This window comes from Glycine soja, chromosome 19 (genome assembly GCF_004193775.1).
Source record: "Glycine soja cultivar W05 chromosome 19, ASM419377v2, whole genome shotgun sequence".
NCBI classification, from domain to species: Eukaryota; Viridiplantae; Streptophyta; class Magnoliopsida; order Fabales; family Fabaceae; genus Glycine; species Glycine soja.
In genome coordinates this window covers 342406-486584 of record NC_041020.1, presented here as the reverse complement: position 1 = coordinate 486584, position 144179 = coordinate 342406, and the positions used below count along the sequence as shown (strand labels likewise).

The window sequence follows — 144179 nt, the reverse complement described above, 5'->3', positions numbered from 1 at the left end:
CTCCTAGTCCTCAGTCAACTGAAAAGGTTGGTTGGAAATGTGTTGTAAAGTTATAGTATGTTTCTTTATACATTCAGGAAGTTACCAATTAATGGTGTTGGATAAATTGAACTATCATTCAGAAGTTTAGTAAGAGGTTATATTGGATTGTGATCTTGATTCTCGGAATAATCACTATAGCATCCTTAAAGTTAAAATGTAATGGTAGGAAATTTCAGCTGTATTATGCCTTTCATGTCATTAGGATTTTTTGTTTATATGGGAAAGTTTCAAAATGATTTATTCTTGAGTCTCTTGACAGTAATCTTCATTATTATTTCAGCAAACATTACATGGAATATCAAGCTTGTCCCAAGATGAAAGTGGACTTTTTCTTTCAGCCTCTTGCATGGATAATCGGTATCATCCTTTGATAGTGTACATTTTTCATTCTTCTGAGTTAAGAATGTACCGCACAATGTAAAATATACTGTTTCTTCCTCTTTGCAGAATTTATTTGTATAACACTCTTCAACTTGAAAAAGGGCCTTTAAAATCTTTTTCTGGGTGCCGAATTGAATCATTTTTTGTAAAGGTAAGCATTGCACCTGTATTCCAAACTATTTTGCATTCAGTTTCTTTCCTAATTCCTGACTTCTTTGTCTGATGTGTGCAATTTCAGTCTGCAATTAGCCCTGATGCATCGAACATAGTCAGTGGTTCTAGTGATGGAAATGCCTATGTTTGGAAGGTCACATTTCTTACTTTTAACGAGATATTGTGAGTTTGATACTTCAGTTTCAGTAGGGATATAATTTCACTAAATTTTCAAAATTTCAGGTTGACAAACCTCTGGAAGATCCTACTATTTTGAAAAGTCATGATGGCGAAGTTACAGCAGTTGACTGGTAAATTGGAAACCTAGCTTGGTTCTAGTTCTCTTTAATATATTATGGGTTTGTAACATTATTTATTTGACAGGTGTAGCTCTGAAATTGGGAAATTAGCAACTTGTTCTGATGATTTCACAGTAAGTGAAACTAACCTTTTATTTATTTATTTGACTTGAAATTGTACTTGACTTCGAATCAGATATTATTGCATACTATTTGCAGTAGCTTATTATCTAATAACCCCCCCCGTTTTAATGCCTTAACTCGTTTCTTTCAGCATTGTAACTCCTCCCAATTTTCTATTTTCAGGTTCGTACATGGAATAAAAACAGTTATGTCTCCAGTACACAATGTGCATCTGCCATCCGAAGAAGAGTAATGGCAATTCCTAGTATAGAGTGCAAAATGCTTTTAAACAATGGAAAAAGGTACTCTAAGACAAATGAAGATGCTTTCTTACCATACGATGCACTACACCCAATTACGTCGCCCACTCCAATCACACCACCTAAAATGAATATATCTGAAGGCAACCAACTTTCTTCAGGATTAGATCTAAATGCATCCTCTGAAAAAACTCCAGAATCTGCTTTGAAGAGCCCCTCATCTGTATTGAACCCTCCATCCTCCCTAAAAAGAACTATCCGAGACTACTTTTTAGCATCTTCAAGAACCTTGTAGGCTTCTTATTAAACCAACGAAATTCTGTAGTTAAGTAAATTTTTTGCACATAGTGCTTGCATGGGTGGCTTGGAACTTCTCCAGCCATGTTCTTGGGTAAGGTTCTTTTCCTGAGGTTCGAAACATTTCTTTATTTGTTTTTGTAAACTTGTGGTAAGGCATTTGTTTTTGCTTCTACAGGTTTGAAATGTAAAGCACATTAAAGGATTCGTTATAGCAACAATATTTGTTTTTTATACCCAAATTCAGATCAAGCTGGGGAGGGCAAAAGGTTGAAAACATAAAAAAAAGCTGGACAGATTTTTGCTTCTGCTGATTCCTAGAGACAAAGAGTGTGTGCTAACATTTTCTTGATGTGCATATGAATTCTGACTGTCAGGTTTTGTGCAATACTATTGAGCCAAAAAGTCTTGACTCAAATACCCTATTTAATGTGAATTAGTCAACTGTTTGAATGTAAGGCATGGCTAGACATAAGGTGCTTAACATTGGCCCTGAGCTAATGGCTATCTTTTTGCCAGAAGTTTTTATTCATGCTTTATAAGTGCAATGTACATACAGAGATGAAAGCGCTATGATTTTTTCACACAAAAAAGCACTGATTTTATTATTTATTTTTTAAAAGTAAACCAAATTAGAGAATATTACCTTGTCATTTGTCTCTTCAAAAATATTTGTATTGATTTATAATAAATTTTGATTTTTTAATTTTCTTAAAATACATTAGAATTTTAATGTTTTAATATTCGAAAGTTTTAATTTTGGTAACCCATTGAAATTAGTCATACTTTTTAATTTTTATATCTGAAAGTTCTTCTAAATTCTCATCTTTAAACAAAAATATTTTTAAGAATTATTATTGAATGAAATACGATATGTGTAGAAGGGGCATTTTAAAAATTGAATTTGTTGTTGACTTAGTTAAGGTATTCAGTTGATGGGTTATTGGTCTAATAATTAGTGGATCAATAGTTGAAATGCATGAAATGGTATTTACATTATTAAGACTTTAAAGTTTCAATTTTATAACAAATATATAATATACCAATAATAATTTAATGGTAGAATGAATTTAGAAATATTTCTGTAATTTATTATTATTATTCACAAATGATGATTAAGCTTGAAAACATTTAACGTGGCTCTATTAACATAATGGTTTTGGTAGAATTGGATTTCAATCTCTTAAATAAGACTTAAAATTTAAGTCTTGTAAATAAAAAGATGAGATTATAACTGAATTTTTTTAATTGAAATTAGTGATCAACAGTATTGGTTTACACTTTATGAATAACACTGTTAAAAGAAAAGTTGATGAAATTATAAAATAAAAAAAATTAACACAATGCAGGAACTTATTTTTACATAAAGAAAAGATAAATGTTAATATATCATAAAAATTAACAATATTTAATTATACATAGTGTGGACATGGGTACATGTGTATAAATTTAAGTCTTAATAAACATTAATTTAATATTAAAATCTTGACAATATTTAAAAATAAAATTAGTAAAAGAATTACTAAGAAAAGGAATTAGTGTCATAATAAAAATATTAAACTATATTAAAACAAATATTTTTTTAGTGCATGTAATGTTCATGGAATATTATTATTACTTCTTACTATTATCGTCAATAATTGTTAGAAAGAGTTTTTACAGATTTAAATGAATAAACTATGTTATAAAATGCTGATAAAATAAGTTATAAAAAGAATAAAATGTTATAATTGTCTCATTATTAAACTTTAATTAACAAATATAATTCACTGCTGCTCTCAAAACTTGCACACATAACGGAGTGAAGCTGGTGATGGTTAGAGTAGCGCCACAATGGTCTCCTCAACCTCTCTCAGAAATCCTAAGTTCCTCGTCCCTTCAACTCCAACCCTCTTTCGACAGAGTTCCCGTTCTCAATCCCATCGTCGAAATGGACGGTAGCATCTTCACACTTCAGTAGCAGTAGCTTTAGCTTCATCACAGTTTGTTTGGTTGCTTTTTGCTTTGCTGGTTAGGTGATGAAATGACGCGGATTATATGGAGGATGATCAAGGATAAAGTATGAACGCTTCAATTTCTTAGTCTTTATTTTTTTATTAGACTAATACACTAAATTAATTATGGATGGTGAGAAATTTTAAATTTTAAGAATTTTAAATACTATTGAAATTTTTTTATTTTTAGAATTGTGTTTGGATAAAAAAAATTAAAATTATGAAGTTGAAAAAAAAAATGAATGAAAAAAAAAAAAAAGATATGGCTGGTCAGTTAGTTATATCTGTTCCCTCATCTGGAAAAAAACGGTAAGAAGAATTTTAATTACTTAAAGGAAATTAAAATTTCAGATTTTTAGTTATTTAAAATTCTGTTTCAAAATTCCAAAATTTTAAATTTAAAAAAAAACATTTAAACAATAAATTCTAGATTACATAAATTCAAATTCTCTTATAAATTACTTTCCTCAGTTAAAATTCTCTGTCCAAATGCACTCTTCGTAATAAAGGTTTGCTTCAAAGATTAGCTTAGGAATTTTGCACCCAAGTTTTATCCATTATTTAGTTAGTTCTTGGAATTTTAACTACTGGTTAATTTAGTCTGTGAAATTATTCTTTTTCGTGATGTTAGCAAATGATGGTTATTTTACAAAAATATGGACTAAAGTGACTGATATTGTTCAGTAATTTTAGGGTGTTACTCTTATACTTATTTTGGTGGTTTTGGATCTGCTTTTAATATGAACAACTGGTTTTGTGTCCCTGCAGCTTATATTTCCTTACCTGGATTTGAACATATAGTATTTTGATTTGGGGCTTCAAAATCGTGATGCTACTGATGACAGGGTTACTGTGGAAAGTGCTGAAGCCACTCTTGAGTTTTTTTATTTAAATCAATGGAAGTGAGAAAAACAAAAGGCAAGCATAGCACTTTAACTATTTATACTTGATTCTTGTTGTTGCTGAGAGTAGATGTTATGACAGAGTTAGGTCTCTTAAAAGGGAGGTACAAAGAGAGATTAGACAAGTCTATGAAGTTTCTGAACATAGTGAGGATTTGAAATCCACTAATGGTACTTATTTAGCTTCAGAAAAACTGCTTTAGACCTAAAACAACCACTGGCTGGGAGAGAGTTGATAAGGGGAAGCTGTTTGTGTTTGCCTTATTTGATTTTCCATCTGGATGCTTGAAGTCTGAGCTGAGTATGTTTTAATACCATTTTTTTTAGGGTCCCCGATAAGTTTTGTTCTTGTCTTCCTACTTTGACAGTTTTTTTTCCATTAGGTTTAAAGGTTTTGTTTTACCATTTACCAAAAAGTAGGTAAATATCTTGTGGCAATGACATTGTTCTGCACACGAATCCTTTGCTACATTTGTTGGAGTGGAGCACTTGCATATTTAAGGGGGTTTCTCTTCTTTTAACATACATTGGCATGGGATTATATTTTTGGCCTCTCTATGGTGCTCTGCCAGTGTATGTTTCAAGGGACTTGCCATTAGCTACAGACATGTATAGGGATTGCACTGACTCGCTGCCTTTTTTCTTTTCACCTGATGTATTTTTCTACCTGATTTTTTTGGCTTTCTTATGCTGCTTTTAACTGTCATTCTCTCTCTTGATTCTAATAACACTATTTTATAAACGAAGTTTTGAATCCCTTCCCATTCGTTAATTGAAGCTGCTGTTTGCTGCAGGTACAATGTTGCAGTGAAATGTGCAACAATAACACCTGGTTAGTTGCATTCAGCTTTAAATAGACCAAATATTTTGTATCATGATTCATGAATTAATAGACTACTTTGTTCCATACTCAGAAGTTTTGCTAGATTAAATTTACTGGTTTGTTCATATTACCTAGTGCACAGCAAGGGGGCACTAGTGCATAATCTTGATTTATTTATCATTTGATGTTATCTTAATCCTTCTAAATTTTCAGATGAGACCTGAGTTAAAGAATTTGGACTGAAGTCCATGTGGAGAAGCCCCAATGGCACAATTAGGAATATTTTAAATGGTATCGTATTCAAAGTTACTTATTAACAAATGTTCTGAACCCAATTTAATTAAGTGCTGGTTCTTTGTTTGTTGAAAATGTTACTTCTATTCTAAAACTTTTTCAAAATATTTTTTTGTGATATTTTTCCTTTCTTTGTAGGTACTGTTTTCCGTGAACCCATAATATGCCACAACATACAGAGAATTGTTTCCGGTAATGCCTTAACTCTTGTTTGATCCTTAATAGAGGTGAAGAAGTACCATTCAGAACTTATTCTTTAGTTACAGGATGGAAAAAACCCATTTGTATTGGTAGGCATGCTTTTGGTGACCAGTATCGTGCCACTGATGCAATAATTACAGGATCAGGGAAGCTTAAGTTGGTATTTGGTATGTTAATTTCCAAAGCCCTGCTTTCAATGGATTTTTATAGACAAGGACCACTGGGAGTTCTTATAACCGATATATGCTGATTCTAGAAAGTCTGGGATGAGGATTGAACCTGTTATCTAGTGAAAACAGTGCAATTTGCCAAGGAGATGGGATTGAATCCCTCCTTTATGGAGGCACCATTCTACTGGGGAAGGGGGACATCAGTTTCACTCTCCTTTTTTCCTGAACTCACCTGTGCACGTCCTTTTGCTCATGAGTTTCCTACTTTTTTTTTTTTTGAACGGCCAAAAGTATCATATATTATATAAGGATAGTACCAGGGGTACTACAAAGATACATATAGAAAGCCATAGGCTGAGGTTAGAGAGTAAAATCTACACAAGCTTCCCCAACTAGAGACCTTACAAAAACCACCCATCCTTCCCATGCTAGGAGAAGGCAAAGGACATAGATGATGACCATTATGAAACGGAATGGCAAAGTCCTTTTCCCACCCCCTCAACCAAGACCAGGTGAGAAAAATTACATCATCCACCAACTTAGAAATATCAAACTGTTGATTTTTAAAAATCATAGCGTTCCTGTAGTTCCAAATAGAAACTGTGGCTGCTACCCACCAAACCTTCCACTTTCTATTAATAGCTTGCGAAGCAGCCAAAGAGATGTGCTGAGTGAAGTGGTCCACAGGCCTACAATGCATGACTCTAGCTTCCTTGACCCAAGAGATAAATTCCCACCACAGTGGCATAATCTTTTTGCAAGAGAAGAAAAGATGAGAGGCAGATTCCACTTGGCTTTGGCAAAAGGTGCAGAGGTCACTATCAAGCGCGACTTGCCGTCTAGATAAGTTTTCCTTAGTCGGAAGTCTATCCCACAGGAGTCTCCAAGCAAAGGATAGGGCTTTCGGAGGAGCTTTAGATGGGAAGGTATCTCTTATCATTTACTGGTTTTAAGGCAAAGAGCCCAATGCATTTCGGAACTGTGGTCCATAGGTCCAACAAGCTAACTTCCATCAGAAAACAAACAAAACATGTTTCTCTTGATACTCTCCATTTAAGATTTACTTAGCTGTTTAATTTTTGTCAATGGACTCATTTTGAATTATCTGCAAGAGGGCATGCAGTGATGTTCTTGTATAAACTGATTTACTCTTCTTTTTTTTCCTTATGTTCACCCTTCTTCATTCTCCTTTTTCTCTGAATCTGTTATTGACATGATTGTTATTATTTACTAGAGCCAAGCTGGATAATAATGAAAAATTACGGGAGTTTACTCAAAAGTTGGAGGCTGCATGTGTTGAGACAGTGGAGTCAGGAAAGATGACTAAAGATCTTGCAATTCTGATTCATGGACCCAAGTAATTGGATCTTTCTTCCCTCTGCTTACTCATTTGAATAATTTATTATTGCAGATATCTTCAAAATTTTTGTTTTACAATTTGTAGCTAACTTCCTTATTATTGTCCCTCTTAAGAATTTATTATTTAATGAAATATTTGGATCTTTGACATTCAAATAAGCCATGTTTGTTTGTTAAAACCTCTTTATTTATTATTTGATTAACACATGAATTTGATTTGCGTGTTTATATTTATAGTGTCTACAAGTTAAACTGGTTTGTGGCATCATATTGTTTGACACTTGAGCATGCATTATGTGTAGGGTATCAAGGGAATTTTACTTGAATGCGGAGGAATTTATTGATGCTGTGGCACATACTATTGAGAGAAAGCTCCGAGAGCCTGCAGTGGTCTAGGCGTTATTTTTGCAGGGGGAAGGAGGAACAGAAGTTGGAAAAGCTAAACAATGGTTTGATGGGTGCTTAATTTTTTGGCCTGTGACACATATTGGTTGGAATCATGGGACCCTCGAATGTCAGGAAAACTTTAATTGGTGGGGGGTCATGACAATTTGATAATTGATTCTTAGGTTCTTTTTGGATAAGTTCTCTAGTAGAGCTTGTAAGAGAAGAGCTTATCCAGAAGCTCTGTTAGTCCTTTGGCCACTGGCTGTTCCATTCTTACACACCACTACTGTTATTTAAAACGTTAAAATTCCCTGAGTATGGACCAGCGAAATTAGGAAAGTACAAACTTTTGATGTGAATAATGCAGATGACGGATAATGTTTTTACTGTGAATTGGATGCATTTTTTTAGGAACACTATATGTGGGTTTTTTTTTTTTTATAGTAATTCGTGGGTAAAAAAGCATTTGGGTTGAAATGTCAATATTTTATGGAGGTTTTAGAATATCCATCCTTTTCACCCAGTTTTCACATTGTCGCGCACCTCACAGTTTGAAGTGTTGCCCTGATGTTGTGAATCATCTTACTCAAGCTCAATCTTTAGCATCGATAGTAAAAGTATTGATCTTATGAGGACTGTTATTGGTTTTGTTAAATAAAACCAATTAACTTAGTTGGTTAAATAAAGTGTATGAGTTATTATTCCATCTGTGGAACACACTCTTTAGCACATATTCAAACATATCATATCCAATTGGTTAAATTTTATTGAAAATTATCAAATTGGAAGAGAGAGTCGTTAAATATGATGTGAGATTTGGCAAATTTTGTTATTTTTAATAAATTTTAATTAACAAGAGATAATATGTTAAAGAGTTTGTTTTTACCATTTCTCATATGTAAATAAAGAATAGAACAAAAGCTTGAGTCCAATGAGTGTTTGGAATGGTACGTAGATACTTGATTTTCCTTCAAACAATATTGGTTTTGGATTTGAGTTTTGTAAGTGGAAGGAGAATAACTCCACTAAGAAACCTAACCTCGTCGTATTGTGGATATTTCTAACAACTTAAAATTTTCTCGCGTGAAGGAAATGAACACAAGCAAGAAACCAAACAGAGACAAATATTTCAGGACTGTCATTGGTATGCACTGGACCATTCACATTAGCGGCTGAATGGTATGGAGAGGAGGAACAACACGACAGACCCAAATGGGAGGGGTGAGGTTAGTGCATGAAAGAATTCATTTTAAAATGGAGTTCTTCTCCTAGAATCCAATCTCTACCATGAAGAACTTTTGAGCAAAAATAATAGTAAATTTGATGGATATGATTTCTTGAACTCAAAAACCTCTATTAAAGATGTTCATATACACTCACAATATAAAATAATTTTACACCTTGTCGAAATCATAATTCATTATATATGAAAAATTTGTTGACTTATATGATAATACTTTAGGTTGATATCAACAATACTTTGTGATTAGATAAGAATATAAAAATTATTTTATATCATTAAACTCTTTTTAAAATTAATAAATAAATTAAACTTAATCCAACTCACTTTAACTCATGGGCCAGTGCCTGAGCTTTCATTGCCTTCCTCGGCTCATACTGAATATCATATTCTGATAATTCAATAGCTCATACCATCATTCTTGCTGCCAACTCAGGTTTATGGATCGGTTCTTACCACAATCTTGTTGGATATCTTAACTCTGCACCTTGTTGCAAAGCTCTGCTTGTAAAAAAGTACACTTGCTTTTGATCTTCAGGGGGGCATGGGAATTTAATGGTTCAGGTTGAGCCACACAGAAATGACCATGGACTATACACCTTCCACAACACAAGGACCTCAACCATGTCTTGTCCCCAAGTTTGAGAATGACATCTCTCCACATCAATATATCTCCTTCTTCAAAAAGGAAAAGTGGCTTCATTAATAGTTCTCATCTATGAAGCACGGACACTCCAGCCCCTTGTTGTGTCCGGTGTCCGATACGCGTCCGTGTCAGTGTCCGACACCGACACGACACCCGTATTATGTTCTATATTTTGGACATTACATGTATTCACGTGTTCGTGTCGGTGTCGTGTCGGTGTTTCATAGGTTCTCATTTATCCATAGTTCTCAACACATTTCTGCATACCATTATTGGTATACACTACATTGAATAATTCTCAAAGTCATTTTTTTTAAAAAAAAATTGTAACCTACTGTTTACGCTAGGTAGGGAGGCACCGAAAAAGAACTTTGCTTTTTGCGAAATGGGATGAGAGCAATAGCTAAATGTGATGGTGACTATTAAGCATTAAGTCCATTTACCAACTTTGCACCCTACTTGGTTTTGTGACAAATCTATATACATATATATATATATATTTTGAGAAGGACAATATAGATATTAACTTTCTTGAAAACGATATGGGTTGAATTATGCAACTTTAATTTTGAAGGATATATGCACATGGCATTGCGTTGACCGTGTTGTTAGGTTTTCTAACACCACGAGTAGGTTCATATGGAACGGACAATTAGTGGTTAAGTTTTTTCTAGATTGGACCCGCCATTGTTGAATGCAAAAAGGTCATAATTTTCAATTAACCAAGCTAAGCAAAATCTAGCTAGTACTATGTGATAGTATTTTGTTTCATCATTCACTTGTAAAGCCAAGGGGTAGCGGTCAAGGAGTTCAGGTAGAGATCAATTAATTGCGATTTTAATAATTAATTAATTACTCACACAACACCATGATGATTGAAGAAATTGTTACCGAAAGTGGGGTTTAATTAATCAAATCAAATACCACATATATTATTCCATTGGCCGATCTGTCTTAAACTTTTGAAGACTGTGTGAAAAGTTTAGTGGGGCCATTTTAGTTAAGTCATGTAATTGGAATTATTGCTTCAAATGGGAATATAAAAAGGACATTGTCTGCTTAATGGTCATGGAGATTAAACATAAACTATGTATATACTCCTAAGTAGCTAAAGGCTATAAGAATTTTAACAAATCAAGTGCAATTGTCGATAAAAAAAAGAAATATAAAGTGAGTGAACGGTTAATGTGTTAAATTAAACTTGAATCGTTTGAATATCATGTGAGTTTAATCCTTAACAAAATTAATACTTAATTAATTAGACTTTATTTATCTTTTAATTAAATTTCGAATTTGTGACAGATTTTTTTCTTTTGATAAATTGAAAGGGTAAAGAAAAAAAAAAAAACTCTAACATGTGTCCAGCTGAAAAGGTGTTTGGTGTCATTGAGGAATGAAATCCCAGTCAGTGGAAAAGTATGCCTCACTCGTTCGAGAAAACGTATCTTTGCAAATAAGATAGCACTATACTGCACTCATGCCATTAGTCAGGACTTTGGAGTAAAGAATTAGGACATATATATAGTTGAAGTAATGCCAGATTTATGGGAAAAAAAAAACTAGCAAGCAAAAAGAAAGCACAAATAGGAATTCTAATTATTTTTTTAGTGCACTTTTTTCTTCTTCGCGTTTATTACTATTGAGTATTGAATAAGCATGAGAGAGTTATTCAGCAAGTAACTTCATCTACAATTACATTATTTATATCGCAGGGGCAACATTGAGAGTGTGATGATAAAACTAAAAAAAAAGCGGAGGCAACATTTAATAACCAATAAAGTTGATAATACATCACATCAATAACACAATAAATTACAATAAGATTTAGTTGTAATTTTTATCAATCCATTTTTTTTATTATTTTACAAATTTTATAATTTAAGTTTTATTTTCAAAAATTTTATCATTTAAGTTTGTTAATTTTTACATATTTTACTCACAAAAAATTTAAAATAAAACAAAACAATATATTTTGTTATCAATGTAATGATAAAATACATAAAAATTAAATGATAAAATTTATGAAATTTTGAAAATTAGATGATAAAATTTGTAAAATAAATCTTGAATAGTAAAATTTATAAAATTATAAAAATTAGATAATAAAATTTATGAAAATAAAATTTAAATAATAAAATTTATAAAATAATAATAATTTGATGATAAAATTTATAATTAAATCTTCTACCGTAATCAATCAATTTTAGAAACAACAAAACAATGACTCTTTGAATAATACAGTGATTCATTCTACATTTTATTGGATTTTTCATCCTTTAAATTTATGTATTTTAATCTTCCTTATAAAAATATATTACTTAGTTACTTTGGTGTTAATGTGATGTTAATTCATATCAACTTGTTATTGACCTAGCAATCTTCTATCAGTTCTATGCATAGATTGATGTGACATTCAATTTATATGCATTTATTAGATAATAGGTCAACACATACTTATTTTGATGATTTATAATAACTAGTTCGATTGCATGATTTTTGTATCGGCGATATATTATTCAAATTTCTATTCTATCAATTTTTGATGGTAGAATAGTGGTCTACCATGGTAGTGACAGATGACAGAGAATTATGATTTGATTTTGGAGAAAGACATTGAAAATTAAAAATTAATCTCTCAATGTGAGATTCATTTGAGGTACTAACTTCTTTTAATACATATTTTCTTAAACATAAAGACGAATGATCAAATTCATAAATAACATTATCTATCAATCACATTACATCATATTTATAAATGGCAATAAACTTTTGCACATAAAAAAATAACAATATCACACTAAGCTTTACATTATGTATAAATACATTAAAAACAAATATTATTGCTGAAACTAAAATGTAAGCTTAACAAAAAATTAACAATATTTACCAATAAATAAAGACACTTGAGTGACTCAAATGCAATTAAACTAAAAACATGTGTAATAAAAGATCAAGTTTTATAATCCTAGTTAATTTTTTGTTGGATCTGGTAGTGTTATATAACTTTGAATATTTTTTTAATTTTTTGTTCTAATAGAAGATTAAATTTTATGATTTTAAATTATTTTTTTAGGTCTCATAATGAGCCCACTTTTTAATATTTATTTATATTTTATTTTAAAATAATTAAAATTAATTAACCATTTTTTTTAGTTTTATGAAAAGAGATATTAAAATATATTTTTTGGATCTCCATGCAAATCTTGGTTCTTCTTATCGAATAACAGATCTCCACCGTAGACATCAATCATTTTGCTCCCGATCTTACTAAAATTAGATCTTATATGGAAGATGAGGCAGTAATAACACACAGATATTCTAATTATACACCTATAAAAAGGAAATCAAACGGCAAAAGCGTGTGTAGGTAGGCTAGTTATGATAATCCAATCAGAATCAGAATAATTTTGAGTGCAGGAAGAAAAAAAAAAAAAAGGAGGAACAAAAGTAAGTACTAGTTAGTAACTCAGCATAAGCATGGCCCATTTCTAATCATATGCAAAGGATGATAGAACACCCACCACTACCAAATTACCCTTTGGTGGAGTGGGAATAGTTACCATGATGTGTGTGTGTGATGATGTAGATGCAGTGTATAGTGGGTCAAACAAACAAAACAATGAAACATACCCCCTGCAACACATCTTGCATTACATTATTAAATATATAGTTGGTGGAGTGTTTTTCTTTTTTTCTGCAGAGGTGGACCCATGTTATTTTGTTGTGAATCTTTGTCTGTCACTATAATTTCACCCTTTATTTGTTGTGTTTGCATTTTGCAAATGTTCAACTCAGCAATGTTCCGGAATTTTGACATATTCACTCAGTGTTAATGATGATCGCCTGATAAGATTTAACTAGCTTATATTTCAACTCATAAATCAGACTTTAAATACATCTAAAAATATAAATTATTTATTTATAAGTGTGTGATTACGTGACTGCACCAAATCCAATTCTCACATGACAGTATTTGCATGGTATTATTATAGTATGTAATTTTGAAATCCAATTCTCACATGACAGTATTTGCATGGTATTATTATAGTATGTAATTTTGAAGTTTTGACTTTCCAATTCCCAAACCAAAACCCTCCTTCTAGTCTCCAAACAAACAAAACAATAGTTATCTTCCAACCCTAGTTGTCAAATGCTCCTCTCTTTTCAGATGCGGATCCTCTCCATTTCACAGTGTCTGGTCAAATAAAGATGAACCATTGGATCATATCAGTGGCCTTGATCTTGCCACCTGTCATGTTTACCTTATTCTTTTTTCTATAGATAAATAATTAAAAATCCCTCCGAAAATTAATGTAATCATTTTATCAGTAAAATTATTATAATATTTAAGAATTAATTTAATATTAAATTACAAAATTTTAAAATTAATTTATCTATCAAATTAAGTTGTTTATTTTTATATTAAATTTAAACTTTTTGATTTTTCAAAAATCAATTTATCCGACAAATTTAACTATTTACTCTTATTCTTTTTTCTTTTTACACAGCATATGCGGATGTGAAGTGAAGTGGAGGTGACCGGCGGCGACGGTGACATTTTGCCATCCTCCTCGGCGATCTGCAACAAATGACGGGGAGAGAGAAGCAAAACACGTGGCAGAATCTCGATCATTGATGTAATCTAACGGTTGAAATGTTTTGAAACTGCACCTGCAGTTGGTGTAGAGGATCATTGTACTATTGTTGAAGACGAAGACACTGTGTTATAGTCTTAGTCTTATGCTTGGTAGGTTGTGCCGTTGAGTTGAGTTTTGAGGTGATGGGCCCAAAACTCCACTGAGAAGAACCAAAGAAAGAAAGGAGAAAGATTGTTAGTTTTTTTTATCAGCGAGGAAATCGAATCTGCGAATTTTTCCTTTCTTTCTTTTCATTTTATCACCCAATCAATCTTATAACTCCAACTTCAAAAGGGTTTCTCTTTACCTCTTTCAGTGCTTCTCCCTTTGCCCCCAGTTTCGCTGTCTAGCATTTAGTTTTAGGTTTTTGGAGCTTCTCATATTCTCACATGGGTCTTCTCCTTCATCATGCTTTGTGATTAATTTCCTTCTCAAGTTTCAATCTTTCAAAGAGGAAGAAGAAAAAGAGGCTCGTGGGACTGGATTCGCTTGAATTTCGTGTTGGGTATGGCGTTTGAGAGATAAAAACTTCATTTTTTTAAAGCCCTGAAAGAAAGATGGACAGAGTTATTCAACCTCCTTTGGTAATTAGCTTATTCTGCACTTTTTTTCCTTTTACTAGTTTATATGCCATTTCATGTTTAGTTTATGAGGTCAAGTGGAAATCCAATGCTAGTTTAGTTTGAGTTCCCTTTTTTGTGTAGCTCTTGATGTTCTAATTGTTGATTTTTTGCGTCGCCCTAATGTTGTTGTTTCGATTGGTCTAGTGGTGAAGGGAGAAGGGAAGGGGGGAGAGGCGGGTTCAAATCCCTCCTCCTAACAAAAACTAACAATACTAACAACTAACATTTGGCGTTAAAAAAAAATGTTGTTGTTTCGAAGGAGCTTAGAAAATGTTTGTCTAAAAAGGAGCTGCAAGACCTCTTTTTAAGGTATTGTGGGGATTAATGAAGGGAAGACTTTAAGAATTGATGCTTGGAAGATTCTGGTGGTTTTAAGGAGCTCTGATTTTATTCTATACTGCATGCCATTACTCACTGAACATATCTTTTGTTACCCTTCTATGATATATGATGCATTTTAACCTCTACGAAATTTCTGTGTCATTTTCTTTGAATCACTGAAATGTTGTTACTGGCTTTGGGGGCATAATAGATGAGAAATGCTTACAGTTAAATTTTCTAATCCAGGTGTTTAGATAAGGATAGTATTTTGAATAATCTAACTGCCAAATTCTCAGTAATGTGAGATCATTTGTGCTTTTATCCTAAAAAGTTAAGCATGTTGTTCATCCTGAATTTTGGGGATCGGTGGACACAAAACTAGTGGATTAATTGTCTTCTAACATGGACCAATCGGTTCTGAGGTTTGAGGTCTGTGTACCATGATGCATTTCCTAGGTCTCATTACGTAAGACCTTCAAATGCCTTATCATATTGTGAGTGCCAACTTATGCAGTTCAATATTATTCAAAATGTCATAAAGCTTGTTGTAGATTATTTTTTCATGATTTATAAATTGGTGATTAGCTTATGTGTATATATGACTTTATCTGAAACCGAAAGATTGCTCTCACTAATTAATGTTTAATTTATTAGTAAATGAGGTTCTCTATCTTTTGCATCTCAAGTATTATCTGCATTATATGCTGAGGGACATCAATGTCTCATGTTTGATTCCATGGATCATAACTTCACAGTTTACAGAAAAAAGGGATGTGCTTTCATTTTAATTAAAGAGTAGATAAACAATTTTTTTTTTATTCAAATGTGTTTGTGCAGGTTGATACGACTGCGTGTTTATGCAGAGTAGATACAGGCCTAAAAACTGTTGCAGGAGCAAAGAAATATGTCCCTGGAACAAAGCTCTGTCTTCGGCCTGACATTAAACCATCCATTCACCCAACTAGAAACAAGCCAGCACGTGGTGACAGAAGCCGTAGTCAATCCCCTCTACTTCCAGGACTCCCTGATGATCTGGCTATTGCTTGCCTAATCCGAGTCCCACGAGTTGAGCACCGTAAACTTCGGCTTGTCTGCAAAAGATGGTATCGTCTTTTGGTTGGTAACTTCTTTTACTTTCTCCGCAAGAGTCTTGGAATTGCAGAAGAGTGGATATATGTCATTAAGAGGGACCGAGACGGGAAAATATCATGGCATGCCTTTGATCCTGTGTACCAACTATGGCAGCCCCTGCCACCTGTTCCTAAGGAATATTCTGGAGCTCTTGGTTTTGGCTGTGCTGTTCTCAATGGCTGTCACCTTTACCTGTTTGGAGGGAAGGACCCACTAAAGGGATCCATGAGACGCGTCATATTTTATAGTGCTAGGACAAATAAATGGCACCGTGCCCCAGATATGCTTCGTAGGCGGCACTTCTTTGGCTCCTGTGTCATAAACAATTGTCTGTATGTGGCTGGTGGGGAGAATGAGGGTGTGCACCGGTCCTTGCGATCAGCTGAAGTGTATGATCCCAACAAGAATAGATGGTCATTTATTTCAGATATGAGCACTGCAATGGTGCCTTTCATAGGAGTTGTCTATGATGGTAAGTGGTTCATGAAGGGACTCGGTTCTCATCGGCAGGTTCTGAGTGAGGTCTATCAGCCAGAGAACGATAGCTGGTACACTATTTATGATGGAATGGTTTCTGGCTGGAGGAACCCTAGCTGTACCCTAAATGAAAAGCTCTATGCCTTAGACTGCAAGGACGGCTGCAAGATTCGGGTTTATGATGAGGTTGCTGATTCATGGAGCAAGCATATTGACAGTAAAATGCATTTGGGGAGCTCACGGGCTTTAGAGGCTGCTGCTCTTGTCCCCCTGAATGGGAAACTCTGTATCATCCGTAATAATATGAGCATTTCTCTGGTTGATGTTTCAAAACTTGAAGATTTGAAAGGATCATCCGCTGAACAGTTATGGGAAACCATTGCTGGGAAAGGACAGTTCAAGACCTTGGTCACAAATCTATGGTCTAGCCTTGCTGGGAGAAATCGACTCAAAAGCCACATAGTTCACTGTCAGGTTCTTCAAGCTTAGAGGTTGTATAGTTCTAAAAAAATCGACAATCAGCTTGTCACAAGTTACAGTATCTCTCATCTTGATGGTATATGTTTGTGAGAAGCTGGGACAAATCTTGCCAGATCACCATGATGCAGTCTATTGTTGCTTTTTATCTCAAACACTTGACATCATGCTCATCACAAGAGGTGAAACATTGATGAGACGTTTTACTAATCAAGTAATCATATAGTGTTACAGATATTGATACGTAGTTGTTACATTTGAAAAAAAATTGAGTAGTCTGCTTACAAGATCACATGGTTTTATCATTAGCTTGTCTTTTGTTTTACTGCAACCAATGTGAAAAATAATAATACTTAAAAGAGTCAGTTTGGTATTCTTATAAATTTGAGGGCGAAAAATTCAAGAATTAGTGTTGAATATAATTTTTCATATAAAAACTCATCTGTGAATTTTTCACCCTCATTTTTTGTAGCGACTATCAACTCTTAATATTATATATAAAACTCTTTGCATTACATATCTACAAGAGCACAAGTGGAATCAAGTCTACTGGTGAAACACTACTAGCCTGTTTTGTACTATGACATTAGTTACAATTTTTGACAGTTTGAATATAGCTTCTTTGTAGTTACAAAAGTGATGAATAGTACTAGCTGTCTGTCAGGTGATATTGATGATTATACTATCTGTCAGCTAACATTGAAGTACAAAAGTAATTAATAATATGCAAAGTATACACCCTTATGCTAATTATGTATATCAATAATCAATCAGATATTTTCCGTATACATATTTAGCATATGGGTGTATATTTTGTATATTATTCATCACTTTAGAGAAAGAAAAGTAAAATTCTGAACCTACAGGGTGGCTTCTTTTGTACTCCCTATGATGTTATATTACACATGTTTTGTACACATTTTTCTTGGGATAAAATATAAGAAAATTTTAATTAATTTTATCTTATTTAATAGACAAAATTATGTTTTTTTTTTTAAATTGCACCCCATGTTTTTTTCAATTGCATCTGACATTCCTCCTTTTTTGCACCTATAAAAAATTCTTTAATTGTTTAACTCATATTACACTCAGGCTTTACCTCCTAAACACAGTTTAATAATTTAACAGAAAGTAGACACAGGCTGGTCATATGACTCTTAATGAAAATTTATGTCTAAAATATCCTTATCTTCTTCCTCTTAACTCCATAAAAGACATGACATCATTTTTAACTTGAAAATATTTTAACACTTTTCCTACTTTTTCTTTTTTCTCTAATTGGATGTGAATCCAACTTTTTGATGGACGTGAACTCACCTTGTTAGTACGCATATGTTAACATCCTTCTTTCTTCTTCTTTTAGTTCAATTTTTTTGGTTCGTGTTGGGTTGTTTGATTTTTACGTTTTTATTGGAGGTGTTTCCAATAATGTCTATTAATTGAATATGATCATTTGTTTCAAATATTAGTGTTTTCTCTTGCATTTGTGTTTTTAACTTCTTTCTTTGAAATATTTATTTTTTATGACTAGGGGTTTGATATAATGTCTCAATCAAGAGTTGCATCTTCTTCTAGTGTTAACAACAATGAAGTAAGTGTCAAATATTAAAGGAAAAATTATTATTGTCTTAAGAAAAGTCTATTCACAGGATCAATTGTTAATTTGTTATTGAGTATTTAACATAAATGTTAGGACAATTTGATCTGTTCACATATTTCAATTGATGTTCATTAACGACATTAATAGAATGGGTGAAAGTAATGTGAAAAAGAGAGGAGTATCAAGTGCAATTTGAGAAAAACACTGTTTATATATTTCAATTGACGTTAGTTAACGATATTAATAATCGGTAAAAGTAATGTAAAAAAAAAGAAGGAATATCAAGTGTAATTTGAGAAAAGAACATGAGGTACGAGTGTAATTTATTTTATTTAATATTAGTATTTTTAAAATATCTTTCATTTAATTGAGATGTTAATTTTAATGATTTATTTATTTATTTTTGATATAAAATTCTAACGAAGGATAAGTTGAAAAAAAAAATTAATTGAAATTGGTTTGTTAATAAGACAATTTGAAACTAGAGGAAGTACTGTTTTTTAACTTTAATGAAAAACTTATTTTTTATATAATAAAAAATGAATTGGTTAGACCAGTAATTTACAAATTATTTAAACTTAAATTTGATTGATAAAATTTTATATCCAAATTATATAAGATGAACATTAAAAACACGTGCTCATATGAATGTATAATAAAAAGAAAATTAGTAATTATATTTTATTGTGCTGAAACAACATTAATTGATATCAAATATTAAATTCTTATAAAATGAAAATTTTAATTTTATTTTACCAAAAATAAATTTCATAAATGAATCAAAGGTATTAGAAAGTTTAAAAATAATTCATGTATCCTATTAAATTAATGGAATAGTTGAATCCAAAATTTGTACAAAGTAGATATTAATTGTCTTAAAAATTAGTTGATACTTGTTCGCTTGAGTTTAACAAAATATATTGTTTGAAACATAATTAGACAATTCAATTGATTACTTATTTACAAATGTCTAAATTATATTAAAAAAAGTGACCTAATTATCAAATTATCATGTGATCCTATTATTAGATTGAAAAAATTATTTTAAAAAATATTGGTTTCTTCTTCCATTACTATAAAATGTTAGATACACAACAAAATTTTATAATAACTTCTACATAAGAGAGAAGAAAATAAGGGATGTGATAAAGAAAAGTAACAGAAAAAGTGTGCAAAAAGTTGTTGTAAATTTGTTGATGAAATATGAACGTTATTTAATAAATAAATGTCGATCAAGTGTGCAAATGGGAAAAAGAAAAAAAGCAAAAACTTCTTAAAAAAAACCTAATGAAAATATTAGAAAAAGAATTATAAGTCCAATATGATGATAATTGTATTTTAAAAGTTAAATAAAAACATGCACCAACTTTTCAGGAGGCCAGTCACCAACCAATGTAGTTCTAATACTTGATAGAGACGTGAAGATATCACTTGGACCACAATGTTGTTTCCCCAGAGAAACTACAAAATGTAGAAGGATAAATGTTATTGTTAGTGAGGTCTAGAGAAGACTTTGGAAGGAATTTCATAAATTAAGAACAAAAATTGTTTCCTTTACAGCAACAAGTAACTTTCAAGCATATTGTTTCTATTGTATTTTTTTTATAATCATAGTAAAAAGAGTAAACTGTTACAAATAACAAATTTTCTTGATGCAGAAATAAAAACATACAACACAGTACACACTTAAAAATTGAGCTTTCGCTATTGCCACAAATCATCAGGACCATCAAATAGCAAGTAATAATGTATTGTCAACATCCGGAGAAAGAAAAGTGCAAAGTAAAAACTGTTTCAATATTAATTAAGTATTAATTGGAAACTCTCTGTATCTCTAAAATCTGGACATAAACAGTGACCCACATAACAAAAACAGTGTATCCATGCAAAGCAAACAAATGAAATTCTAATTTTCTTCATTGTGAACTCAAATGAATGTTTAGGATGAAAAAAGAGCTTGTCATTTCCTTTGAACATAGTTTGCAAGAGGGCCTAAAATAAATAATACAGACTTAAGGCCTCAAATGAACATTATAAACATTATCATTAAGTAACCTATGGAAAACGGCACTCCACACTCATATGTTTTATGGGTTATTTTTAAGTAAATAATAAGTTATTTAAATAATACATAAATACGAATGCAATATGCACGGGTGACTAACTAGTATTGAGATAAATATTGGCAGTCACCTACATCTGCAAATCCTTCTTCATTCTTTTTGTAGGGTCAAAAACACTAGGAACAAATCCTGCTAAATCCACCTTGGCATCCTCATACTTTGTGATAAAGGGATGCGAAAACACTGAATTATCAACTTCAAGCCATCATGTATATATACAATAAATTGTCTAAAGACAAAATTGACTTTGTAATTATAAGTTGTATCTAGTGGTTGGAACCAACACATTATAGAGAAAACAATCTATTTTCCACCAGGCAAGAATGCAAATGTCAAAATCATCAAATGAAATAAATGCATGATAACCAAAATATTTGTGCTTTAGGCAAGCATCATCAAAGGAGCAGAATTCAGGTGAAAAAAACTTGTTTTTTTTATGGTGATGGACAATCTAGGATCTGTCACAAAACTAAGTATAATTACATTCGTGTGTAGTAGCGTTCAGATATATTTCTATATCTCTGTTTCATAATAAGTATCTGTAAAGAAATTGACTACATTGCATTTGTATGCCTTAAAACATATCATGTGAATCATCTCGTCTATCTAACATTTATGGCATTATTGCAATGGTAAATTAATTAGATATACTTTGTTTCCTTTTGTGCAATTAATGCTATTATTTCAGATAAGTTTTTCTACAAGTGATAAGAAAAAGACATGTAGAAAAAATGATCAACAAGGATGTTCTTCTCAGACAACATGCACATTCAATCAAACAAAAGGAAACAAAAAACATCATTAACCACTAGTACACATGCTTGCAACATAAGATTGACACAACCTTCATTGGCTGTATAGGGGAATTTTCCTGTTCCACACTCAAGAAGAGCAAGACCTGTATGTAACAGTTCCAACAAATGTAGCTCACTGCAAAGTAGCAATTTTTTATGACACATGAACTTAACAGCATGGTTGTAATAATGACCAAACAATAAAGTGAATAAAGTTTGCATACAATTTTATGGAAGCAACAAGTGACAACAAACTAAGACCGATAGAATTACACTAACCATTGTCACTGAATTCTCTAATCCAACACTAATACCAAAAAATCAGTAATAGACTCCATAGAGATAGCTTAGACTCTTCCAAAAGGTACCAGATTATTTTCCTTACATCATGTAGGAGCTTTTGAAACAAGGAAGATAGAATAGGTTCAGGTATCCTTCTATGCATTTGCTAGTGATCCTCCATCCATGTACTCCAAAGCTCTGCTCATCTGTCCATTTAGAAGCAGACATTACCAATAAGTCCTATAACAAAGTGTCTAGTATTGCCAAATTAAATCTTCAAAAACAAAACAGATAAATAGTGTATTACCCTGCATAAAAAAAATACCACATTTAGACAGCCGGATAACATGTCTCTTGTACTATTATTCATGCTCAGCCATGATGATGATGATGATGATGATGATGATGATGATGATGATGATGATGATGATGATGATGATGATGATGATGATGATGATGATGATGATGATGATGATGATGATGATGATGATGCATGTTTAATTTTCATTGTAAGTGTAAAATTGTTTTTATTGTCAAATCATTAAAAATAACCATATATAATACCACTTTTAAAGTAATTACTACAAATAAAGTAAATACTTAAGTATGTTTTTATTCCTGTAAGTTTGTATTTTTTAAATTTTGGTTTTTATATTTTTTTTATTTTTAGTCCCTGTATATTTGTGTTTTTTTTCATTTTTGTTCTTTGTAAGTTTTTTTTTCGTTTTCAGTCCTTGGAAATTTGTGATTTTATAATTTGGGTCCCTATCAATTTGCAATTTTACAATTTTGATTCCTCCAAGTGCAAACTTATAAGGACTTAAAATGAGAAAAATTGGAATCTTAAAGAAATAAAATTGAAAAAATTGTAATTTTATATGGACTAAAAAAAAAAACTTACAGTGACAAAAAAAAACAAACTTAGAGGGACTATAAAAAAATTTAGAGGAACCGAAAACATATTTAAGCCAAAAGTAAATAATTATTTTGCACTATCATTTAATTACAAATATGTACAATAAATTTATTAACTTTTACAATAACTACCTTAAGTGTTATATTAACAATAAAGTCTGATTGATTGTGAATGTTATATTTATTTACAGACATATTGTATATAAATTAAATATGATTTTGATATTTGTAAGTTTGTGCTTTTTTAATTTAGGTCCATGTAAATTTTTTGTTTATTTTTAGTTCAGGTAAGTTTATATTTTTTTAATTTTGGTTCCAAGTAAACGTGAACTTATGGAGACTAAAAATGAAAAAAGTTAATTAAAATCTTAAAAGGACTAAAATTGAAAAAGAACAAACTTACCAGAATTAAAAATAAACAAAAAAAACTTACAGAACCAAAATAGAAAAAATGAAAACTTATCGTCACTAAAACTAAATAAAAAAACTTACAAGAAGCAAAAAACTTGATACTCAATTTGGTCTCAAATTTTAATAAAGTGTTCAGTTTAAGTCACCATATTTTAAAAAACTTCAATTGGACCCTCAAATTTTTTAGTGTTGTCCTTTCCATCAATTTAGATAATGCCATAAAAAAAGTATTTCCGTCAATTTTTAATAGATTTTTAGAACATAATTAATAAGATTTTTTAGAAAAATATACTTAATTAATATAAATTAATTTTTTATTATAAATTCATCAAAAAATTTGGTAAGATGTGAAATTTACAATTAACTTTTTATAAAGAAAAATTAAAAGAAGTTTTTATAATTTTAAGTCTTTAAACAAGTTTAATTTTCTTATTTTTAAATATCATACTTGGTCCCTCCTGCCATTTGAAGTCGGCTCCGTCCTTGATTAGGATCAATTCATATTAAAATAATACATAAAAAGAGAACGTAAGTCTTTTCATTAAGAGAAAGTATACCCTAAGCATTAGCATATATAAGACATAATTTAAAAGTTACACATTAGTATATCATTTATATTTCCAAACACCTACCAAAATCAACGTCTCAATGTTAAAAACATATGACTTTATTATCAAGAAATATTTCACTTGTTTTCTTCACTAAACTTTCCATGCAAGCAAATAAGAGACATACCCAATATAAGTTTAAAATATTTTATATCCTAGTCATAAAATATTTTTATAAACTCTCTCAAACACTTATGCAAACCCTTGTAACATATATATATGAGTCGTCTTTTAAACGGTTACAAAATATTCTGACAAGCTCGCATGCATGAATAACCAACAAAAGGAGCATTCTAGCTACACTGTTAATCATTGCCTTCGAGAATCGTAATCAAATACTATAAATGAGGATTAATTATTAGATGAATCATATCCAGTTGATAGTTGATGATGCAGCTCTCCAATATTTCTTGATGCCCATTCATATGGCAGCCTACCAATATTAACAACCTAACATATCTAGGAGATGGTGTATGATACTATATAGATTACTTACAAAAGTAGATTCATGTATCTTATTTGATGATCGCGACTTTAATAATTTAAGCCTTGATTCCTTAATCATATGTACACCGACACACTTTAACTAACTATAGATACTAGTAACAATATTAATAATCTAAAAGCATCAAATATTGTTGAGGGCTTAATCACAACATGGGTGCGAATTGAATAATAGCAAAGAATAATGACTGTTATTTGAGTATGTTCAAGTGGTCAGCTCACAAATCCATAATCTAATTTATAAATTAAAATTGTCATATCCTCGATGTGATTGGATAATATTTGTACCTTTTTGGCCTTTCGGCCATGTTAATAAAAAACGGTCCTTTTCAAACACCCCAAAGAAAGAGTGACAAAGGTGGAAAAGATAGAAGAAATTAAAATTATTGTGGATACTGTGCATGTAGTTCAATAAATTTCGATCTAAGATTAGTATCCTCAAGTTTGTATCCATAATACTCGTCAAAAATGATTGTGGATACTTTTCAAACACCCTAGTATTTTTTACTTAGTGTAATTTTTTTTATATTAACAATGTATAACCATTAAAGTGTAAAAATAAAAACCTTTTAATTATATTTATGATATTTAATTTTAACAAAATTTAATAAATATATAATTTAGATAATGTAATTTATAATTTAATGATCACAAATGTATAAATTTATTAAATCATATGAGAGCGAGTATAACACTTTGTGGAATAGAAAATAATATTTTTGATACTACTGTATAAATAATAATTAATGACTTAAATCCATTTTGGTTCCTACGTTTTTACCATTGTATAATTTTAATCCCTTAAAAAAATTATTAAACATCTAGTTTCTCAGGTTTTCAAAATTTAACAGTTTTGATCTATGGTTACTGTGTCATGCATCAATTTGTTTTAAAAAATTGTTGACACGACATGTTAATAATAATATAAAATTAACATATTAACATGACAAACGACATATCTGTTCAACACACATGATGATGAGATATTAATAATGCGTTGTGAGTACAAAGAAAATGACATTACTTTGCTACAAATTATAAATTGATAACTCATAATGATTTTTTATGATAACTAAAATACTAACTTGAAACGTTAACATACTATTAATGTTATGTTTGATTGTCATGCCATTTATCACATCAACATGATAATGTCATATGTCATTTAATATGAGATGATTTGAGTTAATTATATGAGTAGATGTGAACCAAATTGTATTTTAAAAATGATTAATAAATGTGTTTTTCGTTTATGAAAAAAAATAATGATTACTTTTAATACCTCCAAAAATAATTGTCTCTTTTTTGTATATAATTTTTGTGAAAATGTATCATGCGTAGTCCCTATTTTCATGAATGAAGGATAAAAATTAAAGGATACAACTATAGTGTATTTGGTAAAGCTTTTGAGGAGAGTTTATAAACTTTTTTGAGTAATTTATAAGCTATATGTTTGATAAAATTAATTGATAAATTAACAGAAAACTTATAAGTTAAATAATTAATATAAATGGTTTTGCTTGTATTTCGGAATGAACCATTTTCTAAAAGTCCGTTCCTATAGATTTCAGTAGGAAGAATTTGCTCTGATGATATATGGAAATTAAGTGGAACATATATATTTGTCTTGAGCTACTCTTTAAGCTTGAACTATATATTCATCAGCATAATTGTTTGTCTCTGACAACGTTGAGGAATCGGTTTTTGCTGACAGATGAAGTGATGATATATAACCAATAATGGAAGCTAAACAGTGAAGATTTTTTCCCACCCTGAAGTTCCAGAATGATCAATAATTGAGGACAACACAGTACATATACACAATTTCAGAGGACAGAGATTTGCATGAGATATCTTGGAATATCTTTAAAGAAATGGATCCTTAAATGTGTGCCCTACAAAAAAGAAGCAAGCTAGGGACACCAAAGGGGAGGAACCTAATTTAGTATGTGACAATCTCATAAAATAGTTAAAAGCTGATTAATAATATTCTTTCTTTGATCAATTTGGCTTGTTTGGATGTCCATCAGTCATTGTTTTGGATGCAGTGAAGAACTATGGCTTCACGTTTTGCACAGTACAAAGTTAATTAATGCCTATATCATTATGTACGTACCCTTTTTTTTATAATTTTTTTTCAAGTAATCATCTTTTAAAACATTGTTGAATATTAAATATAAGAGTTAACTAAATTTTTAAATTTTTTCAAAATTTCATTTTTAATTCTTAAATTTTTGTTTGACTAGTGAACGTGTTTTAACATACATTATTTCATTAAGGTTTTTAATGTAAAAGCATTATGTAGTATTTTTCAACCTATATTAATAGCAACAAATGTATATAATAAGTAGGAAAAAAATATAGACTTTATTACGTGCAACATGTGCAGAAAATATTATTTTGTTAATAATTTTTATAAATAATTAAAAAATCATTCAAATAATCTAATTGATTGATTATAATTAATTGATAGTAATAAAATATGTTAAATTTATTATATTTATTAAGATATTATAAATTATAGGATTAACTTATATTAATGGTGTAGGTTATTAAAAAAACAGGATAAATTTGATGTAAGACTTATACAATGATGTGAACCTCTCTCTCTCATATATATATATATATATATATATCACACAACAATAAATTTCAACTAAAGTGTAGCCGGAAGGATTAGATTCAAACACGAAAGCACAAATTAAGACGAGTTCAACAACTAGCAAAAATATTCTCTTTTTTTTCACGGCAAATAGATTCTCATTTTATTAAAAAAACGTAAAGGTTGGAGTTTGTTCAAACCCCACCACCTTGTTACATATTATCAGATCCTACCAAAATACTCTTGATTGACAACAAAGGGTTAGATTTATGTGTTGAAGGCTTAAAGTAATTTTAGAGTTCTAAAAATTAGACTTAAGCCTTTAAAAAAAAGACTTAAGTGATTTGGAATCGAGACAAGTCACAATTTAAATTAACAATTAACTCAATTCGATGTCATGAAATATTATAAAACACGACAACAAGCAATATGTAAATATGTAATTAATATTTTTTAAAGATTAAATAATCATTATTCTTTTGGATATGACAATGCATATATATATATATATATATATATATATATATATATATATATATATATATATATATATATATATATATATATATATATATATATATATATATACATATTACTTGTAAAACATATTTCAACTCTAATTTCCTAATTCTAAAGTTGTGATTTAATTGATCATAAATTCTAAGTTATGGTACAAACCAGAAGGAGGTCTAGTTAGCTCAATTAATTAGACAGTATTCACGAATTATTTGTAAATCATTTATAATATTTAAGTTTGATTTCTACGAAAAAAAACTGATGTATTTTCTATCTAAGACAGTCTTCCTTATATTGGATAGTATTGTGTATCCAACTCCTCTTAATTAATTGAGCAATAGAAAGTAAAGTAAGTAATGCCAATAGTTGATGAGAAAATTAATGATTGATGTTACATACATAACAAATCCTACATGTTAAAATATCAGCTATTTTTTTATTAACGATTGAGATTATTCATTTTACTTTTGCTTAATTTAAATTAGCTAAAGTATTATAAGGAGGAAAATTTTTATTTAAATATTTAAACAATTATATATTCAAAACTTATATTCGAGACTAACAATTAAACAAATAATTCTGTATTAATTGATGTAAATTTGTATGATTTGTCTAATTATCAAGTCTCTAAATCTAAATTAGCAATGACCGATCAGAGTCCCAAAATTATAATTTGACAGTTGACAAAACAAGGGATTAGACAAGGTGACTTTCACACAGTTTCACATTGATAATTATACCCGTTCTTCTTTTTATGACCTTTTGATTTTAATCAGATATAGGGAACATAGATAACCTGTATAAAAGTTACGGGTGAACGAAAAATGATTCAAAACTGAAACATCGTGGAAATTGTCAATGCCTTATGTTTTTGTGTTGGATATCCATTGATTCGATTATTCATTAAAGTACTTATCCTTCAAATTAAAAATCTATTTAGATTCAAGTATATGCGTGATATATAGGACTGAGCAATAAATCTCATTTTAATCTTTATTAAATTGAGTTAAGTACTTTTTTGGTTTTAATCTTCATAAAATTTTTATTTGTGTTTAGTCCTTTACAATTTAGTCTATTAAAAGTGATATAATTTCAGTTTTCTCATTAAAAAATTAAAGCACACGTCTGTGCATGTTAAAATATAAAAGTTAAAAATGAATATTTTTTTTAAAAATAAAATTAGTAATATTTAAAGGATAACTAAATATTTAATTCAACCAAACTTTATAATAGTCATAGCTAAATTTTTCGGATTTAAAATTAGTATTAATTCTTTATTGTTTTGTGGTGTCACATTATCTTATCTGGGAAACAAAGAAGAACGTGAGAGGAAAAAACTAACTAATATAAATTCTAGTTAACTAAAAATAAAGTGAAGAAAAACTGGGATATATGCTATGACATGAGTATTTAAATTGAAAAATTAATTAAAAGTTACAAAATTAATTTTTTTACATGATATTGCTAACGGACTAATTTAATTATAAATATTTACTTAGTAAATTAACTGTTAAGCTTACTAGCAAAGACATAACAATATAAAAGATATATTTAATTAATTTTATATAATTTTTTATTTTGTATAAAAAAATCAAATAACTATAAAGGTTTAATTTTTATGCATTATTAATATAAAAAAATTTACACTTTTCATAAATCAAATAATTTTTGGTAACTTCTAAAATAATTATTTATAAAAAGAAAAAACTTATTATACATAACTATATTTGTGATTAACCTACAATGTAAAAAAATCATTAGAATCAACTTAGTGGTTGGAGATTTAAAATAATATACAAGTTTAAATTTCAATGCAATTATTATACACAAATTTAAAAAATTATAATGTAAAATGTCTTCGTATTGTCGGCAAATAACCTATATATTTACTCAATGTTATAGTCAATCGGGTGGATTATATTGCAAGTTAACATTGGATATTCTTGCACAGTGTTTGATATTATTATAAAGGTTTTGTCATAGTCATTCTTTTTTCACTTTGTTGCCCCATTTTGGTTGCTTTTCCATATTCTTTCTCACCGGAAATGCTCTTTGCCTCCCTATGCCCTCATGTCGTTTATCTGTTTGTCTCACTATTAATTTGCGGGTTTCTCTCATCTTGTCTAGCAACTAACTAGGGTTCCTCCATGAACTCTCACATCCAATAGTAATCTCTCGAGAATTCTCTCTCTCAGTTAGGTGGCATACTTTTTCACAGATATATTTTAAAGAATTAACAGATCTTGAAAGAGCAAGCCTACAACATTAAGGTAATGATCCAAATTACATATTATATTGTTAATTTGTTCAAAGAAACCTAGCTAGCTTCACCAGGTATACTTTTTTATTCGAATTAATTACGTGCCTCTTTTTTCTTGTTTTTAATTCTTTGGAACTTTGCCTAATAAATTATTATTAGTGTTCTAAGTTTGGATCAGGGTTTTTGGTTTTTGGAATTGTTGGAAAAGGTATGAAATTCTGGGTAATTGGTGTACCATCCAACAGAAAGAGTTGAAAATTGAGAAAAGTCCATATGTACAATCCACCATTAGCAAAAGCTACCTGGTTAGTGTACCTTTTTCTTGCCCTTGTTTGTAGCCACTGCCAATTGAGCATCACAATATAGAAGGCTAGAGGAACATACTGAAAAAAGAAAAATTAAGAGAGAGAGAGAGAGAGAGAGAAAAACAGGTTAAGGAAAAAAAAATGCGCATGAACAGATTGAACTTGAAATGAAACTAAGTAAGCACCATTAATTATAAAATTGTGATGCATATCATATCATATCTTTCCTTTTTCTTTTTAGTTTCCTCCCATCTTCTGTACAAAAAAGGAAAAAAGAATACAAAAGGGTTCTGGGTACTGAGATCTGTGAATAGTGGCACTCGGTTTCAATGAAGACTTCTTAGGCACAAAAAAGTTTTTTTTAAAAAAATAAAAAGTATAGCAGCAGCAAAGTGCTTTAATAAGCAGGCAAAAGTCTCCGTAACCCTAAGTTAATTTAATTAGATGTGTTTAATTATATATGGGAGAGATTAATTAAGTTCCAAAAATAGACTATTACTGTAATTAATTCAAGCTTATATATTACAAGAGTATGGTCAATCAATCTATTTATCTATGTAATTATCTTTCTACCTATCTAATTTTTTGATAATTTTAATCAAAAACGATTTGAGATGCCATATATATATTTGGCATTCCATAATACAATTTGGGAAAACACGCACACATTCAATTTGAGAACACACACAGATGTATATATGATCATTTAGAATAAGTTTCAATTAATATTGAGTACAATAGTTAGTAATTAATTAAATAGTTGCTTGGTATAATTGATTAGTATATTGTGTTAATTTTGGTTGTTGGGGGAAGTGATCGAAGATCATGGCCTCTTCTAGCTACTCCAATTCTCCATGTGCAGCCTGCAAGTTTTTGAGAAGGAAGTGCATGCCAGATTGCATTTTTGCCCCATATTTCCCACCAGAAGAGCCACATAAGTTTGCAAATGTTCACAAGATATTTGGTGCAAGCAACGTTAGCAAACTCCTCAACGAGGTTCAACCCCATCAAAGAGAGGATGCTGTGAACTCTCTGGCCTATGAAGCCGAAGCAAGGATCAAGGATCCAGTGTATGGTTGTGTTGGGGCCATTTCAGTGCTCCAAAAACAAGTCCTTAGGCTCCAAAAGGAACTTGATGCCACAAACGCTGATTTGATCCGCTATAGTGCTTGCAATGAAATGCCAAATCTTGGAGGGAGATCAAGGATGTGTAGTGATGATGGAGGAGGTGGTGGTTCCTCATCACTTGCTCACTCCCATGGTTTCTATTATCCTAATTGGAACAATGATCCTTGTGGAAATAATAATGGCTACCCCAGAGGGGATATATAAGACTATGTGGTTCATTTTCAAACTCTCCCTATGCATCAATTAATTATGATATATATATATAGTCACGTATTAAATTTCAAGTTACCCATTTAGGGTTTTCTTATTGTAAAGTATTGGAACAAGGGGGTCTTATTCTTGTGTATATATGCCTGCCTCTCTCTCTCTCTCTCTCTCTCTCTCTCTCTCTCTCTCTCTCTCTCTCTCTCTCTCTCTCTCTCTCTCTCTCTCTCTCTATATATATATATATATATATATATATATATATATATATATATATATGGGGTAAATAATAATCAATAATCTTAGCTTATTCATTAAAAATAAAATAAAAATATTAACATATGTAAAATTATGTTGTTCATAATTTCTTTTATATATTTTTATAATTTGTATTATAAATATTTAATTTTTTAACTAATATTCTAAAAGTACTGATCATCAATATCGATATATTATTGTGAAACAATCCTATCTGAATATATTAAGCTAATGAATTAATCTCTTAAACCAATAAATGAACTTCTCTCTTAGCTTACCAATCCAATAAATGAAAACTTGTATGCTTTATTCTCATTGGCAGGGATACCGATACATGTGTTCTTTAATTTTGATCATTGCTCTCCGTTCCGTTCTCATTTATAAAAAAAATAATAGAAAACTTCATATTTATTAAGAAAGTTAATTAATTTTATTAAATTGTATTGTTTTTAATTAAAACAAAAACATTTTTTATAAATTATTCTTTATTGGAACTTGATATTAAACCTAAACTCATTATTAAATAAAATAAAAAATAATCAAAATTTGCTTGTAAAAGAAAACAAAAAATATTTTTTTCTTATGAAAAAAAAACGGATGGAACAATTGATATCCCACTATTTTTTTCTGAGAAAATTAAATTATCTCCAAAATGGCCCCCACGCATTACAAGCCACACACCGACTGACTTATTTTTAAGGCTGGGGTGTTAGCTAGCCAAATGGAATCTAGGTCATTGGTCTACTTTTTATTTAATATTTTGATATTATTTCAATATATAATGCCACCTACCTTTTGAAGCATGCACTCCAGTTTCCATGTACCTACTTATATATATTCCTATTTATTCTTTAGGTGAAGGTCTCAAAATGCCCTTTACTAGATATCTAGCCTAGCTACGCAACATGTGCGTTATACTAATTACTTATATAAGTTAAACTATCTATATATAAAGGCTACATATATAGCCTACAAAGATAACGGGGAATGATAATTTTTAAATTTAGTGTTAATTTTTTTAGGTTTTCAAGATAGTAATTAAATATATTTACTTTTTATTTAATATTTCCTTTATAAAATATAGATGTGTATAAAGTGAGAATGCACTTTCTATGTGAGAATATTGAAAGAATAAATATTAGCCATTAAATTATATCATAAATAATCAAAATTAAAATACTAAGTTACATGATTTTCTTAAAAGTGGCACCACTCTTTTAAGTGATTATGTAACTTTAAATCTTAGTAACTCCTTAATTATGTGTGATTATATGTCCAAAAATGTCATTCTCTCAAAATATATATTTCTTTTAAAGTGATATATATATATATATATATATATATATATATATATATATATATATATATATATATATATATATATTGTTTAATTATTTTTTTATAAATTATTTGGGAGATTAATTTATTGAAAGATAGTATATATATATAATTTGATTCAAACAAAAATAAACTTAATTACCTCCCTCCCAAGTCGTGTTTCGCTTCTCCAATCTTTCCCTTAATATAGAATTGCTTAATGTGAACTAATATATTGGTGGTGGCATGGGTACATGACATTGTTTCTGCGCTTTACTGCACATAATTTGCCGACGTATCCTTCAATTCTATGCTGGTCAAAGAAAGTGAAACTGTTAACGTGTTGACCTTCCTCATGCATGTCTTTTAATTTGCCTTTTTTCTAAAAAAGGATTATCCGAAAGAGAATATTATTATTATTATTATTATTCATGGGAGATGTTTTCGCGAAAGCAATAATTTCCATGTCCTCCCTCCATATTTCAACATAATGATTATCAGAATCAAGAAGTATGAGTGGCACAGATGCCAAGGGATATATAGGATCTACGAAGGGGATTGTTGTGTTCTTGTTCACGTATGTGATCACAATTGGGTCATTCAAGTTTCAATCCACTAAGACAAGTAACGTGCATGTTGCTGGTATATCGGGGAACTTGGTTTAACATTTCTTGCGCTTATCAATGATTATAGTAAAAATTTACAATTTTATCATAATCATAACTTACAAATATAAAACTTATTTACATTCTCATTATATATATATATATATATATATATATATATATATATATATATATATATATATATATATATATAATATCTTTAATATATTCGTAGTCTAAACACTAATTTTTATGATAGCATATTCGTCTGTATAGATGGATATATTACAAGTTTACTTTTGATGTGTATGTTAAACGGCTGCAAATGAGGTTAATTATGTGAGCATATCTTAGTCATAATTAGGTTAAAATACTATAAAAAATTATACTAATTAATATCTTAGGTCGTCATACATAATTTTTCTTTTTTTATCTAAAGAATTATGAAGGTCATATATTAAGAAATAAAAAAAAAATTGATTGAGAAAAAATTATAAAATTATTGATAATAATTATTAAAGAATGATTAGATCAGGAATCGATAAGATTCATCTTTTTATTCTAATTTGTATCTCTAATAATCAAACATGTTATAAATCATATTTGATAATTTGTTCTAAATTATATACATGTGAATTTTGACTTCCAAATAAAAAATAAACAATACTAAATAAGAATTAAAGATTAAAATTCTAATGACACATTTGATGATTTAATGATGCATGTATTGTTAATAAGCTTTCAAAACATAAGAGATTTCACTTTATTCATTAAACAATAAAACATAATATTAATGACTCATTTGTTTGTATTTAAAAGATTTAATATTGTCTATATGGTGTGATATGATTAATAGATAATGTATTAATTTCTTAAATAATGAATCTCAATATTTCAAGAGAATTAGTTTTTAACTTTCGACTGAGTGATATCTCGATTTAATAAAAAAAAGATCTAATATTTAAAAAATTGGTACATTTTTAAGAGATTATGTTATTTAAGTAAAAGTTGAATTGTACTTGGTTACCATAATAATAAAACGGATTTTTAACTTATTTGAATGTGATGATAAAAAAAATTTCTTTTTTTTGTTACAATAAAAGATTTTATAAGCACTTCTAGTGTAACATGCTTGTTTAGGAAAAACAAATTGCTTTATGCACATTAAAAAATTAAATTGGATAATAGTAAAAAAATACTCAATTAGTTAAACATTTTTATTGAAAATGATTAAATAATTAAAGAAAAATGGATTATGCCCTATTATATTATTATCCAATCACAAATTACCATATAATATATAATAAATTTATTAACTTTTATACTAATTATCTTAAAAGTCATATCAATGATAATTTATGATTGAATTATAATATATATGCATAATGATTAAATTCATAATTAAATATAATTAGATATGTTTTAAATATTAGTTCATAAATAATTAAATGATTTTATTGAAAATGATTGCTATATTTTTCTATAAATAAGAAAATTTAACGGTCATCAAGATGCAAATATATCTTGCACAAGGAGTGCTCATCATACACTACAAACAATATGAATGCACATGTTTTGCATTATTGCTTATTATGATGATAAGCATGATAGTGTCCTACTGTAGTGGAGCTTGACAAAATATGTTGAGGGACCAATATAATAATGTATAAATCAGATGTAACAGTTTTAATAATATCACTTTTTTATGGACGATTCTAAACATTCAATAATATTATTCAAATATTAATTACTTTTATACTTAATTATCTATGATATTAAAATATTTTTCTAATTTATTGATAACACTCAGTAAGTTACTCTTTTTTTATATATAATTCTTATGCCTTCGTTTGTTATTGGATTAGAAAATTTATCTGTAATTTTTTTATGAAAAAATCGTGAGAAACATTAATTATTTTATACAAGACAAAAAAATTACGAAAATATGCAAAAAAATAATTTTTCTATAATTTTATAAACAAACTTAAGGAATTGATCATATTTTTACCAAAATTATTGCAAAAATTTGAAAAAAGTTTGGAGAAAATAAAATAAAAAAATTAATAGAAAAATTTACATAAAAGATCCACAAGAAAAAATTGTAGATTAAAATAGTATTGTACAAGTTTTCTTAAACTAGAACGAGGATATAAATGTCATAGGAAAAATGGTTTTGAATGCATAAAAAAGAATATTTTTATATTATAAACTGAGAATTGATTAATGAAATATGTAATGTATAAATAGTGTTATTAAATTAGTTATAAAAGCTAATGTTATAAAAAAACAAAAACTTAAAGTATAATATTAACATAAAATTATCTATGAAAATAATAATAAAGAGAGTGACTAAAGTTTACCTTCTTTATGCTCTTTCTATGACTAAATTTTTTTGGTCAGTATGACAAATTTCATTTGCAAATACAAATTAAACCTAAAAAGTTTTGTAATATTATTTTTCACAAAAAATCAAAGACTTATCTTTAACTTATTCCCATTAAATACACTATTTTTATTTTCTTATCACTTATATTCAACTTCTTGATGGACTTTGATTAAAATTTTGTATTCCTCTTGGGTAAGGGTGAACATAATTCATCCTTTTCAAAATGCTAATTTGGATTTATTTTAAATAAAAAAATTCAAAAGTAATTTATGCTCATCTTTATGTAAGAGGAAGATACAATATTAATCAAAGTCCATCAAAAGTAAATATAATGAAAATTCAAAAGTAAATTTTTTATATTCTTTAAATGACTTAAAATCATTAACAATTAAGAAGTAAATATAAATAATTTTTAATACTCGTATATCTATGTGTGTGATTTGAGTTTAATATTATATATATCAATCATAAAGATTATTGTATGACTTTTAAGATAATTATTATAAAATTTAAAATAATTTATCATACATGTTAGTTTATATTTGAATAACATTATAAAATTATTTATATTTTCAACAAAATCATATACTAATTACTCATAATTTTATTTTGTAAAAAAAAGTTTGGAGAGGCAAGGCCCTCCTTGGTCCCTAAAGTCATGCACTCCACTATGGTTGCAAAAAGTGCAACTTATGGGTCAGTATTATATTAGATAATTATATATAAAAATTACTTCATATATATCAAATAATTATTTTTATTATTATTTTATGGACTACATCTCAAGCGTGTTGCAATTTATTGTCCCTTCTCTCTACACGCCTGTAGATCCAGTTGATCGAATATCCACTTCGAGTGTTGAGGTATATTTTAATTTGGATCCAACCTTATCTCATGCTGGTCTCGAAAATAGTCGTTTGTCGGTTTAACACTGAAATTGAGTACCGAAGTTTATAAGCTCCATCAAGTCACTTCCATGATGCTTTCGATTGAAACACTACTCAAGGATCTTTTTGAAGGAAAAACTCATGGTGGTTGAACTTTCTTCCAAATCTCACCACCTTGATTTTTCTTCTTAGGAGGAAGTGAGTATTGCGATAGAGAGAGCATTTCTCCAACTGCCTCTGGGTAGTTTGTTGCATCTAGCAATTTTGGGTTGGCCGATTAACCCATTTTGGTCACTTTTATAAACAAAATTTTAAAAAGAGTCTCTTCTAAAACTAATCATTGGCATTTGTGTGTTTAGGTCATTAACCAGGCCACATCACAACTAACAAGCCAACAACCACAACTAACACCTTCCTAAAACACTACAATCAGAGTTGACATTACAATGATGCAATAAGTTATTAAATTGTTAACATTATTATTTCATCTTCTTATTATTTGATAATAAAGACTAAAAAATACAAAGATTATTTTCTTTTTTAAGATTAAAATCAAAATATTCCTTATTTTATAAGGAAAAAAACATTTAAATCAACAAATTTTATCCTTTCTTTGGAAAAGTTATAGTTTAAAAAAATTAAGGAAAAGTTATAGTTCTAGGTAACACAACCGAAAGAAAACATGGTCACATAAACGAAGCTTCTGATATTCATAAAAAAATGGGATAGATTGGGTGAAAATAAGAGAGATAGGAAACAAAGGGGGGGTGGGGCCTGAAAATAGAGAGAAGGTAATAACTATGATAAATGGTGTGATAAAAAAAGAGAAAGATAAAAATAAATAATAGAAATGAGATGCGATGAAAAAAAGTACATAAATAACTAGTATTTTTCCACCTGTTTGCATGCAATGCTCACAACATTTTTGCAAAGCAAAGTATTATACTACTGTAATAGAAATGTGAAATGTCAACCTCTCTTCAACCAGCTGTAAAACCCATACCAAACCAAGTTTTTAGAATTTCCCTTCTTTTACTTTTCTCTCTTGCATATAACTCTCCCATTCATTATCACGGGAGAATCTTAACAAGAAGAGTATTGATAACATATTTTCTAACATTCTTTTTAATACATATTTTATTATTAGTCTAATTTATTAAAAATTATAAAATCTATCAAAATAAAAATTTATTAAATAAGAAGTAAGATTTCTCTCTTAAATATTTATTATAATTTCCAATAAATTCAACCAACAACAAAGAGTATCATTAAAAAAGTGTGTTAGTAACATTTATCTTTTAACAATAATCATTAATTATATAAAAAATTATAAAAATAGTATACGGACACCTTAATTATATCAATAGTCATTTAACATCTCATTTTTCTTTTAATCATATCATATCTCCTATTTTATTGTATATTATTAATTTTTCTTTTACTTCTTTCTCTTTTAATAGATTAATAACATACTAATTAACAAGATTGCATGTATTTAAGAAAAAGGACAAGTTTCTCACAACTAAGATCGGAATATTTGCTAGCAAGTATCCTCATTTAATTAATGTGTTCATATACAATAGTTTTAAAAGAAGGATAATGATATTTCGATATATAGCATTTTTGACACTTTTTAGTTGTCTTTTTTCATATAAGTTTTCATTTATTTTTATATTTTTCTTTTAGTGACATTAAATATTTATTATATCTACTACTTTTCTTTATTATTATTTTTGTCCCTTTGCATACAGACTAATATATATAGGTGTCCTAGAACATTTTTCCTTAAAAGAAAGAGAGAGAGAAGTAAGAAACGAAAAAACAGAAAAGTCATAGAAAGTCCACAAAACAATATTCAAAAGATTACTAGTTTACACTCACCAACATATATATTTCCTCAATATATTTATATTTATGTAAGCATCGTTATACGTTATATATGCATGTAACCAAGGTAAAGTTGAAACATGTTGCTCATGCAAACCCCCAACTCAGTATATATTACATGCACGTGTCAACACCCCGCAACTCCACATTTCTATAAACACACAATACCAAGTACCACCTCTTCAACCCCACACGTATGCACCCATCGAATACCAATACTAATATCTTCCATCACTTAATAAATCGAAAGAAAAAAAGAGCTTCTTCTTCTTCTTCTCTGCATCATCACAATGGCTGAAGTACGTTCACAACAACCCCAGCATGTTCAAGTCCACGCAAGCACAACACACACACCACAACAATACCGTTATTACCAAGGTGGCGCCAAAACACAACACCATGGCGGCGAAGGTGGCGGCGTTATGAGCCTCTTCCCGGAGATATCCCTCACGGGCTCCCAACTCCTCGCCCTCCTCGCCGGCGTCCCCCTCGGCGGCATGTTGCTACTCCTCTCCGGGGTCTCGCTCATCGCCAGCCTTGTGGGGCTGGCGGTGGCGACGCCGCTCTTCATTTTCTTCAGCCCGGTGCTGGTGCCCGCCGCCTTCGTCATAGGGATGGCGGTGACCGCGGTGCTGGCGGCGGGCGCGTGCGGGCTGGTGGGGCTGGTGTCGTTCTCGTGGCTGGTGAACTGTCTCCGGCAGATGCCACGGGGGACGACGACGAAGACGACGATGATGCGGCCGGAGCAGGCAAAGCGGCACGTGGCGGACATGGAAGAGTACGTGGGGAAGAAGACGAAGGATGTTGGGCAAGACATTCAGACAAGGGCACATGCACAGGGAACAACCGGGATGGTATAGTGCATTCAGTTATCATCAGACAAGAAAATGGTTTCAGTTTGTGTTTATGTCTATGACTTGTGAGATAAACGTACTAGTATCTATGTGTTTTGAATTATGGAGAGTTTCATTTTGTGTTCCATGCACGGTTTTAAAATTGCATGCGGTTAGCTAAAACAAATCTTTGTGATTGCTAAAATGTGACTGATGCAATCATGGGATTGCCATTGCGGTTGCAGATCTCAGTTTAAAACCATGTTTTCATGTTGTGTCATCACTTCCTCTGGATCTGCTCATTTACATGAGTTGTTGAATATTCCATCATGTGTAATCAGTAATAATATTAATAATGCATGCATTTTTCTTTCGGTTTAATTAATTAATCTCTTTAATTATTGTTTAGATGTCTCTCTAGCTTATCTCCCTCGTGGATCGACCAAGTCTCAAACAATAAAACAATGATGCAACATAAGCATAAGGATTGTTTAATAAGACACTATGCAGATTTGACATTAATTGACTTCGATTTGATAATTAATTTTTTTTATTGTGATTATTAATTAACTAATGTTCCCCATTTCTGAATGAGGTAGAGGGAGTTTTGAGTATTGCGATATATGTAGCATGCACTATCCACAATGTTTGATGGTAGAGTTGATTCCACGGATAGATTAATATCAAATCTACAAATCCAGCAACTATAAGTAGGAGTGCGTGTGTAAAAGATTCTGTGTGATCTAATTTCCACATCTGGGACATATATAAAGGATCAAATGCTCATATATACACCTAAGAAAATGATTTATAATACCTGCGTAAGAAGTTGATCTATTATATATACTTAAATGATATATAAAAATAATAAATAAATAGTTGATCATTTTTAATACAATAAAAAAATAATGTAGCATAAGCATAAAGATTATTATATTACTTTTAAAATTTTATAATAAAACATTTTTATATATAAAGTATTTTTTTTACCCATATATTACACTAAAACACAATTTTTTTAGTAGTGAAAGTTGGAGATATAATAATAATAAATTTAGTAAATTATATCTCATTTATTAGTTTTGTACTGATTATATTGTTGAAAAATTCTTCTATCTATTACCTATTTAGTTTATCAGTTATTAATCTTTTGACGATATAAATATATATTTTTTTATCATGCAAGAAAGATAAATTTCAATATACGATATTAGTAATAACCACATTAATATTTTTTTAAAAATACTATTAATCTGGCATGAAATTAAACATACAATACAACATTGTACATTGTATATTGAGTTACCAACTCAAATTTATAGATTTGAAATAATTTCATTATTTGTATCCTTGTTATTTGTAAGTCAAATGTTGTCCCATTGATTGATGGGAGTTCCAAACTATTAGAATGCAACCTCTTGTCAGTAAAAAATGCTTAGACTTTATGTGCCTATGCAAGGAACCAAGGGTATTATATTCACTTTTTCTATAAGCTTCCCTCACCACTGAAGGTTCACTCTCCATGTATTCATGGCCACAAACTGATTGACTTTTTCCGTATGATATACTATTAGGATCATAGTGAGGCTTGAATAAAAAAAGTTTAAGTATAAAGATAACATTTATAATGTCATATAATCTCACCTCATCTCACCTCATTGATAAACTTGCAATTGTAATATTAATCCTTCAATTTCCAATTTTTATTGAGTCATTTTCATATTTTTATAGTGTTCATTCTACAATGTTCCTCTCATGGTTGAATTCCTTTCCTCTCATGGTTGAATTCCTTTGGTAAGTCATTATCAATTAATGTTCAAAACAATACCATTTAATTGAACTCATTACATATGAGTTTCTAATCAATATGATTGAATATTTTTCAAAAAATGAACAATAAAATGAATACATTTTAATATATATATATATATATATATATATATATATATATATATATATATATATATATATATATACTAACAACTCAATTTGCAATCAACATGATTGATTCATATTGTTGTATTATTTAACCTATTTAAAAAAATTTCTTTGTATACAACATCAGAAGCCATGGTGGCTTGATTTTCATTGTCGGTTATCCACTTTTTACAACATATTATTGATCTATTTGATGCAGAATTTAATGACGTTGAAGACGAAACTAAATATAAGAGATGTGTCGCGGTGATTTTTGGATATCAAGCTATTGATTAGCATTGACTCGCATTTTTAAGATCACCACCGATCTTTTATTTTTCCGAAGAAAAGGGAGAAAGCTCGAAAAACCCTATTTTTGAGAGATCAAAGGTCCGGGGGTTGGTTACGCAAAGGGAAGGTACTAGCACCCTAAACGTCTATAGTACTCTATAGGAACCTCTTGCTTATTTTATCTTTATGCTAAATTAATTATTTGTTTGGAAATAAATGCTCAAGTGTGGAAAGATTAAAGAGGTGGGTTCAAAAGAAAGGAGAAGAAAAAAGTTTTTGTTTATTTTTATTTGATTTGGGAAGACAAAGTCTTTTGCCTACATACCCGAATGGGATCAAAATCATGTAGTTCGGGGTAGAAAGTCAAGTGATTGGTTTTGATTGATTTTAAAGTTCGAAAAAAGAAGAGTTTAGGCAAGGTAAGAGGCCGAAAAGGCATAGAAGAAAAAGAAGTGAGTTCGATTGATTTTAAATTAGAAAAAATGTTTTGATTGATTAAAGATTGATTAAAGATTTGATTAAGAAAGAAAGAAAAGATTGACCCTTTTTTTTGAAATTTTGATTATGGAAAGTTTTTGTTTTTTTTTGTTTTTTTTTTTTTTTTTTTTTTTTTTTTTTTTTTTTAATTATGCGGAGATAAGTCTAAACGCGCCGGATCCCTTAAAATGACGTTGGATCAAGTGAGGGTCCCTTTTCCTCGGATACGGTTCAAATCACATGATCGTCCTCGGCGGAAAACATAAAAATAAATGTGAGTGTCGGTGCAGATTCTCATTTTTTTTTTTTTTTTTTTTTTACATTGGACCTAGATACATTCTAATTGGCAATAATAAATAAAAATTGCAAATGCATTAAAATAAATATGCTGGAAGAAATAATAAAAATGCATGAAATACAAAACAATAAATACATATGGTGCATAAAATAAATAAAGAAAATGAAATGCAAGACATAAAAATAAATATAATGCTGGAAATAAATAAAAAAAAATGAAAATAAAAATGCAAGACATAAAATAAACATGATGCTAAAAAATAAAAAATGCAAGACATAAAGTAAATATGATGCATAGAATAAAAAATAAACAAAATAAAATAATAATAAAAAAAAAAAAAAAAAAAAAAAGCAAGACATAAAATAAGTATGATGCTGAAAATAAAATAAAACGAAAATAAAAATGCAATACAGAAAATAAATATGATGCTAAAAAGAATGCGAGACATAAAAATAAAATGCAAGGCAAAAATAAATAGGGTACATAAAATAAAGAAAATATAAGTGCAAGACAAAAATAAATATGTGGCTGGAAAATAAAATGCAAGACAAACAATTAAACATGATGCTGGAAAATAAATAAAGAAAATAAAAATGCAAGGCATAAAATTAAATATGATGCGTAAAAATAAAAATGCAAGACATAAAATAAATATGGTGCGTAAAAAAAAAGAAAAGAAAAGGGTGCAGTAAGGAAAAAAGGGGGGTGAGAGTAGGAATCGGAAAAGAAGAAAAAGAAAAAAGAAAAAAAATGGGCCAGAGGTGAGTCCAGCGGGCCAAAAAAGGAGAACCGGACCGGTTTGGTCCAAGGAAAAAAAAAACCGAACCGGTCCGGCCTCTATATAAGGGCTCGGGGCCGGTTTTTTTCCCATTTTTAAAAAGCTTTTCTCTCTCTTCTCTTTTCTCTCTTCCCTTTTTCTCTCTTTTCTCTCTAGCACACACCGCCGGAAGTTGTTTACCGGCGCAGTGGCTGGCCGGCCATGGGTGGCGGCGCCGCCGCGTCGGAAACAGAGTCTCCTCCTTTTTTTAAAAAAACTACATGTTTTGAATTCCTTTTTTCTCCTAGTTCTCAAATCCACCGTTATTTTTTGAAAACCAACACTGATAAAGCCTAGATCTAGCCTTGAATCTTAGAAAAAAAGGTGAACTACCTTTGTCCTTATGTTATCGTTTAAGCTTCAGAGTGAAAACGGTTACAGCTTGGGTTGTGGGTGTGGGTGTTTGACGCAGTGCTTGTGGTTGTGTGGGTGTGGGTGTTTGACGCGGTGCTTGTGGTTGTGTGGGTGTTTGGTGTGGGCTTGGCCGCTAGTGGTGGTTGGTGTAGGCTTTAGGCCGCATGAGTGAGTGGGTTACTGTGTTTGCAGGGATTTCTGTTCTAATGTTTTGATTTTATGAGCAAGATGATTTTGGTTTTTTTTTGTTTTTGTTGGTGGTTCACGGAGGAGGAGGGTGTTGCTGAGTGGTGGCTGGTGGTGGCTAGTGGTTCACGGAGGGGGAGGGTGGTGTTGAGCGGTGGCTAGGCCGATGGTTAGTGGTGGCTTGGCTGTTGGTATTCCGACTGTTCGTATTCACCTCTGCCTTCTCTCTCTCTGACATGCACAGTAATTAATGCAGCATTTAAAGGACATAATTAGGGTAAAAAAACGAAGAGCCCCTCTGGGCCTGGACCGAAAAAACCGAAAAGGAAAAAGAAAAAAGGAAAGGAAAAGGAAAAAGAAAGAAAAAAACAAAAAACAAAAAAAAAAAAAATAAAAAAAAATAAAACAGCAAAATAAAAATAAAATAAAATAAAATAAAAAAATAAAATAATAATAATAATAAAAAAAAAAAAAAAAAAACGAAAAGAAGATACTAATAAAGATATCAATAAAAAACGGAAATAATAAAAAACACTTAATAAAAGGAAAAGAAAAGAAGAAAATAATAGCTAAAAATAAAAATAATAATAATAAAAAAAGGTACATAAATAAATAATAATAATAAAAAAAAGGGGCGTCTTCCAAACAAAAATGAGGTATTTTAAAATACCTCCCTGCCGAAATTTCATCTGAAATGATGGAAATTTCCGGCTTAAAAGACGAGAAAAAGAAATAAAAACGGGTCAAAAATGGGGTATGACAGATGCCCCTATTTAAGTCTCTTCGTTACGGAGATTTAAAAGTGAAACTTTTAAAGCGACGGGTCGAAGAGATTTAAATACAGAGTACACCATTTTTGACCAATTTCAACTACAAAATGCTATGAATGCACTGTTATGCACGTAATGTTGCGAATGCTTGCGATGCAAGTATGAATGCAAGACGAGGTAAATGGCTCGACTGGGAATAACAAAACCAAATGGTACCCGATTCTGTTAAAAAAAAGGGTCCGACTGGGGATCACATGGTTTTGCTGGGGATAAATGTCAGCTGTTCGGGTTATTGCCGAACTAGTCACTGACGACAAAGGGACAAAGATAAATGTCAGATGTTCGGGTTATTGCCGAACTAGCCAACTGACCAGAATTGAAGATAAATGTTAACTGTTCGGGTTATTGCCGAACTAGCCAATCTGACAAAAAACAAAGATAAATATCAACTGTCCGGGTTATTGCCGAACTAGCCAATCTGACAAAAAACAAAGATAAATATCAACTGTCCGGGTTATTGCCGAACTAGCCAACTGATAAGGGACAAAGATAAATATCAACGGTCCGGGTTATTGCCGAACTGATCAACTGACAAGAAACAAAGATAAATGTCAACTGTTCAGGTTATTGCTGAACTAATCAACTGACAAGAAACAAAGATAAATGTCAACTGTTCAGGTTATTGCTGAACTGATCAACTGACAAGAAACAAAGATAAATGTCAACTGTTCAGGTTATTGCTGAACTAGTCAACTGACGAGAAACAAAGATAAATGTCAACTGTTCAGGTTATTGCTGAACTAATCAACTGACAAGAAACAAAGATAAATGTCAACTGTTCAGGTTATTGCCGAACTAGCCAACTGATGACATGAAATAGAGGCAAATGATGCACAAGCTGTTCATTAAAGAAATTGCCACTTGGCGGAGAGAGGGTGACACCTTTGGATCAGACCCATTGGGGATGACACTCGGGGAAATAGAAGGTTACAAATTATTCATGATTGATTGAAATGAAAAGGTAAATGAAGCAAGACTCATGATGGTTAATGCAGCCATGTACGCATGATATTGTCTTTATTGTGTATGCATGAATGTGTATATGTATGAATGCCTGAATGACGACACGACTTGTATGACTGTATGGAGGATTGACTTGTATGATTGTGTGAATGATAGATTTGGTGGAACAAGATTGGACAGGTAAGATTGGAAGTGACCCGACGTCGCATCACAAACACTCGGCAATCTTCAATGGGGATGATGCCACTAGGGTATATCAAAATAGCGACGGGGTAAAGTCCGCAGCAACTGATGGGGAATAAACATTTCTTGGGGAGAACGTGCCAATCCGAAAAACATGGTAGAAGAGCTGGTGCTTCTGTGGTCATGCTTATTATTATTATTATTATTATTATTATTATTTTTTTTTATTTTTTTTTTTTTTTTTTTTTTAGAAAACAAAAGCAATTGACCACGTGCAACCTGCAAGGTTTACCCATTCTCATGGTAGCTGTTGACACACCCTTCATCTATTCACGAGTTCAAAGAAAAAGTGTTTTGTTGTTTGTGCTTCTCAAAAAAGACATGAAAGAAAATTTATGATTTTGAGAAATATTTTGTTTCAAATGCTACCATAAAAAAGGAAAGGTTTTATAAGCTGAATAAATGAGAATTCCAAATGAAAGGCAACAGGCTCAAATTTATTTGAAAGAGTGATGACCTGCCAATGGCATGGCTCCACTGATCTTACAAAGTTTTGGAAAATGGTAAATATAAGTTGAAGGTTCATTGAACACAATAACCGTTGTTCCCTCTGACAACCTTGAATTCCACTGTTTGGATGCTTCAGATTCAGGGTCTCCCTGACATTCCATTGTGCCTCAAATGAACGAAGATCAGCTCGATGCAGTTACTTTGTCTTTTGGTCCTTAACTTTTGCATAGATCGCCCTTTCGGGTTTTCGACCTATCAGGCTAATTATTTTTCTGTTTGATGTCTCTAATTTTTGCCTGGGCCGCCCTTTCGGGTTTTCGACCCACCGAGATGCTCATTTTTGCCTAAGCCGCCCTTTCGGGTTTTCGACTTATCGAGCTGTTCTTTTATTTTTAGACAAAGTATTTCTTGACTGCATCCGCATTCACGGGACGAGGGAGCTCATCCCCATCCATAGTCGTAAGAATCAGCGCACCACCAGAGAAAGTTCTCTTGACGACATATGGGCCTTCGTAATTAGGCGTCCACTTGCCCCTAGAGTCGGGTTGGAAAGATAAAACCTTCTTGAGCACAAGATCTCCTTCTTGAAACACACGAGGGTGAACCTTCTTGTCGAAAGCTTGCTTCATCCTCTGTTGATAAAGTTGTCCGTGGCACAAGGCCTTCATGCGTTTTTCTTCAATTAGATTCAACTGATCGTATCTGCTTTGGCACCAATCAGCTTCTGATAACTGGGCCTCCATTAGAACTCTCATTGATGGAATCTCAACCTCCACAGGGAGTACTGCTTCCATACCATACACCAAAGAGAAGGGGGTTGCCCCTGTTGAAGTACGCACTGAAGTGCGATACCCATGCAAAGCATACGGTAGCATCTCATGCCAGTCTTTGTATGTGACAACCATCTTCTGCACTATCTTCTTGATATTCTTGTTTGCAGCTTCAACTGCGCCATTCATCTGAGGTCTGTAAGGAGAAGAATTGTGATGCTCAATCTTGAACTCTTCACACAAATCTTTCATCATCTTGTTATTCAAGTTCGTTCCATTATCTGTGATGATTCTGTTGGGCACACCATAACGGCAGATGATCTGATTCTTGATAAAGCGGACCACAACTTGCTTAGTCACATTTGCATAAGATGCTGCTTCAACCCACTTGGTGAAGTAATCAATAGCCACTAGAATGAAACGATGTCCGTTTGAAGCTTTCGGTTCGATTCTACCAATCATATCGATGCCCCACATAGAGAAGGGCCACGGAGAAGAAAGAACATTAAGAGTAGTTGGTGGTACATGAATTTTGTCAGCATAAATCTGGCATTTGTGGCACTTCCTGGCATGCTTGCAACAATCTGTTTCCATCGACATCCAGTAGTAACCTGCTCTCAACAACTTCCTAGCCATTGCATGTCCATTGGAGTGAGTTCCAAAGGAGCCTTCATGTACCTCATGCATCAAAAGTTCTGCTTCTTGCTTATCTACACACCTGAGTAGTACCATGTCAAAGTTTCTTTTGTACAAAACATCCCCATTTAGGAAGAAATTACCAGACAATCTTCTCAAAGTTCTCCTGTCTTTGTTGGATGCTCCGGGTGGATATTCCTGGCTTTGAAGGAAACACTTGATATCATGGAACCAGGGCTTATCATCAACAACCTCTTCGACTGCAAACACGTGAGCGGGCCTCTCGAGGCGCTGAATTCTGATTGTTGGCAAATTATTCCGGTGACTCACTTCGTACATGGAGGATAAAGTTGCTAACGCATCTGCCATCTGGTTCTCATCACGAGGGATGTGGTGAAGCTCCACTTTGTTGAAGAAGGTTAGCAAACGCTTTGCATAATCTTTGTATGGAATCAAGCCGGGGTGGCGAGTTTCCCATTCTCCTTTGATTTGGTTGATTACGAGAGCTGAATCCCCGTAAATGTCAAGGTTCTTGATTCTCAAGTCGATGGCTTTTTCAATGCCCAAGATACATGCTTCATATTCTGCCATATTGTTGGTGCAATCAAACTGTAACCTTGCAGCGAAAGGGAGATGATTACCTTCCGGAGTGATAATAACTGCCCCAATTCCATTGCCAAAGACATTCACGGCTCCATCAAAGATCAAACCCCATCTAGACTCGGGATCTGGACCTTCTCCCAGCAATGGTTCATCACAATCCTTCATCTTCAAGTGCATAATCTCTTCATCAGGAAAGTCAAACTTGATGGGTTGATAGTCCTCAATTGGTTGGTGAGCCAAATGATCAGCAAGAACACTCCCCTTAATTGCCTTCTGGGTGCGGTATTCGATATCATACTCGGATAACAACATCTGCCAACGAGCAATTCTTCCTGTCAGAGCGGGTTTCTCAAAGATATACTTGATCGGGTCCATCTTGGATATTAGCCAGGTGGTGTGGTTAATCATGTAGTGACGAAGACGCTTGGCAGCCCAGGCTAGTGCACAACAAGTTTTCTCAAGTAGGGAGTACCTGGACTCACAATCTGTAAACTTCTTGCTCAAGTAGTAGACGGCATGCTCTTTCCTTCCGGTCTCATCCTGTTGTCCGAGCACACAGCCCATAGAATCTTCTAACACAGTCAAGTACATAATCAGAGGCCTTCCTTCAACTGGAGGTATAAGAATTGGAGGTTCTAGCAGATAATTCTTGATACTATCGAAAGCCTTTTGACAGTCTTCGGTCCAGACAACCCCTTGATCTTTTCGAAGCAACTTGAATATAGGTCCGCACGTGGCTGTCATGTGCGAGATGAAACGAGAAATGTAATTTAGTCGTCCAAGAAAACCTCTCACTTGTTTCTCTGTTTGTGGAACCGGCATTTCTCTAATGGCCTTGACCTTGTCAGGATCTACTTCAATACCTTTCTGACTGACTATGAAACCCAAGAGTTTTCCAGATCTAACACCAAAGGTACATTTGTTGGGATTCAGTCGAAGTTGGTACTTTCTCAGCCGTTGAAACATTTTCAGCAAGTACTCGACATGTTCTTCTTCAGTGCCTGACTTGACAATCATATCATCCACGTACACTTCTATCTCTTTGTGCATCATGTCATGAAAGAGAGTGGTCATGCCTCTTTGGTAAGTGGCACCTGCATTTATCAACCCAAAAGGCATTACCCTGTAACAAAAGGTGCCCCAAGGCGTGATGAAAGATGTCTTTTCTCTGTCTTCAACTGCCATCTTGATCTGATTGTACCCAGAGAAACCGTCCATGAAGGAGAAGACCTTGGATTTTGCAGCGCTGTCAACCAATACATCGATGTGAGGTAGAGGAAAGTCGTCTTTCGGACTAGCCTTGTTCAAATCCCGGTAGTCAACGCACATCCTGACCTTGCCGTCCCTCTTTGGAACAGGCACTATGTTGGCTAACCATTGAGGATACTCTGATGTGACAAGAAAACCTGCATCGATCTGCTTCTGTACTTCCTCTTTGATCTTGAGAGCCATGTCAGGGCGAGTTCTTCTCAATTTCTGCTTGACCGGTGGGCATTCGGGCCTCAAAGGCAAACGGTGCTCCACAATACGGGGATCCAAGCCGGGCATATCCTGGTACGACCATGCGAACACATCGGCATATTCTTTGAGTAATTCAATCACCCTTCGTTTGACAGTTGCCTCAAGCGATGCCCCAATCTTGACTTCCTTCTTATCTTCCTCGGTTCCCAAGTTAATCACCTCTACTAACTCCTCATGAGGCCGAATGGTTTTCTTTTCATATTCCAATAACCGAGCAAGTTCCTCCGGGATTTCATCATCCTCCTCCTCTTCAGCCTCGTAGACAGGAGATTCGAAGTTGGGAGAGGGTGCAAGGTTATTATGTTCAACGGGCTCATAAATGCCTAGTCTGCATACGATTGATGATTGACTTTAGAAAATGAGTGAACAATGCAGACTTTTTATAATTAATTGAAATCAGAAAACAAAAATAAAATATTTTGGGTTTTTTGTGTTACCATTTTCCAGAAAGAGCAATAAGCATAGATATCGGGATAAACCACATTTTCCATTAATAAGAGTAGTGCTTGAAACAAAACAGCCCTACATAATTGCGCTTTCGTCCTGGGCAAGACAAAAGGATCTTTTTTTTTTTTTTTTTTTTTTTTTTTGAAAAACAAACAAACAGAAAAAACAAAGACACATTACTTTGATGCATGAACCACTGAAGGGATGTCAACCGCGTCCCAGTTGCGAACAAGTTTTCCAGGTGTGACAAATGCAAGCACTATCTCTTCAGGAGCATCTTCCAAGACAGCATTGGCTTCTGGCGGGTTGTTGATGAACCCGGCGCTACAAAAGGTGCTAGTAATGGAGCTTGATCCAACACTGTTCGTTGCGGATCCTGCAGAAGAAGCAAATCCCAGTCCTTCACGGTTTTTACTCTCCAGCAACTGCACAACTTTTCCCCATCCTTCACCTGTTCCTTCCTGCACCACTTTCTGTGCGCTCTTCCAAGTAGCAAAAGATACTTCATTCTTCTCTGGCTTTTTACCCTCTACAGTCAGGCCTTGGAAAGAGGTTCCTTCTGTTTCATCAGCACCAATAAAGGAAAAAGCTGACAAATGACTAACCAACAAGGCTTCCTCTCCACTCACAGTGATCAATCTCCCATTTCTGACAAACTTCAGCTTTTGATGCAAGGTGGATGTCACGGCCCCCGCTTCATGGATCCACGGCCTACCCAAAAGGCAACTGTATGCGGCTTGGATATCCATCACCTGGAATGTAATTTGGAAAACAAACGGCCCAATTGTAATGGGCAAATCAACCTCCCCGATAACAGACTTTCTTGATCCATCAAACGCTTTGACAACCACCCCGCTTCTTCTCATGGGAGGCCCCCGGTAGGAAAGTTGATCTAATGTGGATTTGGCCATTACATTCAATGAGGAACCAGTGTCCACAAGTACATTCGACAGAGCATCAGACTTGCAGTTCACCGATATATGTAACGCCAGATTGTGGTTCCTCCCCTCCTCAGGAAGTTCTTCATCACTAAAACTCAAATTATTGCAAGCAGTAATGTTTCCTACTATACTGTCCAATTGGTTAACAGTCACGTCCCTCTCCACAAAAGCTTGGTCCAACACCTTCATTAGAGCCTCACGGTGTGCTTCTGAGTTCAATAGCAGAGACAAAATGGATATCTTAGAGGGAGTTTGCAACAGCTGGTCTACTACTTTATACTCACTCTTCTGGATCAGTTTCAGAATTTCGTCATGATCAGAATTCTTGCTAGTCCCATTGGATTGGCCTACTTCCTTCCTTGTACCGGGGCCATTCACTGTCGCCTGTTTAACTGCCGGATCATTCACTTTCTTTGCAAACAATGTGGGGATAACACGTCCATTCCTTAGAACTTTACCGTCACTAGCAATGTTGTCCACAGAAATCGCAGGAGTTAGAGAGGGCAAAGGCACCTCCTGCCCACCTTCCAACATCGTGGCACTATACTTGTAAGGGACCGCTTTTAGAGAAGCATACGGCATAGGTCCTGGCAAGCTAATCACCAGTGGAGTAGTAGTTGATTCCCCACTGTTATAGCTTATTTCCAACCGCTGAAACTCAGGGGTGATGACGCACACTTCCTTGTCCTTCCTCGTGATGATTAGTTCTCTATTGTCTATCAGCCTTTGTATGTCCTCTTGTACCTTCGGGCATCCTTTTACATTCACATGACATATTTCACACGCTGCATGATCATGGTCAAACAGAGCTGCCTCGCACATCTTGATATGTATTGGGACCAGGGGAGTTCGGACGTGCTGGACGTTCAGGATGACACCGTCTTCATCACAATCTTGTATCATGTTGACAGCAGGCCCATGGTTCGGCAGAGGGTTCGCCTGAACATTGGGATTCTGATCTTTGAAGGATAGCAAGTTGGCCCGGACTAGTTTTTGCACTTCATTCTTCAGGACATAGCAGTTTTCAACGTCATGACCTGGGGCCCCTTGGTGGAAAGCGCAGGTTAAATCATGACGAAACCAGGGAGGTAAAACATCTGGTGTACGAGGGGGTGTTCTGACCTGGACAAGGTTTTTGGCGAGCAGGGCGGGGAGTAAGTCAGCATATTTCATCGGGATTGGATCAAAGGTTGTTTTCTGGCGGTTTTGTGAATGATATGGTTGTTGGGGGGTCTGCGGGCGATTTTGTTGTTTTTGAGGGTATTGTGGCTGATGGTATTGCTGTGGAGGGTATTGTTGTGGAGGGTATGGTTGTGGAGGGTATTGTTGTGGAGGGTATTGTTGTGGAGGGTATTGTTGTGGAGGGTACGGGTAGGGGTAATGTGGCCTTTGTTGGTGATATGATGGGTTTGGGATAGTGGATGCGACATTCGCAACCTGACGATATGGGGTGAAATTCTGCTGAGGCTTACCATGAGCTACCATTCCCACCTCTTGATCTTTCTTCTTCGCAAAGTGGCCTCCAAACTTCTTGGCATTACTTGCGGCAGGGGTACTTTCCACAGCCAAACGTCCCTCTCGGACACCTTCCTCTAATCGCACACCCATGTTGACCATTTCAGTGAAGTCTGTTGGTGCACTTGCAACCATTTTCTCGTAATAAAACTGGCTCAGGGTCTTCAGAAATATTTTGGTCATTTCCCTTTCTTCCAACGGCGGGACAATCTGGGCAGCCACTTCCCTCCAACGCTGGGCATACTCCTTGAACGTTTCCTTCTCTTTTTGTGTCATCGCACGGAGCTGATCACGATCTGGGGCCATGTCCAAATTGTACTTATACTGCCGGATGAACGCTTCACCCAGGTCATTGAAAGTACGAATGCTCGCACTGTCCAAATTCATATACCACTTCAGAGCGGCCCCAGTCAGGCTGTCCTGAAAGAAATGAATAAGCAGCTTATGATTGTCAGTATACATGGACATTTTCCGCGCGTACATCACCAAGTGACTGCGGGGACAAGAGTTCCCTTTATACTTCTCGAAGTCTGGCACCTTGAACTTGTGAGGGATAGTAACATTTGGGACCAAGCATAATTCACAGGCGTCCTTCCCGAACAGATCTCTTCCTCGGAGGGCTTCGACTTCCCTTTGCATACCATCAAATCTTTCTTGGAGTTCTTCCATCTTGTCGAAGGCTACAACATTTTCAGCTTGGAAAATTGGTTCAACCTCTTGTTGAATAGTGTGAATCAGTGGAGCTGAATAAGTCATTGCAGCTTGAGGGAAAGAGGTACTGGGTTGCGGAACCGGTGCTGACTGCTGAGCAAAAGGAGGTGGAGCTTCAGATACAGCGGGCTGGGAGCTTCCACAGACTGGAGGTGGCATTCCCCATGTACAACCTGGAGGCAAAAAGAGGGGTGGAGAAGTCACCGTAGATAGCGGGGTTGTGCTCACCAAAGGCTGCTCTACAGCAGCGGCGGCAGCTTGAGAGTTCTGGGCTGACAGGAGTGCACTCATCATGGTCGTCAACCTATCCATTCCCTCTCGTAAAGTGGCAACCTCCTCCCTGAGACTCTGATTTTCTTGTTCAACTATATCCATCCTCTTCCGATTGGCCCTGGTGTTGTAAATGCGAGTTGGTTTGTGGAGAATTCGTCGGGCCACTTTCCTTGGGCGGCGGTTGATTGACTCCCCCCCCCTTTTGAAGTAGTGAACACAGTGTGAGACTCGATTTAGAAACCATGAATGCAACATGATGCATGCTTATGCTTATGCAAAAAGAAAGGGAACAAATTATTATCGAAGAACTTGTTAGAGAAATTGTAAACATCATAAACTGAAACACTTCACTTAAGCATTGGAATATTACAAATTTTTTTTTTTTTTTTTTTTTTTTTTTTTTTTTTTTTTACAAGTCAAGAGATTTTGGGAGCTAAAATCTAAACATAAGGTCCTAAGAACTTCAGACTCAAACTCCCGGAGTAGATGGGTCCTCGGAATCTGAATGTGCACGGGAGAACAAGTCCATAAACTTCCTCTTCCTTCTAGCATCTTGGTGGAGCAAAACGTCTTTCCGACGAAGCAAGTCGTCCTTCTCAATCATCCTCTGGTTCTGGATAAAAAGCTCACGGCTCTGTTGGGCTATCTTTCCCTTCAAAGTCTCATTCTCTTGCTCTAGCTCCTGGCATCTCCTCTTCCAAGTTTCTTTTTCTTGCCTTTCTTTGGTTAATTGTTCATGAAACTCTTCCTTAGTATCAAAGGGGATAGGCAAGGATGATGGTGGGATGGTGGACGATAGGTATCTAGGTAAGCGGTAGGGTAGACCAAAGCTCTTGGTCCTATCAATAACCCACTGGGTATAAGATTCGTGCACATAGTCTGATTTCTTTCCCAACTGACTTATGTTGAGTCTGCGGATAGCGCTCCAAGCTTGTGCGAATCTTTCCCTTTTGTTCGAGTGATCTCCATGGTTAAGATAGAATTCATTAGTCAAGGCAAGGTTGTTTGGTTTTGTCTTTATCGGGTACCCAAATTGTCGTCGAGCGAGGAGTGGGTTGTAGCTAATTCCGCCACGCATACCCAAAAGAGGTACGTTGGGATATTCACCACAACTCACAATAATCTCTCCAACATCACTAGCTGCTTGGTACCAAACAATGTCAGATGGGTCAAGAGTCATGATTCGGCGAGGCCAGGAAAGCTTGTCATCATTGGTCTTGAAGGCACGGGATTGAGGTAAGTGGAAGGTAAACCACTGATAGAGTAAAGGTGCACAACAAGAAATGGTTCCCCGGCCAGCCTGGGTACGGTCATGGATAGAATGGTAGGTATCGGCGAGTAGAGTGGGTACGGGGTTCTTTGCAAGAAAGATTTTAATGGCATTGATATCGATGAAGTTGTCAACATTTGGGAAGAGTAAAAGGCCATATATAAGGAGGGCTAGGATAGAATGGAAGGCAAGTATACTAGCTGCTTCAGCAAATATGGAGGCTTGTTGGTAGAGGAAGTGGGTGGGAAGACCTTGGAGGCCTCCTTTAGAGGTAAGGTTTGCTTGGATGATGGAGGTTTTAAGATGGAGGGCGGCTGCGATGTCGGAGGGTTTAGGGGTAGGCTCAAAACCATGGAAAGGTATCTTGTCTGGCACAGGTAAACCTACTAGGTAGGAGTACTCTTCAAGTGTGGGGACAAGCTGGTAATCAGGAAATGTGAAGCAATGGTAGAGCGGGTCGTAGAACTGAACCAGGGTCTCTAGGCATCCTTCCTCAACATCTACTCTAAGAATTCTGAGCAACTTCCCATGATGAGCTTGAAAATCAACTGGATCACTTACTAAAGATGCTAGCTCCCTTAATCTCAACAGGTCTGTTTTTTTGAAAAGGTACTTCCTAGTGCTTCTCAGTGGGATGTCCATATCTACAAAGTTTACAAAAAGCTTGTCTAAGTCCTTCGATAATTTGGATGAAAAAAAGAGTTTATGCATGGATGCATGTATGCATGATTATGCCACAGTATGGAGAAAACATGGTGAAGTTAAGTCCAAAATGTTGGAGTTAAGGGTAAACACGCCATTTGGTAAGGACTATGGTTTCATATGTACCTGTATCACGGGTTCTACCAAGTTCCCAAAGTCATTGACCACTTCCGGATATTGTCGGATTACGGGACTACTCCCGGTCCAACAACGTCCATAGGAAAGCCTCGTTTGAGTGTAGTATCGCGTATCAACCAATTCAAGACTACTCTTGATTAGCCACCGCACTACGTCCTAAAAGGCTAAGATGGGTTAAAGGTAACTAAAGGTCCTCAACTTCATAGGTCGCTTGGAAATATTAATGCTGAACACGACTACTCATGCCAACATAGTAATATTCCCAAGATCCCTCCATTGAGCGGGGTTATCACATGTGCCACATCCGAAACTCACTCTCGGAAAGACACTATGATTATACCACCATCCTATCTTATGTTTCCCTCAAGTCCGGGTGTAGGACTTATCTCACCACTCACGTAAAAGATAAACACTTAGGCACGCATTTACAGTTTCAAATAATAATAAAGCATAAAGATGAAGAAAAACAAGATAGGTTTAACCCACTTAGGAGTGTGATCCCCAGTGGAGTCGCCATTTTTCTGTCGCGGTGATTTTTGGATATCAAGCTATTGATTAGCATTGACTCGCATTTTTAAGATCACCACCGATCTTTTATTTTTCCGAAGAAAAGGGAGAAAGCTCGAAAAACCCTATTTTTGAGAGATCAAAGGTCCGGGGGTTGGTTACGCAAAGGGAAGGTACTAGCACCCTAAACGTCTATAGTACTCTATAGGAACCTCTTGCTTATTTTATCTTTATGCTAAATTAATTATTTGTTTGGAAATAAATGCTCAAGTGTGGAAAGATTAAAGAGGTGGGTTCAAAAGAAAGGAGAAGAAAAAAGTTTTTGTTTATTTTTATTTGATTTGGGAAGACAAAGTCTTTTGCCTACATACCCGAATGGGATCAAAATCATGTAGTTCGGGGTAGAAAGTCAAGTGATTGGTTTTGATTGATTTTAAAGTTCGAAAAAAGAAGAGTTTAGGCAAGGTAAGAGGCCGAAAAGGCATAGAAGAAAAAGAAGTGAGTTCGATTGATTTTAAATTAGAAAAAATGTTTTGATTGATTAAAGATTGATTAAAGATTTGATTAAGAAAGAAAGAAAAGATTGACCCTTTTTTTTGAAATTTTGATTATGGAAAGTTTTTGTTTTTTTTTTTTTTTTTTTTTTTTTTTAATTATGCGGAGATAAGTCTAAACGCGCCGGATCCCTTAAAATGACGTTGGATCAAGTGAGGGTCCCTTTTCCTCGGATACGGTTCAAATCACATGATCGTCCTCGGCGGAAAACATAAAAATAAATGTGAGTGTCGGTGCAGATTCTCATTTTTTTTTTTTTTTTTTTTTTTTACATTGGACCTAGATACATTCTAATTGGCAATAATAAATAAAAATTGCAAATGCATTAAAATAAATATGCTGGAAGAAATAATAAAAATGCATGAAATACAAAACAATAAATACATATGGTGCATAAAATAAATAAAGAAAATGAAATGCAAGACATAAAAATAAATATAATGCTGGAAATAAATAAAAAAAATGAAAATAAAAATGCAAGACATAAAATAAACATGATGCTAAAAAATAAAAAATGCAAGACATAAAGTAAATATGATGCATAGAATAAAAAATAAACAAAATAAAATAATAATAAAAAAAAAAAAAAAAAAAAGCAAGACATAAAATAAGTATGATGCTGAAAATAAAATAAAACGAAAATAAAAATGCAATACAGAAAATAAATATGATGCTAAAAAGAATGCGAGACATAAAAATAAAATGCAAGGCAAAAATAAATAGGGTACATAAAATAAAGAAAATATAAGTGCAAGACAAAAATAAATATGTGGCTGGAAAATAAAATGCAAGACAAACAATTAAACATGATGCTGGAAAATAAATAAAGAAAATAAAAATGCAAGGCATAAAATTAAATATGATGCGTAAAAATAAAAATGCAAGACATAAAATAAATATGGTGCGTAAAAAAAAAGAAAAGAAAAGGGTGCAGTAAGGAAAAAAGGGGGGTGAGAGTAGGAATCGGAAAAGAAGAAAAAGAGAAAAGAAAAAAAATGGGCCAGAGGTGAGTCCAGCGGGCCAAAAAAGGAGAACCGGACCGGTTTGGTCCAAGGAAAAAAAAACCGAACCGGTCCGGCCTCTATATAAGGGCTCGGGGCCGGTTTTTTTCCCATTTTTAAAAGCTTTTCTCTCTCTTCTCTTTTCTCTCTTCCCTTTTTCTCTCTTCTCTCTCTAGCACACACCGCCGGAAGTTGTTTACCGGCGCAGTGGCTGGCCGGCCATGGGTGGCGGCGCCGCCGCGTCGGAAACAGAGTCTCCTCCTTTTTTTAAAAAAACTACATGTTTTGAATTCCTTTTTTCTCCTAGTTCTCAAATCCACCGTTATTTTTTGAAAACCAACACTGATAAAGCCTAGATCTAGCCTTGAATCTTAGAAAAAAAGGTGAACTACCTTTGTCCTTATGTTATCGTTTAAGCTTCAGAGTGAAAACGGTTACAGCTTGGGTTGTGGGTGTGGGTGTTTGACGCAGTGCTTGTGGTTGTGTGGGTGTGGGTGTTTGACGCGGTGCTTGTGGTTGTGTGGGTGTTTGGTGTGGGCTTGGCCGCTAGTGGTGGTTGGTGTAGGCTTTAGGCCGCATGAGTGAGTGGGTTACTGTGTTTGCAGGGATTTCTGTTCTAATGTTTTGATTTTATGAGCAAGATGATTTTGGTTTTTTTTTGTTTTTGTTGGTGGTTCACGGAGGAGGAGGGTGTTGCTGAGTGGTGGCTGGTGGTGGCTAGTGGTTCACGGAGGGGGAGGGTGGTGTTGAGCGGTGGCTAGGCCGATGGTTAGTGGTGGCTTGGCTGTTGGTATTCCGACTGTTCGTATTCACCTCTGCCCTCTCTCTCTCTGACATGCACAGTAATTAATGCAGCATTTAAAGGACATAATTAGGGTAAAAAAACGAAGAGCCCTCTGGGCCTGGACCGAGAAAACCGAAAAGGAAAAAGAAAAAAGGAAAGGAAAAGGAAAAAGAAAGAAAAAAACAAAAAACAAAAAAAAAAAAAAAAAAAAAAAAATAAAACAGCAAAATAAAATAAAATAAAATAAAATAAAAAAATAAAATAATAATAATAATAAAAAAAAAAATAAAAACGAAAAGAAGATACTAATAAAGATATCAATAAAAAACGGAAATAATAAAAAACACTTAATAAAAGGAAAAGAAAAGAAGAAAATAATAGCTAAAATAAAAATAATAATAATAAAAAAGGTACATAAATAAATAATAATAATAAAAAAAGGGGCGTCTTCCAAACAAAAATGAGGTATTTTAAAATACCTCCCTGCCGAAATTTCATCTGAAATGATGGAAATTTCCGGCTTAAAAGACGAGAAAAAGAAATAAAAACGGGTCAAAAATGGGGTATGACAAGATGAAAATATTGTTAAATAAAATAGTCACCTGACTCATTATATGTATTTTTAAAAAATATATAAAGATTGGATAGATCTATATTAAGTAGTTACCATTTGTAATATCAGTTAATGGAATCATCATTGACCTTCTTGTTTCTTGATTGCTTAACATGTGTATTTTCTAAAAGAGAATTACAATAAGTAAAATATAAGAAAGAACAACTAATAAGAGAACGACATGTCTCATATTTAAAATGTCCAACATACTAGAAACAACTAAAGGTAAATGTCGCGGGAGTTTTACAAATAGTCTAATTATTTTTTCTAAAACCATAATATGCACTATTTGATGACAATTCTTAGATTTCTTGGTCCAGAAAAGGCATACTAGTATTATTGAGTACCTAAAAGCTAATCTAACCTAATAGAAATGCATTTCTTCATACATCTTCAAATCCTTTAGAAACACAATTGTTGCACGTTATGAATGATTTCATAAGATAAATAGTTTTCGCATCATATGCATGGTGAAGATGGAAATGATTTGTGACCATCTATGAAGCAGTTGTGACGGCCAATGCATGGAAAAAGGTAAGAGAAACACATATTAATTGTCTAAAAGAATGCATATAAATAGGAAAATGAAGATCAATAAAAATTTCAACATTAATGATGTAATAAAGCATAACTTAAAATTCGCACCACATTAATGATGCATAAAAATGGCAATGCATAAAAAGGTAAGAGCAACACATATTAATTGCATTAATTTGCACCTAATGGTAGTATGGATTAAATTTTTCTAATGAAGACTAATAGAGCATGGTTTTTTTTATTGGAAATATTACCTGCGATACATCTACCATTAACTAAAATCTTTAAAAATTCATTGAAATTGAATTTCATTTCAATAAGTGACAAGGTATTCATGACACCATGTAAATTATTTAAGATTAGTTAATACTTTAAGAAAGGGTAGAAAGTGTTTTAGGATTTGGCATATTGATAAGATTTTGTAAAGTAACTCAGTAAAAAAATGTTTGGATGATTATCAATCATTTTTAACAATTTGAATTTAAATACTTTTATACATTTATCTTCCTCTAGTTCTGCACTTGATCTTTCCAAGTTAATTTATTGGTGAGTATAATCTTAACATAAGTCATATTTGGCTCTTTAGTAGTAGCTAGATGATTGAGTTTAACCAAGATCAATACATTCCTTTTTTTCCAATGGTGAAGTTGATTTTTTTGCTAATAATTTGTCAGTTGGAGTTTCTTCTACATTAAGGAGAGCCAAAGATGGTTTGCTATTTAAATCACCATCTTCAATGGCATTTTACATAATAGAAAAACCCGTTTAGCTTAATTTGATCCAAAATTACTAAACACAACTTTATAAAAAACTCAATAAGAAGTTTAACCAAACTACTAATTGCTTGTCATTAGCTAATTGGTTAATAGTGTCAATGAAGTCAGCCTCTTCTTCAAGGTTACAATTCTATGACACAAATGGTACCACCATGAACCAATGGTATCAAACTGAGACGGATCATTGACTCGGTCAGGGTACTGGGTCATTGGATCAGGGATCAACCTAATGAGTCGATAATTGATTCGCATGACTAGGTGTATAATAAATCTATGATTTTTATAATAAGATTAGATATATATTTTATATTGCTATTGTTATACCAAATAGCTAACTAGTCTGGTGGTAGAAGTTGTTTTATGTGATTAAAGCATATTAGGTTCGAAACTCATTCATGGTCTTTTAGTACCGACTAGTCTAGAAGCAATGTGTGTTTTGACTCGTAGCGTGGAAGTGAATAACATGCAATCAACTTATATTGAGCAAAGTTTAGCCAAGAACTATAGCTAATATTTAACAATGTGCTACCTGAGATAGTGTGTTTGTAGCATCATCGGTGAGGTAAGCAGGATTTGGTATCATGAACCACTGATCGTAGTCCACAATAATATAATTGTTTCAATAGGAACAGACAAGTCACTGGGTCGCTAAAAACCACCAAAGTCTAGTCAGTTTTCACCGGTTTAAATGTATAATCGATCGAAAATACAAGCTTGGACTAGCACTGTGGTCAGGTTCCAGTACAACCGATCAAACTAGGCTATTCGAGTCTAGTTTAATTACAATCACTACCATGAACAATGTATTATATATAATAGTATAATCTTTAATTATATAATTTATAAAAATTACATGTATCATATTTTGGCTTATAAACTATTGGACACAATTTTTCACACTAACAAATAAAAAGTATAGATTCTTCATGGTTGTCTTCCATTGTTGACAAGTAACTAATGAGAATATAGGTTTCTTTCATTGCTCATAGGTAACTATTGAGAATATAGGAATAATTGAATAAACACTATTATATTCTTTTTGAACAATGAAGCAATAGTAGAAATAAAAATAAACTTGCATGTGAAAATATTTTTTGTGATCTAATCTTGATTAGGATGGTATGTGTGTGTGGGGGGGGGGGGGGGCTTAGATAAATAAGGCAAGGAGAAAGGAATTGGAAGAGTTATATACATAAATTGTTGTTCATTAAGAGTCACTAATTTTCAATGACATGATTGAAAGGATTCTTTTAAAACACTCAAAAGTATCTTGAGAATTGGATCGTTGGGAAAAATTCCATTGCATCAACCAAAAACACATTCAAGTATTTAATTGTAGTAAAAAACAAAAGATCAAGGTCTCTTTCTTATGTAATTGCATACATTATTTTTATCAAATGAATTGAAACGATATCAAAAATTAAATGTGTAAATGATTGAATGAAATATGACATATCTAATGGTTTTGATGGTAATTGTCTCATTGGGTGGATGGGATTGGCAACAAAATATGACATACAATCTATAAATATAAAAATTATTTCCTAAGTCGGAGCTGATCACGATCTGGGGCATGTCAAATTGTACTTATACTGCCGGATGAACGCTTCACCCAGGTCATTGAAAAGTACGAATGCTCGCACTGTCCAAATTCATATACCACTTAGAGCGGCCCCAGTCAGGCTGTCCTGAAAGAAATGAATAAGCAGCTTATGATTGTCAGTATACATGGACATTTTCCGCGCGTACATCACCAAGTGACTGCGGGGACAAGAGTTCCCTTTATTACTTCTCGAAGTCTGGCACCTTGAACTTGTGAGGATAGTAACATTTGGGACCAAGCATAATTCACAGGCGTCCTTCCCGAACAGATCTCTTCCTCGGAGGGCTTCGACTTCCCTTTGCATACCATCAAATCTTTCTTGGAGTTCTTCCATCTTGTCGAAGGCTACAACATTTTCAGCTTGGAAAATTGGTTTCAACCTCTTGTTGAATAGTGTGAAATCAAAGTGGAAGCTGAATAAGCATTGCAGCTGAGGAAGAGTACTGGTTGCGGAATCCGGTTGCTGACTGCTGAGCAAAAGGAGGTGGAGCTTCAGATACAGCGGGCTGGGAGCTTCCACAGACTGGATGTGGCATTCCCATGTACAACCTGGAGGCAAAAAGAGGGGTGGAGAAGTCACCGTAGATAGCGTGGTTGTGCTCACCAAATGCTGCTCTACAGCAGCGGCGGCAGCTTGAGAGTTCTGGGCTGACAGGAGTGCACTCATCATGGTCGTCAACCTATCCATTCCCTCTCGTAAAGTGGCAACCTCCTCCCTGAGACTCTGATTTTCTTGTTCAACTATATCCATCCTCTTCCGATTGGCCCTGGTGTTGTAAATGCGAGTTGGTTTGTGGAGAATTCGTCGGGCCACTTTCCTTGGGCGGCGGTTGATTGACTCCCCCCCCCTTTTGAAGTAGTGAACACAGTGTGAGACTCGATTTAGAAACCATGAATGCAACATGATGCATGCTTATGCTTATGCAAAAGAAAGGGAACAAATTATTATCGAAGAACTTGTTAGAGAAATTGTAAACATCATAACTGAAACACTTCACTTAAGCATTGGAATATTACAAATTTTTTTTTTTTTTTTTTTTTTTTTTTTTTTTTTTTTTTACAAGTCAAGAGATTTTGGAGCTAAAATCTAAACATAAGGTCCTAAGAACTTCAGACTCAAACTCCCGGAGTAGATGGGTTCCTCGGAATCTGAATGTGCACGGGAGAACAGTCCATAAACTTCCTCTTCCTTCTAGCATCTTTGGTTGAAGCAAAACGTCTTTCCGACGAAGCAAGTCGTCCTTCTCAATCATCCTCTGGTTCTGATAAAAGCTCACGGCTCTGTTGGGCTATCTTTCCCTTTCAAAGTCTCATTCTCTTGCTCTAGCTCCTGGATCTCCTCTTCCAAGTTTCTTTTCTTGCCTTTCTTTGGTTAATTGTTCATGAAACTCTTCCTTAGTATCAAAGGGGATAGGCAAGGATGATGGTGGGTGATGGTGGACGATAGGTATCTAGGTAAGCGGTAGGGTAGACCAAAGCTCTTGGTCCTATCAATAACCCACTGGGTATAAGATTCGTGCACATAGTCTGATTTCTTTCCCAACTGACTTATGTTGAGTCTGCGGATAGCGCTCCAAGCTTGTGCGAATCTTTCCCTTTTGTTCGAGTGATCTCCATGGTTAAGATAAATTCATTAGTCAAGGCAAGGTTGTTTGTTTGTTCTTTATCGGGTACCCAAATTGTCGTCGAGCGAGGAGTGGGTTGTAGCTATTCCGCACGCATACCCAAAGAGGTAGTTGGGATATTTCACCCACAACTCACAATAATCTCTCCAACATCACTAGCTGCTTGGTACCAAACAATGTCAGATGGGTCAAGAGTCATGATTCGGCGAGGCCAGGAAAGCTTGTCATCATTGTCTTGAAGCACGGGATTGAGGTAAGTGGAAGGTAAACCACTGAAGAGTAAAGGTGCACAACAAGAAATGGTTCCCCGGCCAGCCTGGATACGGTCATGGATAGAATGGTAGGTATCGGCGAGTAGAGTGGGTACGGGGTTCTTTTGCAAGAAAGATTTTAATGGCATTGATATCGATGAAGTTGTCAACATTGGGAAGAGTAAAAGCCATATATAAGGAGGGCTAGGATAAGAATGGAAGGCAAGTATACTAGCTGCTTCAGCAAATATGGAGGTTGTTGTAGAGGAAGTGGTGGGAAGACCTTGGAGGCCTCCTTTAGAGGTAAGGTTTGCTTGGATGATGGAGGTTTTTAAGATGGAGGGCGGCTGCGATGTCGGAAGGGTTTTAGGGGTAGGCTCAAAACCATGGAAAGGTATCTTGTCTGGCACAGGTAAACCTACTAGGTAGGAGTACTCTTCAAGTGTGGGGACAAGCTGTAATCAGGAAATGTGAAGCAATGGTAGAGCGGGTCGTAGAACTGAACCAGGGTTCTCTAGCATCCTTCTCAACATCTACTCTAAGAATTCTGAGCAAACCTTCCCTATGATGAGCTTGAAAATCAACTGGATCACTTACTAAAGATGCTAGCTCCCTTAATCTCAACAGGTCTGTTTTTTGAAAAGGTACTTCCTAGTGCTTCTCAGTGGATGTCCATATCTACAAAGTTTACAAAAAGCTTGTCTAAGTCCTTCGATAATTTGGATGAAAAAAAGAGTTTATGCATGGATGCATGTATGCATGATTATGCCACAGTATGGAGAAAACATGGTGAAGTTAAGTCCAAAATGTTGGAGTTAAGGGTAAACACGCCATTTGGTAAGGACTATGGTTTTCATATGTACCTGTATCACGGGTTCTTACCAAGTTCCCAAAGTCATTGACCACTTCCGGATATTGTCGGATTACGGACTACTCCCGGTCCAACAACGTCCATAGGAAAGCCTCGTTTGAGTGTAGTATCGCGTATCAACCAATTCAAGACTACTCTTGATTAGCCACCGCACTAGTACGTCCTAAAGGCTAAGATGGGTTAAAGGTAACTAAAGGTCCTCAACTTCATAGGTCGCTTGGAAATTTAATGCTGAACACGACTACTCATGCCAACATAGTAATATTCCAAGATCCTCCATTGAGCGGGTTATCACATGTGCCAATCCGAAACTCACTCTCGGAAAGACACTATGATTATACCACCATCCTATCTTATGTTTCCCTCAAGTCCGGGTGTAGACTTATCTCACCACTCACGTAAAGATAAAACACTTAGGCACGCATTTACAGTTTCAAATAATAATAAAGCATAAAGATGAAGAAAAAACAAGATAGGTTTTAACCCACTTAGGAGTGTGATCCCCAGTGGAGTCGCCATTTTTCTGTCGCGGTGATTTTTGGATATCAAGCTATTGATTAGCATTGACTCGCATTTTAAGATCACCACCGATCTTTTATTTTCCGAAGAAAAGGGAGAAAGCTCGAAAAAACCCTATTTTTGAGAGATCAAAGGTCCGGGGGTTGGTTACGCAAAGGGAAGGTACTAGCACCCTAAACGTCTATAGTACTCTATAGGAACCTCTTTGCTTATTTTTATCTTTATGCTAAATTAATTATTTTTTGGAAATAAATGCTCAAGTGTGGAAAGATTAAAGAGGTGGGTTCAAAAGAAAGGAGAAGAAAAAAGTTTTTGTTTATTTTTATTTGATTTGGAAGACAAAGTCTTTTGCCTACATTAGCCCAATGGGATCAAAATCATGGTAGTTCGGGGTAGAAAGTCAAGTGATTGGTTTTGATTGATTTTTAAAGTTCGAAAAAAGAAGAGTTTAGGCAAGGTAAGAGGCCGAAAAGGCATAGAAGAAAAAGAAAGTGAGTTCGATTGATTTTAAATTAGAAAAAATGTTTGATTGATTAAAGATTGATTAAAGATTTGATTAAGAAAGAAAGAAAAGATTGACCTTTTTTTTTGAAATTTTGATTATGGAAAGTTTTGTTTTTTTTTTTTTTTTTTTTTTTTAATTATGCGGAGATAAGTCTAAACGCGCCGGATCCCTTAAAATGACGTTGGATCAAGTGAGGTCCCTTTTCCTCGGATACGGTTCAAATCACAATGATCGTCCTCGCGGAAAACATAAAAATAATGTGAGTGTGTGCAGATTCTCATTTTTTTTTTTTTTTTTTTTTTTACATTGGACCTAGATACATTCTAATTGGCAAATAATAAATAAAAATTGCAAATGCATTAAAATAAAATATGCTGGAAGAAATAATAAAAATGCATGAAATACAAACAATAAATACATATGGTCCATAAAATAAATAAAGAAAATGAAATGCAGACATAAAAATAAATTATAATGCTGGAAATAAATAAAAAAAATGAAATAAAAATGCAAGACATAAATATAACATGATGCTAAAAAAATAAAAATGCAAGACATAAAGTAAATATGATGCATAGAATAAAAATAAACAATAAAAATAATAATAAAAAAAAAAAAAAAAAAAAGCAAGACATAAAATAAGTATGATGCTGAAAATAAAATAAACGAAAATAAAAAAGCAATACAGAAAATAAATATGATGCTAAAAAGAAATGCGAGACATAAAAATAAAATGCAAGGCAAAAATAAATAGGGTACATAAAATAAAGAAAAATATAAGTGCAAGGACAAAAATAAATATGTGGCTGGAAAATAAAATGCAAGACAAACAAATTAAACATGATGCTGGAAAATAAATAAGAAAATAAAAATGCAAGGCAATAAATTAAATATGATGCGTAAAAATAAAAATGCAAGACATAAAATAAATATTGGTGCGTTAAAAAAAAAGAAAAAGAAAGGGTGCAGTAAGGAAAAAGGGGGGTGAGAGTAGGAATCGGAAAAGAAGAAAAAGAGAAAAGAAAAAAAATGGGCCAGAGGTGAGTCCAGCGGGCCAAAAAAGGAGAACCGGACCGGTTTGGTCACAGGAAAAAAAAAACCGAACCGGTCCGGCCTCTATATAAGGGCTCGGGGCCGGTTTTTTTTCCCATTTTTAAAAAGCTTTCTCTCTCTTCTCTTTTCTCTCTCTTCCCTTTTTCTCTCTTCTCTCTCTAGCACACACCGCCGGAAGTTGTTTACCGGCGAGTGGCTGGCCGGCCATGGGTGGCGGCGGCCGCCGCGTCGGAAACAGAGTCTCCTCTTTTTTTTAAAAAACTACATGTTTTGATTCCTTTTTTCTCCTAGTTCTCAAATCCACCGTTATTTTTTGAAAACCAACACTGATAAAGCCTAGATCTAGCCTGAATCTTAGAAAAAAGGTGAACTACCTTGTCCTTATTGTTATCGTTTAAGCTTCAGAGTGAAAACGGTTACAGCTTGGGTTGTGGGTGTGGGTGTTTGACGCAGTGCTTGTGGTTGTGTGGGTGTGGTGTTTGAACGGCGGTGCTTGTGGTTGTGTGGGTGTTTTGGTGTGGGCTTGGCCGCTAGTGGTGGTTGGTGTAGGCTTTAGGCCGCCATGAGTGAGTGGGTTACTGTGTTTGCAGGGATTTCTGTTCTAATGTTTTGATTTTATGAAGCAATTGATGTTTTGTTTTTTTTTGTTTTTGTTGGTGGTTCACGGAGGAGGAGGGTGTGCTGAGTGGTGGCTGGTGGTGGCTAGTGGTTCACGGAGGGGGAGGGTGGTGTTGAGCGGTGGCTAGGCGATGGTTGTGGTGGCTTGGCTGTTGGTATTCCGACTGTTCTATTCACCTCTGCCCTCTCTCTCTCTGACATGCACAGTAATTAATGCGAGCATTTAAAGGACATAATTAGGGTAAAAAAACGAAGAGCCCCTCTGGGCTGGACCGAGAAAAACCGAAAAGGAAAAAGAAAAAAGGAAAGGAAAAGGAAAAAGAAAGAAAAAACAAAACAAAAAAAAAAAAAAAAAAAAATAAAACAGCAAAATAAAATAAAATAAAATAAAATAAAAAAATAAAATAATAAAAAAAAAAAATAAAAAACGAAAAGAAGATACTAATAAAGATATCAATAAAAAAACGGAAATAAAAAAACACTTAATAAAAGGAAAAGAAAAGAAGAAAATAATAGCTAAAATAAAATAATAATAAAAAAAAAGTACATAAATAAATAATAATAATAAAAAAAAGGGGCGTCTTCCAAACAAAAATGAGGTATTTTAAAAATACTTCCCTGCCGAAATTTCATCTGAAATGATGGAAATTTCCGGCTTAAAAGACGAGAAAAAGAAATAAAAACGGGTCAAAATGGGGTATGACAAGATGAAAATATATTGTTAAATAAAATAGTCACCTGACTCATTATATGTATTTTTAAAAAAATATATATAAGATTGGATTAGATCTATATTAAGTAGTTACCATTTGTAATATCAGTTAATGGAATCATCATTGACCTTCTTGTTTCTTGATTGCTTAAACATGGTGGTATTTTCTAAAGAGAATTACAATTAAGTAAAATATAAGAAAGAAACAACTAATAAGAGAACGACATGTCTCAATATTTAAAATGTCCAACATACTAGAAACAACTAAGGTAAATGTCGCGGGAGTTTACAAATTAGTCTAATTATTTTTTCTAAAACATAATATGCACTATTTGATGACAATTCTTAGATTTTTTGGTCCAGAAAAGGCATACTAGTATTATTGAGTACCTAAAGCTAATCTAACTTTTCCAGGTGTGACAAATGCAAGCACTATCTCTTCAGGAGCATCTTCCAAGACAGCATTGGCTTCTGGCGGGTTGTTGATGAACCCGGCGCTACAAAAGGTGCTAGTAATGGAGCTTGATCCAACACTGTTCGTTGCGGATCCTGCAGAAGAAGCAAATCCCAGTCCTTCACGGTTTTTACTCTCCAGCAACTGCACAACTTTTCCCCATCCTTCACCTGTTCCTTCCTGCACCACTTTCTGTGCGCTCTCCAAGTAGCAAAGATACTTCATTCTTCTCTGGCTTTTTACCCTCTACAGTCAGGCCTTGGAAAGAGGTTCCTTCTGTTTCATCAGCACCAATAAAGGAAAAAGCTGACAAATGACTAACCAACAAGGCTTCCTCTCCACTCACAGTGATCAATCTCCCATTTCTGACAAACTTCAGCTTTTGATGCAAGGTGGATGTCACGGCCCCGCTTCATGGATCCACGGCCTACCCAAAAGGCAACTGTATGCGGCTTGGATATCCATCACCTGGAATGTAATTTGGAAAACAAACGGCCCAATTGTAATGGGCAAATCAACCTCCCCGATAACAGACTTTCTTGATCCATCAAACGCTTTGACAACCACCCCGCTTCTTCTCATGGGAGGCCCCCGGTAGGAAAGTTGATCTAATGTGGATTTGGCCATTACATTCAATGAGGAACCAGTGTCCACAAGTACATTCGACAGAGCATCAGACTTGCAGTTCACCGATATATGTAACGCCAGATTGTGGTTCCTCCCCTCCTCAGGAAGTTCTTCATCACTAAAACTCAAATTATTGCAAGCAGTAATGTTTCCTACTATACTGTCCAATTGGTTAACAGTCACGTCCCTCTCCACAAAAGCTTGGTCCAACACCTTCATTAGAGCCTCACGGTGTGCTTCTGAGTTCAATAGCAGAGACAAAATGGATATCTTAGAGGGAGTTTGCAACAGCTGGTCTACTACTTTATACTCACTCTTCTGGATCAGTTTCAGAATTTCGTCATGATCAGAATTCTTGCTAGTCCCATTGGATTGGCCTACTTCCTTCCTTGTACCGGGGCCATTCACTGTCGCCTGTTTAACTGCCGGATCATTCACTTTCTTTGCAAACAATGTGGGGATAACACGTCCATTCCTTAGAACTTTACCGTCACTAGCAATGTTGTCCACAGAAATCGCAGGAGTTAGAGAGGGCAAAGGCACCTCCTGCCCACCTTCCAACATCGTGGCACTATACTTGTAAGGGACCGCTTTTAGAGAAGCATACGGCATAGGTCCTGGCAAGCTAATCACCAGTGGAGTAGTAGTTGATTCCCCACTGTTATAGCTTATTTCCAACCGCTGAAACTCAGGGGTGATGACGCACACTTCCTTGTCCTTCCTCGTGATGATTAGTTCTCTATTGTCTATCAGCCTTTGTATGTCCTCTTGTACCTTCGGGCATCCTTTTACATTCACATGACATATTTCACACGCTGCATGATCATGGTCAAACAGAGCTGCCTCGCACATCTTGATATGTATTGGGACCAGGGGAGTTCGGACGTGCTGGACGTTCAGGATGACACCGTCTTCATCACAATCTTGTATCATGTTGACAGCAGGCCCATGGTTCGGCAGAGGGTTCGCCTGAACATTGGGATTCTGATCTTTGAAGGATAGCAAGTTGGCCCGGACTAGTTTTTGCACTTCATTCTTCAGGACATAGCAGTTTTCAACGTCATGACCTGGGGCCCCTTGGTGGAAAGCGCAGGTTAAATCATGACGAAACCAGGGAGGTAAAACATCTGGTGTACGAGGGGGTGTTCTGACCTGGACAAGGTTTTTGGCGAGCAGGGCGGGGAGTAAGTCAGCATATTTCATCGGGATTGGATCAAAGGTTGTTTTCTGGCGGTTTTGTGAATGATATGGTTGTTGGGGGGTCTGCGGGCGATTTTGTTGTTTTTGAGGGTATTGTGGCTGATGGTATTGCTGTGGAGGGTATTGTTGTGGAGGGTATGGTTGTGGAGGGTATTGTTGTGGAGGGTATTGTTGTGGAGGGTATTGTTGTGGAGGGTACGGGTAGGGGTAATGTGGCCTTTGTTGGTGATATGATGGGTTTGGGATAGTGGATGCGACATTCGCAACCTGACGATATGGGGTGAAATTCTGCTGAGGCTTACCATGAGCTACCATTCCCACCTCTTGATCTTTCTTCTTCGCAAAGTGGCCTCCAAACTTCTTGGCATTACTTGCGGCAGGGGTACTTTCCACAGCCAAACGTCCCTCTCGGACACCTTCCTCTAATCGCACACCCATGTTGACCATTTCAGTGAAGTCTGTTGGTGCACTTGCAACCATTTTCTCGTAATAAAACTGGCTCAGGGTCTTCAGAAATATTTTGGTCATTTCCCTTTCTTCCAACGGCGGGACAATCTGGGCAGCCACTTCCCTCCAACGCTGGGCATACTCCTTGAACGTTTCCTTCTCTTTTTGTGTCATCGCACGGAGCTGATCACGATCTGGGGCCATGTCCAAATTGTACTTATACTGCCGGATGAACGCTTCACCCAGGTCATTGAAAGTACGAATGCTCGCACTGTCCAAATTCATATACCACTTCAGAGCGGCCCCAGTCAGGCTGTCCTGAAAGAAATGAATAAGCAGCTTATGATTGTCAGTATACATGGACATTTTCCGCGCGTACATCACCAAGTGACTGCGGGGACAAGAGTTCCCTTTATACTTCTCGAAGTCTGGCACCTTGAACTTGTGAGGGATAGTAACATTTGGGACCAAGCATAATTCACAGGCGTCCTTCCCGAACAGATCTCTTCCTCGGAGGGCTTCGACTTCCCTTTGCATACCATCAAATCTTTCTTGGAGTTCTTCCATCTTGTCGAAGGCTACAACATTTTCAGCTTGGAAAATTGGTTCAACCTCTTGTTGAATAGTGTGAATCAGTGGAGCTGAATAAGTCATTGCAGCTTGAGGGAAAGAGGGACTGGGTTGCGGAACCGGTGCTGACTGCTGAGCAAAAGGAGGTGGAGCTTCAGATACAGCGGGCTGGGAGCTTCCACAGACTGGAGGTGGCATTCCCCATGTACAACCTGGAGGCAAAAAGAGGGGTGGAGAAGTCACCGTAGATAGCGGGGTTGTGCTCACCAAAGGCTGCTCTACAGCAGCGGCGGCAGCTTGAGAGTTCTGGGCTGACAGGAGTGCACTCATCATGGTCGTCAACCTATCCATTCCCTCTCGTAAAGTGGCAACCTCCTCCCTGAGACTCTGATTTTCTTGTTCAACTATATCCATCCTCTTCCGATTGGCCCTGGTGTTGTAAATGCGAGTTGGTTTGTGGAGAATTCGTCGGGCCACTTTCCTTGGGCGGCGGTTGATTGACTCCCCCCCCCCTTTTGAAGTAGTGAACACAGTGTGAGACTCGATTTAGAAACCATGAATGCAACATGATGCATGCTTATGCTTATGCAAAAAGAAAGGGAACAAATTATTATCGAAGAACTTGTTAGAGAAATTGTAAACATCATAAACTGAAACACTTCACTTAAGCATTGGAATATTACAAATTTTTTTTTTTTTTTTTTTTTTTTTTTTTTTTTTTTTTTTTTTTACAAGTCAAGAGATTTTGGGAGCTAAAATCTAAACATAAGGTCCTAAGAACTTCAGACTCAAACTCCCGGAGTAGATGGGTCCTCGGAATCTGAATGTGCACGGGAGAACAAGTCCATAAACTTCCTCTTCCTTCTAGCATCTTGGTGGAGCAAAACGTCTTTCCGACGAAGCAAGTCGTCCTTCTCAATCATCCTCTGGTTCTGGATAAAAAGCTCACGGCTCTGTTGGGCTATCTTTCCCTTCAAAGTCTCATTCTCTTGCTCTAGCTCCTGGCATCTCCTCTTCCAAGTTTCTTTTTCTTGCCTTTCTTTGGTTAATTGTTCATGAAACTCTTCCTTAGTATCAAAGGGGATAGGCAAGGATGATGGTGGGATGGTGGACGATAGGTATCTAGGTAAGCGGTAGGGTAGACCAAAGCTCTTGGTCCTATCAATAACCCACTGGGTATAAGATTCGTGCACATAGTCTGATTTCTTTCCCAACTGACTTATGTTGAGTCTGCGGATAGCGCTCCAAGCTTGTGCGAATCTTTCCCTTTTGTTCGAGTGATCTCCATGGTTAAGATAGAATTCATTAGTCAAGGCAAGGTTGTTTGGTTTTGTCTTTATCGGGTACCCAAATTGTCGTCGAGCGAGGAGTGGGTTGTAGCTAATTCCGCCACGCATACCCAAAAGAGGTACGTTGGGATATTCACCACAACTCACAATAATCTCTCCAACATCACTAGCTGCTTGGTACCAAACAATGTCAGATGGGTCAAGAGTCATGATTCGGCGAGGCCAGGAAAGCTTGTCATCATTGGTCTTGAAGGCACGGGATTGAGGTAAGTGGAAGGTAAACCACTGATAGAGTAAAGGTGCACAACAAGAAATGGTTCCCCGGCCAGCCTGGGTACGGTCATGGATAGAATGGTAGGTATCGGCGAGTAGAGTGGGTACGGGGTTCTTTGCAAGAAAGATTTTAATGGCATTGATATCGATGAAGTTGTCAACATTTGGGAAGAGTAAAAGGCCATATATAAGGAGGGCTAGGATAGAATGGAAGGCAAGTATACTAGCTGCTTCAGCAAATATGGAGGCTTGTTGGTAGAGGAAGTGGGTGGGAAGACCTTGGAGGCCTCCTTTAGAGGTAAGGTTTGCTTGGATGATGGAGGTTTTAAGATGGAGGGCGGCTGCGATGTCGGAGGGTTTAGGGGTAGGCTCAAAACCATGGAAAGGTATCTTGTCTGGCACAGGTAAACCTACTAGGTAGGAGTACTCTTCAAGTGTGGGGACAAGCTGGTAATCAGGAAATGTGAAGCAATGGTAGAGCGGGTCGTAGAACTGAACCAGGGTCTCTAGGCATCCTTCCTCAACATCTACTCTAAGAATTCTGAGCAACTTCCCATGATGAGCTTGAAAATCAACTGGATCACTTACTAAAGATGCTAGCTCCCTTAATCTCAACAGGTCTGTTTTTTTGAAAAGGTACTTCCTAGTGCTTCTCAGTGGGATGTCCATATCTACAAAGTTTACAAAAAGCTTGTCTAAGTCCTTCGATAATTTGGATGAAAAAAAAGAGTTTATGCATGGATGCATGTATGCATGATTATGCCACAGTATGGAGAAAACATGGTGAAGTTAAGTCCAAAATGTTGGAGTTAAGGGTAAACACGCCATTTGGTAAGGACTATGGTTTCATATGTACCTGTATCACGGGTTCTACCAAGTTCCCAAAGTCATTGACCACTTCCGGATATTGTCGGATTACGGGACTACTCCCGGTCCAACAACGTCCATAGGAAAGCCTCGTTTGAGTGTAGTATCGCGTATCAACCAATTCAAGACTACTCTTGATTAGCCACCGCACTACGTCCTAAAAGGCTAAGATGGGTTAAAGGTAACTAAAGGTCCTCAACTTCATAGGTCGCTTGGAAATATTAATGCTGAACACGACTACTCATGCCAACATAGTAATATTCCCAAGATCCCTCCATTGAGCGGGGTTATCACATGTGCCACATCCGAAACTCACTCTCGGAAAGACACTATGATTATACCACCATCCTATCTTATGTTTCCCTCAAGTCCGGGTGTAGGACTTATCTCACCACTCACGTAAAAGATAAACACTTAGGCACGCATTTACAGTTTCAAATAATAATAAAGCATAAAGATGAAGAAAAACAAGATAGGTTTAACCCACTTAGGAGTGTGATCCCCAGTGGAGTCGCCATTTTTCTGTCGCGGTGATTTTTGGATATCAAGCTATTGATTAGCATTGACTCGCATTTTTAAGATCACCACCGATCTTTTATTTTTCCGAAGAAAAGGGAGAAAGCTCGAAAAACCCTATTTTTGAGAGATCAAAGGTCCGGGGGTTGGTTACGCAAAGGGAAGGTACTAGCACCCTAAACGTCTATAGTACTCTATAGGAACCTCTTGCTTATTTTATCTTTATGCTAAATTAATTATTTGTTTGGAAATAAATGCTCAAGTGTGGAAAGATTAAAGAGGTGGGTTCAAAAGAAAGGAGAAGAAAAAAGTTTTTGTTTATTTTTATTTGATTTGGGAAGACAAAGTCTTTTGCCTACATACCCGAATGGGATCAAAATCATGTAGTTCGGGGTAGAAAGTCAAGTGATTGGTTTTGATTGATTTTAAAGTTCGAAAAAAGAAGAGTTTAGGCAAGGTAAGAGGCCGAAAAGGCATAGAAGAAAAAGAAGTGAGTTCGATTGATTTTAAATTAGAAAAAATGTTTTGATTGATTAAAGATTGATTAAAGATTTGATTAAGAAAGAAAGAAAAGATTGACCCTTTTTTTTGAAATTTTGATTATGGAAAGTTTTTGTTTTTTTTTTTTTTTTTTTTTTTTAATTATGCGGAGATAAGTCTAAACGCGCCGGATCCCTTAAAATGACGTTGGATCAAGTGAGGGTCCCTTTTCCTCGGATACGGTTCAAATCACATGATCGTCCTCGGCGGAAAACATAAAAATAAATGTGAGTGTCGGTGCAGATTCTCATTTTTTTTTTTTTTTTTTTTTTTTACATTGGACCTAGATACATTCTAATTGGCAATAATAAATAAAAATTGCAAATGCATTAAAATAAATATGCTGGAAGAAATAATAAAAATGCATGAAATACAAAACAATAAATACATATGGTGCATAAAATAAATAAAGAAAATGAAATGCAAGACATAAAAATAAATATAATGCTGGAAATAAATAAAAAAAAATGAAAATAAAAATGCAAGACATAAAATAAACATGATGCTAAAAAATAAAAAATGCAAGACATAAAGTAAATATGATGCATAGAATAAAAAATAAACAAAATAAAATAATAATAAAAAAAAAAAAAAAAAAAAAGCAAGACATAAAATAAGTATGATGCTGAAAAAAAAATAAAACGAAAATAAAAATGCAATACAGAAAATAAATATGATGCTAAAAAGAATGCGAGACATAAAAATAAAATGCAAGGCAAAAATAAATAGGGTACATAAAATAAAGAAAATATAAGTGCAAGACAAAAATAAATATGTGGCTGGAAAATAAAATGCAAGACAAACAATTAAACATGATGCTGGAAAATAAATAAAGAAAATAAAAATGCAAGGCATAAAATTAAATATGATGCGTAAAAATAAAAATGCAAGACATAAAATAAATATGGTGCGTAAAAAAAAAGAAAAGAAAAGGGTGCAGTAAGGAAAAAAGGGGGGTGAGAGTAGGAATCGGAAAAGAAGAAAAAGAGAAAAGAAAAAAAATGGGCCAGAGGTGAGTCCAGCGGGCCAAAAAAGGAGAACCGGACCGGTTTGGTCCAAGGAAAAAAAAAACCGAACCGGTCCGGCCTCTATATAAGGGCTCGGGGCCGGTTTTTTTCCCATTTTTAAAAAGCTTTTCTCTCTCTTCTCTTTTCTCTCTTCCCTTTTTCTCTCTTCTCTCTCTAGCACACACCGCCGGAAGTTGTTTACCGGCGCAGTGGCTGGCCGGCCATGGGTGGCGGCGCCGCCGCGTCGGAAACAGAGTCTCCTCCTTTTTTTAAAAAAACTACATGTTTTGAATTCCTTTTTTCTCCTAGTTCTCAAATCCACCGTTATTTTTTGAAAACCAACACTGATAAAGCCTAGATCTAGCCTTGAATCTTAGAAAAAAAGGTGAACTACCTTTGTCCTTATGTTATCGTTTAAGCTTCAGAGTGAAAACGGTTACAGCTTGGGTTGTGGGTGTGGGTGTTTGACGCAGTGCTTGTGGTTGTGTGGGTGTGGGTGTTTGACGCGGTGCTTGTGGTTGTGTGGGTGTTTGGTGTGGGCTTGGCCGCTAGTGGTGGTTGGTGTAGGCTTTAGGCCGCATGAGTGAGTGGGTTACTGTGTTTGCAGGGATTTCTGTTCTAATGTTTTGATTTTATGAGCAAGATGATTTTGGTTTTTTTTTGTTTTTGTTGGTGGTTCACGGAGGAGGAGGGTGTTGCTGAGTGGTGGCTGGTGGTGGCTAGTGGTTCACGGAGGGGGAGGGTGGTGTTGAGCGGTGGCTAGGCCGATGGTTAGTGGTGGCTTGGCTGTTGGTATTCCGACTGTTCGTATTCACCTCTGCCCTCTCTCTCTCTGACATGCACAGTAATTAATGCAGCATTTAAAGGACATAATTAGGGTAAAAAAACGAAGAGCCCCTCTGGGCCTGGACCGAGAAAACCGAAAAGGAAAAAGAAAAAAGGAAAGGAAAAGGAAAAAGAAAGAAAAAAACAAAAAACAAAAAAAAAAAAAAAAAAAAAAAAAAATAAAACAGCAAAATAAAAATAAAATAAAATAAAATAAAAAAATAAAATAATAATAATAATAAAAAAAAAAATAAAAAACGAAAAGAAGATACTAATAAAGATATCAATAAAAAACGGAAATAATAAAAAACACTTAATAAAAGGAAAAGAAAAGAAGAAAATAATAGCTAAAAATAAAAATAATAATAATAAAAAAAGGTACATAAATAAATAATAATAATAAAAAAAAGGGGCGTCTTCCAAACAAAAATGAGGTATTTTAAAATACCTCCCTGCCGAAATTTCATCTGAAATGATGGAAATTTCCGGCTTAAAAGACGAGAAAAAGAAATAAAAACGGGTCAAAAATGGGGTATGACAAGATGAAAATATTGTTAAATAAAATAGTCACCTGACTCATTATATGTATTTTTAAAAAAATATATAAAGATTGGATAGATCTATATTAAGTAGTTACCATTTGTAATATCAGTTAATGGAATCATCATTGACCTTCTTGTTTCTTGATTGCTTAACATGTGTATTTTCTAAAAGAGAATTACAATAAGTAAAATATAAGAAAGAAACAACTAATAAGAGAACGACATGTCTCATATTTAAAATGTCCAACATACTAGAAACAACTAAAGGTAAATGTCGCGGGAGTTTACAAATAGTCTAATTATTTTTTCTAAAACCATAATATGCACTATTTTGATGACAATTCTTAGATTTCTTGGTCCAGAAAAGGCATACTAGTATTATTGAGTACCTAAAAGCTAATCTAACCTAATAGAAATGCATTTCTTCATACATCTTCAAATCCTTTAGAAACACAATTGTTGCACGTTATGAATGATTTCAATAAGATAAATAGTTTTCGCATCATATGCATGGTGAAGATGGAAATGATTTGTGACCATCTATGAAGCAGTTGTGACGGCCAATGCATGGAAAAAGGTAAGAGAAACACATATTAATTGTCTAAAAGAATGCATATAAATAGGAAAATGAAGATCAATAAAAATTTCAACATTAATGATGTAATAAAGCATAACTTAAAATTCGCACCACATTAATGATGCATAAAAATGGCAATGCATAAAAAGGTAAGAGCAACACATATTAATTGCATTAATTTGCACCTAATGGTAGTATGGATTAAATTTTTCTAATGAAGACTAATAGAGCATGGTTTTTTTTATTGGAAATATTACCTGCGATACATCTACCATTAACTAAAATCTTTAAAAATTCATTGAAATTGAATTTCATTTCAATAAGTGACAAGGTATTCATGACACCATGTAAATTATTTAAGATTAGTTAATACTTTAAGAAAGGGTAGAAAGTGTTTTAGGATTTGGCATATTGATAAGATTTTGTAAAGTAACTCAGTAAAAAAATGTTTGGATGATTATCAATCATTTTTAACAATTTGAATTTAAATACTTTTATACATTTATCTTCCTCTAGTTCTGCACTTGATCTTTCCAAGTTAATTTATTGGTGAGTATAATCTTAACATAAGTCATATTTGGCTCTTTAGTAGTAGCTAGATGATTGAGTTTAACCAAGATCAATACATTCCTTTTTTTCCAATGGTGAAGTTGATTTTTTTGCTAATAATTTGTCAGTTGGAGTTTCTTCTACATTAAGGAGAGCCAAAGATGGTTTGCTATTTAAATCACCATCTTCAATGGCATTTTACATAATAGAAAAACCCGTTTAGCTTAATTTGATCCAAAATTACTAAACACAACTTTATAATAAAACTCAATAAGAAGTTTAACCAAACTACTAATTGCTTGTCATTAGCTAATTGGTTAATAGTGTCAATGAAGTCAGCCTCTTCTTCAAGGTTACAATTCTATGACACAAATGGTACCACCATGAACCAATGGTATCAAACTGAGACGGATCATTGACTCGGTCAGGGTACTGGGTCATTGGATCAGGGATCAACCTAATGAGTCGATAATTGATTCGCATGACTAGGTGTATAATAAATCTATGATTTTTATAATAAGATTAGATATATATTTTATATTTGCTATTGTTATACCAAATAGCTAACTTAGTCTGGTGGTAGAAGTTGTTTTATGTGATTAAAGCATATTAGGTTCGAAACTCATTCATGGTCTTTTAGTACCGACTAGTCTAGAAGCAATGTGTGTTTTGACTCGTAGCGTGGAAGTGAATAACATGCAATCAACTTATATTGAGCAAAGTTTAGCCAAGAACTATAGCTAATATTTAACAATGTGCTACCTGAGATAGTGTGTTTGTAGCATCATCGGTGAGGTAAGCAGGATTTGGGTATCATGAACCACTGATCGTAGTCCACAATAATATAATTGTTTCAATAGGAACAGACAAGTCACTGGGTCGCTAAAAACCACCAAAGTCTAGTCAGTTTTCACCGGTTTAAATGTATAATCGATCGAAATACAAGCTTGGACTAGGCACTGTGGTCAGGTTCCAGTACAACCGATCAAACTAGGCTATTCGAGTCTAGTTTAATTACAATCACTACCATGAACAATGTATTATATATAATAGTATAATCTTTAATTATATAATTTATAAAAATTACATGTATCATATTTTGGCTTATAAACTATTGGACACAATTTTTTCACACTAACAAATAAAAAGTATAGATTCTTCATGGTTGTCTTCCATTGTTGACAAGTAACTAATGAGAATATAGGTTTTCTTTCATTGCTCATAGGTAACTATTGAGAATATAGGAATAATTGAATAAACACTATTATATTCTTTTTTGAACAATGAAGCAATAGTAGAAATAAAAATAAACTTGCATGTGAAAATATTTTTGTGATCTAATCTTGATTAGGATGGTATGTGTGTGTGGGGGGGGGGGGGGGGGCTTAGATAAATAAGGCAAGGAGAAAGGAATTGGAAGAGTTATATACATAAATTGTTGGTTCATTAAGAGTCACTAATTTTCAATGACATGATTGAAAGGATTCTTTAAAACACTCAAAAGTATCTTGAGAATTGGATCGTTGGGAAAAATTCCATTGCATCAACCAAAAACACATTCAAGTATTTAATTGTAGTAAAAACAAAAGATCAAGGTCTCTTTCTTATGTAATTGCATACATTATTTTTATCAAATGAATTGAAACGATATCAAAAAATTAAATGTGTAAATGATTGAATGAAATATGACATATCTAATGGTTTTGATGGTAATTGTCTCATTGGGTGGATGGGATTGGCAACAAAATATGACATACAATCTATAAATATAAAAATTATTTCCTAAGTACATATACATTTTGAAAACTAATTACTAACACATATTAATATCCTATAAATTATTTTTAGGATATAAAAGGTAAAAATTAATTTTCAGGACATAAAAGGTAAAAGTTTTCTTAAAATAAAGAAACAAAAGGTAAAAATTAATTCTTAGTATATGAAAGGAAAAGTTTTCTTAAAAAGATATAAAAGATAAAAAAAATAAGTTTTAGGATTTAAAAGGTAAAAGTTTTATTTTAAAAAAAGGATATAAAAGGTGAAAGTAAGGTAGACTTATTAATTTGAGGAAGTGTATTTAGTAAGAGCCAATAATCTTTTTTCTTTTTAAAACTTTAGTTATTTCATAAATGCAAAAAAAAAAAAAACTCTTACCAAATTCAAAAAATCCCAACCCATTTGATTTAACCTAGAGATCTCCACTCTATTGTATAAAAGGGAGGCAACACACATAACAACCATCACTTTCAAGATCTATCCCTCATTTTCATCTCTGCCACTATCTCGGACAACATATACATGGATCCTTTCTCTCATTCACAAAGCATGACACCCTCAACCATGAACCATGATAACAACAAAGTTAGCAAGAACCATTTCATTCACGCTGCATAACCAACCATTCTCTTTGCCCTCATCTAAACATACAAGCTCAATAGCACACAAAGATTTGTCATATTGTCATGAAAACAACATTCGTTAACGCACCACACCACCAGGATCACACAATTATCAATGGACAATCACAATTTCATGGCATCAAGTGTGCAATTTAACCCATGAATGTTCATGATTATGATGTCATATATTAACAAATTGTTTGTTTATTTTCTTAAAGTATGGGATGGTCAATTATGAGATTGAATGCCAATATATTTAACGGGTCTTTGTTATTTTCTTATTTTATTTATGTGGATGGACAATCAAAACGAAATTTATCTTGTGTAAATTTTGATTTTAAATATTTTGATTTGAAAAACCTAGTGATAAAATATTTTTATTTTTATATTTTTTTTTGTATTCAAAATAGGTTGAAACAACATGTAATTGATGGTTTTAATAAAAAACCGATAAACCACAACTTATTAAACTTGATTTATTTAGTGTCTAATGTAAAAATGCCAAACTCCAATAGTGTATTGTGTATTCTATAATGGATGAAGTTTGTGGCTCAATCCATGTTATATATAAAAAAGTTTAAATATTTTTTTTATAAATATCCTCTTAACCAAAACACATGAATTTATAAGATTAGTTATATTAGCTTCTGTTGGTTCTTATAATTTACATGTGATGTTGTGTTTCTTTTTTTATTTGATGCATGAATTTATATTTACAATCATTTACCAATTTTTAAAATACATTAATTAACTTTTTTATTTAACTTATTTTATTTATTATTCTTGTGCTAATATTTAAAACTTATTATATGCTCGCAAAAACATCTAAACTGATATATTTACATAAATCAAAATTGGAAATGCTTAGACTTTAATTTATCTAAATTTAATAAGCTTAGAATTTTTTTTAGGCATACAATAAGCTTAGATAACATATCGAAATAATAAATCAAAGAAGTTAAATGAAAAATTAATGATGATCCGTAAATAAAAAATGGCAATTAATATGTTTTCAAACTTAACAATAATTGATTGAAAATGTAAACTTATGCACTTTGATTCAAAGGTCAAGGTAAAAAAGAAAAAGAATATTACATTTAAATTTCATGAAAAATAATTTAATTTATAAATACATGTGTTGTGTTAAGATAATGAGTGAAATATTTAAATACCTTTTAATATAAAAATATTTGAGGATGTTAAAAGAATCTTTTTAAAATATTTTTATTTGAATGTTATTAAAATATTTTTTATTGAAAAATAGGAGTAGCTGCCAAGCTATAGGGTAAAAAATAATATAACTATAAGAAACTAAATGAGATATTTTAAACTACATGGACTAAAATGAAAAATTGTTGCAACTATATGGATAAATTCTAATTAAACCTAAAAAGTAACCTAATATCATTTTTCACAAAAAAAAAATATAATTGTGAGACTTTATTTTAGCTCAATCTTATCAAGGAAAATTTTGCACTCTTTGACCACTTGTTTCCAACTTTATTATGGGATTTGATTAATATTGTGTCTTCCTATAAAATAAAGATGAGCATAAATTACTTTTGAATTTTTTTTGTTCAAAATTGATTTAAAATAAATCCAAATTAGCATTTTGAAAAAGATGAATTATGTTCACCTTTATCGAAGAGGAACACAAGATTTTAATCAAAGTCCATCAAGAAGTTAAATATAAGTGGTAAGAAAATGAAAATAGTGTACTTGATGGGAATAAGCTAAAGATAAGTCTTTGATTTTTTGTGAAAAATAATATTACAAAACCTTTTAGGTTTAATTATTATTTTTGTCTTTTTATTTGCAAATGAAATTTCAAAATCTATGTTTTATAAATGAGTTTGTGCTAAATCATGGTTTCCAACATCTTGATTAGGGCAACTATAACGACAAATGAAAACTTGTTGCAAGTTGTAACTATAAGAACAAATGGTAATTAAACTTGAAAAGTAGTTTAATATCATTTTTTACAATATATATATATATATATATATATATATATATATATATATATATTCCAAGGCTTAATTTTTTTAACTCAATCCTACAAATAATTTTTTTGCACTCTTTGATTACTTGATTCCAACTCTTTGAAATCAATTTTTCGGTCAAAATTGATTTAAAAAAATTTAGATTAGTTTTTAGAAAATATGAATTATGCTCACCCTTACCTTAGAAGAACACAAGATTTTAATCAAAAACTATTAAGAAGTTTGAAAGAAGTGGTTAGAAAATGAAAAAGTCTACTTAATGCGATTAAATTAAAGATAAACCTTAGATTATTGTTGAAAACTATGTCTTATGTGTCATCGGATGTGCATCCTGAGTTTGCATCTGAACGACATTAGTAAGCTAAAGTAATGATTTGATATAACATTTAAGAGTTGACATTTAAGACTTCATTTATTACTCAATGTCTCAGATTCATTTTGTAGAAACATATTCATAGGATCTATCAAATCCTACGAATAATAAATGAAGATCAAGATCTCAAAGTGCCAAGCTCTATCAAAAGGTGCACTCAACTATGTCAACCTGTTTTGACGAATAAGAAGTGAGTTTCTGTTAAAGTACTGTACACGAAAGCTAACCAAAGTGGACTTTCTGCACAAAGAAAACACGTGCATTTAATGCAAATATTAAATGTTCCAACAACTATTATCATTAGATGAGGAACAAGTGAAGAAATCTACCCATTGTGAGACAACAAACACTTGAAGATGAAGACTATAAATATCATTAGCTTTGAAAAACAACTCACGAACCTTACGCACAAATATTCATCATTCTTTTTGTAAAACACATTTTGTATATCCTTGTAAAGTTTACAAAAGCTCTCAAAACACTTTAAACATATTGAAAAAAAGACTAAATGTTGACTGTATATTCGTCTTTGAGACGATCATAGATTGATTTGTTTAGAACCAACAATGGCTTGATAGGATAAAGAATATTGGGTGTTGATCAAGCTTGGGATAAAACTTGATTTGTAGAAACATTGGTCGTGACATAATACTGTAACTTGTGAAGTTAGTGAAACTTGGTGATTTTCAAAGAATTGGACGTAGTCTCAGTGGTAGAGATGAATTAATATAACTCCCTACATATGATCTTTACTTGCTTCCTTTTTGTTTTGACTGGCTTAGGGTTTAAATTTGCTTTTAGACATTTGAAAATATCTTTTGCTTTGTTTTTTTTATCATCTGACTATGTTTTTGAAAATCTGTTATCCACTTCACAAAGCTTTTTTTTAGATGAAAACTTTGATTATTTATGAAAAGACTTTAAAATTTTTTAAAATCACAATTTAACCCCTCATTTTTGTGATATTTGTCTTTACAAAATTGGAGTAAATGAGTTTGTGCTAGATCATTATTCCAATATCTTGATCGGAGAAACTATAACGACTTAAATGAAAAATTATTGCAAGTTACAATAAGTACAGATGATAATTAAACTTGAAAAGTAATTAAATATAATTTTTTTTTAAAATAATGTATTCTGAGAATTATTTAGCTAAATCCTACAAATAGTCTCTTTGCACTCTTTGATAACTTGTTTACAACTTTTTTATGAGCTTTGATTAAAATATTGTCTTCCCCTAGGGTAAGGATGAACATGAATTACTTTTGGTGATTTATTTCAAAAGAACCTACTTTGGTAATTTTATCTAAAGTAATTTCCCTTTGGTCAACTTCTTTTATCTCTTAATGCATAACATAGGCTATGGAAAATACGATTTTAACTTATTTTATTCATTTGACACGTGTCTTATTTTTGGTTATTTTAGCCAAATCATCAAATATTGTTTTTTATTCATTTCTCACTCACAAAAATAGGCCTTCCCCTCTTGATTTCCCTTCTTCCTATTTTTTTTTACAATTTTTTGTCAATTTCTCTTTATTTTTTCGAAATCCTATTTCCTTTCCTCTTTCCATGGGTCAGCACAAGAATGAATCACTTGGAAATATTTTCATTTTAATTTTTTCTTCTCATTAAACATATAAATTGTACGACAGAAATAATAATGTACTAGTGATATGTGCCTAAACAAAGGCTATTTATTAGTACTATTCTTATACTCCTTGTTTGTAATATTTGTATGGTTTAATAAAAAAAATTGTCCCTCATCTTTTACATTTTTCGTCACTAAACTATAAAATTTATATATTTTACCATCAACATTTTAAAATTGTGTATTTTTTTCACTCATAACATATGAGAAATTTAAAGGATAAATAACCAAATTCATCATTGAAAGCAAAGTTATCAAACCGGGTCCGGTCATTGACCCGTTTGAAATAGCGGGTCAATGGGTCCAACCAGTGGGCCAGTAATTGACCCAGTTTGACATTATATATATTAAAAAATTTTAAATTATATATGTATATATTATATATAAGTATATAACTAATATTATTTGATTAAGAAAATTTCATTTATACTCCAAAATTCAAAATAACAGTTGAAGTATTAAAGTTGATAACACAAGTTTACAAATAATAATTTAATAACACAATTATACAAGTCCTGAGTTTTTTTCTAGCATTTTTTAGCATTTTTTAAATTTATTTTTCGCGAAAGAGATTTTAAAAACCGATCTGAGTCGTCGGATTTACCCCAAATTGACTGGTCCAATAACCAAGCCAGATACATGACTGGTCCAATAACCAATTCGACCCGATTGTGCCATCGGGTCCCGGTTGGGTTGGTCAGGTCGGACCGGGTTATAAAAATATGATTGAAATTATGTGTGAGATGTTGACAAATTGATTCCTTAAAAATGAAAAAAATTTTAAATTTAACCCTTGAATATGCAAAAAGTGTAATAAATTAATTTATCAGATAATTTAATTCCTAAAATTTGTAACTTAATATTAATTTGATCCTTGAAAAATAACATCATTAATCAAATTAATAACTTATATTTGCTCTCTTCCTTTTTTCTATCAAGTTGTAAACTGAAAATTGTCTAAGAAACATTTTTCTTATAAAATTTGCATATTTTACTACCAAAAATTTCAAAATTTTGTGTATTTTGGCACTCAATTTTATTTTATTTTTACTCATTTTGCCTCCGATATATATAGAGTAGCAGTCACTTCTATTCTTTTCCGAATGTTCAGTTAGTGAGTGATGGAGTCTTACGGTCCTCTCCTAGAGAAGACCCAAGTCCCCCAACCGGCGCTCCAAAAACTCGCCGTCGATTCCATTTTCTCGAAGCTCCGATCAGCACCCAGCCACCTCGACCCAGAATCCGAACCCGGAAGACGCGCCATTTCCCAATGCCTCGCCTCCCCTTCCCCTCACGTCGTCGACCACTCCGTCCGCCACCTCTGCCGCCTCGCCGCCGACTCCGCCGTCGCCGTCCCCCGCGCCTCCCTCGAGCTCCTCTCCGCGCTCCAAGGATCCGACCCGAAACTCGTCCCCATCTTCGTCAAGGGACTCGGTTTCCTCGCTCGCCACGATTTCCGCCACAAAAATAGCGCCTCGCAACAATTTACTTCTTCCACTCTCACTCACCCTTTCGTTAGGGTCAGTCTCTCTCACTCGTCCTTTCTCCCTTCACTATTAAGCTAATCCTATATCTCCTATTTTTGGCAGGTGTTGTTGTGCCGGCAGGAAGTTCAATCCGAACTCCTACATCAGGTGTTGCTGTTTATGTTGCAGAATAAGGATGTGGGAATGGTTCGAGTTTGTGAATTTTTAAGGCCCTTGTTGAATGTCTCAATCATAAGATTGTCGGTTTCGGAATCCTCCTTGTCCTCGTCGTTTGCAATGCAACTGGTGTCCTCTATGGCGGCGTTCTGTTGCTCGTTTCCGCACGAGACTGTGCCTGTTTTTAAGCTTCTAATTGAGTGCCTTAAGTTTCTTCCGCATGAGAGCTCTGAAGTAAGTGTGTAATTGTAAGAATAAGCATCGCATATGTTGCGTTAAATTAGTTCTACGTTCTGGTTGTTATGTTTTATTAGTGTAGTGATAGGTGGAGCGATTTTATCATCTTATTGGTATTGCTGTTTTCTTTTTCAACCTTCTCAGGACTACAGGAAATTAGTGTTTGTTGTAGAGCATATGGTGGAGGCATATATAGTGGTGCTGAAATCTTTGGCTGGAAAGAAATCAGTATGTTCCTTGTAATTTAGTGTTCAAATTTGCCTTCATTGTTTTATAATATAATTTATGCCTTGCTCTTGTATTGTTATTGATCCCTGTTAGCCGCTGATAACCGAAGCTCAACTATGTGCCGTTGAATTTCTGGAAACAATTCTTTCTCTATCCACGTGTCTTCAGTGGCACCCTGGTGGTCACGAGCCCATATGTGAACTATTAAGGCGCTTGTTGTCTGTACAGAATGATCTTGGGTTACCATGGCTGCCTGGTTTGGCATCAACTATTGCATCATTATTCACAATCATCGTTCAATCAGAACTTGAACACGAACAAATTTCTATATTGAAACTCCTCCTCTTGATCCTGAAGTGGAAATATGATAATGGTAAGTTTTCTATAACTGTCCCGATTTTGAGGTTTATGCATACCTTCAAGTTGAATACTTGGGACCAAATGTATGATATTGTTTTGTTTTATTAAAAATGTGACATTTGTTTTTTTTTTTTTTTTGCCTTTTCCATTGAGTTCTAAGTCAATCTGTGCCAGTAGCATTCATATTTTATAATTTCATGGAAAAGAAGTTTGTGAATTTTTCAGGATACTGCTTTAGCATTCTCTTTCTTTGTCTTATGGCAATGAATTGGGTTCAGGATTTTAGGTGGATGGTTTGTTAATTACTTGGAAATTAGGCCAAGTTTACCTTATGCATACTACTCTGTAATTATGCTCATTTGATATCCCTTTTGTCTCATAATTTTTTATATTATTGTAATAATTTATAGTTACCAATGCAGATGCTGCTATCAGTGAACCTAAATTCTCTTTATTTGAAGAAACTTTGTTTCTTCTTCCCGTTGTTAGTCTCATGTCATCTCCTTCCAAATCTGTGAAAGGACTGGCTACTGATTTGCTTCTCCTCTTGGAGAAGCTCCTTGTCAAGATGTTTGTTGCACCAAAAGATAAACCAATTGTCAAAGGGGGAGATCATTATCTTAGCACGCCAGGAGTTATAGTTTTGAGACTTTTGCGACATCTGTGGTATCAGGTGTTTTGTCTGGCATATCATTTTTTTTTCTTCTGTTTAAACTGATATTTGTATCATCTATGCAAATGATATTTACTTTTAGATGAAAGCATTAATATGCTGTAGTCCTGAATAAATATATGTGACCAGAAAAAGGGCAGTAAACTAATGTGAATTGTAGCTATTTCTAGTTTTCTACCCCAGCAATGATAGAGTTTTTAAAATTCTGTGTCTGTTGTTTCAGGATGGAGAATCTTCTCCCAGAACTTCCCTTCTGAAGTTGACTTTAAAAGGATTGAATCAAAGTGAAATAATGCATGATAGACCAATATCTTGGGTTTCTCATTTAAGAGGGTTCTGCTTGTCAATTGTTGACCAACGAAAATCTTCACTAGCTATCTCACATTCTCAGGAAGTATTTTTGAATGGTAAACCCATTAGCTTTTGTGAAATGGAGTTATAGTTGAGTTAGAGGATGCAAGAGATTGATGTTATCTCAATGTATTCCCTTGCAGAGATGCCCTTGTTACTCAGTGCTGTTCTCAATGTTTTATTGATACATCAATCAATGGCGGCTGCTGCTGTTGATTGTTTGTCTTCCATTGCCATTATGGATCCCAAACTGGGAGTTCCTTTGTTGCTAACAATTATGTTTTACAGTAATATATTCATAAGAAATGATATCAATCACCATGATATGCTGGTAACTTCTCCCTTTTGTAATGGCACTTATTTCATGGCATTACCTTGTTCTTTTATCTCCCATCATATGTAAAATGTTTTTTTCCTCTTAACTTTAAATTGTTGCAGTTAAATTTTTTTGAAATGCTGCCATCACTTGCTTCACACTCGGCAATGATTCCACTTGTAGTTCAAACTATCTTGCCAATGCTTAACAAAGATGCAAAAGTGTGGGTACTACTCTAGATTGTGTATTTTGTTTGCTTCTTTTTAAAACAAAGAAATATTATTATAATTATATTATTCTTGCCTTGTGGTATCCTGTTTTTGTAGCAATGATGTTGTACCATTCATGTCCCTTTTCTAGCATTCTGACATTGAGTATCACTATCACATAAAGCTGTTGATCTAAGTGTTTGAACTCTGAGCTGCTATTGTCTTTAGTTGGAAAGTGGAACATAATGACATCCAAAAGCAAAGTTTAATGTATAATTTCTGTTTTTCCATTGTATTAATTTCAGGAATCTTACCGGTTATGTGAATGATATTTCCCTTCTGTTCTTGTGCTCGTAAATCTAAAATAGTGCTTCTTACATATCTGATCTGGTTGTGTAGCCATAATGTTCTTCTTCACCTCACAAGGGAGGATGTTTGGTTTTTAAAATAGAAATTCATCATGGTCCTTAAATGTCTTTCTGGCCCTTGTGTATTCTTCAAAATATTGAATTACCTGCAATTCAGCTTTAAATACTTTCCCTCCTCATGCAGCTCGTTATATTCTACAGCGACCAGATTGCTATGTCGAACCTGGGAGACTAATGATCGAGCCTTTGGGAGTTTGCAAGTGAGCTTTTCATTCCACAATTTCTTGTATCTTCCACTGCCATACATGTTATTTTAGGTGGGCATACATAATTATTTAATGCAGAAGATGAGATGACTTGAATTGTATTGATAGAAGAAATGTAATTGTGAACTCAATGAAACGGAATTGTTTGTTTATGAAAAGTTTTCTAAGTTAAACACATTGAAGTGGTGCTACTATTCCATTCTATAACTCTATTATTTATTAAGATGTTGGTGTTACACTATTAACGGAGTCTTGGTGTGGTTGATTAATATTTCCTTAGTTTTTAAGAGTAGAATTGATTGTACCATGTCAAGAAATGGATGATGCATTGGGGACACAAGTTATTCGTAGATAAATAAAGTAAATAGCTTAGTTTCTAGGCTTTTTTACTTAGCTTTGATGATGAAAATCTGAGATAACTCCTGATGTATCTATGAATGGTCTGTTCAAACTCTGTTTTTGACTCTGAAAGCTAGCTTTGTTTTTTCTTCTTCTTAAAATTGTGTGCAGTGCTATAATTTTAACTTTGTTATCTAGAAGATAATTTAGGAGTAGCAAGAATTATAGTTGCTTTTCAGTAAAAGATGATGTTACATGTTTCTGGTTTTTTTGGGGGAGGGCATGTTCACACTAGCAGAGCTCAAACATAGAGCCATAAGATTTTGATGCTATATAGACAGTTCTTTACACATACAAACACACTTTTTCTGCTCCATGATATTCTTGTGAATCCATGCTAGGTCACACAAAAGGTTTTCTACAAATTTATGTGCAATACGATGACTCTGCATACTGTTTGTCCCATTTGATCTTTTCCAAGATTTATCCGTACAACATATTTCTAAGACTTTTGTTGAGAATTGAGATTCCTATTTGCTTGACTATTTGACAGTCCCTTGCTATGTCTTCATGATCTTACTACAGTAAAAATTTTGTAATTTATTTTACATTTCTCCATATCTAGGGTGTTTTACTCCCTAAAGGATTCACCAATTTCACTTCGGAGAGAGATATCTGCATCAGCATGGCTGCTTCCATTCGAGATGTTTGCCATAAAAGCCCTGATAGGGGTGTTGATCTCATTTTGTCTGTTTCGGTATGCCCTGTCTGTACTATTTTGTTGCTTCTCTTTTTCCAGTGCATGCTTTGATGAGAAATCATGGTTTTGTGTTGGAACAAACAGTCTTGCATTGAGAGCCAAGATCCTGTAATTAAAGCTATTGGCTTGCAAAGCCTTGCCTTCCTTTGTGAAGCAGATGTGATTGGTAATTTTTTTAAAATATATTTGGAATAATACTATACCTAGGCATAGTAAGTTATGCATGAACAAGAGTATGATACTAGATCATGTTCAATTTATTTTGTTGTTAAATAGCATTCTGATAATATATGCCTTCTTCTTTAGATTTCTACACTGCATGGGATGTCATTGCAAAGCATGTGCAAGGTTACCAAGATGATCCTATTCTTGCTCATAGGTAAGCATGTTAAGGTTCTGAGCAGACACTTATATGTTGTTGACTTAGATTATAATAAAGATGGTGGTGAATTCTAGAAAAAGAAAAATTAGAAGTTGTAGCTGCAACTGGATATTTTAAATCCCTGGGTTATACATCCCAACTCATCAAGTAGCATTGACAACTTCAGCAGTTCAGCGTTTTTCAGTCTTGGGGATCTTGAATTTTTTAAACAAAATATTGCTTTAGATATATATCATTTTTTTCAGTTAATATACTTTGATTCTGTATAGTCTTTTGATTGAAATTTTTTTTCTCCATCAATTAATACATAATTTCCTAGTTTTGAATTGTCATTCTGTTGTCTCATTAAAAGACACTTCCTGTGTTATGGCAGCCTATGCCTTCTGCTTAGGTGGGGTGCAATGGACGCAGAAGCATATCCAGAAGCATCAAAGAGTGTGCTGCAAATTTTGTGGGATGTAGTTACCTATGGTCAGGGTAGACAGTGGGGAAAAGCAAGAATTTCAGCCCTGGAGGCACTTGCTCAATATGAAGTATATCCATTGATGAAAATGTTGCTCTGCATGAGTGGACTGTTATTTTATTAAAATAAAGAGTAATTTACACTTGTTCCTTTGATATTGTTTTGTTACCACTTTCCAGGTGCCACAGCTTGAGAATAGTATTCCAGATTTCAAGAAAATGAATTTGGAGCTGTTCTTTTCTGAGACAAATCCCAAAGTACTCAAGGCTATGGAGGAGTTTCATGTCAAGTTAATAACATATGAGCACATGTAAGCATTGCATCCTACAATTGATTTACTTATATTGGATGGTATAATAATATGATTCAATTTGTTAATTTTCTATCCATTTGCTTTAGAAATCGTCGGAGAGTAGTCAAGGAAAAAAGAGTTACAGGAAGCAAGATCGAAAAATTGATGGATGTATTTCCACAGGTTATATTCTCTTCAGGTATGGTGGTATCAGCTGTCTATTTTGTGTTCTTTTCCCAATAATTCTTCCAAAAAGAAGTTCAGGTCTGATACTGGAAAAATAAAATAAAATGCTTAAATTGAGTCTTCTTTTTATCTACAACATCTCTTGTTAACTCATGGTTTGTTAATGCCAAAAATGAAAAACAAAATCAATTTATTTGGATTTAGCCTAGATCTAAATGAAACTGGGTGGTTGCGTTTATGTTGACAGGACATGATTTCTTTCACATGGTTTAGAAACTGAATGTTTCCTTAAATGGAGTGGTAGAAATTCTGTCACTAATTGCTTTTATCAAACTCTGTCTGGTTTAATATATTAATTTTCTTGTTTTATTTGAATATGCCTTGATGTTAAGCTTCTACTTGCAGGAGTGATAAATAAAGCTAGAGAGTTACCTGGTGCTTCTTTATTATGTTTTTCTTTCCCTCCTAAAGATATGAATGAACATCTAGCATCCAAAGTAAGATATTGACAGATTAAATATATTCTGATTAGATTTGACTGCACTTTTGATCTGATATTATATGTATTCAGAGGTTAAGAGATGTACATGCTGGGTATGAAAATGCTCTAGTGGAAGTAGCTGCTTCTCTTCAGCTCTCAAGAAATATCTTGCTTGCGCTGATGGCACTGCAATCATGGAAAGGCTTCATGCGACGTTGGATGAAGGCTTACACTCTGTCCTATGATGCTAAGGCACAATCGAGTGTCCTAGATAAAACTTCTAAAGCTGCTAGTGATATTTTAAAGGTCAGGTTTGCTGTTTTGTCATTACAAACTATCTTTTTTTCCCATTTATCAGTTATCTGTATCTAATGCACAACTTTGTCAATATCTGATGTAGGCTGTTTTGTTACATGCTTTTTGTGCAGAGTATGATAGCAATAGCGGATGAGGCTATACCTAGAGCTGCTGAAAATATTGCACTGGCTATTGGTGCACTTTGTGTGGTGAGAAGGTTTTCTATTGTTAAGCATTCATTTAGAATCTTTATAGATTCTGACTAATTATCATCGATGCTGCATATTCACATCTAAACATATAAAGTGTTGTTAAGATTATGGAACATGTAACTCTACGAGTATTATTAACCACATTTTATACGAACAATTTTACAATATGAATGATCTTGGAAGTATTTCTGTCTCCTAAATGCCATATATCCCTTGATCTGCTATCTGTTGCATACCAATGTCTATAATTTTACATTTTCACTTTTGGGCTATGTTCAATTAAAACATCAGCCAATTAGTGAGTCAATTCTCTAATAATCTGGTTAGTAATGTATCTTGTGTAATTAGCATAATAACATTTGATTGTTACCTTCTCTGGCCTTACTATTTTCAGGTTTTGCCTCCATCTGTTCACATGGTTAAGTCTGCTGCTTCAAAGTTCCTTTTGGAATGGTTGTTCCAACATGAGCATGAACACCGCCAATGGTCTGCTGCAATTTCTCTTGGATTAATCTCTAGTTGCCTTCATGTAACAGATCATAAAGAGAGATATCATAACATCACAGGACTTCTTGAGGTATTCTTGTTCAATCCTTTTTGTGTATGTCTATTGTCCCATTTTTTTAAGATCTTGGTTATCTTGTTTCTACTTTCTATTTTTTAATTAAAACAAAATTTTGATCAACAAGTTTGAAGAAAAAATTTCGAAGATTAAAGAAAGTATAGCATTGTTTATGAATTTTTCTTAACAGTTTTGATGAAATATAAGTGTTTCTGGAATTTTTCTTAGTCCACCTTCCCTTAGCTTTTATGAATCCAAGATTTTTTGGAGATAGAAACTCAGACTTCTATGAGATTATATTAAGAGGTTGTAGCATACTTATGTTCCCAATACCATTGTAGTAGGATAGTCAAGAAGGAAGCTGAAGAATGGTATTACACACACCGAGGCTAAAATCAGAGTTTTAAATGAATTCTCTTGTCATTTTTATTAATTTTTTCAATTCAGTTCACTCTTGTCTTGAGAGGAACTTGTTTATAAGATTATCTGACACTCTGTTTCACTGATTGTGTGAACTTCCAGGTTCTTTCTGATAGCAAAAGTTCCCTTGTAAAAGGTGCATGTGGTGTTGGATTGGGTTTTTCATGCCAAGATCTTCTTACCAGAGTTGAAACTTCTGATACCTCTACTGTGATGAAGGAAACAGAGTATGTTCCAGAATCTGTATTACTAGGAAGAATTATTAGGGCCTTAGCTACAATGATACAACAGAGAACTCGATGTTCTTCTGATGTTTTGGACAGTCTATGTTCATGCTTTCCACTGGGTTCATATGACATGAGCGCTAAAGGATATGAACAGTTATCTGAGAACAGTGAAGACTTGGAAGAAGATATCTGGGGTGTTGCTGGACTTGTTCTTGGTCTAGCTAACTCCATTAGCGCAATATACAGAGCTGGAGAGTTAGAGACTGTTATCAAGATAAAGAACTTGTTAATGTCATGGCTTCCATATTTGCATTCACTAGTTGAAAGCAGTACTTTCCAGTGGAAAGAATCTGAGCATGTCTTAGCTCTAGGATCCTGTATTGCACTTCCTACAGTAGTGGCTTTTTGCCAGAGAATGGAATTGATAAATGATGTTGAGTTGGACCGCATTGTGGTTGGCTTTAAAGAGTTAATTTCTGAGTTAATTGCTGTGAAAAAGTCTGGCATTTTGCACCATAGTTTGCTGATGGCATCATGTGTTGGAGCTGGGACAGTACTTTCTTGTATACTGAATGAAGGTGTTTACTCTATTGAGGTTGAACGTGTTAAATGTTTACTGGAACTGTTCAGGAAATGTTACTTGAATCCTTTCCCTTTTCTTGTCCATCTTGGTGGCATGCTAGGAGTTGTTAATGCTGTTGGAGCAGGTGCAGGAATTTTGGTCAACATGAATTTTCCAAATTACTCTAGGCAATCTGGCTATCAGAAGGTATTTTACCTTTCCATAAAATTGCTACCAGCAATCTCATCATATTTGTTAATGTTTTTCTTGTTTCATATTTAAATATCTTACTGTGTAAACAACAGGAGTCTTCTTCTGTCATGGGCCCTCTCCTCTCAAGTTCTGATTTTGAACCATACTTGACATCATTGGTGCAAGAGATGTTTCTTGTGGCACAGAATTCGGATAATCATCAGCTACAACAGTTTGCTTCCTGGGTACTTGCCTTCCTTCGACATCATTTATGGTCCAAGGAACTTTTGGGGGTTGATAGTGATAGGAGCGTGGCCGCAACTAATTCAAAATCTGTTTCTCAGAGTTTTTCGGAGGACAATATTGTTTTGAAGCTTAGTTTGTGGCTTACGAGTTTCAAATATACTGAGGTAGATCTTTTGCCCATATTTTGTGTAAATTGTTATATGTGTGTGTCCTTCATTTTCAAGTATTTCACTGCTTTTGTCTTCCTCTATAACTCATTTTTTTCTCTGTTTATTCACCTTCCTTTGCTTGATACGATGTCTGGAATTTAATTTCTAAGTTGATGTTTACTTTTTTTTTTCTTTTTCTTTTGGAATTATCTAGAGAGATTTTGTTTCATGTATGGGAGTTGGAAATCAAACTAACTACAAAAGCAGCTTAAAATCTGTATTTCATTATATATAATTTTGTTAAGCATTCACATGAAGCTAGTTGTTGGGTTTTGAAGTTTATTTTCTATTAGAAATCATGTGATACATATCACAGAATTCTGATTATTCATGAATAATATGTTTAAATTTGATAAATTTCATTTTTCCTCAATTTTGAAATGTAATAACCATGCTGAGTGATAACATCATTGAATGCCAACGATTTTATATTGTTTTGCGTCTTACTGTTACATGAATTTGTATTCAATATGATATTAACTCTTTTCTAGATTTTGACATTGTTGTATATGACAAACTTCCAATATACATCCTATTACCAATATATAAAACAAGTCTATTACAATAGTTATGTTGTATGTTTTTCGTTAGTCTCTTCTCATTGTTCTCATTTTTGGTCTTTTCCAAGTCCAGCCAGGTACTATTGTACATATTAGCAGAGTCATTGCTGTATTAAGGTGCCTTTCTACAGCTCCCAGGTTGCCAAGCTTGGATTGGGGGTCAATTATTAGGCGTTGTATGAGATATGAGGCCAAAGTTGCTGAGTTGTTACCAAAAGATTCTGCTTCTAAGAATGGAACTCTAAGGGAGGAATGCATAATGTTTGCAATGGCCCATGCAAATCAATTTGATTCACTGCTAACATTTCTTGATGAGCTATCTGACTTTTCCAGATTCAGGACACTTGAAATAAATTTGCAGTCATGTCTGCTAAATCATCTAGCAGACCTTGTAAAAGTATATTCAAACTCCAGGCTTGAGAAACTATTTGGAGATGTGAGTAATCACTTGTCTTCCTTTACTTCATACAAAGAGTCTAGCACCTACCCCAAAAGCTTGTTATGTATTTCGTGCTGGAAAGGTCTCTACGAGTGCCTAGATGAAGTTTCTGTGGACTCATCTGGTTACATATCCCATATTGAAAGGTGTATGGAGGTTCTATTTACTCTATTGCCAGTGGTTCAATCTTCTGGAAGTGTATCATCTGCGGATGTAAGTTCTGTAGAGGAATGGTCTGAAGCTGTAAGATGCTTAGGGAAGGCTCCGCAGATTTGGCTATTGGATTTTCTTAAGGTATGGTATGCATACACATTACACTACATGATATATTTTACTGTATCTCTTCTTCATCATCATCAATAACAACAACAACAACAATCATCTTTTACTATACGTGATCATTTCTGTTGTTTGGTACCTTCATTATGTTGATTTTTTGTTGTTTACTTTAAGCTAATCCTCCTTGGCGTTGATTCAAATTGATTGAGGTCAAGCTTGTTTATTAGATACAAATTGTCTGTTTAAACCCTGTGCGTGACCAAAGCTGCCGTTTGTAATCACAGGTTTCACATGAGGAGTTTGTTCAGAGTGCTGGCAAATCTATTGAAGTCCAAAAAAAGGTTTGTGCTAAGATCAAACTAGTGAAGACTGGTTCTCTTTCACTGACTGAACTTGGAAAAATGAAATCTTACATATTGAACTCCAAATCACAAGGTTAGTTTCTGCTCCACTACTCAATGCTATTGTGTTTTTGGGCATAGGAGCTCAGATCAATTTGGGCTGAAATAATTAATGGTTATTACTCTAATCGGAGTTGCTATGTATTCACTTGTAAATTGTTTGGAACTTGGAAGCTTATTAAGCCGGAAATGCTTCACATATCAAATATCAATACTAAGGTTTAATTTTGCCAGGACTCTGGGATATACTCTTTGAAGTTGTGGCAGCTTTGTACCATGCGGAGGGAAGTGTAAAAAAACAGTGGCTTATTGATGCTGTTGAAATTAGCTGTGTATCCAGTTTTCCTTCCACGGTATTAGTTCAGTACTGATACATAAATTACAACTTATTTATAGTAACTTTCATGCATATAATGGAAAACTTTAAAAACTAAATTCAGCAAGAATTGGTTTGTGATCAGGGTTGATAATTTCTTTTTTGGAAAAGCAGGTAATACATTGATTTTCAGACATTTTGAAAACCAAAATTATGTTGGTTTGTTGTGAAATTTTAAGGAAATCATTATCGTTACCATCATCATTATTATTTGTAAATAACATATATAAAGAACAGTATCTTTTGTATCAACTTGAATTCCATAGGCACAATTGTTAGATTTCAGCTTGTGTAATTCAGTTTTTGCCACACAAATTTTCTTTCGATGCTTGTTGTTCATATTATGTTCTGCCTGATTTATTTTTGAGCAACTAGCATTTACTATGCTACTACTTGCTATTAATCGGCCCTGCTATAATTTTATATCATGAAAGCAAGAGAGAGTACTATGTTTTACTTCTTGATAACCAAGTTGAATTTGTTATGAAGCTTACTTGTTGTACACATCTCTTCATTTTTCTGCAGGCACTGCAGTTTCTTGGTCTGTTGTCTGCTGCCTGCTGCAAATATATGCCCTTTATGATTGTGGACCAACAAATGGTACTGAATGATCTACCAGTCACCCTTGTGTCTCTTCTGGCAGACCAAAACTGGAATGCTGTTGCAGAAACTGTTGTGTCCCACTTCTTCTCATCAACAGAGTGCATATATGACTGGTCTGTACAAATAGCAGATGGTTCTTATATTCCTGATTCTCAACCCATTGATGGGAGTGAGAATCATATGGCTGTTTTTCTATTGCAAGTGATGCATCATACGTGTGTATTACTTAAGAGCTACTTGCCATTAGATAAGCAGCTTAGGCTCGCCAGCATGGTTATTACTTGAGATGCAAACTACATTCTTGAAAATACAGGATTATGGTGACACTAAAATTGCTTTGTGTTCTCACCATGCTACACGTTGCCCAATGTTTTGGGAATTGTGCTTTGTTATTTATGGAATATGGAGAATTCTGTGAGTTATTCCAGCCATTCCTGGTTCGTTTGGAAAGTGAATTTAGAGGACACACTGTGTTGAGCAGAAGTCAACCGTGTGGGATGTCTCTGGCAAAGCATGCAGCTGTGCATATATTTGTTTGTGGAATCCAATTCTAATTCTAATGCACTAAAATTCAGCAGAAGCAGAATGCATGTTGTATCATTTTCTTTTCTTCCTACACAAGCTAAGCTTGATGTATCATAGAGCCACCCTTGGGGTTGCTTGCAGAGATATGTAATTCATTTTTTAATTAGGTTACAATATAAATATTGAGTTTCAAACTCTTAATTTCGAAGATGAGTGAATGTTCCCATTGGAATGCCCAGTGTTACTGTGTAACTTGAGATATGAATCCACGTAATGCTTGGGAGTTTAAAAAATGTTTAATAGTTATTTTTATGAAAGTTTAGTTAAATTTAAATAAATCATGTACATGATAAAAAAAAATTGTGCTTGTGATAAAATTTAAATGGGCATGCGCTTTGCAAGGACACTTGTATGATTAAATTCATAGTTATGTACTAAATTTTTAAAAGTTTTATAAAATTGCTTAAATCTCATACTTCACAACGCGGAGAGTTTAACGGGAGAATTTGCGTTTAATTCTTTCCGTGTCCAAAATTTTCTTGGATCAATAATAGTTACATATTGTGAGTGAGATTAATCTTTAATCCGGTAGATTAAGAGACATTTATAACCTCTAACATAGGACAAGAAAAATCATTAGAAAAGGATGGTATGATTTTGTTATCAAGAAAGAAAAACTATTTATAATATTTTCACATCTCTAAAATGTTAATTACATGTTGAAATCTTAATTATGATCATGTTTGCTTATTTCAGATTTTTTAGTATAAAAGTTTATAGATTTTTACCCGGTTGATCTTAATTATGACAATGTTGAAATCTTAATTATGTTCATGCAATAAATTATTGACTCATTGGCTTGATTTTTGATTTAGTGATTCAAAATCTTGGCTGAGTTGATGGTTCAAGTCTCATAACACTGCCTTAAACCCTTACTCCCTCCTCCCTCCTCCCTCCTCCCTCCGGATTATAAACAACAAAAAGCCTTTTAATATTTGTTAAATAAGTCTTTGTTAAATAAGGTGACCATTTTAATATGTTAGCGAGTTAGGTTTCTTCTTCTTCCTCCTCCCGAAACGAATGACACTTAAGCCACCGGTACATATTTTTTATATCTCAAATATTATGAAAAATGATTCATCTCAAAGAAAAATAGAAAATGATTTCCTAAGCAAAAAAAAAAGTGGCATCATATAAACCTTCAACAGAAGTAAATCTTTCAAAAACACACTATAATAAGGACAAAGCTTTAATTAGCATAACAAAAGCAAAGGGGAAACTTTCAATGGCCTTGGAATGAGAATGACACACTCTACCATGTGAACACCAAAGCTACCACAGCTCCACCCCGCACTCTCTTTTTCAGTTCTCAGACGTTGTAACTTTGTCTTCTCTCTCAGTCTCGTTGAACCCTAACCCACAACCCATCTCCGGTATTCTTGCCCTCGGCTTCCCTTTTGGCACTGGTCAGAAGGTAATTTCCTGGATGAGATAGAGGATTGTTGGTAGAGGAGGGAAAGACATGGGTGCCAGCGAGAACAATACTGCAAAACCAAGAGTACGCCCAATTGTACGCTTAGGGATCTTTCTCATCTCTCACACCAACATTCTCAGGTATTACTACTACTACTACTACTATTGTTAGGGTTGCATTATTAAGAAATCAATAATGGATTTTTTTTTTTTAAAAAAAAAAATTGGAAATCGCATTGGGATGCATTGGAAATCACAGTGGAGGTCTATTATTAATAACATATTTAATAAACACCTGCTTTTAATTTCTTAATCAGTGCTTGAAGGACACTGATTAAGATTTTCCTTATTACTATTTATATTGAGTGATTTGAATTTGATTAAAACTTTGCTCTTTCCAGTGTGGTTTGTTTCATCGCAGGGGTGGTGGCTCTTCTCCTTCTCCCTATCCTTGCCAAGAACACCTACATTTCCGAGAATGCCCTCATGCCAGGTCACTCCCATTTCCAATTTACTACATGCTTGTTTGTTTTCCTTTGGTGCAGCCTCAAATGTTCGTTTTGCCAAAAGCACCATGTGACATGCTTCTCCGTTTGCACACATTGGAATGCTTGCAAACAGAGAACCAAACTCACTACATTCCTTTCCTCTTCAATTTGCTGATTCTAATTTTTACCCAGTTGTGCAGGTTCTGCAAACAACATGCTCTCTACTCACCATGTATCTGATGCAAATAAACTCATCAAGGACTTAACTGATTTGGAGTTCAGATCTGGGGCCTCACCAATGTAACTCCTTCCTTCCTATTATCATATGAAATTTTATACAACTTCACAAGGAAAACATAAATAAAATATTTGCTTTGTTTCAATGCAGTGATAGTCAAAAACTTATTGCACATTATATGTCAGCCTTGGATGCTGAAGTTACTTTTCACAAGTTTTACCCTCAATTTGATCAGTTCCATCCACTGCACTTCTTTACCAGTCCCAATTCAGGTATAATCTCAGAAAATGCAACTTGTTCTTCGTTTGGAATCAACACTGTTGGAATTATCAGGGCACCATGCGGGGATGGCAAGGAAGCTAGTGTCTTGGTAACGCCTTACAATCCAAATAAAGTTGGTCTGGGTGAGGCTTTTTCCTTGGGCATTGCTTACTCAGTGTTCTCACTGCTTTCACGTGTTACTTGGCTGGCAAAAGATATTGTATGGCTTGTGGCTGATTCACAATATGGAGAATATTCTGGAGTGGCTGCTTGGCTAAGAGCATATCAGGCCCCTTCTATCCAGAGACTTGACATAGTTAATAGTGAAACATGTAATGGGAGCAGCATTTTTAATGAACTTGGACAGGGTCTTTATTTGGATGGAAAGTTATATGGTGGTTTTAGACATGCAGGAACTATGGCTGCAGCTCTTGTAATTAAAGTTGCAGAGCAAGGTAACCAGTATGAAGACAGTCTTAATATTTATGCGGAGGCATCCAATGGCCAGATGCCAAACCTCGACCTTATCAATATTGTAAATTATCTGGCAGTACATAAACAAGGGTTGCGGATAAAAGTGAAGAAGATGTGGTCTCTGCTTGGCTCCAGGTGGCTCTATACCTTGGGTGTTATATTTGAATCCTTGGGAAAAATTTCTAGAAGCTTAAATCCTCAGTGGAAGTTTGGTATTCCTGCTACTGAGTATGTTGAGGGTGCTGCTACACTGGCAAGTTCATTGTATTACCAGGTGTTTTTCTTCTACCCCGTCTAAATATGTTTACTATAATATTCCCTGTGACCACTTTATAGTTGTTCTTTATCTGTATATTATTCCTCTCAGGGCTTAGGTGTTCCCACTGGTCCTCATGGTGCCTTCCGTGATTATCAAGTTGATGCAATCACACTGGAAATTTCACCAAAAGTTTCTCTTACTAAAATGATCAGGCGTAATGAATTCATTCTCCGTGGTGGAAGGTATGTGTCACTCATATGAGTTGTATTGTACGGTTATATTGAATATCAACCATCGAATAAATGGCTGGCTATCAATGGAATTTTTGTAGAAGTTTACAGTTTTTAATTAAATGATGTTATGACAATGTCCTGTTTATGCTTGCCATTTACTATAAAGAAACTGTACAAAATTATGAACATCTTGTTCTTGTTTTCAAAACCAAAGATAGAAAATCTGGGTAGTTATTTGAAGGCTCGGTTCAGTCTCAGTCATTAGATAAAACATATGTCTGCTTGTGCTGGGATAGTTGAAGCAACTCCAAAAAAGTATTTTCATAAAGGAAACTCTTGAACTTTTTAACATGGAAAATTTAATTGGGTAGAGATTTTGTATCCTTTTTGTTTCTTTTTGCCATTGACATAGTTGTACTTGTGGTAGGAAACTATTATTCTCATTACATGCAAAGCTTTTAATTCTATAGAATGATATTTTGTTTTAACATTTTATGAACTTGTGTATTACTGCTGATGTACATTATAAAGCATCTCTTTGTTTGATCACTGTGAGCAAAGTGTTTCATACATATTGCAGGTTAATTGAAGGAGTCATACGCTCAATAAACAACCTTCTTGAGAAGTTTCATCAGTCATTTTTTTTGTACCTCTTGACATCCCCTAGCAAGTTTGTGTCAGTTGGAGTTTACATGATTCCATTTGCATTACTTGTTGCACCACTTCCAATAGTTGCGGCATATCTCCATGTCAATGCTAGTGATTCCACTCCCCAAACCACATCTGCCTTAGAAGTTAATGCCAGCCCAAAATCTTGGAAATGGTTGAATTCGGCCAGGAAGGTTTTGGTCATTCATTTATGGGGTGCTGTCATCTCCTTACTCCCATTTTTCCTATGTCAAGTACCCAATACCACACCAACAATGAACTTTGTATTGTGGGGTTTGCTATCAGCTTTTAGCTTGCTAATTTTATACATGATATTGGGTTCACCAATTTTTGAAGCTGCTGCATCTCGACCTGAGAAAAACAAGTGGGCTAGCTTAAAGTCTGTAACTATATCAACTGCATTCATCGGTTTGTCTCTCATGTCCGTCATTAACTTTGCTACAGCAGAGATTGGGGCTTTACATATTGTCCCAATTTGTCTGATGGCTAGACCATTGAAGCTTGATTTTCAAGCTAGGAGTTGGAGAACCTTACTAAGGGCCTCTTGTAATATTGCTTTAGGTTTTATTGTGTTTCCTCCAGTTGCATTTGTTTTACTGAAAGGTGCATTTGAAGATTTTTATGGTATGAATTTTGGTGACTATTGGAACTGGGTGGAATCCCTTTGGGTTTGGAACAGTGCAACTTACCTCTATGTAGGTGTTGTTCACCTACCATGCTGGGCACTGTGTATTCACATTTTATTTCATCCATGTTGACATGTGCTATTACTTCATCCGGACAAGCAATTTATTAACTTGATGTTTATGTTTTCTTCTGAAATGAACAATTGGACATCATTCTTCTCTGCAAGTAATTTTTTATAATTAGGCCAAGAAGACTTCTAGGCAATAGGGAAGGAGAAACGATTAGTGATCACTAGAATATTTTGGATCCTGATCTCGAAGGATGACTAACGTGTGAATGATAGTTGAGCCTCTAGCAGATTCTACTAATTTTATTTTCAATTCATAAAAATATATAATTTGAATAAAAGCACAAAGATGAGAAGAGAATTATGGAACGACAGTTGCAGTTGAATGATTTCAATAATACAATATAAGCAATCTAGATTGATTTCAATAATCTTTATTTTCTTATATGAATTGATATACACTGACAATCATGAGGTTAGATTGGCCACCTCTTATCCAAGAAAACAACAATTGGATTATGTTATTAATGGCAATCTCTGTCTGTCTACTTATAGATCAGCCAAGATAAAATCGTGTTATGGAACCCGGCTACTCGGGAACTCGAGCTCATTCCTCCTGCCCTTAAGTATAAAATGTTGCATTGGCGTATGGTACATGGATTTTGTTATGACCGTGTTAACCATGACTACAAGGTGCTTCAATGCATAAATTAAGTTCCATGCTCACCGTTTATGTGAAGAGTTCCTTGTAACACCCTTAGCCTTTTGTCTCTCTGCTCGTGATTGGTTGAGGAACCACTTAGTGGCACTAAATGGCTCCTTGGCTTTGATATCGAATTCTAAACATTCCACATATCAATTTTGGGTCAATTCGGTGTGAGAGAATCATGGATTAAACTCTTCACAATTGGTCCCTTACCTGCTGACCTATACTCTTCAGGAAAAAAAAAAGGGAAATTAAACTAGCCTCGCTTGATTTAAGTACCCTAATGATCAAGGAAGTTGATGTTAAAGGGTTGTCTCGTGGTTGTTTTGTGACAATCATTTACAAGAAAAGCCTCCTTCCAATTGGAGGAATACATTAATGATGACTAGTTTTTCTAGTTCAAGCTTCAAGTTTTCACCTCGTAGGTTGTGATTATTAAGATTTGTTACCAAGTTAAATGTTATGTGTTTACATTTTGGCCTATCAATAGCTTCATTGCTGCTATATACATAAACCATTTAGTAATATGAATCTTATTGTTTATCATTTTATTACTTCTCTCTGCCCGCTGGTTTGGTTTTCTATATATTTCAATTGCATGAATGATCTTTATAGTCTTTGTTGAACGGCCGTCATTTTTTTTTTCTGGAAACAAATTAAGGTCTTTAATTTTATACAGTATATCTTTAGTATATGACATCACTTAAAGTGGGAATAATAACCTGTTATTTTTTTTTTATAGAAACTATAACTATTCTAGCAAGCATGATATTATGCTTCTTAGTAGTTAGTATATTTCAGTATGAAAAGTCTTCAAAAAACATTTTACGTGACGAGTAACTCCTATTTATCAAGAAATTTTTTCTGATAAACTATCTAAATTTTCTGTTTTTTGAAAAATTTCAAATCATGGGGAAGTGGTAATATATCTGTCACCAAGATTGAAAGCATATTGGAATACAGAACTTCACCTATTTCCAGACTCAAACTAAATTCTAAATATAAATTTTATGGGCCTGAAGAAAATGTTTGTAAATCATAATAATGGAGCATTGAAGCGCATTATGTGTGTGTATGTACCTCTTCCGGAAAGAAAACGGGAAACTAGCCTCGCTTGATTTAAGTATATCCTAATGATCAAGGAAGTTGATGTTAAAGGGTTGCCTCCTGATTGTTTTCAAACGATAATTTACGAGGAAATCCTTCTTCTAATTGGAGGAATAAATGATGATTAATTTTACAAAACTTGGATATTGTAGCCAAAAAATTATGCATATTGTAGCCAAAAAAAGCTTAACAGTATTCAATTCCAAAACTTGGATTCAGAATATCTTGCAATCACCTTAATTTTACACCACTCCAAGCTCACGCACACAACCATTGCATCCACACTTCAATTCCCTAATTAGTAGTACCTCTAGAAAAGATATTAGGATTATAGAGTAGTAATTAAGAGAGAATGAAATCACCAAAGTGGCAGAGACTGAAAATGTGTTTAGAGGGTTTAAAATTGCTTTAATAAAAATAAACTTTTAAGGCTAATAATAATTTTGTTTTACGGTGCAAATAAATAACTTTCAAAACCGTGAATTCAAATTTTAAGAGTTTTAAACGGCCAGAAATCATATCTCAAACAATTAGAAATTGTATCACCCTTAGTTGTAACTAAGGATGAGTTTGATTGTGTAAAAAAGAAAAGAATGAAGAGAATAGAAAAACATCATTTGAATTAAAATAATGTGGTGGAAGTGGGGATCCACACTATATTTTTTGAAAATTTTGTTGTTGAATAATAATATTTTCTTGGCAACCAAACCATGGCTAACAGCCGGAGTTAGTAATAAAGGTTTAACTAGACCCATTCTTACAAGTAGAGGATAAAAATCAGCATATTTTTAAAAGAGAGACTAAAATACATTTACATATTTAAAAGAGAAAAAATGTTTAACCCTTCTCTAAGACATGATTGTTACCACATATGTACGCAATGATTATTAAACATGAATTTACAGAACATCATCATCGAAGTTGATTGTCAAGCCGTTGCAGATGGATTATCTTTCCAAACAAAAGACATTACAGAATTTCACTGCATTATTAGAAATGTAATTTTTTTTTTAATTCGATTTCCAACTCTAAGGTGAGTGTAGTAAGGAAGCAAGTCAATAAGATGCCCATATTTTTGTTAGGACATCTCGATTTTATGCTAACAACTAGATCTTTAATTATATACCCAATTGTATTTTCTCATCTATTCTAAATGAAATACAATCTAGTGTCTTTACTCTAAAAACAAACTATAGTTTATCCCATAAAAAAATAGTTTATCAAAGGGACTCCAACAAATTTCTCATTATTAGTCGGTTACAAACAACCTCCATTAGGTGTGTAATGCAATGCAATTCCCCAATCTAACACCTACTGTCAACATGCTCACCAATCATCATATACAAAAGGCCATGCTATGCATCAAATCCACCAAACCATAGTGGCGCAATCAAAACTCGTTGGCAGAATCATTCTTTTTCTGTTCAACCCTTTCATTTTATTTTTATAGAAACTGCACTCAAAAGTCTTTATAATATGTCTAATGCAAATTCATATGTTAAAAAAATTATCTTCTAATTATAAGCATCATGATAGTTTTGTTAATTTTTATAATATTTTTTAAAACATCATATTAAAAATAATTTCTTATTAATAACAAATTCTACATTAACCATGCATATTTATTAAACTCTTAAAATTAAAGTAGATTGGAGTTTAAAAAAAAAAAACAGAAACAGTAAAAGGCTTAACATTGCAGAAAAAAGAGTTTTGGCTTTGTTTGTTTTTTTTAATATGTCTGAGAACTCCCAAATCCCAATCATCAAGGTACTAATAAAGCATAAATGAGTAGTATTTTGTTCTCCAGATTCACACGCAACTTGAGAAAGAAGTAGCACCTTTACGACATCTCAACTGTATGTTTAAGATTACATAAATAATCAAATTTTGTTATGAATTTTTAATAATTTTTTTATATTTTAAATATTTGATATATTAAAATTTTTATTTTCAGAATTATTGATCGATGATGTTAGAGAAAAATAATTTATAAGATGGCACAACACATAAACTCAAAACAAAAGTACATTAGAGAGATTCATAACAAAATTCTTTCATTTACCTTAAACAGCCAAAAAAAAATTAATAACCATTAACCAACTAACCTTTCACTTTTAAGTCCTACCACTCAATAATCTCTTAATCTTCTTCATTTCTCAGTTTCATTTCCAAATAGCATTCCTTCAGCAGGAGAGAGAATCTATAAGCTTTTTGCTCATAGCCTCACAAGCACATTGCTTCATCTTTTTCCCACTGTTAGTTGGTTTGTATTGATTTCTGGGTCAGTGTAGCTTTTTTTTTTTTTTTTTTTTTCCTTTTGCACGAGTTTGGTCAAGTTTCCAGTGAATTTGTTAGGTGTGTGGGGGGTTTTGTGATTATTGGGTTGCCATGGATCTGGTTGGATCTTCTGGTTTTGAGTCCTACAAGGTCCAAGTGAAGGTCAAAGTTTCGTTTTTTATGGTGTGAGTGATTCAGCTGCTGAATGAGTTTGAAACATGAAGCGTAATAAGTTGGTTCAGCACAAGTGGAAGAAGAAGCTTTTTGCTTTGATATTGGTGGTGTTTTGTCTAGGAAGCTTGTTGTTTATGCAGACACGTTACCATCATGTTGCGGGGTTGGTTTCATTGCAACACCGTTTTGTTTCTGAGCCTGAGGTTCAAGGTCCCAAGATTGCGTTTCTCTTCATTGCACGGAACAGGCTCCCTTTGGAAATGGTTTGGGATGCATTCTTTAGGGTACTTTCTTTTCTCTTTTAGTTGTTATTGATCTCTATATCTTTGGGATCAGCAAGGTTTTAAATATCGGTAGCAGTTGCGTTGTGGTCGCATTTGTTGATATTGCGGCAAATTGCGGACAAAGGTGGCTAATACGGTCCCAATTGCGGTCGTTGGCACTTAAAAAACCTTGATATTGCGGCCCAAATCATGGTCGCAGACCCCTTTTTTTTAATCTTGGGAATTTGTAGTGTATGCAAATGACAATATAAAGAGTTTTTACAGTGTTATCTAGTTACAAATTGTCATGTATGATAAGTTGGTTGACTTTTATAATAATTAGTTTACTAATGATGATTTCTAATTGATTGATAGTGTAAATATTTTCTACATTGATAGTGCATAGAAGGTGAACTCTAATTTGCTTGCTTGTGTGTGTGTGTGTGGAGCTTGTAATTAATAGGAGGTTTAGACGCTAAAAAGTGGGGTGTATAAATTGTTTTTAGTTTCAAGATTTAATGATTAATTGGAACATATGCTTGAATTACTAATGGATAATTCTTGGGAGATGCTTTATTCTTGGTAATCTGTCGGTGTTACTTGAATGCACTGTTGAGAATAGAAGATGTTAATTTAGTAGGTTCAATAATCTATTTCAAATCATGATGTGCATTTGGCAGTCAATCATTAGTGCAGTCGCAATCTATACAGGTATTTGGGATATTAAAGGCAAGCCTAGTAAGAGTAGCGCCAGTTATTTACCTTGCTTATCGTTATAACTCTTTTCAAAATTAATGTAAGTTTGCATAACTTCTTAATAATAATAATATCTCTGAAACTTTGGTTTTTAACCGTGCTGAATGGCGTCATGTAATCTATGTAGCCGACCTCACTTAGTGGGATAAGGTTTTGTGTTGTCTCTGGCTAAATTAGTTGTTAAAGTTGTTGTCTCTTTTCTTCTACAAACTGTGGGAAAGTCATACTTTTTAAGTGTTTGTAATGGATGAGTTGTTGTAGATCTTCCCTTTCATGTTTTGAAAAGTCATGGCTGATGAACATGTTAATTCTTTGTAATTTCATGGAGTGCTTCTTGTTTACTATTGAGGTGCAGTGATGCTTATAGAAACATTTGTGCTGTTTTCTTCAGGGAGGTGATAGCAAATTCTCAATTTTTGTACACTGCAGGCCTGGGTTTCTTTTAAACAAGGCAACAACTAGATCACCATATTTTTTGAATCGTCAAGTTAATGATAGCGTACAGGTTGCTCTTCTCTCTTTGTTTCCAACAGGGTCTGTTTATGTTTATGATCCACGTCCCATGTGATCTGTTATGTGGTGTTCATATTGATAAGTTGCTACAATTGACTTGGTGTGCTTACCCACTGCTTATGTTGTAACAACATTCCTTTTGTGAATTCAAGTTTGTACTAACTGTGAAGTTTCCTAATCCATTTAGTATGTGAGGCCCATAGGGAACTATGTTTTGCCTTTTGATGATCTAAAATTCACTTGCCTGTTTGTTTATCAAATAGAACACATGGTAAATAGAGTAGTTAGTGGAAATCAAGGTCCTCTATCTGATAAAAAGAATTAATTGTTCTTTATTCTCCTCTTTCTTAACTGTAGCTTTAACACAAGGATGAATTATGATGGTTTAAATTAAAAGGATTTATACATAACCATTCCTTCTGTTCTGTGCTGAGTCTTTGAAGCAAATTTTACTGAGAGGGCAAGTAGATACCCTAGTATTTTAGACATGATTTTTTATAAAAATGTGAAAAGGTATAACTCTTTTACTAGGGATAGAATTAAATGCCCTAGATATTTAGTTATCCTTATTGGTGTACTTGTTTAGAAGTGTATATTATTTCTTCTCTTTTAGAGAGAGGATTGGTGATTAAGATGCCTTATAAGAATGATTTTTTTCTCTAAAAGTTAATTTTGAATTATTTTATTCTATTTTACCAAACTGTTTAAATTTTGTCAAGAAATAGTTGTTAGTTGTTACAAAGTTGCAATCCCATTTTGTCCAAAAAATCCGAGCTATCTCCTGTTTTTAATTGTTTCTCTAAAAGTGAACTTTGAATTATTGTATTCAATTTTACTGTACTGTCTGAAAATTTTCAGAAAATAGAGCTTAAAAAGCTTTAATCCCATTTTTTCATGTCTGTCAGCTTCATGATATTTATTTAGTCCATGTGATCTATTTCCAGGTTGAATGGGGAGAAGCAAGCATGATAGAGGCTGAGCGCGTTTTACTTAGGCATGCGCTTAGTGATCCTTTAAATGACCGCTTTGTTTTCCTCTCAGATAGGTGAGGGTATAAATTTGTTAACAGCTATAAAGTTTTAATCCTTTTACTTTTGCCTATCATTTTCTGAACCTATACTATAAGTACTCACCACTTATATATATAGTTTTGAAAGTATGATTTCTTTATATAGTACTTCGGTTAGCTTAATTATTTGATAGAAGAAATTACATTGATGTTTCTCACTTTCTCTATTTTTGAGTCTAGCGCCTCATTATATTTCAGTCGATTGATCTCTTTTCAGCTGTATACCTTTATACAACTTCAGCTATACATATGACTACATCATGTCAACATCAACTAGTTTTGTCGACAGGTGAGGATACACACTTGTCTTATGCTTCAGCACATTGGTTCTGTAATGTTACCCTTTTTGTCTCTTTCAATTTTTATCATTTGATGACTTAAAACTGAAATCTCAAATTTTGAAAATTACACCTCTAACTTCAGTAAGTGAAGTTACTGGTATATTATGTTTGTTCTGAAACTACAATTCCTCATATAACAAATTTTGAGAGGTTAGATTTGCTAAAAAGAGTAACTTTTAGTTAAATTTAGTTATTTATTTGCCAATAATGCAATTGGTTTTGACATTAAAATGTGAGCAGCTTTGCTGACACGAAAGAAGGCCGTTACAATCCAAAAATGGATCCTGTTATTCCTGTCTATAACTGGAGGAAAGGATCTCAGGTAAAGGTCTAATGTAGTTCTTAGTTTACTGTAAGTTCATTCCGGAGCTTAAAGTACATGGCATACATTACCAAATAATTCATCTTATTCCTGTCTTATTTATTTATTCTCCTGCAGTGGGGTGTTCTCACCAGAAAGCATGCCAAGGTTGTAGTGGAGGATGAAACTGTCTTTCTAATGTTTCAAAGATACTGCAAGGTAATGGGCGACACAGTCTATTATAGTCCGTCTTTTATGAGTGGTGTCACATGCTTCCTTTAAAATGTTAGACTCCTATAAAAAGAAAGTTATACATCAATGAGGTGATGACATTAGAAAATTGTTGGGTAATCAACATTAAAAATAATAATAAACACAAGAATTTAGCGTGGTTCACACCTTTTGCTTACGTCCACGGAACCGTCTCAAAAAAGTATTTCACTATCACAAAAATGGTTACAAGATTGTAACCCATCTCAAGTAGTGTATCACTCTACAAACCCGAGTACCCTACTCAATGGTTACAAGAAATGATAACACTCTTACACAGACACTTTTCTCTCAACAAAGTGACTTTGTTTCACAATCTTTCTTCTCACACACTTTCTCTTCATGTGTTGTGTTTCTTCACTAATTTTCTTCTCTATTTATAGTGAAGATTTTCACCAACTATAATAAATAAGCTTTCTCTTGGAAGTTGAAACAAAAACAAGTTCCAATGCATCCATTCAACTAAGGTTCATTTAGTAAAATGTAATCTTTCACTTTGCATTTAAACTACCTAAACTTTAGTGATAGAAAAATTCAATTCTGAATGTACATACACCTTATCTTTTGGCTTGAAACTCTACAAAAATATGCCAAATTTGGCAAGGAACGTTGTAGGGAGTATTTCTTTTCTATCTTTGTTCTTTCTTTTTCATCCCTGAGGGTTTCCGCACTTCTTTTATCATTAAATGTTATAAACTCATGGATGGCTTTCCATGCATGTTTTGGGTCATGGATCTTCTTTTTTTAGTATTTAAGCCAATCATCTTTCATGTCTCATTCATGCTGACAGCCTTATTCGTTTCTTCTTCATTTCTCTTACCTATGGATTTAATAATGCAGAAAAAGCCACTACCAGAATTTTGGAGGGCTCATTACATTGTAAGTGCTCTATCTGGAATTATGCATGTAAAAATTATTTATAAATGTTCTCTTTTTACTATATTAGCTTCAATCAGAAACTTTTAATTTATTTATTGTATTCTGCTCATAAAATGTCATGAAGTAATCCAATATTTGATTGTGAACTTATGTGATGTCAATTAGGTTCTTGTAAATTATATATTTATATTAAAGTAACAATTTTAAAGTATATTTCTTCCTTCATGCAGCCTGCTGACACATCTAAGGTGCATAACTGTATACCAGATGAACACTATGTCCAGACATTACTGGCTGTAAGGATCCTTTTCTTTTTCTCCCTTTCACTCTTTCTATGTCTGGGTGCATGCATGTGTATCAGATACAAGACTGTGTGGATCTCGAGAAGAGAGAGAGGGGTCCTGTAGATTTTGTTATTCACTGGTTAACAATTACAGTGTTGACCCTATCTCCTATCCGTGTCAATCACACTTTTGGCTCAACAATTTGTTATGGCATAATTTATTTTGCTAAAATTTTGATGTCAAGAAGAAACTAATTTTGTATACTTTTTTGGGACTTCTAATTGTATGATTTGGGTGACACTAATGTGAAACTGGGATGATGATTGTCTGTTACTGTTTCTAGATGTTTTAAATATTGAATTAATTACAAATTTACATTACTGCATTTCTTTGAAGTTAAATAAAGCATCATATGAAAGATGGCTACAGAAATTCAAGCAAGTTTGTGACTTCTGATTTAAACTGTGTTGAGGCTTGTTTAACATTACAAGTATTTTAATGTGATCACTATGTTAGTTTCAATTTACTTATTTGAGTGTTTGCCTTGCCAAATATAGCAAAAGGGCCTTGAAGAAGAGATCACACGAAGATCATTGACACATACTTCCTGGGATATTTCCAACTCCAGGGAATATGACCGCCGGGGATGGCATCCAGTGACTTACAAGTACTCAGACGCTACACCTATGCTTCTAAACTTTATCAAGGTTTGACCTCTACTGCCACTGCAAAATCACCCTTTTTAATCAACTTCCATTCCATGATCACTTTCATGCATCCAAAAAGGGATAATATGTTAGGTTATTTACTATTTGACTTTATAAACAGTGATTGCGTTAGCATCTGAAGACATTCTCAATGTTTTATTTTATCTCTATAAATACGAATTTGTTGGAAAGATATTGCTGGGTTGTAATCATAGGGAACCCCCTAATAGAGCCTAAAAATGAGTTCAAACTACTAAAACTACTAAGTCATCTACTACATATCAGCATATACACAAACTTAAAAAGAATAAGGTGGGTTTTTTTTTTGGTGAATGGAAATTTTTGTTTTTGTAAATGAAGCAAAGTAATTCCGTGATCCTTGCCCTTATCAAACCTCAATCTTATTCTGGTTTTATCAACCAACTAACTGAAGCCAATACTCTGTTAAGAGCAATCAGTTTTTCATGTATCGCCAGTCCAGCAAGAGATAATATAACATTGCCTAAAACATTCAAGTAACTGGACAATTATCAGTAGTTGCAGTTATGATAATGAACTGAATATACAATAAAACTCAAAAGTTTGGGTAACAGGAAGAAGGAATGTGCTGAAGAACGTAAAGAAAAAGTTTACTTATCATTGAACCATACTAAGACAGCAAATGCAAAGATGCTGCATTCTTCAACATAATTGACTCAGTTTGAGACAAGCATATAAAGTAAACATGTGCAAGTTTGATGATTTGTTTGCAGGAAATAGATAATATTTATTTTGAAACCGAATACCGAAGAGAATGGTGCAGCAGCAAGGGTAAACCATCCACTTGCTTCCTTTTTGCAAGAAAATTCACTCGGACTGCTGCTTTAAGGCTTCTTAATATGGTAAGTTCATGTATGCTTTATAATTTTCTTGAAGAGTAATAGTGAGCTTTCAAACATTTTTTACGGAAACTGTGGTCTTTTTAGTATATCTTGTTAATTATTTTTCTGCTTTTTTATTGTACAGTCTGTTCTGGGAGTGTTCAATTAAGAGAACAAAAGACTCATTTTCAGAGACTGATACAGGAAAAAAATACACTTAGCAAAACAAATAAGAGTATTGGCACCATAATGATATGTACAATGAGTTGTATATTTACAAATTTAACAGTGCCTGTGGTGTACATTTAGTAAGTAATTTTTTTTTCTTTCAGAATAATATTGAGAAGTAGGGACACTTCTAAATAGTGGTTACGTCTTGTTGAAATTGCGTCAGATATGTCCATGTCAGATATTGTATGGACACCTCAATTTTTTTAATTGTATTTTATATTTTTTGTACTTTTATTTTTTTTAAAATTTTATATTAATACTGATAAAATGCCACAATAAATAGACAATTTTTTTTGTATTTTTTTTATGTTAATAATGACTCATGCACATTTTTTAAAAAAAAATTATCTATTTTTTTATTTTATGTTAAATTTTAGATTGATTTTATGTTATAATAACCATGTTGAGTCTTGTAATTTTAAAATTTATTGTATTTATGTATTCTTATAAGATATGTTAAAAAGATATGTGGAGAATAACTTTTTTCTTAAAACGCGAGGATGGGGATAGCAGAAACGTAGGTGAAGTAGCAATAGCCCTAAACTAATAATGGGAACAATGAGGCCCAGATGAACTTTTATTTGGGTTGCTTAGCATTCTTTGCAAAGCTCCAATCTCTTAAGTCGGGAGAATATATTATTTTTCATGTCAACCTTTTTAAAAAATATATAGTCTATACACTTCTCTCTAAAGAAAACATACTCAATATATTAATAAAATAAATTATTTTAACATTTTCACTGAATCATTATTATATGATAAGTTTGTTAATTTTTATAATAAATATTTAAAAATTACTCTAACAATGATTTTTATTAGTTAACAATGTAAATTTTTTTACACTAATAGTGTCTAAAAAGTAATTTTTTTATTTATTTAAATTTATCAACTTTATTTTTTAGCAATTGTTTCAAACTTGTCCGTGTTCAATTTCTTAAGTAATTTACATTTTAATTATAGAATAATGATTAAAAGTTATTTCAATTTTTTTTTACAGTTTCAAAATTTTAATTCTTGAAAAACAAGAAAATTGCCTTGTTCAAATGGGAATAATTTTGATATAATAACTAAAAAAAGAAATAGTACAGTTCGAAAAAAATAGACCATATAAAAAATTAATGTCCCTTAAAGAAAAACAAATTAAGACCATGGTTCTCTATTAGGCTTCGTTTGCTTGTGCTTTGAAGAAATTAAGAAACTTGAATCATGCACTTTCTTATGTGTATGCTGCATCTCTCATTATTCAGTAAAAATATAATAATACTTTTATTGAAATTTTCACTTCGTATCTCTCAATCCTAACACCTCCTTTTTCCTTTCTCTCAACATGCGATGACATTCCTTCTTCGACGGCACACCCACAACGACGACATCCTTTCTTTGATGACACACCCACATTGACGACACCCCTCCCTCCCGCAACGACTCTTCCTTGCCCCACCCCCTCATTCTTGCACTCCCTCATCCTCTTTCCTTCTTCCATGAAGGTAAGTGACTCCTTCTCCCTTTATCAAATTTAATTAACTATAAAAAAAATTCTAAAATGGCCTTTTCATAAGCCAAAATACTTTCGGAATGATCTTTCTATAAGCAAAAAATGTTTCTAGAATGGTCTTTCTATAAGTAAAAGGTTGTTCTAGAAGCATTTTTGTTTAGGGAAAAACCATTTTGGATACAATTTTTTAAAAATCCAGAGCAACATTTTCGAAAGTGTATTTTGTAAATTCCATAAAGGGGGTTTCGGAAAATCATTATTATACTTGTGAAAAGCTCATTCCCAAAGCAACAACTGCAATTCGGAGTAACCTTTTCAGAAGCGTATTTTGTATCTTTTGAAAAGGACATTCTAGAAAGTACTATTTTAGCTTATGGAATAATCATTTTGAAAGTAAAAATTACAATCCTAAATAGCCTTTCCGGAAGCATATTTTTATATTCCAAAATGGTCGTTTTAGAAGCACTATTTTTACTTACAGAAAAGGTGTTCTGTAAGATTTTTCCTTCCCAAAGGATAATTCTGTAAGAGTATACATACCCTTACAGAATGTCTATTCTAGAAACAAATTCAAAACTCAAAATAGGAAAGCTAATTTCAAGAAGAAGAATTGAATTGAGTTGAGAAGAAGAGAACAACAAAAAGGAGAGGATATGGAGTTGCTAGATGGTGGAGCCCATCTTTATGGTGTCAACAATCTAACAATCTTGTTGGCCGAAAAACAAAAGGTCCCAACAATCTTTAAAGTACTAGAACTCTAGAAGTGTCCGTGATCTTTGAGTTGGGGTCAGTGAAGAATTAACAACTCACCTTTATTTCTTAGTGGGTCATCGTCCATCAATTTAAGCTAATTAACCATTACCTTATACTACTATAACATATATTAATTTTGTCATTTAGTAAGGCTCTTTAGTTGATACGTTCAACAATTCATGCCACGTTACTCGCAATAGAATGCAAGAAAGGGAACACGCTATTGAAGGTTTTAACTGTCAATTGTTATTGTCATTGTCATCTTTTCAAATGATCAATGTCACTCACTGTGCATGTAACCTTTTCCCACCGGCACTTGCAATATACATAACATAACTGTTTTATCTCATCCAAATATTGGAATGCCATGTGCCCCTACCCTACATTGAGTTTCTTGACTATTGACTCAACAACTGTTCTCAACGTACACTAACGGCTTCAAACTAACCCTCTCATCCTCAAAGCCACATGCATTATTTTTTGTTTTTTTTATGAAAATCTAGATCATATGTTTTGTTCTATTTCAACATCAAAATTAATTATTATCATAAGTTATTGCGGAAACAGTAAGACGAACCTTTCTCTTGTTCACATAATATAGAATCCTTGACTTCCTTTTTTTAAAAGATGAAGAAACAAAAGCATGCATAGAATCCTTGTACAATGAATAATGTTTTACAGAATAATTATTATAGTTAGTAAACAAATGTGAAGTATGTGGAAATTTAATTGCATGTCTCCAAATTAGTACACTCCTCCGTATTCTCAAAAGCTATAGATTTGAAGGGAGTGTTTTGTTGGTTATAAAAATCCTTACTCAAACATAGTTATTTTTTTGTAAAAAATACATATATTTTAAGTCTAATTTATGTCATAAATTATAGTTTGTTGGATCTCAACTAATCATTTTTTTATGAAAATATTTATTTGTATATATTTATGAAATAAGAGAGTTTTTTTTTTATAAAAAAGATTAGAATAATAAAAATAATATATTAAATTCTTAAAACTTGTAAACTCTCCCCATTCTTACTCACACATACATTATTTCTTGTATCTAACTCTTGAGTCTCACTAATGGCTCCAAGCTTGAACAAGCCTTCACCCGTGACAAAGCAACTCAACCCTAAAAGTAAAAGGCCACGTCATCCTCTCCCAATTCCTCATGCTCCAATCGGACCCAGCATACGTTCTCTTCCAATCCCTTTAGATTCTCTTTGAAAAACCTTACACATAAGCACCTGAGAAAAAAATAAAATAAAAAGTTAAAATGATTTAAACTTCTCCCATGTGCTAAAATCAACCTATATATTTAATTTTTATAAAAGTTAATTTTTGTTTATAGGAAAAATCCAATTCATTTTACTTCCTGAATTTCTTTCTCTTAGGGAGAAGTTTATCAGCAAAGGACCTTAAATGTTAACGATGAAGAAAATGAGCAATAGAGCTTTTACCAAGGTACTTCCAGATATTTGCTATGTTTCTATAATGATATTGCTTAAAAGCAAATTGAACATTTACCACTGTCAATTGGAAAATGCATTTTACACTATATAAAGAAGATAAAATACTGAGACATAGAGATAATTGTATGCAATAGTATTAATTATTTGATGTTCAAATAATGAAAATGGTGTAAAATACTACTACTGAGACTAGAACCTAACATTATTGTGAATTTGCTTTTTGATACAGTACACTGGAGTTATTGGGGTGTTTAACTGCCAGGGAGGAGGTTGGTTCCGTGAGATTAGGTCCAACAAATGTGCTGCTGAGTTTTCTCACAGGGTATCAACCAAGACATTGAATGGGACAGTGGAAAGAACCCAATTTCCATTGAAGTGGTGCAACTTTTCGCCTTATATCAGCCAAGCTAAGAAACTCATCCTCTCAGCACCATCTGATGACAGTGAAGAGATTTCCTTGGAGCCGTTCAATTTTGAGCTTATAACGGTTTCCTCAGTGACTGCCTTGCGTGGCAAGTCAGTGAAGTTTGCTCCTATTGGTTTGGTGAATATGCTAAACACTGGTGGAGCAGTCCAGTCCTTGGCTTTTGATGAGGCTCAGAATTTGGTTGAAGTTGGTGTAAGAGGCACTGGGGAGATGAGGGTCTATGCCTCAGAGAAACCAACAACTTGTAGAATTGATGGCAAACAAGTTGATTTTGAATATGAAGGGTCCATGGTCAAAATTCAAGTACCATGGCCTGGTTCTTCAAAATTGTCCACTGTCAGTATGTATTATGAGCCAGGGAGAGTGATTTTTTTTTTTTAATTATTGTTCATAGTGAATGATGTCAAGGGGCTTTTTATATCCCTTACTAGTATGTTTGAGAACTTGCTTTTCTAGTTTTTCGCTCAATGTTGAGGGAAGTAATAGGGTAATATGATAATTGAGTAAGGCTCAACTTTCTTTTCTATCCAATTAATGTCAATATTTTTTTAGTGTACTTTGTTTCTCCTTCAAGCACTTTTGTGATTAGTCATATTGTCACTATTGCTCAATTTTTTACTTTAAATTGAATCAATTTGACGAATTAAAAAACTGATTAAATTTTTTTTATCTATAAGAATTAAAGAGAATATCAAAAGATTTATAATAACTCACGTATGCTATGCTGTTTAATCAGCTGAGTTATATAGATTTCATTGACAAAATCTGATTGAATTTAAGATGTTACGTGGAGAACAAAGAAATAGCTTCTGTAGTTTTATAGTTTGGTATCACAAAAGAGGGTTGATATTTAGCGTAAGTAATTAACTAGGAAAGAACAAAATCAAGTAGGAGATGATTATAATAAGAGGCCTGAAACTGTTGGATACAAAAATCGATCGTTGCTTAATTCCTTTGGTGCCAAGGTCTCTGCCTAATCCCCTCTCCATTCCCTACTACTCAGTCCATCTTCGAGCTCCATATATGTGGCAGTTATCAAAGGACTACGTACCCTTAGTGATTCTAATTGTTCAGGAACATATTGGACCTGTAAAATAGCAAAAATTGCTAATTTATCCCAAATCAAAGAATGAGATGCATGCTACTATGAAATATATGATACATTTATCCAAGAATCTCTCCAAATTCACTTACAAATTTGATTCCAGCGGCATTGAAATCAATGAACCCAAATTCACTTAACAATAACAACAAGCAAAGCGACAACTCATTCATAATCTATATCTTTGTTTTCCATATAATTTTAAATTCAATCAGTTACTTAATTTGAATTAATTTTTTAATCAGAATGATTCAGTTTTAAAGTGAAAATTGATCAATAGTGACAATATCACTCATCATTTGGAAGATATGGAGCCCAAAAGTAAACGAAGGAGATCCTCGGAACGCCTCCTTACCATTGACATCAGTAACAACTAGCAAACAATTAATTTGTAATTGCAAATAATTTTGATGCTTGGTGTGAGACAATATAATTACCAGCAAGGTAGTTGAATCGGAAAGCCTATGTATGGAATCGTGAATCAAATCATGAATCATAAGATATATGATCAATAATATATATACTTAGCAAAATGAAAAACACATGTGTTATCTTATTTGTGTGTCCGTATTTTTATTTGTTAAATTTGATATATCAAAACATTTTATTTTATCATGCTTTAACATTTATATTAATTTTAGTTTAATATATATTTTTAAAATATATTGAGGAAAAAATTATTAAATTAAGAATAAAAAAAAGTACAGATAAGTAGAAATAAATTAATAGTGCTTCAAGATTAATAAACATGTCAACTTAACATCTTAGATCATACGAAACAAATAAAACATGGGAAAGGCAGTTATACATTGTAGTGCTTCTATTTCTGCTAGTGGTTATAAAATTTATTCCATTTTTGACATTCTTCCTCACATCTATGGTTGTAATTTTATACAATTCAAGGTTTTATTATATATGTACTAAGAGAAACAGACACTACAACGGGGTATTTGCATTTCTTTTTATGCTAAATTTAATATATTATCACAATTTTGACTGCACTAAAATTATATATCCCATTTTTATTATGCTAAAGTTGCTAGTAACAATTTATCTTTAATATATTGACTTATATATTAATTTTGGTTTAATTATTTATTTTTTCCTACTATCCATGCAATAATAAAGAAAAAACGGTATAGAGAAAAAAGAAAATAGTGTTGCATTGCTGAATATACCTAACATTGCATGCGTATGTAAATATAAATTAGAGATATGTATATATTTTACTTTTTTTTTAGAAGATGTATATGTTTTACTTAAAAAAATGTAAATATCATTATCACTTTTTTGTAGTAATATTAACACTGATCTCGTAAGAGATTAGTGTAGTTATCTCTCCCCTCCAAAAACAAAAATAACATGATATTGAGGCAAAAATGCAAGCTTTTCTTTATGTTCTTTCTCCTTCTGTGATTCTGCAACAATCGATTGAGATGTGGAGAATATGAACAATGAAGATCAAAGATTTTGGCATTGGTCGGAGTCTATGTTTCTACGATACAAAGAAACAGAAATGAGGGGAAAAAACGGAAATTAAAATATGATGAAGAGAGAAAAACAAGTTATAGGTTAACAGTTAGTTATAAGAATACGTACGTACGTGAACAGTTTTTGTACCCAAAACTATAGAAGAAGTTATAGGTTAACAGTTATAAAAATGAACACCTTTTCAATGATAACTATTTTTTATTTAAAGTCAGTACTTTAGAGTTTGGAGAATAAAGTACACACATCTCATACATTCATTATAATTAACTGTTCAAACCATTAAAACTAATTAAAACTGTTACACCATTTATTTCTAACAAATTAAAAATATATCACCAAAATAAAAATAAACTAAGAATAGAGCTGGTTCCAATAAACATTTTGATTCTCTTTTGTGTTATTATAATTGGATCGTGAAGGAGACACATTTGAAAGACAAGTGGAAAATTGGATCTCAGAGGGTCAAGTGTTCGATCCATAACATCACAGTCACTAACAGGCAATGTCAACGAGCCTCAACCATTGTTCATGATTCATGTGCGTGAATCGAAAGTATAATTTGTTTTTCGTTTTTGTATTTTTTTAATGATATTTAATTAACTATAATGATCTGGACTTTACAGAAATGTTCATTAAATTATAACATGTGTTTGCGCAAACTTGAAAAATATTTAAGAGCAAAATATGTTGAGGAAAAAAAAATATCACACACATACGGCAAGTCATCCACATGGGCAATATAGAATTGAGAAAATAAAAACTGACACACAATATATTATAAAGAAAATTGATCTCATAATTAACAAGAAAAAAAATCATGAATAATACTGAAAAAATATTTTCCTTAAATGGAAAAAAACTCTAAACATTAGAAAAGATCAGTTATATATACTCTCTCTAATAACTAATAAGAATATATATATATATATATGATTTTGTTATGCATCTTTAATTTTTTTTAATATAAATAAGTCATAACTAAAAATATTTTAAAATACACAATAATGTGTAACTTGTTAACACACATACTTAAAAAATAATAATAAATAATAATGTAATTTTTTTTAGCATGTGTTAATAAATTATTATTAAAAAAATATAAAAAGACAAATATATCTCACTGTAATTTTCTGTATATATTGACAAATATCACACAAAGATGGCAAGTCATTCACATTTAAAACCCTCTCTCAAATTTACGATATGGCCAACATGATTCTGATCAATGCAGCCATAACAGCATCACTCTTCTCCTTCCTATACTTGTTCCATCGTAGAAGATGCTGCAAACACCCTCTCATGAGGGACTACCCCATCCTTGGCATGTTACCATCAGTCCTCTTCAACATGTGGCGAATCCATGATTTTTGCACTGAGATTCTGAAAAAACAAGGTGGATCTGGGGAATTCAAAGGGCCATGGTTCACCAAAATGCACTATTTGATCACTTGTGACTCCCTCAACGTGCAACACATGCTCTGCAAGAGCTTTGACAACTACATCAAGGGACCCGAGTTTCGCGAGATTTTCAAACCCTTCGGAGATGGGGTTGTCACTGCCGATTCAGAGACATGGAAGTACTCCAGAACCATCCTGGCCTCCATTCCTTGATCAAACAAGCCTTCTTCCAATATTGGATCATGTACAACAACAAGGAAGGGTGGTAGATCTTCAAGATGTCTTCAATCGCTTCACCTTCAAGATGTTCTTGGATATGATCCTTATTGCCTTTCCATTGATTTTCCTGAAGTTGCAATTGAGAAGGCTTTTAACGAAGCAGAAGAGTCCATATTCTACAGACATACAGTGCCAAAGTGTGTTTGGAAGCTGCAGAAATGGCTTCAAATTGGTCAAGAGAAGAAGATGACAGAAGCATGTAAAACACTTGATCGATTCATACATGCACGTATAGCGTCCAAGAGGGTAGAGCTTTTAAGCAAGTGCAACGAAAATGAAATGGGTGAAGCTCATGTTGACTTGTTAACAGCTTTGATGGGACAAGAACAAGCACATGACGATAGATTTCTAAGGGATGATGAGTTTAATCTTTTTGTGGCTGGAAGAGACACCATAACTTCATCTCTCACGTGGTTCTTTTGGCTTGTTACAAAACACCCTTTGGTGGAAGCCAAGATTCTGGAAGAGATAAAAGATAATTTTGAGGCTAATTATGAAGGGGTTTTAGGGATTGAGGAGGTGAAAAAGCTAGTTTATCTGCATGGTGCATTGTGTGAAGCATTGAGGCTCTTTCCTCCTGTGTCTATTGAGCGGAAGCAGGCAATTAAAGATGACACGCTTCCAAGTGGTCACCGTGTGAATGGAAACACAATGATATTGTTTTCTTTGTATGCAATGGGAAGGTGTGAAGAGATATGGGGGAAAGATTGCTTGGAGTTCAAGCCAGAGAGATGGATATCTGAGAGAGGAGAGGTTGTTTATGCACCAGCTTACAAATTCATTGCTTTTAATGCTGGACCTAGAATCTGCTTGGGAAAGGACTTGGCCTTTGTTCAGATGAAGATGGTGGCAGCTGCTATTTTGCGAAAGTATCGATTCCAGGTGGTGGAAGGCCATTCTCCTACTCCAAGCCACTCCATTGTCCTTCTCATGAAGAATGGTCTGAAGGCTAGGATTATGAAAAGATTATAATTAATAAGTTTGAAACAAGAATTTCAATTTGATAATGAATGATGGTGGTGGAAGTGCTGGTTGTGTCCACATGCAAGTGTGTTTAATTAGCAGCGTATGTGTTATAGCAACGTTTTTATATGTAAGGGAGTAATCTTTTTTCCTTTTTTCCAGTGAACTTAATTATAACGTTCTATAAGATGCATTTGGATTAAGAAAACATCTACAGAAGTAAATATTATTTTTTAATTTGGTTTAACTATAAAGGAATTGAACCATTTGTGTTTATTAGAAGATATTTGTAGGCACGGAAGCTCATATTGTTACCATTATAAGAAACTCACATATTAGCGACTGGTTAATGATTTGTTTTAACATTGGTGAAGCATTAGCAACGACCTCAAAGTTCTGCAAATAAAGTCAAAACTATTGTGTTTGTGTCAATTAGATGGAACAAAAGATGTGAGAGAAAGAGAGCTACTATGGCAGAGAAGAGAACAACTGCTAATCCATGGCAACAAGTTATCATTGTCAAGTTAGAGGTTGCTGACGATAATAAAAAAAAAGGTTTTACAAAGCTTGCTAGTAATAACTCTAGAGACGGCCTAACCAAGTAAACCTTGTTCAAAGTGGCAAACAAAAACCTTGTTTAAATATGTTCTTATAGAATATTTCAAAAACCTTGTTCTAAAGTATATCATTGTCTTGCTCCACCACAAAAATTGAAGCAAAAAGGGCATACAAGATAGCCGTTCAAAGGTTCTGTGCTTAGCATTTGGATATTGTGACACCAATAATCATCTCCTATCACCATGATGCCTCCTATGAGGATAATCATCAGATACAATATCTTGTCTTTTATGTCCACGTTCTTGCCTTCTATGTCTGTAATCTCCGTCCTCCCTTCTGCGTTTGTAATCCACATCCTCCCTTCTACGCTTGTAATCATCATCAGCTTTAGTATCTTGTCTTTTATGCCCACGTTCTTCCCTTCTATGTTTGTAATCTTCATCATCCCTTCCATTCTTGTAATCTTCATCAACTGGACTTCCTTTTCTTCGTCCAGAATCCATCTTCATTTCTTGCTTTCCACTGTCTTCAGGTCTCTTCCTATAATCTCTGTCATTCCTTCTCTCCAAATGGCTAGAATCCATGTTTCTCCTATCATCTCGACTAGTTCGTCTTTCTCTATAGCCATCGTCTTCATCTCTTTTTCTTGAGTCTTGCTCATCTTTCCTCTTGTAGCCATCGTCTTCATCTCTTTTTCTGGAGTCACACTCATCTTTCCGCTTGTAATCATCATCTCCATGTCTTCCCATGTGTCTATCTCTGTCTTTCGTGTCAGCATGGGAACCCAAATCTCTTGCACCTCTTTCAGACCGTGCTTTGTTGTCTCCATTTCCCCCATGTCCTCTGCTTCTATCACCATACCTATCTCTGTTGTTTGAGTCTACCATATCCTGTTCTCTACGACTTCTATGATCTTTTCTTTCAACCAGGTCACCATCATGCCATTGGTGTTTTATATCTCGCCTTGGACTTTGTGAGTTATCTCCATCAAAAACCATTTCATATCTGCACCATGAAATTTCCATCACTCACTTAGACATAATCAGATAGACAGTAAAAGACAGGCACATGCAATCAGAAGTACACACCTCGCATTATCTCCACCACGTTGGGCATTATCATCCTTTAAGATGTATTTTGCTTGTGGTTGTTTCATTGTAGAATCTCCAGTGCAATCCTTAGCAATATGATCTGTAGAACCACATTTGAAACAACCACCACCTGCAGCAATATTGTATTAAATTACAGAGGGAAAGTAGCAGCTGTTTACAACCAAACGTTGGCATTCAGCACAATGCTGTAAAAATGAAACAAGCATAAAACAATTGCTTATAGGTTGTGACATTAAAAGAACCTGGGGAGAACCACACCACAAAAGTTAGCAGTTGTAGTTAGACATCCCGAGGTCTTACAAACCTCACAATAGAATCTCATATTTCCAATGTGAGACTCAAGTCATACATAGTTATTAAATCCTAACAGACATCTTTATCCTTACCTTTACCCTTTTGGTCTTTCCGCCTGTATTGTGACCACAGTTTTGACACACTTTGACTAAAATCCACGTGTATCCTTCGATCATCAATCAAAGCATTATCCATCTGCATTTCGGGGGGCAATAAAAGAGAAAAAGCTATGAGTTTTCTTTTCATACCAAAGCAATTTTTTTATGAATATAGACTTGGGGCTGAGCATGGGTTGAGTTCGGTCGGATTTGGGCTCAAAAAGTCCAATCCACAACAACCGAACCCTTCCTATTTTGATCCGTCTTTGACTGTATATCTCATCGGGTTGGACGGTTTAGCATTGAACGGGTCATGGTTTTTTATGGGTGGGATCGGGCGGTTTATCATCTTCAACACAAACTCAAGATGAAATGGAGAATGAATCATGCATTTTCTCCTGCAAATGCATGGAAATCTTGCTGCTTGAAGGGGGCAATCATGGACATGCACCTTTGTTGTCTCTCTAAGAAAGGGATGATGGCCATGGAGGGTCTAGAACGGAAACAAGAGGCATAGAATCTAGAACGAAAACAAGAAATGAGAAATGGGAAAAGAGGAAAACCAGACAAAGAGGAAATCAGGAAAACCAGGGGTACAAAAAGAAAGCTGTTTTAGAATACCAGAGATGCAAAACCATATTGAAGAAAGTGCTGGACTGGATGAGTGATCGTGAAATGACACCTATGAACTGAGTGTTTTAAGCTTTTGCAATGTAACTTTTTGAATTTTAAGTTTCTAATGCATGCCACGGTCGGATTTGGGTATCTACGGAATTCATTATTGTGAACCAAATCCGACCATTAATACCCATATAAAACTGATTTTTTAACTCTTATTACCCGCCATCCCATCCAATCCGACGTGTAGGCAATTTTTCACTTCGGGTTTCGGTTGGATGGTAATTTTTTGCTCACCCCTATATAGACTTATAAATGCTTGTTTAAACTCAGAATTGCAAAAGAAAATAACAACTTGGCAACCCAGTACATAAAAAAGTCCAATGAAAATTGAAACAGAGGATAACACATAAGCAAATAAAACAGGTAAGCAAGCACTTGAAACAATAATAAAATTATTATAAATATATTTTTTGTAGATAAAATGCAAGACTCCATAATATAACAGACACCCTCCAGCAGCTGCACCAAGTGTGTCTCTATATTATATTTAAGCCAACCAAGGATAGAAGGAATAAATAAATAAACCTACTACAGTATCTAATGTTCATGAAGTAAAACAGAATCATTTACTGCCCAGAAAAAGAATCACAATACTAATTAGCAAAAGATGCTTCAAAACCTTCAGCATACCTTAAAATATGCCTGCTCACATGACCGTTTGTCCTCAAACTCTGTCAAAACGAGTAAATATATGATACTGTTAATTTTATCAACACAAAAAGAGATCATTGATTTTCCAATTACAATGTGGAATTTAACAATATAAACTAAAAACGAATTATCCTTAATATTTATAACTGTTTTATTGTGTAATGTTGTGTGTCAAGAATGACCACACTAACTAAGCCTTTATTTATAATGAGCAAATAAGATCAGTATTGATTATATAGGATCAATCTAATAATAAGTAATAATGACTAAATCACTTATTACTATCTTATCATAAATAATAGAATAATATATAATCTTAACATATTAGCAATTACAACTTCTAAATATATTTGATAATGTATTTGAAGGAAACCAATATGAAATCTTGATAATGGTTTCTCAAATGGTCAGAAGCACAATTTTAATTGTACAAAAAGATGTTTCTATTTATTCATTAGAAGCTACAAGTCAAAATCTCCTCCAAAGTACAAGACTTTTTGCTCGGACAATGGAACATAACATGATAGAAACTAATAACAGGTTAAATCTTCAGTATTCACACTAAAAAAGCTCCCTAAGCGTGTGCTTTTATGGTTGAGAAAGAGTTGCTTACTTGTACTTGCATCATACTGCTGCCACTTTTGATAGGAATAAATTGATTGGAGTTTTTATCGAATTTCTGGATATGATTTTAAAATCTGGAAGAGTTCTTAATAATTAATTTTGCAGGTTTAGGAAGGAATAAGAAAGAAAAGATATATATGGTTTACTGTTTCAGCAGTTCTTTAGAGTATGTTTGGATGAGGCAATTTAAAATTCTGAATTTCAAATTTTGAGAATTTCAAATCCTCCAATTTAAATTCCTTTATTTTTAAAATTCTGTGTTTGGATTCCTTTATTAAAAGTCGAAGCTATCCATTTCCAACATCATCGCCGCCGCCAATGGCTTCTCCTCCGACACCTTCCTGGGCCAAGGCAGCCACGGCAGAGTCTATAGAGCCACCCTGGACGCCGTCAAGCTCCTCGCCGCCATCCAAACGACCAAACTTGTCGCCACCAGCACCTCTAAAAACCACGCCACCAAATGCACCGACTGCGGCAACTGCACCAGCCCCACCGAAAATGAGATCAAGATCCTCTCCCAAATCCCCAGCCCCCGCCTCGTCAACCTCATCGGCTTCAGCACTGATCCAAACGACAACAAATTACTCGTCGTCGAATACATGCCCAACGGTGGAAGAAACGCTATTGTTGTTAACTTTAGTCCTCCGTCTGTGGTGGACTGGGCGGTGCTGTTGATTAAGATCAGCGAATTTGCCGGAATCTGCGACCGCTGAATCGGCCCTCTGCCGAAGCCTGCCGTGGTGCGGCAACTCGCAGTGCTGGCTGCCTGATGCGTGAGGTCGCAGATCTTGCCGCGTTGGTTCTTGACTACGGAGACGCAATCCACAACGCCGTCGGAGTGTGAGAATTTAAAATTCACTCTCTTAAAGATAGAATTTGAAATTCTATTCTTTCAACTACCTAAAATTCCTTTTAAAATTCTAAAATTTTGAATTTCTTTTACTAAAATATCCAAACAGTTACTTTTAATAAAAAAGAATTTAATTCCCTATAAAAAATACATTACCTAGTTAAATTACCCTATCCAAACACACTCTTGGTGTATTTGGATGGAATGCAATTTTGTCCATGGCTTCTTAAGGGAACACCATTGTCAATGTGCAAATAGAATGGGTAGAGATACCCAAATCATCTGTTTTTATTTATTTTTTACTTATTCATTCCCAAGCAGAATTTTTTAACCTTCATTTTACTTGTTTCTTGTTTTCTTTTTTTTGAGTGGGGAAGTACAGAAGAGAGACAACAAAACCAAGACTACGACCTCACATAAGAGTGTACCATAAAATCAGCAAAATAATCAGAGAAAAGAGAAGTTGGACATTGAAGCAAGATAGTCAAATCTTGCAGGGAGGAGGATCCCTCTTTAGCCAACCAATCTGCAATCTGGTTTCCTTCCCTATAAAGATGATTAAAACTTAGATCCCACTGCAAGTTTATGAAATTCTGAATCTTCAAGATCAAGGGATGATAAAGATGAAACGAATTTACATCCCCAAGAATGAGATCAATAGCTAACTGTGAATCAGATTTGCAGATGATCTTTTTAAAGCCTTGCTGCCATGCAATTTGCAAACCATTATAAATGCCAAACAATTCCGCATGTAGCGACGTAGTGTAGCCACAAAAACCATAGTAACCCGTAATCCAAGCTCCACAACTGTCATGCATAACTCCTCCCAAACCGGATAAGCCTGGATTGCCATCGGTATTTAATTTCAAGAAGTCTGAATTCGGAGGAAGCCAATGAACTAGAATTTCACGCTGTTGATGCTTCTTAGCTGAAGATGTATCAAGGAGCATGTGATACGCAGAATGGAACTGACTTAAAGAGAACATGTCATCCAAGATTTATTGTTGAATACTTCATCATTTCTCGCACACCAAATGAACCAGCAAGCAATGGAAAATCGAACACCGTCGCTGTTCTATAACACCCCGATCAAATCCCACCAGAATGAGGGATCCAAAGGCTATGCAGGTATGAGACTATACAATAGAGAATGACTTAAAGGAATTAATTGATACTATCTATACTAAAAAGATGTGTCTACTTTTCAGCTGCTCATTACTTAAGAACTTCATAATTAAACGTGTTTGACTTAGAGTAGTTATGGGATAGGTGACCTTGTGGGAAGTTTCCCAAAAAACATGTGAATAAGGACAAAACAAGCTAAAAAGTCTTGTGTTGGTTTGTGGGGTTAATCATTGATCCTAGAAGCAGACAAACCGATTTTCAAGGTTTCGGAAATGACTACCTACGGAGGGTTCTGACCGATGGAGACAAGGATGTTGAGTGAAGTGTCGTAGTGTGAGAGCCACAAAGAAGTTAAAAATTAGGAATGTTACAAATGGTACCAAAGCAGTTTGATCCTAAAATCAGACTGCAGTAGTGGATTGTTTTCAAAAGATCAAATATGGGCACATAGGACTGCTTATTAGAGTTATAAATGGCATGCTATTCTTTTAGATATTGGACCTGATCAACCCAATGTTTGATTGGTGATATGAAGATTTATGGCACCTAATAGGTGAAGGGCAAACGCAAATGATGCACTTGTAACGACCGTGGCTCAGATGACCAAAGTTATGCAAGCGCAGACAGAGGCTATCCGTCAAATGAATGGGAATGGAAGCAAAGTTGTCACCAACTCAATTGCACCTTCGAACCCTCAACACGTGGGGTTATCTGAATTTCGAAGGAACGATCTACCATTTTTCCATGGCAGTGCAAATCCTGTGGAAGTAGAAGAATGGCTCCAAAAGTTAGAGAAAATTTTTAGAGTCATCAGATATGATGATGCATAGAAGGTGGACTTTGCCACCTACATGCTGGAGTTTGATGCAGAGCATTGGTGGAACAACACTCAACGGAGTTTGACAACTCTTGGAGCTCCTATCACTAGGGACGAGTTCAAGGAAGTTTTCCTAGAGAATTACTTTCCTCATAGTATTCATATCCAAAAGGAGATCAAGTTCCTCCAAATTCGGCAAGGAGAGATGACTGTTGCCGAGTACTTGGCTAAGTTTGAGAGCCTAGCGAGGTTTACTCATTATTTGAAGGATAATCCTCAAGATGATTGGAAGGCTATCAAGTTTGAAGAGGCTTGAAACCAGAGTTACAGAGTTTTATCAGCATCTTGGAGCTTAGAGATTATCCTACCCTAGTGAACAAGTGACGCATAGCAGAGCAGAAAATGCAAAGATGTTGAAGTGTCACCGCGTGAAGTGTCGTGGTATAAGAGCCGTCAAGAAGTTGAAAATTAAGGATGTTACATGCTTTGGATGTTGTTAGTGAACCAATGAATGAAATTATCTCCAGAGAAATCCAAGGTTGCACTCCAAGGTAAAAGAGTCTAGATTTGTTACGCCTGGTTACAATGTCGAAGGAGATTTGTTTCTTGTCTTTTTTCTAATAATTCGTTATCATGAAATAATTCATGTTAATAATAAAATAATAAACCACCATTTATTCCCAAATATGCATGTAATTACATGGGTTATGCATGCATTTAACCAATAAATGTCTGAACTTCTGACACTGAATATCAACCAGACACCAACAGAAACTGATTAAATAGGATTTAAGCGGATCAGAAGAACTTGACATAATTTTTAGAACTGATCCTAAGATGCCTTAGAAAAGATAAACAGTCAATAACTAAACTATTATTTACATAACCAAATAGAAGCCAAATACCTAATCTTATCCAAAGCCAAGTATTGTGCAATGGGAGGTACACTCCAACCAAAAGCACCATACTACCAAAGTGTTGCACAAATCTATTAGATTTCATATAATATGTTTGTGCTTGCATGTGTATATATACATACACACAAAAAGGGACAATGAAAAAGAAACAAGGAAATATTTACAAACACAAGGGAACTTTGGTTCAGAAACGGAAGTCTTATTTGTAGAACACATGTTAAGCATATCGACAATTTAGAAATAGGAAAATAAAAATATTCAGGATGTCTATATTATAGCATTTTCAACCAGTAATGACACAAAAGGGAATAAAAGGAAGATTATACATAGATAAAAATAAGAACCACTTAAAAACAATTAAAGATGCATAATTTTTACACAAATGACAAAGTGGATATGCATACCGACCTATGAAAGCATAGCATAAACTGTCACCAGTCTTGTGATCACGAATGATTTCAGCCCTATTATTAAAAATTTATGGTGAGAACAGTATATACAAAATGATATCACTATTAGTAAATGTCCAGGACAGTTGACTGTTTAATAATACTCACATTGATACAGTTCCAAAGCGTGAAAATATTGTATGCAAATCCTCATCCTAAAATTTAAAGAAAAAAATTACTAACAGTTCCAAAGTGTGAAAATATTGTATGCAAGTCCTCATCCTGACAGTTACATAAGTAACAATCGCGGGGGGGGGGGGAGGACATGATACTTACAGATCCATAAAACACAGAAAAGGATTACTCACCTCAGTAACTGGGTTCAATTTACAGACAAACAATACATTGTCTGGAGGCTTAATCTCAGCATCAGGAATGTCCCCAATCTAAAACAGGAGTTCACGTGAGATCACATTCATAAATGAAGTACTAAAATTTTTATGTATCATACTTACACTCTCAAGTACAACTGCCCTAGAATGTGCTTCCTTTGATCTAATAACCTCCTCAAGTTCTGCCGGATTTAATTGTTCATCCATGGGAACCCAATCATCTTCAAGTCGCACTTCATCATCAACCTAGTAAAATTGCATTAAATCATGACTTGGAAGTTTGAACAAACATGCTTACTGAAGACGGTAAAATTTAATTTTTCATTATAATGCTTGAATTTATTTGTAATATCACAAGAATCTAGTCATCCATCTACAGCCATACAGTTACAGCCAGAAAGTTTTTACCAAGAATGCTGAACAAATATACTAATGCATGACAAGTAAAATCCAATATAATCATCCATCTCAAGCCATACAGTCACAGCCAGAAAATAAAATTAATTTGTAAAATCACAAGAATCAAATCATCAGGTAATCAATTCTTGATTCATTGTTATAATTTGCAAAAAGTAGGAAGCAAATCTCGGTCTTCACCCCACCCACTTTTATAGAAAAATAAAATTTATTTAGGAAAAACCACAAAAAAAATAGCGGATGAGATATTCTAATGGACTAAGAGAGAGAAAAAATAAAGCACTAAAATTTCCTAGAATTTGGGTTTGAGCCTCTGGTGCAGCGGTAAAGTTGTGCCTTGGTGACTTGTTGGTCATGGGTTCGAATCCGGAAACAGCCTCTTTGCATATGCAAGGGTAAGGCTGCGTACAACATCCCTCCTCCATACCTTCGCATAGCGAAGAGTCTCTGGGCAATGGGGTACGAAGTTTTTGGGTTTGAGCCTAACTCAACCCTACAAATAGGCTATTAAGGTGAGGGTTGTCCCCCCACTTCTATACTTTATCTTGGTATTATCTATAATGAACGTGGGACTTGAGTTTTTCCTAATACACTCCCTCATGCCCAGCATTTTTGGGAAAGGTGTGTGGATAATATGGTAGGTGGTCCATTAATAGATCTAGGATAACTTTGATGCTATCTTAGAATTTGGGTTTGACCTTAACTCAACCCTTCAAAACTGGCTTGTAAAGTGAAAGTTGTACCAGACTTATATACTCTATCTTGGTTTTTCCCAATAAAATTAAACAAATATATCCACACAAATAATTGGGGGAAACAAAACCCACTGAGAATTGAGAACCATGAAAAAGAAACTCAAATCCCGCAAAAAAAAATACAAGCTTATCCTATAAAATATCTATTGACAATGAACCTTGCTTGAAATAAATAATTGATACCATAAACAGCACAGCAAGACAAATGTCATGCCAAGCAATTTACTGATCAAATACCCTCTAAAATCTGCATTTTAATTTTTATAAAGTTGTATTTCAATGAAGAATCTCAAGGGACAAAGATTCATGTTATCATGTCCCATATTGGCTAGAAATATGGCCAAAATACATCTTAAGGCTTGGGCAAACTCCCGCCATAAGTTAGCTTTTGGGATTTAGGCTTGGACCATTTCTAATATGATTTCAGAGCCTACGTGACCAAGTGGTCTAGAGTTTGATCCTTGCTGCCTCACTCTTTTAATAAAAATTAAATTTCAGCATAGGAAATAGGAAAGCCTATGAATTACTCACACTTCAAGCCCAAAGGGATTTTATGTGAGGGGGCATGTTACAGATATAAAAATATTCATACATCTACACTAAAAAGCTTAAGTTTTTGGGATGTTCATGACAAACCATTGCATTATCCAGTCTTGTTGTTGGGCAACCTACAAATGTCAAATCTTGTACATTTCATCCTCCAGATGTCCAGTTCTAGGCCTGATGGGTGAGTGTTTAGATGTCACATCATTTAGGGATAAGACTAAAATACTCCTTATAAGGTTCAGGCAACCTTCCTCCCTTGAATTACCTTTTGAGATTGAGTTAGGCCCAGTAATTCAAAATAAAGATACCTCTGAAAGCAGACTTGTTGTATTTCTATAAACCTAAACTTACTTCTTTTAAGTGTCTAAAGTACCAAATGGACTCACTAATATGCTCAAGTTGAAATAGCTTCATTTTTTTTTTTTTGCCAATTGGACTCATTTTTATATTAAATAGTTTTAAGATAAAGGACCATAGCAATGCCAACAAATAACTGATGACAATTTTCTGAAGTTTCAAGTAATGAAATATAGTGTTGCAATAAACCATTACCTCATCTTTAGGTTTTCCTTCTGGAGAAGCATCAGGAATGAACACAGATAGTTGAGAAGGATCTTCATAAGGATCCTCCAGGATGTATGTGTGCTTGATTCTACTCAAGTAATTCAGAAAGAATACATTTTATTTATCTCAAAAAGACAAATACGAAAACATCATTTTTAATCCACATTTTGTAGTAGAGAAGAATTAGTATAAACCTTATATTTTTATAGGGTCTTCCCTTCTCATCCACATAAGCCTCATTTATTCTCGTTAAAGTCTCAAATCCTTCAGCTACCTCGCCAAAAACCTGTAACAAGGAACAGATCTCATAAAACAACGAAGTAACTTCCATGGTATAAAAGTCAAATGTGAGTAAATATTTAAAGTAGCATTTCCATATCAATGTCTATGTCTAATAGAATTAGGTAATACTTCATGCTTGATAACCTCATCAAACTAGGGGTGCGCAAAAACTGTCGAACTGAATTATAAAAATGAACTAAACCACTTTAAATATTTACTCGTGAAACCCATATATGCTGGAAATTGATAAAGAAATTGAATCGACAGGACAGAAAACATTTGTAAAAAAATGAACCGATCCACTTTAGAAAAACGGTTCAGTTAACCAAAGCATGGGTCAAATTTTTGAAAAATCCTAACCATTCAGAGTCTTGCCTTAGACTCTAACAATTTCTTTTCTTTCATTTTGCTTTCTATTGGCCTAGAAAACACACCATGCTTTTTAAATAGCCATTTGCTAGAAAAAGCACAAACTAAAATGCTTTCCATCATCACTGCATGCATTAGTCCCTCCTCCAACCCACAAAGAGAAAAACTGACAATGCCTCAGATCTTTTTATTCAAAAAACAATAAGGATCATAGCAGTCAATCCTGAATAGTAGTGCATGGCAACTGCTACCAAAAATGTAATAATGGTATACCAAATACCAGAGTGCCTGCTATACAAAAGATAGATGAATGCAAATAATTTATATAATGCACTCACATAAATGCTCATAGCTCAAATACCCAATGTTTTAAGGCATATATGACTGTGTTGTTGATGGCATACCTTAAACTTAGCTGCGGGACAAAACCTATCTCCTATACTCATAGTTGTCACAACACCTATGTCCTATACTCATAGTTGTACAGCTTGGACCACTCAACTGATTCCAACAGATAACCTGTGAACCAACTCGTTGGCTGGTACAGTCAGGAGATTAATGTTGTTTTTTTTTAATATAAATAATCAAACCTGGTATGACCCACTCAGATTTCAGTGAACCAGTCTGATGAAAAAAATTGAGCACCAAAAGAATAACAAAAGAAATAGACAGTATGCAGGCTTTAGATAGTAACGATTAAGTGTACCATCCCCTTTTGTCCTGTTATCATTTATTTTGGCTGCTTTTCTTTCTTTGGAATGAAGCCATTTTCTGTCAATAATATTATCACCTCTTTGTACATATCCAAATTAAGTAAAGGGGAAAATGCAAATAATCACCCTGAAGTTTGGGTCATGTGGAACGTAATTCTTGACTTTCAAAAACATGTATTCCACTCCTTAACATTTTCAAGGTGTGAGAGATAGCCTTTCCAACAATGGGAATAAAATTAGTAATGTGCACCATTAATGGGAAAATTGTTGAATGGGTTATCTTGCACACTTAGAAAATGTTATAGACTGTATAATACACCTTTTTAAAAGTCAGGGACTAAGCTGCATTTGACCCAAACTTCAAGGAGCTAATTTGCATTTTCCCCTAAAGTAAATTCATAGCAGGTGGAATTTTTATGAGTGGTCGTTGCACTGGTTGGATACAGAACATTGAGAAAAGGAACAGGTGATAGGTGTTTTGCTTTCCAGCATGATTGGTTTTTGGATGTTTGAATAATGCCTGTAAAAATCATCAATTAGGATTTAATAGGCAAGCCACTGAGAAACTGTGGTCAACATAGGTTTTAAAAGTGGCACCACTACACTAGGTCCAGCTTGGTCCCCTCCAATTTCATCTTGCCTCTTTGATTCAGTGCCAACAATGATTATGGTATATAGCTAGAATGGCCCTGTTCAGCAAGGGCTTCTTGGAGTCTATGGGCTCAATGTTATCAGTGGCGGACGGCTGAATATGGCGGAAGGCCATAATTCCACCATATAAACATGCCATTGCAGCCTATGGCGCTGCCATAGCAGACTTCCCTTCACAAATTGACTATGGCGATTGAAAAATCCACCATGCCATTACGCTATAGCGGCCATGGCGTCGCCATTTAACAACACTGAATGGGCTTTGTGTGGCACTGACCTTATTCTTACTTTTGGACTTCTTCCTTTCTAGTTTCTACCCCTAATTTGTTTTAAAATCATTTGGTGCTTTAGTTTCTATTCTTTCCACTTTTGTGTATCTGAGTATCTGACTGAATGGGTCTCTACCAGTTCTATTTCATTGGTGCATTTTGTTTTAAACATGTCTCTGTTTGGTTTGAATGGATGAAGAATGAAAAGTGAAGAATAACCAGTTAGAAAGAATGGAAAACCAGAGGATGTAAGGGAAAACTATGAATCACTCAAGCTTGAAAACCATTGACTGGTCCTCTAGATGGTCCAAAATCAGGGCTGGTTCTTACAATGCCGATGCCACACCTAAAATATTTTATGAGAACTTCAAGATTCCAGGCCATCTAAAATCTAATTGCATTAATTAATTAATCAATTAATAAAATACAAACAGACAATGCAGTGCTGGACTTGCAACACAACAAAGGAAACAGGTTCAGAACACCTTGCTATGCACCAACAACAGAGTGAGTAACAGGGGGGACTCTGGCCAACAAGGAAAAAAGATGAAAGAAATACCTTGTTCACCAGATACCTGACTGAACAACAAATTGGAGACAGGGAACACTGCTTGGATATGGCCCGAAATTTGGGGGATAGAGGGGAGGCAAAAATTGAGGTAGGATTGGTGGAAAGCACCTTAGAATAGAAAGCTGAATACAAGCTGAATAAAATGCAGTGGAATCCTATTTTCTCCATCATTAACCAAACAGAACTTCAATTTTAGTGGCTGCTATGATGCTATCTTGGCCACGATTGCTGTTACATAAAAATGATCCAAAGCGGAGCTTCCTTGGTACCTACAGGTTGCTCCACCACCAAATGACCCTATTGTGTACTTTAATGTGGACCCACTTCCATTTTAATTATGTGTCATCCGGCAAAAAACCATTGCACAACTGACTTGTTTAATGCTTTCTAGGGTAGGAGAAACAATTAACAGAAGGGAAGATATGAAGTTAGTTCATATGCTTATGTTTTAGAATGAGCAGCCAATATTATCATTTTCTTTTCTCTTGAAGTTTTGCAAACAAACACATTTCAAAATCAACAGCCATACCATTAAAGACAAGGTGATACTAATAAAAAGCTTATCTGCTTTGTAGAAACAACAGTAGGAGGAACTAAGACTTCAATATTCTATTATAAATTTGTTCTGAAAGCACTGACTTCAGCTTTGTGAAATTAATATAAAGCAGCTTAGCTGATCAAAAAAAAAAACATAAAGCAGCTTATACAATTGATGAAATCCAAATAATCTATTGCTATTATTTATAATAATTCAAAATTGGGTTTAAAATGCACTAAAACTAATCACTACTCTTATACTCATTATACCAAAATTCAGAACCTTCTAGAGATTCCCCATTTAGTGCAAGAAAGATGACATGTAAATATTACAAAACAAGATATAATCCATGATTCCACAAACGTAACTGCTATAGGCAAAAGGGCCTGATGTTATATTTTGAGTGAACTTACCCTTGCCCAGATTTTACTTTTACTGTTCTTTTCTATAAGTAAAAGATAAGCATGTTAACTTTGCACAAGACAAACTGCTTAGAAGTTAAAAGTACTTATCGAACATTATCATTATTAAATATTAATATTAAAATATAATCCTCCCTAATGTATCCCTTTGTAGTGACTACACAAAAATTAAAACTATTTTGCGCAGGAGAACTGAAATTACCTAAGGTCAATTATATCCAAATCCATAAAAAGGTAAATATTTTAGTGTCCTTATTCAACGTAAGGATGCACGCATACACCGTGAAAAAGTAAAGCAAGGATGCATAGAATACATACCGTGTGTTTTCCGTCAAGGTAATCAAGGTCATCACGCAGAGTGATATAGAACTGAAAACAGAAACAAACAAAACAATAGTAACTGAAGATTTATTTTACGTATTAACTATTCTAAAATAACAGGAAAGGAACCCTCAACCTGCCACAAAACATGCCATACCTGTGAAGCATTCAGATTCTCTCCAGCACTTGCCATGGCAACTGTTCCAGTCTTGGAATGCTTCAAATCAATATGAATTTCATCACTGAAAAACCGAGCTTGATCACCATAAAGAAACCTGAAAAAGAGAAAGCCATTGCACAAATGAGAACTCAATGTCAGAAACTTCACAGTTCACATTAAAAAAAAGGATCAGTAAATGCTAGACAGTAACTAAATGCACAAGCAGTTCCAGTTCCGTACTTGTAAACAGAATCACCACCAGTTCCCGTGCCAGTTGGATCACCAGTTTGGGCAGTAAAATCCTTTTGAACAGTGTGAAATAGACACCCATTATAGTACTTAATCCTGGCTCAACAATTACAGACCAACAAAGAGCACGTCATGATTTGAACACACATCAATATATGCAAATATCACAACAGTGCATATTTTTAAAAATAATAAAATAATAACAATAAGGACCCATTTGGCCAAACTTAATTAAGGACTTATTGAATAAGTATTTAATATATAAGCACTTTTTACATATGTTGTTTTTCAAAATCAAATAGAAAATAAGGTTAAGTTGTTTCCATATAAGCTGGAAGTTGTTTTCATAAGCTATCCTGTAAAAAATTAAAATGAGCGGCTAACAACTTATGAAACATCATAAGCTTATTAAGCTATTTTCATAGGCTCTCTCAGACACTTAGAAGTTCTATTGCTAGAAGATAATTTCAAAAAAGTTATAAACAAACTCTTCCTAATGGACCTTAAGTCTATCACTCCATCTCATCCTCAACAGAGCAATTTATAACCCTGAAAAAATTATAAACACACGAACCACAGAGTACATAACGAATTCATAGCAACAGAAAGCATGGTGTGATTCCATAAGCATTAAAAAATGAATATAAAGAAGAAAAGAAAACCAAGCGGGGTGTTTCGTCTGAATAGAAAAGACGCAAAAGGGTTTTCGTTTCAGGAAATTGTAAAATAAGAGAGGTTAGGGTTTGGAGGACTGACTTGCAAAGCTTCAAGAAATTTTTGCAGGTCAAGGGGCATTTGTTGGTGTGCAAATCGACGACAAGGTCCCCTAAGCTCGTCACAATCAGCACCGACATTCTTTGAAGACGCTCGAGATGGAGAAGTCAGAACCAGAAGAAGAAAACGTTCTCGCTAACGTCACCTACGGTGCTTGTTGCGTCGACGACCTCGGCACCGCCGCCCTCAGCACCAAAATCCTCTTTATGCACATGTATTATGTGTAAGTTTTACACTATCTATCAATTAATAAAAAAAACTATGATTAGTATGATTTTTTAGATTATTATATTAAAAATTAACAAATTTATTATCAACATATTATTTGTATTGGATAAAAATATAACATTTCTTTTCACTTTTAATGTATATATTATTTTTTTTCTCTTTCAATTACCACCAAACACATGAATCAATTGGTGTCATGTTATTCCAACTTAATTAAATGTCTGGATTCTAGTTTAGATATGTTAAATATTTGGAGGAAAAGATCTACCATCTATAATGATCAAATCGACTCAAACAAGAATATAAGATTACCTCAAGTGAAAGATACTTGTGGTTTGGCAAAAAAAAAAAAAACTTTCAATTTTAACGATTATATCTAGTGTAAATTATAATGTATGATTCAGCATAAAATCATATGAATATGAATTTATGATGTTCTTATATTCAATGGTGCAATGAATGAGAAAAACTATTTTGCATGGGTTATTTTTGTTCTTTGCTACAAAAAATGGTTTTAACATCGCAATGTTAATATTAGTTTTTGATAAAATCAATGTTAACAAAAACGTGGTAACATATTCATAAATAACATAACTTTGTTAAAAAAAATCGATGTTAATGAAAACATGTTAACATCATTTTTTTGAAAAACTAATGTTGACCCTAATTATAAATAAAATCCAAACGTTATTATTCTCATTCGATTCATTTTGTCTTGTGCCCAAACCTCCTCGTGTCCAAAGCATTGCTTCCTGTCGAAAGGTCTCTCATCATTGTTGTTTTAGTTGTCGTCGTCACCGCCATCGTGCTTATCATAGTTATTGCCATCGTTGTAACTTCGTTGTCGTCGTTGGTCGGGACTACGTCTAGAGCCCTAGCTTCTCATTGCTGGTGTCGGTCTAGAACTTTCCTCATCACCGCTGCCAATTTCAAGTTCCCTAGCTTCTCATTTCCTTAGTGCGTGTTTACCATTTCCTTAGAGCATGTTTACCATTTCTCTTTTGCATTATGGTGAGTTCTTGTATCAATTTGATTGGGAAGCCCGTAATTGTGAAACTCAAGTGGGGAATGGAGTATAAGGGTATGGTTATGAGTCAATTGTTCTACTATTATTTTCCTATTACACTTTCATTTTAGTGTTTGATTGTTAGCTCATCCATGATTTTCATGTATTCATTATGTTATTTTATTTTTCAGGTTATCCTGTTTCCATTGATTCCTTCATGAACTTGCAAGTTATATATCTAAATTAATTTTTAGATGTTTGTTTCATATATAATGATCATTGACTTGGGGCCATGGGCTTATGTTTTTAATATTTGTGAATAACTCTCTAGCTAGCCAACATTGAAGAGTACAATGAGGGACAGTTTATTGTAAATTTGGAAGAGATTTTAATAAGGTAAATTCCATATCAACTATTACATTTTGTTAATAGTGTAGTGGTTTTTAAGTTTTGATAAGGCACGTGAGGTTTTAAAATCTAATCCAAGCCTTTAAGTTCGAAAGAAAAAATTGAAAATCAATAAAATCATCAATAACAAAACCCCCTAAACCCTATAGTTTGAATATGTTTTCATATTCCATTTTTTGAATTGAACCCAACCATACCCAATGTATTATTGTGATTGTTATCATATTTTTATTGTTTCACCACAAACTAAATCAAGTGACAATCTCTTATAGTTAATGGAAAAGACCATAAAAATCAATGTCATTGTATCGCTGCTTAATATGCTTGAAGCTTTTTTGTCTTTTAGGTACTAAAATATTAAATCACACCATTACTTGAGATAAGCAAACTCATGTTATTACAATCAATTGTTGTTGTAGATTTTAGTGACTTGGAAATCAAACTAGTTACTAAAGTAGCTAGTTCTTTAAAGAAATTATTATTAACTCATTAATAAGTGCACCAAATTGTCTCAAGTAATAAAGTAAAACGGAAGTCTGAGTGTCGAGTCCACATGAACTTTGTTTGTACTTAGATTGATGTATCACTACTACAAAGCATGTTTTTACATCGATTCTAGAGCACATTCAAAGACGATTTTCAACCGTCTTTGTTGCCAGTGTCGTAGAAAATTAAGATTTTTTATGGCGGTCCCAAAAACAACCGTCTTAGAATGTGCATCCCTTTTTAAGACGGTTTTCTAAAGAACCGTCTTAGAAAGGGATCATTCTAAGACGGTCCTTAGCGAAGAATCGACTTAGAATGATCTCTTTGATAGAACTGTCTTAGAATCCTCAATATATTAAAAAAAATTAAAAACCCATTGAATTAATTATTTGTAAATAGTTATTATTAAACTCATAATCAACAAACAAATTTAATGATATATTGGGTGGGGAGGGTAGGTGGGCATCTGTATTGTGTAATCCAAGAAAGTGCATTACATTGTGACTTGTCCAAGAAAGTGCACTACATTCAAGAAACCGAGACCCATTATTGTTTTTCATGTGCTTAGCCTCCAAGCCATCCATAAAACTATTTCCTAGGTTAATATTAATTTGGCCCAACTTCCTAGCTAACTACTAATTCCCATGAACACTAAATGCATTAACTCTTATTATTTCCAAAGAAACCACCTCACGGATTAAATTCAAAATGATGCTGGTGTAGTAATTATGAAGGTAAAATAACATACAGGTAAAATAACATAAAATGCTAATTATAAAGGTAAAATAACATAAAGATAAAATAATAAAATAAAGGTAAAATAACATAAAATTACCAAGGTTTTGCAGATATGCAGTTAAGCATATAGAAGAAGCAAGTTAATGAGAAAATACAAACTAAACTTAATGAGAAAATACAAAAGAAACATGAGCCAATTAAAATCAAATTAGTACTTGACCATGACTTTCAAAACCACATAACAAACCATATAACAACAAGATCGACTTATTTGCGGCAGAGATCACGCTGCATAAAAAACAATCAACAACCAAATGAACCCAAACAAAACAACAATCTACACAAATCAAACAAAACTCAATCCATCCATCCATCCTTAGATTCAATTCAGAAGCATGACATCAATCAAGCCCATCATCCACCAAAACCCCTCCACTACATCTCCTATTTACATCAAACCCAGTACCATCAAAAGATCCATTCTTCGATCAAGTCAAGTGAAGCAGCATATCAGCCACAAAAACCAACTATCCAAACAATCAAGCAAGAAATCCAACCATACAACAAAAATCAATCATTGAAGTGAGAACACTATGAGAACCCCTTTGACTATTCCAAAACAAACCCAAATACCCTATCCCCCTTCCCACCTAAAAAAAAAACAAAAACTCATTTCAAGTCCAAAGCAGTGAATCAGTAGACAAACAACAACAGAATCCACAAAAAAGGATCAATCAAAGCAAGTTCAAAAACAAAGAATCTTTCAACTAGAATTCGAGAAATATAACACAATAAGTAACAACTAAAGTGAAGATCCAACATATATATATATATATATATATATATATATATATATATATATAGAGAGAGAGAGAGAGAGAGAGAGAGATAGATGTAGATATACTTGTCTGGGTTGGAAAGGGGAGTGGAGCAAAGACCAGAGAGGTGCGGCGACGGAGACGGCGGAAAAGCCTTCGGAGACCACTATGCAGCGGCACGCGACGTGGTTCTCTGTCCGTTTGTAGGCTGCAAACGGAACAAGCTCCACCGGCGGTTTCGGCCACTGAAATTGGTGATTTGCGTGAAGAACCACTTCAAGCGAAACCACTGCCCAAAGATGTACACGTGCGAGCGGAACTCAGCCGGAGTGAGATCGGATAATTTGGTGACGCCGTGGACGGCGGAGGGGTCGAGCTTAGAGGGGGTGTAAAGAGAGAGGGGTTTTGTTTTGGTGATGGAGAACAGAGGAGGCAAGACTCGGCGGTGTGAAGAGAGAGTGAGTGAAGGGTTTAAATTAAAATGTTGAAGACCTAGAGCCACTGAAATAACGACGATGTTTTAATAAAACCCGTCGTAACTTTTATAAACAATCCACATTCTAAGAC

The 144179-nt window shown here is 34.0% G+C and overlaps 12 protein-coding genes, 1 long non-coding RNA gene and 2 pseudogenes across 20 annotated transcripts in view; 10 read left to right on the top strand and 5 right to left on the bottom strand.

Annotated features, from left to right (window-relative positions):
- LOC114399468 (denticleless protein homolog) overlaps positions 1-2128 on the top strand; it is a 3943-nt gene extending 1815 nt beyond the window's left edge. The window contains exons 10-17 of the mRNA XM_028361670.1: positions 1-26; positions 323-399; positions 490-574; positions 662-730; positions 820-887; positions 961-1009; positions 1182-1649; positions 1734-2128. The exon at positions 1-26 is cut by the window's left edge and continues 53 nt beyond it. Of these exons, the coding sequence (XP_028217471.1) occupies positions 1-26; positions 323-399; positions 490-574; positions 662-730; positions 820-887; positions 961-1009; positions 1182-1553 (746 nt within the window). The 3' untranslated portion in view covers positions 1554-1649; positions 1734-2128. The remainder of the gene's footprint in view (positions 27-322; positions 400-489; positions 575-661; positions 731-819; positions 888-960; positions 1010-1181; positions 1650-1733) is intronic.
- Positions 2129-4473: 2345 nt separating this feature from the next.
- On the top strand, positions 4474-8078 carry LOC114399259. 3 transcript variants are annotated; one of them, XR_003663695.1, is made up of 7 exons: positions 4478-4752; positions 5246-5283; positions 5488-5565; positions 5707-5760; positions 5835-6865; positions 7174-7296; positions 7601-8078. It is a non-coding gene; the product is annotated as an uncharacterized LOC114399259 (long non-coding RNA). The 3 variants fall into 3 exon arrangements; XR_003663696.1 differs by having other exon boundaries at positions 4474-4752; positions 5707-7072; XR_003663694.1 differs by having other exon boundaries at positions 4477-4752; positions 5707-6865.
- A 6174-nt stretch (positions 8079-14252) lies between these two features.
- LOC114400430 (F-box/kelch-repeat protein At1g55270-like) lies at positions 14253-17602 on the top strand. Its single transcript, XM_028362871.1, has 2 exons — positions 14253-14792; positions 15990-17602. The coding sequence occupies exons 1-2, from the start codon at positions 14766-14768 to the stop codon at positions 17247-17249; spliced, it is 1287 nt and encodes a 428-aa protein (XP_028218672.1). The 5' UTR covers positions 14253-14765; the 3' UTR covers positions 17250-17602.
- Positions 17603-29583: 11981 nt separating this feature from the next.
- On the top strand, positions 29584-31651 carry LOC114399537 (LOB domain-containing protein 25-like). Of its 4 annotated transcripts, XM_028361736.1 has the most exons (3): positions 29584-29862; positions 30012-30157; positions 30980-31651. In XM_028361736.1, the coding sequence occupies exon 3, from the start codon at positions 30983-30985 to the stop codon at positions 31487-31489; it is 507 nt and encodes a 168-aa protein (XP_028217537.1). In that variant the 5' UTR covers positions 29584-29862; positions 30012-30157; positions 30980-30982; the 3' UTR covers positions 31490-31651. The 4 variants fall into 4 exon arrangements, with proteins under 4 accessions (XP_028217537.1, XP_028217536.1, XP_028217535.1 ...); XM_028361735.1 differs by lacking the exon at positions 30012-30157; XM_028361734.1 differs by lacking the exon at positions 30012-30157 and having other exon boundaries at positions 30971-31651.
- A 7371-nt stretch (positions 31652-39022) lies between these two features.
- LOC114397929 (oleosin 5-like) lies at positions 39023-40043 on the top strand. Its single transcript, XM_028359998.1, has one exon. The coding sequence runs from the start codon at positions 39120-39122 to the stop codon at positions 39687-39689; it is 570 nt and encodes a 189-aa protein (XP_028215799.1). The 5' UTR covers positions 39023-39119; the 3' UTR covers positions 39690-40043.
- Positions 40044-46646: 6603 nt separating this feature from the next.
- LOC114399462 lies at positions 46647-54160 on the bottom strand. Its single transcript, XM_028361659.1, has 2 exons — positions 50646-54160; positions 46647-50346 (listed from the first exon to the last, which is right to left on the bottom strand). Exons 1-2 carry the CDS (start codon positions 54158-54160, stop codon positions 46881-46883), a joined length of 6981 nt encoding a protein of 2326 aa, XP_028217460.1. The 3' UTR covers positions 46647-46880.
- Positions 54161-54374: 214 nt separating this feature from the next.
- LOC114400359 lies at positions 54375-55817 on the bottom strand. Its single transcript, XM_028362797.1, has one exon. It carries the CDS (start codon positions 55815-55817, stop codon positions 54375-54377), a length of 1443 nt encoding a protein of 480 aa, XP_028218598.1.
- Positions 55818-64137: 8320 nt separating this feature from the next.
- On the bottom strand, positions 64138-72257 carry LOC114400357 (annotated as a pseudogene).
- Positions 72258-72631: 374 nt separating this feature from the next.
- Positions 72632-74074, bottom strand: LOC114400356. Its single transcript, XM_028362795.1, has one exon. The coding sequence runs from the start codon at positions 74072-74074 to the stop codon at positions 72632-72634; it is 1443 nt and encodes a 480-aa protein (XP_028218596.1).
- A 12284-nt stretch (positions 74075-86358) lies between these two features.
- Positions 86359-99230, top strand: LOC114398125 (protein RST1). Of its 2 annotated transcripts, none has more exons than XM_028360275.1 (25): positions 86359-86774; positions 86844-87131; positions 87279-87362; positions 87456-87735; positions 88145-88395; positions 88619-88802; positions 88890-89077; positions 89185-89285; positions 89824-89899; positions 90870-91001; positions 91089-91170; positions 91311-91383; positions 91760-91919; positions 92029-92159; positions 92249-92340; positions 92733-92824; positions 92899-93114; positions 93237-93314; positions 93712-93894; positions 94402-95295; positions 95394-95690; positions 96369-97028; positions 97298-97448; positions 97649-97767; positions 98316-99230. In XM_028360275.1, the coding sequence occupies exons 1-25, from the start codon at positions 86376-86378 to the stop codon at positions 98676-98678; spliced, it is 5574 nt and encodes a 1857-aa protein (XP_028216076.1). In that variant the 5' UTR covers positions 86359-86375; the 3' UTR covers positions 98679-99230. The 2 variants fall into 2 exon arrangements, with proteins under 2 accessions (XP_028216076.1, XP_028216075.1); XM_028360274.1 differs by having other exon boundaries at positions 88133-88395.
- Positions 99231-100132: 902 nt separating this feature from the next.
- LOC114400495 (glycosylphosphatidylinositol anchor attachment 1 protein-like) lies at positions 100133-103865 on the top strand. Its single transcript, XM_028362966.1, has 6 exons — positions 100133-100532; positions 100793-100884; positions 101080-101179; positions 101268-102126; positions 102220-102353; positions 102925-103865. Exons 1-6 carry the CDS (start codon positions 100441-100443, stop codon positions 103769-103771), a joined length of 2124 nt encoding a protein of 707 aa, XP_028218767.1. The 5' UTR covers positions 100133-100440; the 3' UTR covers positions 103772-103865.
- A 3705-nt stretch (positions 103866-107570) lies between these two features.
- On the top strand, positions 107571-114679 carry LOC114398186 (glycosyltransferase BC10-like). Of its 2 annotated transcripts, none has more exons than XM_028360356.1 (11): positions 107571-108255; positions 109420-109495; positions 110448-110548; positions 110790-110861; positions 111154-111235; positions 111353-111433; positions 112325-112363; positions 112594-112659; positions 113205-113354; positions 114107-114235; positions 114360-114679. In XM_028360356.1, the coding sequence occupies exons 1-11, from the start codon at positions 108125-108127 to the stop codon at positions 114381-114383; spliced, it is 951 nt and encodes a 316-aa protein (XP_028216157.1). In that variant the 5' UTR covers positions 107571-108124; the 3' UTR covers positions 114384-114679. The 2 variants fall into 2 exon arrangements, with proteins under 2 accessions (XP_028216157.1, XP_028216156.1); XM_028360355.1 differs by having other exon boundaries at positions 107573-108255; positions 109382-109495.
- A 3400-nt stretch (positions 114680-118079) lies between these two features.
- LOC114399022 (galactinol--sucrose galactosyltransferase-like) lies at positions 118080-119093 on the top strand. Its single transcript, XM_028361117.1, has 2 exons — positions 118080-118151; positions 118389-119093. Exons 1-2 carry the CDS (start codon positions 118110-118112, stop codon positions 118965-118967), a joined length of 621 nt encoding a protein of 206 aa, XP_028216918.1. The 5' UTR covers positions 118080-118109; the 3' UTR covers positions 118968-119093.
- A 3289-nt stretch (positions 119094-122382) lies between these two features.
- On the top strand, positions 122383-123952 carry LOC114400355 (annotated as a pseudogene).
- Positions 123953-124290: 338 nt separating this feature from the next.
- Positions 124291-140157, bottom strand: LOC114399980 (peptidyl-prolyl cis-trans isomerase CYP59-like). Its single transcript, XM_028362211.1, has 14 exons — positions 139911-140157; positions 139146-139250; positions 138903-139020; positions 138743-138793; positions 134804-134895; positions 134598-134697; positions 132451-132573; positions 132304-132381; positions 132104-132150; positions 131955-132010; positions 127193-127233; positions 125876-125978; positions 125466-125598; positions 124291-125382 (listed from the first exon to the last, which is right to left on the bottom strand). The coding sequence occupies exons 1-14, from the start codon at positions 140006-140008 to the stop codon at positions 124605-124607; spliced, it is 1923 nt and encodes a 640-aa protein (XP_028218012.1). The 5' UTR covers positions 140009-140157; the 3' UTR covers positions 124291-124604.
- Between the last annotated feature and the right edge of the window lie 4022 nt (positions 140158-144179).

Bases quoted from the DNA above. Each gene is read 5' to 3' on its own strand.
- LOC114400430 (XM_028362871.1), top strand. From the start codon at position 14,766: ATGGACAGAGTTATTCAACCTCCTTTG. The intron at 14,793-15,989 runs GTAATTAGCTTA...GTGTTTGTGCAG, and splicing joins GAGTTATTCAACCTCCTTTG to GTTGATACGACTGCGTGTTT.
- LOC114399537 (XM_028361735.1), top strand. From the start codon at position 30,983: ATGGCCTCTTCTAGCTACTCCAATTCTCCATGTGCAGCCTGCAAGTTT.
- LOC114397929 (XM_028359998.1), top strand. From the start codon at position 39,120: ATGGCTGAAGTACGTTCACAACAACCCCAGCATGTTCAAGTCCACGCA.
- LOC114399462 (XM_028361659.1), bottom strand. From the start codon at position 54,160: ATGTTGCATTCATGGTTTCTAAATCGAGTCTCACACTGTGTTCACTAC. The intron at 50,347-50,645 runs GTAATGTGTCTT...AATCGTATGCAG, and splicing joins TCAGTGGTTCATGCATCAAA to ACTAGGCATTTATGAGCCCG.
- LOC114400359 (XM_028362797.1), bottom strand. From the start codon at position 55,817: ATGGACATCCCACTGAGAAGCACTAGGAAGTACCTTTTCAAAAAAACA.
- LOC114400356 (XM_028362795.1), bottom strand. From the start codon at position 74,074: ATGGACATCCCACTGAGAAGCACTAGGAAGTACCTTTTCAAAAAAACA.
- LOC114398125 (XM_028360274.1), top strand. From the start codon at position 86,376: ATGGAGTCTTACGGTCCTCTCCTAGAGAAGACCCAAGTCCCCCAACCG. The intron at 91,920-92,028 runs GTATATCCATTG...ACCACTTTCCAG, and splicing joins AGGCACTTGCTCAATATGAA to GTGCCACAGCTTGAGAATAG. The intron at 92,160-92,248 runs GTAAGCATTGCA...CATTTGCTTTAG, and splicing joins TTAATAACATATGAGCACAT to AAATCGTCGGAGAGTAGTCA.
- LOC114400495 (XM_028362966.1), top strand. From the start codon at position 100,441: ATGGGTGCCAGCGAGAACAATACTGCAAAACCAAGAGTACGCCCAATT. The intron at 101,180-101,267 runs GTAACTCCTTCC...GTTTCAATGCAG, and splicing joins AGATCTGGGGCCTCACCAAT to TGATAGTCAAAAACTTATTG. The intron at 102,354-102,924 runs GTATGTGTCACT...TACATATTGCAG, and splicing joins TTCATTCTCCGTGGTGGAAG to GTTAATTGAAGGAGTCATAC.
- LOC114398186 (XM_028360355.1), top strand. From the start codon at position 108,016: ATGAAGCGTAATAAGTTGGTTCAGCACAAGTGGAAGAAGAAGCTTTTT. The intron at 111,434-112,324 runs GTAATGGGCGAC...TTAATAATGCAG, and splicing joins TGTTTCAAAGATACTGCAAG to AAAAAGCCACTACCAGAATT. The intron at 113,355-114,106 runs GTTTGACCTCTA...ATTTGTTTGCAG, and splicing joins TGCTTCTAAACTTTATCAAG to GAAATAGATAATATTTATTT.
- LOC114399022 (XM_028361117.1), top strand. From the start codon at position 118,110: ATGTTAACGATGAAGAAAATGAGCAATAGAGCTTTTACCAAG. The intron at 118,152-118,388 runs GTACTTCCAGAT...TTTTTGATACAG, and splicing joins GCAATAGAGCTTTTACCAAG to TACACTGGAGTTATTGGGGT.
- LOC114399980 (XM_028362211.1), bottom strand. From the start codon at position 140,008: ATGTCGGTGCTGATTGTGACGAGCTTAGGGGACCTTGTCGTCGATTTG. The intron at 139,251-139,910 runs GTCAGTCCTCCA...TTGTTGAGCCAG, and splicing joins AATTTCTTGAAGCTTTGCAA to GATTAAGTACTATAATGGGT. The intron at 132,382-132,450 runs GTAAGTATGATA...CTCCTGTTTTAG, and splicing joins GGGCAGTTGTACTTGAGAGT to ATTGGGGACATTCCTGATGC.